Genomic DNA, 144,179 nt, shown 5'->3' with positions numbered 1-144,179 from the left:
GCATTAGCAGACACCAAGCGTCCCGCACTGAGACCACATCCTTGCTTGGCACAAGACAGGCCAACCATAAGTGGTTTCTGAGACGTACTGGGTGAAACAATTAACTGTTCCCTACTGGTGATGTTTAAGATGAGAAAAACCACCTATCTTGGCCAGCACCTAATAAAATTCTTCCTCTCACAGCTCTAAGGAGAGGGAAAGTGAATTCTAAGGCAAATTTTAGAGGTAAATGGATTCCCAGTTTCACTTTGAGTCCAGCCTAGGTCAGCAGAGCCTGAAATCTGATTCCACCCAATGACTGTTTGGTGGCCCCTGTGAAATGAACAAACAGGGCTCATTCCAGTTCCTAGTGGGCAGATATCAACATTGCCAAACTCACGACTAGAGTTGGGTGGGAACCCGCTTTCCCATCCTGTGAATAGTTTTGAGATTTTGAAAAAAAAAATCCATCTTGATACGGGAAGAAAAAAATAATCTTAGTTTGGGTCAACCAAAATATTTTGTCTTGATTAGTTCAAAATGTTTCATTTTGATTTTTGAACATTTTTCATGCTTTCAACTGTAATGTGCTGAAATTTCAAAATGAAACGGAAAACTGAAATTTCCCATTTTAAAAAATTGTCAAAAGGAGGCGTTTCCACAAATTTGATGTCTTTTCCACAAACGTTTTTTCGGTTGAGAAATTTGTCGACCCTGCCCCGTCTTGCCACAAGTTTTGGTTTTGAAGAATCAACATTTTTTTCAATGAAAAACAAAACATGTAGCCAAAAAAATTCCTGACCAGTTCCTCTCATGATCACACCTTTTCTGGATAGCAATCCACACCCTATATTCCCCTGTACCTCCCGTCCCTTACATACCCTTCTGGCTGGCGTTGCTTTTCTTTCTTTCTGCTGAATACCTCTTCCACACCTGCTCTCACCCCTTTTGCTACTGTCTTTCTCAGACCCTAACAGCAAGAAGATGGCCAACACACTAGGCATGGTCTAAGACCCAGGTTACTTTTCCCACCTATGTCCCATCCTATGTCATGTTTTTGTATCTGTCCCTGGGATTTACACCTCCAGAATGGGAAACTGAGCATTCTTCATGCTTCTTGATTCCACACCCATTACCTGTGTGGTCTCTAAAGTCCACAAGTTTGTCCAGCTTTGAGTCACAATGACAGACACTCTTGTCTGGTCAAATTTTTTATTGTCCTTTGTACAGCAGGGGCTGGAGGAATTCTATTCTCCAGGGCCAGAATCTGTTCTCATGCTGGTGTAAATCAGGAGGAACGCTACTGAAATTAACAGAGTTACTCAGATGTAAGAGTGAGGTAAGCGACAGGAGAATCAGGCCAATTTATCTCTGATGCTCTTGTTTTACACAGGTGTAAGGGCAGAATGTTGCACACTTTGAAGAATACAGAGCATACATCTGAACTGTGATTTATTACATATTACCTAAAGAAAGGATGGTCTTAGGGTGACAGAACTGGACTCAGCTCCTGGTTCTGCCACAGACACCTTGTGTGACCTTGGGAAACTCAGTCTCTCTCGATGCCTCAGTTCCCCATCTGTAAAATGGGGATAATAATAATTCCTTTCTCCTTCTCATCTATTTAGACTATATGACGGGGACTGTCTTGAATGTACAGCAGTTAATACAATGGGGCCATGGTCTCAGTTGAGGGACTTTTGGTGATATGGCAATACAAATTATAATCATGTGTGTACCTAAAATATGTCCGCCCAGGTCAGAGTATGTGTGTATATACAGATACACACAAAGGGTAGGAAGAAATGGTCAGTTTGCAGAATGGAGAGAGGTAAAGAGTGGTGTCTCCCAGGGGTCTTTACAAGGACCAGTATTGTTCAATATAATCATAAATGATCTGGAAAAAAGGGGTAAAAGGGAAGTGGCAAAATTTGCAGATGATACAAAACTACTCAAGATAGTTATGTCCAAAGCTGACTGTGAAGAGTTACAAAGGGACCTCACAAAACTGGGTGACTGGGCAACAAAATGGCAGATGAAACTCAATGTTGATAAATGCAAAGTAATGCACATAGGAAAACATAATCCCAACTATACATATACAATGAGGGGGTCTAAATTAGCTATTACCACTCAAGAAAGAGATCTTGGAGTCATTGTGGATAGTTCTCTGAAAACATCCACTCAATGTGCAGCAACAGTCAAAAAAGCAAACAGAATGTTGGGAATCATGAAGAAAGGGATAGATAATAAGACAGAAAATATCATATTGCCTCTATATAAATCCAGGGTATGTCCACATCTTGAATACTGCGTGCAGATGTGGTCACCCCATCCCATAAAAGATATATTGGAATTGGAAAAGGTTCAGAAAAAGGCAACAAAAACTATTAGGGGTATGGAACAGCTTCCTTATGAGGAGAGATTAATAAGACTGGGGCTTTTCAGCTTTGAAGAGAGATGACTAAGGGGGGATATGATAGAGGTCTATAAAATCCATGACTGGTGTGGAGAAAGTAAATCAGGAAGTGTTATTTACTCCTTCTCATAACACAAGAACTAGGGGTCACCAAATGAAATTAATAGGCAGCAGGTTTAAAACACACAATGCATAGCCAGCCCGTGGAACTCTTTTCTAGAAGATGTTGTGAAGGCCAAGATTATAAGAGGGTTCAAAAAAGAACTAGATAAATTCATGGAGGATAGGTCCATCAATGGCAATTAGCTGGAATGGGCAGGGATGGTGTCCCTAGCCTCTGTTTGCCAGAAACAGGGATGGATGACAGGGGATGGATCACTCAACAATTATCCTGTTCTGTTCATTCCCTCTGAAGCACCTGGCACTGGCCACTGTTGGAAGACAGGATTCTGGGCTAGATGGACCATTGGTCTGACCCAGTATGGCTATTCTTATACTTATATACACAGCATAGGTTGTGTATTACACACAGTCTGGGGAGACTAATTGACATTTGTAGCCATAGGGAGTAGCTGAATTAATGAGCCATCTTTCCTGATTGCCCTTTGTGAAGTCACTCACCTGGGCTGCATAAAGGAAATTAACCTTTCAGGCATTTTTCTTGATCGCTTAGTGTTCTCATAAATTGCATTGCCTACAGTTCCTATGCTGAGAAGACTCAACCAGCCTGATTTTAAAACAATTTTCCTCTCCTCTTCTCAGCATAGTTTCGCCTGGCTTGTAATACAGCTGGCTATTTTCCAAGTGTTTAATTTGGAACTCGATACCTTTTGTAAAAAAAAAATAATAAAAAAAAGCTCAGTTGTAGGATCAGAAGAGTTTACGCTGGAGCTGCAGCGAGCGACTCACCAGAGAGTTGAACTCTGGTGAACAAGGGCTGGCTTGGAAAAGCAATTGAATTTGCTCATAGACATGGGTTAAATTGCAAGGTTGACGGGGGAATCCGCGGCGCGGCTGTTTGCTCTAGGACCTTTGGAATGCAAACCACTCTGGTATTTTTACAATAGCCTGTCTTTGCCCCAAAGAAGCTGCCCGATGTAGCATGAAGGCTGAGAGGCACAAGGGAAATTAGAGGAATGCAAAGTTTCAAAGGACGGGGGGGGGGGGGTTATTCGTTTCAGCATAAGTGGCCCTTTCCTAATAACCCTCACCCTATGGTTAGACATCACTGGTGTGGACCTAGCACAGACATGACAGCCTCGTTCCGTGGGAGACAAATAAGTATCTAAGATATAAAGGAAGCTGAGAGTGGAGGACGGCTTAAGGAGATGGCATTGCACTTGACCCGCTTCTCCCTTGCCCTGTCCCCTTCACTCCCCTTCCCTTCAATGCACCTGCTTCCTTTTCATTGAGATCATCTGTTCCTAACTACCCTCATTTAAAAATAATAATGTGGAACTCACATACCATTTGCTACTGTCAAGGCTGCTTCCCCACTCTGAACTTTAGGGTACAAATGTGGGGGCCTGCATGAAACTTCTAAGCTTAACTATCAGCTTAGATCTGGTCCGCTGCCACCACTCCCAATGTGCTAATTCCCTTCCCTGGGTAGCCTTGGGAGACTCTTCACCAATTCCCTGGTGAATACAGATCCAAACCCCTTGGATCTTAGAACAAGGAGAAATTAACCATCCCCACCTCCTTTCTCCCACCAACTCCTGGTGGATCCAGTTCCAACCCCCTTGGATCTAAAAACAAGGAAAAATCAATCCGGTATTTAAAAAGAAGGCTTTTAATTAAAGAAAAAGGTAAAAATCATCTCTGTAAAATCAGGATGGAAACTAACTTTACAGGGTAATCAAACTTAAAGAGCCCAGAGGAATCCCCTCTAGCCTTAGGTTCAAAGTTACAGCAAACAGAGATAAACACTCTAGCAAAAAGGTACATTTACAAGTTGAGAAAACAAAGATAAAAACTAACACGCCTTGCCTGGCTGTTTACTTACAAGCTGGAAATATGAGAGACTTGTTCAGAAAGATTTGGAGAACCTGGATTGATGTCTGGTACCTCTCAGTCCCAAGAGCGAACAACCCCCAAAACAAAGAGCACAAACAAAAGCCTCCCCCCACCAAGATTTGACAGTATCTTGTCCCCTTATTGGTCCTTTGGGTCAGGTGTCAGCCAGGTTACCTGAGCTTCTTAACCCTTTACAGGTAAAAGGATTTTGGAGTCTCTGGCCAGGAGGGATTTTATAGTATTGTACACAGGAGGGCGGTTACCCTTCCCTTTATAGTTATGACAGCTACCATCACATTGGTTCCTCTGCTGGTGTGTTCTATCCCTTCCCCCGCAATCCTATCTATGTCTGGTCTATTTAGACTGTAGGCTCTTCAGGGCAGGGACCATCTGCTAGTGTATGTCTCTACTGTGCTTAGCACAATGGGGCCTCTTCATAGCTTGTCTTTAAGCACTACCTGAATAAACATGATTTATAATAACGACACTCCTAAGTAACACAGATACACGATTTTACATTCTTCCCAAGAGGACACCAATTATTTAACCACAAGTATCTGGAGACACTAGCAACCAGTGCACCATCCATTATTTAACTGTAGCACCTGGAGTAGCTGGCTATGAGGACGCCAACAATTGACCACAGCATGTGGAGAACTTAGCAACAAGGGTACCATCAATTATTTAGCTGTAGTATCCAGAGAAGCTAGCAACGAAGACAATGCCAGTTATTTAACTACAGTGTGTGGAGTACTGCAGAGTCACGCAGTTCAAGGCAGAAGGGACCACTAGATCATCTAGTCTGACCTCCTGTAGATCACAGACCACCACCACCACCCAACACCTGCACTCTAAACCCAACACCTGAAATTAGACCAAAGCAATACAGCTCACAGGAGATTAGACTGTTATGGGCCACAGGCAGAGAATAGGACAGGGGTGCACCACCGCTTGAGGCCTCCACAATGTCAGAGAAATTATTAAGTGAGATATATCCAGATAATCCTGGCAAGTGAGCTTCAGCTACACACTGCAGAGGAAGTCGAAAACTCCCCAAGTTCACTGCCAATCTGACCTGGGGGGAAACTCCTTCCCAACCCTATATATGGCAATCAGTTAGGCCCTGTGAGAAAGAACCAGCCAGCCAAGCATCTGATAGAGAGAGACTGCTCAGTATCACCTGGCCCTCCCTGTCCAATGTCTCATCTCCAGCTATGGCTATCCCTGATGCTTCAGAGGAAGGAGGTAGCTAGCAACCAAGACAACTCCAGCAATTTAACCACGGTGACCAGAGAAGTTAGCCACCTTAGATAGATTGTAAGACCACAGCCACTCAAGAGATGACTTTCCCCAACTTGGGTCCACAGTTGGACCAGCAAAGCCTTGGGGTCAACGCTATCAAAAGCTGCTAACAGATCTTAAAGGATCCCCATGGAAACCTAACCTTATCTATTACAAGGAGGAGATCATCAGCCAGTGAGGTCAATGCCGTCTCCATGCCATGCCTAGGGTTAAATCCAGAGGGAAGGGGTGGAGGAGCAAATCTGCACACTTCAGAGGTCAACAGCATGGCCCCACACCTCCTTGTTCAGAAGTGCCAGTGGAGTTTTTATTTCATTTAGAATCTACAAAGTTTAAGCCGAGAAGTTTTCTCCACTCCCCAGCTAAAATTCTCACTTGAGAAATAGTGAGGATGTAATTACTGAAGAAAAAAATATGAGCTGAAGCCCACATCTCAGCTAAGTCCAGATATCAGCATAGTGTGAGCAGAAAGTCACTGACATAAAGTTGTCAAGCAAAGGCCATCAGCAGAGGAAGGATGGGCATTCAGTTAAGGAACGGCATGAGGACTCATATGATCTTAAGCAAGTCTCTTAGGTCTTGTCTACATGGGGGTGGGTGGGTGTATTTTTGATTAACTCCATGCATGAAGAATAAGTGCACTCTTATTCTTCATGCATGAAGTTAATCAAAAATATCCACTCATTATGAATTAGCTTAAGGCAAATTCAGAATGTCTACATGTGGAGTTATTTGCAGTGTTGGAGCTGTCTGGGATCCAGAATATGCAACAGACAAGGTGGGTGAGAATATTTTTTGCTGGACCAACTTCTGTTTGTGGAAGGCACAAGTTTTTGAGCTCTACAGAGCTCTTCTTCAGGTCTGGGGAAGGAAGCAGAATGTCACCCAAAGCGAGCTCACACATGGAGTCAATCAGGAATACTTAATCGGCTTTAAATGCACACCCTACCTTACTTCACCTTGAGTTTCATGCCTTACTTCACCTTTTAGTCTCCCTGCCAGTAAACGGGAAAATACTTCCTTTCCCTCTTTTTTCCTAGATTGTCAACTCTTTGGAGAACAGACTGTCTCACACTGTGTGTTTCTGCACTGCCTAGCCCACGGGGGCCATGGTCTCAGGCGGGGACGCTAGGACTGGATTCCATATGCAGGAGGCACAGCTCCATTGCAAGTGCTATGTGCACGGGCTAATAACGTCAAAGATGTTCTAAAGAAATGATGGTCAGGGAAGAGTTATTTTTCGAGGAAGCTCCTTCCACTGGGAGATGTAGATTTGCAGCGAGCGAGAGGTGGGGGCATTGCAGTTGTTTACCTTCCCTCTGCTCCCACTATTCCTATATCCCTCTGAATCCCCCCTTTGCTGCCACTATTCCTCTCTCTTCCTACAGTCTAAACCCAAACTCCCATTTGAACTCTCTTGGCCTTTGAGGCTGGCAGGCAGCCACCCAAAACGAAGGAAAATCCTGCTGGGCATTCATCAAATCAGACAGAAGCAGGGGATTGCTTGGTGCTCAGAGGAGCTCTCGTCCTCTGAATCCCCCGAAAGAGGGGACCCTTCCCTCACCCCTCCACTAAGGAGTTGGCAATTCCCCAGTGCCGTGATGCCAAACGACTAACTCAAATGGAAAGCAGGGCCGGAGTCGCTGCTGTTACATTCTATCCTGTGTGGCTTTCCCCGCCCCCCCCTACTTCCCCTAATCAGGTTGCTGTCTACTCTGGCTCGCGGCGCACAAACAAAGTATCATCCAATGATTAGTTCAGCGTTGTTCTCGCTCCTCTGCTTTTGTGTCAGCCGCTATTGCTCCCAGATTAAAACAATATATGACCAAATTAGACCCGCTGATTATTGACCTTGGTAATGATATAAGAATTAAATGGCCTGTGTGTTTTGGATGGGCCTCAGAGGCCTATGGGATTCCCACACATGCACACAGAGCTGTGGGGTCCTTTCAGCTCTCAGACAGATGGCCACTTCCATTTCCTACTAACGTGAAACTATTATTACCCACTTACTAAACGCTTCCTGTTGCTCTCCAGCCAGGAAAGAGTTTGTCCAAGATAACAGCATCTGAAAACCCAAGAAGGGGTTGGCAGATGGGTCTGTTTCCTAAGAAACTGTTTGTAGTGAGATTAATCTCACTTTCCATTCCCCCTGCTGGTGGGTGTGGTTGGGAGGGTGATGTAATTTCTATCAGCCCAGGCCGTTTAGCAAGCATCTGTCATAACAAGTGTGTGAACTTCTTGCACCAACCCGAGGTACGGTACATGCAGTGGGAATAGTTCCTATTAGTTAACAAGCAAGTCTGAACCTTACCACAACCCTGTGACTTCCTCAATCCCCTCCTGGCTTCAGTTTAAGCTAATTGTGATCCCGAATGCACTTGGAATACTGCATTGGTCTCTGCAAAGCAGGGTTGCCCAGATCTCAAAGATACTTAGGCACCTAAATCCCTGGGAATTAGACCCCTTTGAGGATTTGGCCGACTTTGCTAAGAACTCACTTTCTGGTTACTTTTGAGATGCTAAGCATGTGAGCTATCTAGATACTTATATAGCGCCCATCACCCACATATCTGAACATTTCAAAGACATTGTAGATTATATCTCTTCTGCACCCCATGTGCAGTAGGGAAATGCTCTCCCTTTTTTTATAGATGGAGAACTAAGACACAGAGGGCCCGATCCATCAAGGTATGTAGGTCCCTAACCTCCATTGATTTCAACAGAAGTCAGGAACCTAAATGCCATTGAGGATCTGGGCCAGAGAGAATGAGTGACCAGATTTTCAAAGGAAGTCAGCCATTTGCTGCTCTAATTGTCTCCAGTGAGGGGATTCTCCCTTGTTTGCAGTGGGAGCTACTGGGTGCAGAGCACGCCTGAAAATTTGCCCACTTCATTCAGGAGTGCAAACGGAAACCAAGCTCTTTTTGGAAATCGGACCCCAAATAACTTGCCCAAGGTCACCCAGGAAGTCTAGAGCAAAGGTAGGACTTTGCCACGAGACCGTCTTGTGACGTGCCCAGCTGGCCACGAGGAATTACTCTTCTGTCAAAGGCTACTGGATTCTGCTAACGATGGACCCAAGCTGCACAATGTGGGTGCAGATCTGACCGTTGAGGACAATCAGGTCTGTAGTCTGGGGTCAGGCCCATCAGAATGGTTTTGCCAGGCTATCTTCAGACACTGTACGTTTTCATCCCAGCAGAGTGATCTCTCTGGGTGGTTAGTTGCAACAGTGTATGATCCACACGACCTGGCTTGCGGATTCTCTTGTCTGGGACACTCAGCAAGGAAGGCAAATTACAAGAACTTAAATTTAAGCTTAGAGCCCACAAGTGTGTCTTAGGCTTCTGGGGCTTCTAGCATGTCAGGCTAAAATCCACCCCAGAACAACAGGCTGAAACCATAGGTAAACACTCTGGCTCAGCAGCTGTGGGTCATTCTGTTATTCTACGCTTTCTCAGTCTTGTCTTATTTCACATGGATTGCAGGGATTAACCTGGATTTTGTCCATGTGGCTTCAAAGCATCATGTTCACCAAACCTCTCTCAGTTCACGGCGCTTTTGTGGCATGCACGAAAATAAAACCCAGCATTCCAATGAATAAAACCTCACCGTGACTGGATCTGTATGGAGGCTTCAAAGGCAGGGCAAGGTGACCTTACTCTTGCTAAAACCAACCTCCGTACAGAGATGCTGCATATTCCTGAATGCAACCTCACTATGCATGACATAAGTCTGCCTGCATACTACTATTATTATTTGCATTACAATAGCACCTTGAGGACACAGCCGAAATTAAGGTCAATGTACAGATGTGTAGTAAGAGACCGTTTTCTCTGCCCAAAGAAAACAAGAGAGGAGGAGGGATGTGATGTGCTCAAGATCAGTAGCAGAGGTAAGAATTGAACCCAAGTCTTATGGCTAGCCCCACTGCAGCCTATCCACTGGCCTATGCTGCCTCTGTGAAAGCGGCTTGCATTAATCAAAAGATTGTCCAGTTCATAGAATTTAAAGGGGCCAAGGCCACTTGTGATGAAACGTCTGCCTTTTTCAAGGGAGGGGCAAACTAGAGACAGCCTCCTCTGAGCTGTTACTTATGATCCACTTTCTAAACAGACCTGAACCACAAACGAAAGAACCATTTAACTGTGAAAGTGCGGTGGGCTGTAGACCTTCTTGCTATCTGTCCTGGATGATTATCACTGACTTGAGTGACATGTGTCTTTGGGAATTCCAACTGTATCAAAGCCAGGCTCTTCTTGGGTGGGCTTTGATTTTTAAAGGGATACATTTCCAAAGGGGATTTAGCTACACTGGGGGTTCAGTTCCTTAGACATCACTTTGAAATTGTATCCAATCGCCAAGGCGCCCTTATGTGTGCATCTCCGAACAATCCATGCCTCTGTGTGCAAAACAGACCATCATAAATAACATGGTGTTTCCCAGAAAGCAATGCTATTGCTTAAAAATGAAATGTCCTGTGATTGACATTTAATAACAAAAATCACATTCGAAATGAGCACAAGAAATCATCGTTATTTTAAGTCCACAACCCTGAGGGGAAACATGAGCGAGAAAATAAATAAATAATACACTATTCAATTCTATATAGGTTCTTATATTGCATTCATCACCACAGTCCAAACACCCAGTACTACAGATAACAAATAATCCATCCTGTATGCACACAATTCTGCTATGATTGAAGACATTAGCAAAACTCCCACTGACTTTAATGGATGCAGGGGCCAGCATCTATACCTTACTAAGAAGCTCGTATTCCTTTACAGCCATAGAAATCGAAGTACTTTACAAGAAGGCAAATTTCATTGCTCCCTTTTACTGCTAAGAAGTAAAACAATTTGTATGTTGATCAAGAGAGGCCGGACTTGAGTTTAGGTCACTTGATTCCCAGTCTAGGGCCCAATCCATAAGGCCACACCCTTCTACCTAGGATTTATGCAATGCCTTTAATTTGAAATGTGCCTGACATGCTTCACAACAGTGATTCACATAGCATGGACCATATTACAATCAAGAGATTGTCTTGTGAGGTCTCTCTTCTCTTTGCAGCCTTGCAATGTTCCTGTAGCAAATACACAGAACAGAGAGCTTAGGGAAGTTCTGATACATTTTCAGGGTCTTCTAAGTGTTGCACTAAATGTTGTGTCATTTTACATAAAGCACCTGGAAAAGCAGCTGGAAGCAAGCAGACAGCGCTAGGAGGCGGTGACGTCACAGCACTGCAAACTGCCAGTGGTCAAAGCACCATTTGGGAACCATTGCTTTAAAAACGATGGCCCCAGTCCTGCAACTAGCTCCATGCAGATGCATGGTCCACACATGTGGAATCAGATGCAGGATCGTAGCCTGTACACATCCACAAATTGCTTTTCTCCACAATGAAATGCAGCCATCTCTGGAGTGTGACTTAGCAGATGGCTAACACCAAACATTAACACAACACCTTAGGACAGAAAGTGCATAAAAATACTGGGTACCCAAACGAAAGCTGTAGGAGGACTTTCAATTAGGCACAATATAATGACCAACACTGGCATCTGAACAGGACTCTCCTCTTCTTGCAGAATTACCATGGGCTAGGTTTTATTATGAGCACAGGAGGACAGGACTTCAGTTCTGCATTTCCATGTGACTTCTAGCAGCACACCACCCCCTAGCTGTACGGTGAGTCATTGATTCAAGGCTGATGCAGAGGGAAGACTGTCACTTTCTGAATCTCCAGCCGCGATCCAGCGTACGTCTCCCATGCAAGCATTGATCAGGCCTGAACTTGTGCTATCTGAGGAGATAAGAACACAGCTGGAGGTGGGGCGGGCAAAACAAATCCACCTTTTTCCCCAACTCTTCTTCTTCTGAATGTCAGACAAAAGTTAAGGAGAAAGAGGCTGATCCAAAACCCAGTGAAGTCAATGGGAATCTTTTGCATGTTTCTAAATGCTTAAGTACTTTGGATGTTTATAGTTGGAGGCAGAAACACACTCGTTTTATGCAATGATGTCATAGGTTCCATTACCCATTTGACAATAGCTATTAATAATGTAATCTTATACTCTGAACTCCACCTACTATCCCTGCTTTTTCGTATAAAACACTTCCCTCCAGGTCTCCCAGTGCATCTTGTCTTATCTGTGCCTGGCTTCCCGACTATAAGACTTTGACGCAGACGCCGCCTTTGTGCATTGACAGATCATAACAATACTAAGGACAGAAACAACTGTATATTCATTGCTTCACGAGCAAATGCAAACACCACTTGCAAACAGAGATGGAACATAAAAAATGCCTTAGCGGATTAGACAATTAGCTATTCATATTTATTATTCATAATCATAGATTCATAGATGCAAAGGCCAGAATGGACCATTGTGATCATCTAGTCTGACCTCCAGCATCACACAGGCATGATAGCTTCCCCAAAATAATCCACAGAGCCGATCTTTTAGAAAACCATCCAACCTAGATTTAAAAATGGCCAGTGATGGAGAATCCAACACAACCCTTGCCAAACTGTTCCAGTGGTTAGTAACCCTCACTGTTAAAAACGTATGCCCTATATCTAGTTGGAATTTGTCTAGCTTCAACTTCCAGCCATTGGATTGGGTTATTGCCCTTTTATGGTAGACTGAAGAGCTAGATTGTTCTTTGTTATGTAACCCTTCTGCCCATCTGAGTTGGCAGCAACAAGGGCCGGGTTCAGTATCTAGGGGTTCCGTTTCAATAACACAATGCAAAACTGGCTCGAGCCCCCACCCAGTGACCTGGGACAATTACATACCACCCCCCGGGCGCCTCTAAGAGGCAATACTTCCCCTCCTGCAAGCACGGAGTCTGAGTGTAGCAAAATCCTTTTAATAAAGGAGGGAAACAATGCGGCATTATGTTGGGGAAACACCACAAACAGGATTCATAACACAAACCATGAGCAAAAGATCCACCCCCAAGTAAGTTTGGCAGTGTCCTTTTCCCCTCAGGGTCCAGCAACCCAAAAGATCACCCCAAAGTCCCAAAAGTCCAACACCCCAAAAGTCTCTTGAGTCCAACAACCCAAAGTCTCTGTCCCTGGTCTGTGCAGCCCCAGAGTTCAAAAGTTTATCTGCAGAGTTTTACCTCCCAGCCTGGGTGGAAATGCCCCCCCACCAGGGGTATTAAGGGACACCTTACATGGTCCAAGGCCAACTGCCCCGCCTCTCCGTGGGGGTTCTGCTGCAGCCTTCACCACCAGCCGCTCCGCTCCACCAGCCGTCCCGTGAGCCACTCCGCCAGCTGTTCTGCTTCACCAGATGCTCAGCCATATATCTTCAGCCCCCCCACACACACACTTAACACAGCACTCACTGAATTCAGCTTGTAGTAGGGGGAGCCCCAGTGCTAGTACACCATTGGCCCAAGGTGAATTCAGCTCAGCAGTCTGTAACTAGACACCTAATAAAATCAAGATTAGCTCTGATATTCTACAGAGAAGAAGGTGCAATTGATGTCTCCACCCCCCAAAAGAAGCCTATACCACCAAGTACAAATACCTGTCTCCAGCCTCTCTCCATTCACTGGGTTTTGGAACCCATGTCCCTTGTCTAGCGAGTGCTACTTAGTTGATGGCGAGTCCCTCCATCATAAAATGCCAAGTACAGTTCTACTGCCCTTGATTCACATAATCAGGGTAACAACACTTTATTCTTCCTGCCCCCAATAACAGAGAAACTGGGGATGCCACAGCAGTCAAAGTGACCATTTGGGCTGCCGTGGGCTCAGGGTAGGCAGGGTGGGTGTGCCTATGCAAACAAGATCAGCCCCTGAAGTTCTTTTCCACAACTCGCCACAATTCACCACCAGATGTCAGGGTAGAGCTCATCCTGACTCTGCTTACAGTTAAAATCCCAGATTAATGGATTCCAAGGCCAGAAGGGGCTATTGTGATCATGTCATTCCAACAAGGTGAACTGAGCCAACAATTCCAGTACTCTTGCAATTGTCTATTGTCTATTGTGTCTGGGGAGTTTTTTGGGTGGCGGGGGATATTTTGTCACAGTATCAAGGACTCATACTGTGACAAAATAGCCTCGCAACCCGAAAAACTCCCCCAGACACAACAGACTGTGATTTTCAAAGGAGCCTGTGGAAGTTCTGCACTCAGAGAATATTGACTTTCAATGGGATTTGGGCACCAAACTCTCTTAGGTTCATGGATATCGAGGTATGCATAGTTCAGCCTCAGCATGCAGGGCTGGACTAGATGAGCTCTCGAGGTCCATTCCAGCCCCCGCGTTTCCATGGAAATCCCAGTTCAAATGCATACAGCTCATTGCGCAATGCTGTGCTCAACCCACGCAGTGATTAGTTTGTGCCCTGAAGCTTGAGGGTTGATCACGCTCATTGCAGCCAGGAGGACACCCAAAGAGAAAGGCTGGATTTGAGAGGCAGGATGACCTGGTGGTTACAGCATTAGACTGGGAATCAGCAGGGCTTAATTTGTGCTAGGGCTTGCCAGGGCTGAGCCCCGGCACCCCTAGGTTTGGCAGTTCATAGCCCCGGCACCCTTAGGTTTGGCAGTTCATAGCTCCGGCACCCCAGGCTTGCCCCATCATTTATGAAAGTAAAACAATGTAAAATGTGTCTCACTTGAGCCCCAATACCTCATTGTTTGAGCCCCGGCCTCTCTTTCATTACAAATTAAGCGCTGGGAGTCAGGACACCTGGGTTCAATTTCCAACTGTGCCACAAAACTTCCTGTGGCCTTGAGCAAGCCACTTAATTTCTCTGTGGCTTGGTTCCCCAGTTGTAAAATGGGAGAAGAAAAAAAAAACCCTCTTTATCTCACAGGGTGTTATAAGGAGAAATTCTTTACTGGCTGTGAGTGCTCGGATACTGGAGAGACAGGAGTCATATAATACGTAGCTAGGCACAGTAAGCATGGTGCTGAACCCATTTAATTAACTAAGGTATTTGTAGCCCTCCCCCCATTGCCACAATATCTTCAGATTGGCCTCATTATCACCATTTTATGGGTGGGGATTCAATGTTCAGAAAGGCTAAGTGACTTGCCCAAGGTCACATAAGAAGTTTGTGGCAGAGCTAGGACTTGAAGCCAGGTCTCTTAGATGCCAATTAAGCATCGTAAGCACAGGTTTGACCTTTAACTCTTAACCAACCTTCCTTCCTTTATTCCAATGTGAGTTCAACCAAGCCACTTAGACTGGGTTATCAAAGGTGCCTAAGGGCTTTAGGCATTCAGCTCCTATTGACTTTCAAGTGGCATTGGGCAGCTAATTCCACTAGGCTGTTTGGAAAATTCCAATCCCACACACTATTTGCCTGTGTGTCGCTGTGCAAGTGTAGGCTGTCTCACTAGTGGCCAATAATGCTTGAGTTCTTTCTCAGACCTTGTGCATTAACCTGTAAAATGTGCAAAAGTAAGAAAACCAACCTCATTCGACAGCCAAATGATGTTAACCAGCTGCTAATAAAAGAACAAATGCAGTTGGTAAATGGACAGGACCCTGTTCTGGTTCTGACCCAGCATGCTTGGAGGTGGAATGTCTTTGCATGGCTTGTGAAGTCTTGTATGTCTGATGCAAAGTTTCAACAGCTGAAGGACCACTAGTAGAGCCGAAAGTATGGTTAGTTCAGCCTCCATGGACCAATCAATGCTTGGCTTCTCTGCTGAGACTGCTAACAGGGTTACCAGTTGTAGCCAATATTTTTTGTGTGCTGTAGGCTGTGAGTTGTCCATTAGGAGCTGGGCTGAGGCCACCAATCCCATTTCATACAGTCCATTAAAAAGCCCTCAGCTGGTAACTAAATACTTTCAGTGACTGCCTGGGCTGTATGTAAACCAGGAACAGAGAGGTGAAGGGATGCTATCAGGGTTCCCTCCCCACTCTGAACTCTGGGGTACAGATGTGGGGACCTGCATGAAAGACCCCCTAAGCTTATATTCCACCAGCTTAGGTTAAAAACTTCCCTAAGGCAAAAATTCCTTTCCTTGTCCTTGGACGGTATTGCTGACACCACCAAGTGATTTAAACACAAATTCAGGGAGGGGCCACTTGGAGCCCTATGCCCCCTCATAATATCTCCCCAAGCCCTTTCACCCCCTTTCCGGGGGAGGCTTGAGAATAATATACCAACCAAATAGGTAACCAAGGTGACCACAGACCAGACCCTTGGGTTTTTAGGACACTAAAAAAAAAAGCAGGTTCTTAAAAGAAGAACTTTATTATAAAAAAAAAATACAAGAAGCACCTCTGTAAAATCAGGATGGAAGGTAAGTTTACAGGGTAATAAAAAGATTTAAAACACAGAGGATTCCCATCTAGGCTCAACTTCAAAGTTACAAAACAGGAATAAACCTCCCTCTTGGCATAGGGAAAATTCACAAGCTAAAACAAAAGATAATCTCACACATTTCCTTGCTATTACTTACAATTTCTGTCATTTTAGATGTATCATTTCAGTAGGAGCTGTATTACCTGCTTGGTCTCTCTCTTTATCTCAAGATGGAACACACAGAGAGCACAAACAAAACCTTCGCCCCCTTCCTCAGATTTGAAAGTACCTTCTTTCCCCATCGGTCCTTCTGGTCAGGTGCCAACTAGGTTAATTGAACTGATTAACCCCTTACAGGTAAGTGATTCTGTACCTCTGGCCAAGAGGGATTTTAGATTACTGCATACCTAAAGGTTGTTACCCTTCCCTTTATATTTATGACAGATGCCTTAGCCTTTTGCATCCCCTCAGTGATTCATTCCATCTAAGCCAATATGAGCTAGGGCCTGGTGATTTTGGATGCCCACATGTTTGAGTAAATGCAAGAGATACCTTGCAGGTTTTAAGGAGATGAACACCCCTCTGAAAATCAGATGCCTTTGATTGGTCAATCAAAATCACCACTATGGTCTGAAAATGTAGGAATAAAACCAAAACAAACACATGTCTAACTCAAGCCTTAAACTGGCATCCCTACAAAATCATTAAGACACTTACTGAAAGCCATTTTGTGCCTTCTGAGTACAAGATACATAAATCTGACACCATTTTTTCCCCCTGCTTGGTTAATGCGAGTTCAAAAATCCGTTGACTACAGAAATGTTCCAGTGCTTTTGCCATGAGTAATAGGTTTTTATTCAATGTTTGCATCTTCCTAATGATTCACTCGTCTCTTCTGCGCATTGTACTCCCTGTCTGCTATTACATTTTACATCATTGCAAGCTCTGCCTTCAATAAAACTGATTCCGCCTAGCGTGCCCTGCCAAACCACAACATGTGAAGTCATACACCAAAGAGAATGGCATGTAAGTGCCTCTCAAATAGGAGCTTTGGTGGTAACTGATGGCCCCTACAGTACCTTTCTGGCTTGTTCTGAAAGCCTTTGATGATTTTTGGTTTTGTCCAAAATGGCGATCTCTCATATTTGCCTGTTTTAATTTTAAATTCATAATTGCTTCTCTACTGGTCTAAAATGCATCTGATTAAATAAGACTAAATATGAAAACACACAAACTTCTTTCCCGGGACTTGACCCAAGCCTGTTGCAGTCTATTAGAATCTATTAGGAAGCAAAAGCTGGCAAGTGACTTCAAAAAACATTATCAAGTGAATGGTCACTGGAGGCCTCTCTCGCTGCAAGAGGGGGAAAATGTTATGGACCCGGGCAGGACATAAATAATGACATTATGGCAGAAAACGAACTGCCGTTTGTTGTTAGTTATCGTCTCTCGGCTCGAAAGTGACAAAAAACAAACACAAGGAATTTGTTTCTGTGCGGAGACATTGTGGGAGTGAAGGATCGTGCAGTTCTTGAGAACATTCAAGGAAACATCCGCTTGCCAAGGATTCGTTACTGCTATAAATCTGTGTTTTGCCTGCCGGTTGCTTATTATAGCAGAGATTTTGTTGACAAGGCTGGGAAAGTCAGCGAGAAGAGTGATGGGGGAAAAAAAGCACATTTTCTTTTTCTTCCCACAAAATTAATGATGGGTGAAACCAGCGCAAAACTGTGAGGGCAGGACTCGATAGAAAGCCAGGAGCCACGCACTGCTGCAAAGAAGGCTCCAGGAAACATACTGTACAATGCCCAAAGCACCTAAATGACTTAGAGACGTGTGCTCCTAAATCATATAGATGCTTTTGAAAATCCCAGCCACTAATATGGGATCACGACTGCTCTACTCAAGGAACATGGACACTGTCTCCACATGGCTATTTGTTTTCCCAGGCTATTTTCAAAAATGGGTCCATATTTAGGCTCCTGAATCAATTGCCTGATCTTCCTGAAGGAGTTGAGCACCCCGTAACTCCTGGTGAAGTCAAAGGACCATGACACTAATGATGGGTGAAGCAAATCACATTCAGAGTTCAGTTTTCGATACAGATCAGCATCCCTGCATTCAGATGCTCATTCAAACTGTCTGCACATCGTGGGCCTGGAAATATCTCTGAACAGGTTTTCTTGTGCAGTTATTTTGCTTTGCAGTTATGTTTGCATAACACTAAGAAAAAAGCGAGTACTTTCCTTATTAAAAAAATAATGGCTGTTCTTTTGAATATGAGATAAGAAAGAACAAAAATAAAGCATTCATAAGAGAGCACAGGGGGGTGTGCCTCTTTTGTAACAGCAAAATGGCTGCTGACTGTGCACAGGCAAAGTGTTTAGCCATGGAAAGATGTGGTATCCAGAAAAAACAAGGCACAACAAGTATGTATAATTACACCTTCACTGCTTCAGGGTCAGCCCGAAATCCTATGGGAATAGATTTTCTTGTGGCATTTCAGCACTTCCACATCCGGACAGAAATGCAGCAAAACATGAAAAAAAGGCTGAAAATGTATTAACTTCACATTGTGGAACACTCAGATAGGTTCAGTTTGAATTCAGCCCTAGAACGGGGGGACAAGACTTCTCTTTCTGTTCTGATCCACTTTGGCTAACCCGAACAATGGCCTGAGTCGCACATAAACATTTCCAGAGGAAAAAGGAAGAAAGCGGGGTTGGAATCAGATCAGATTCCATCAAAATATGCAACTCTGACAAAGTTGATCCCTCTCCCACCCAACATCATCCAGCTACTCCACAGCAAAGCTGGAATAACTCTGGGCTTATCATAGAATATCAGGGTTGGAAGGGACATCAGGAGGTCATTTAGTCCAACCTGCAGCTCAAAGCAGGACCAATCCCCAGACAGATTTTTTCCCCAGATCCCTAAATGGCCCCTTTAAGAATTGAACTCACAACCCTGGGTTTAGAAGGCCAATGCTCAAACCACCAAGCTGTCCCTCCCCACATAGGGTGAGATAGTGAATGGTAAGCAGTAGATCAAAGCAATCAACCGAATTTTTGGTGCATAGTAGCAGGGTCCATATGGCCAGTTTGCATGCAACAAGCTAATGTGGCGTAGATTTAGATCCCAGTTTACCATGCAGTAAGTCACTGAATGGAGAAGCCCAGAGTTATTCCAGAATTGCACCAGACATCAGAATTTGGCCCACTATCCCTCCAGGACCGTTTTTAAGAAAGCTTCTTGGAAAACTCAATGCTGAATTAAATTGATTGCAGACCATGCTAGAGGAGGAAATGTGAAGCCCATGACTTGAAAGCAGAGGCACTTGCCAACAGAGCCATGGGGAACTCAACGTTTTTGCTAAGGAGGCAATGCGGTGCCAGAGATGCCCTCTCCTGGATGAAATGTAAAATTTCGGACACGACTCCTTTGGGTGGAGTGGTAGGAGGAGGAAACTTAAGAAGTTCCCTTTTGGAATGATCAAGTTTGAGATGGTGACAAGACAAGCCAGAGGGGATGTTAGAGAGGCAGCTATAGATATGAGACTGTATTGAGCTGGGGACAGATTCTGAGTAGGGAGGAAGATTTAGGTATCACCCACAAAGAGGTAGTAGCTGAAATCTATGGTACAATGTTGCTTGTTGCTGTTAAACCACTTACATATTCCACCCCCGAACTGGTTTCACTTTAGTGGTGGGTTAAACGATAACCACATTCATTGGTATACTCTGGCTATCTTTTGTCACTCCAGCGATGCAAAGCAGCCATGAACCTGGCTTCGGTGGCTGGTTATGGCAGGTCTACAGCTGTTTTGCCTGCTGGCGTGGTACAAAAGGAAGCATAGCCTTTGGAACCCCTCTGGGGGAAAGGACCCAGAGATGTGTCAGTCTTCATCACGAAGCACATCAGCAAAAGGTACGAAATCAGGGATTTTCAGGAACGCACTAACAGCTGAAAGCCCGATGTCTGTAGCTATTTAGATTCAGAGCCAAACAATTTGTCCTGCCTTTATATAGAACTAACAGTGACATTAGCCAACTTTGGCCAATTCACACATCCATTTTTACATGCTTTCCTTGGCCTCGCCATACACAGGATTAGAAGTCAGTTTCCTGTACAGATTCCTCAAGGCAAGTGGCTAAGAATGATTAGCACTAAATAACTGAACGCAGAGAAAGGTCAACAAATCAGGAACTTTCCTATGGCATCAATACCCTATCCCCAAACAGCCAGGTGCTTTAAAAATAGCCCCATTGCCTTTTTTTTTTTTACAAAGAAAGTTACAAGCCAACGTTCCTGAATCTCGCCCTGGTGGGACACCAAGATCTGGTTTCACCATGCATATGATTCTCATTTAAAAGACACATACTACGATGAATCAATGTCAAAGGCTGATTTAAACAGACCAATTCTGCAGCAAGCTAATAACTCATGCACAACAAGGTATTTTGTTTGCTAGCTCTAAACAAATTATGGATGTTAAATAAATAACTCCCGCCTGCTTGAACCAGTCTAAGCACGAGGAAGCACCCGGCTGCATTTAATAAAAATGTTGTGTAAAACGAGACCCTCGCAGATGGCAAGGTTTATTTTTTTGTTTTCTAAAGGGCTGTTTTCATTTTGATTGAGGCTCGGTAATTTCTCTACTTGTTTGATTTCCCCCCAAGACTATGTTTCAGCAAACACAGTTTTCTTAGCGTGGATGACTGACCAGTCTGTGCTGAGATTCGCATTTGGGAGAGGTTTTTGCAAGCTTCTTCCTACAGGACCTGATCCAGTGCCGACGGAAGTCACTGCTAATCTCTCCAATGACTTCAATGAGCTTTGGGTCAGCCCAGATGACCTGATCGAACTCCTAATGAAATCAATAGAATGATTCCAGTTGACCTTAATAGGAGTTGAATCGGATTCATGTATTCTTTGTTCCACGTATATTCTTTCTGCCAACATTTTCAAACAGAATGAAAAATGTTTGTTTTGTCTGAAATTTTTTGCTGAGTTTTTAGTGAAGTGAAAAAAACAGACTTTTTTTTGCAATTTTTAGTTTTTGTTTCTCTCTCTTCCCTCTCCCCCTTCAGTTGGGGAAAAGAGAGGGAGAAAGCTGGGAGGGAAAGAGGGACAATGGAAAACTTTTTAGTTGCTTTCTTTTTCTTTTTAAAACTGGGAAAACTTCACCTAAAACAAACAAACAAAAAATCCAATCATTTTTCTATGAAATGTTCTTTGAGAAAACTGTCAGGGAAAATTGTCATTTCTGTCAAAACGACATTTTTAATTGAAAAAAGGTCCCAATTCTTTCTTTCCACTAACCATCTGTCCCTCTGAGCCTGCAATGAGCTCTGTGCAGACACAAACCTGAGCCCTGGCCACACCACTGATGCCAATCTGGCTCCATGCAGGTGCAGGACCCAGGTGCATAGAACACAGAGCACCTGTTCCAAAGCTGACCCTAAAGGGTGTTAGTTTCCGCTTCACTTGTACCTGGTTTAGCAGAGGGGGTGGGTTTGAGTTCAGGACTCAGGTGTCCTGCAGGGTTACGATTTATAAAGAGCTTGTGGGCTTAATCAGTTATAGTGAGTTAGCAAAAAGGGAGACGGTGTTTCATAACTTCTCGGCAGAGAGCAAAGAGCTTGCTGGAAATAAAGCCCCATGGGGTGACCTACAAGAAACAGGAGTGTCAGCTGCAAGGGCTATTATGGACAGTCTAGAAGGAGGGCTGTGGGAAGCCCTGCACCAAGACTGAAAGGAGTACTTGAGCCCAGGGACTGGGCTGAAGAACCATTAGGTGCAACCCCGTAAAGGAGGGCACCAGAGAACCATGCACTCAGGGTGGGGCTAAAGCTGATTAACAATTTACTGGTGCAATGTTTTTCTGTCGGGAAGCACTATTTTCATAGAATCATAGAACAGGAAGGGACCTTGAGAGGTTATCTAGTCCAGTTGCCTGCAAGCAGGGCAGGACTAAATATTATCTAGACCATCCCTGAAAGTTGTTTGTCCAACCTGCTCTTAAAAATCTCCAATTATAGAGATTCCACAACCTCCCTAGGCAATTTATTCCAGTGCTTAACCACCCTGACAGTTAGGAAGTTTTTCCTAATGTCCAACTTAAATCTCCCTTGCTGAAATTTAAGACCATTGCTTCTTGTCCTAGCCTCAGAGATTAAGAACAATTTTTCTCCCTCCTCTTTGTAACAACCTTTTATGTACATGAAAATTGTTATCATGTCCCCTCTCAGTCTTCTCTTTTCCAGACGAAAGAAACCCAGTTTTTTCAACCTTCCCTCATAGGTCACGTTTTCTAGACCTTTAATCATTTTTGTTGCTCTTCTCTGGACTTTCTCCAATTTGTCCACATCTTTCCTGAAATGTGGCACCCAGAACTTGACACAATACTCCAGTTGAGGCCTAATCAGTGCAGACTAGAGGGGAAGAATTACTTCTCGTGTCTTACTTACAACACTCATGCTAATACATCCCAGAATGATTTTTTTTGCAACAGCGTTACACTGTTGACTCATATTTAGCTATGACCCCCAGATCCCTTTCCGCAGTACTCCTTCCTAGGCAGTCATTTCCCATTTTGTATGTGTGCAACTGATTGTTTCTTCCTAAATGGAGAATATTGCATTTATCCTTATTGAATTTTATCCTATTTACTTCCAACCATTTCTCCAGTTTGTCCAGATCATTTTGAATTATAACCCTAACCTCCAAAGCACTTGCAACCCCTCTTAGCTTGGTATCGTCTACAAAGTTTATAAGTGTACTCTCTATGCCATTATCTAAATCATTGATGAAGATATTGAACAGAACCTGACCCAGAACTGATCCCTGCGGGACCCCACTCGTTATGCCCTGACAGCACGACTGTGAACCACTGATAATTACGGTACTCTCTGGGAATGGTTTTCCAACCAGTTATACACCCACCTCCCCCCATCCACAAGGCTTGTTACCCTGTCAAAGAAAGCTATCAGGTTGGTTTGACACAATTTGTTCTTGACAAATCCTTGCTGACTGTTACTTATCACTGTATTGTCTTCTAGGGCTTGGTCTACACTACCCCCCTAATTCGAACTAAGGTACGTAACTTCAGCTACGTGAATAACGTAGCTGAAGTCGAAGTACCTTAGTTCGAACTTACCTTGGTCCACACTCGGCAGGCAGGCTCCCCCGTCGACTCCGCGGTACTCCTCTCGCCGAGCTGGAGTACTGCAGTCGACGGCGAGCACTTCCGGGTTCGACTTATCGCGTCCAGACTAGACGCGATAAGTCGAACCCAGAAGTTCGATTTCCAGCCGTCGAACTAGCGGGTAAGTGTAGCCAAGGCCTAGATGTTTGCAAAATGATGGCTTAATTGTTTGCTCCATTCTCTTTCCGGATACAGGAACTATTATTTCTTATATCTTTCAGGGCATCGAGCATCTTCTTAGTCCTCATGATGCAATTAGACAGTTGTGTCAATATGCAATCAGGTCTGACAGCTTTCGTCTTTTTTACGTTGCTCAATGCTTCTGCAACGTCTTCTTCTAGGACTGTTGCCATCAGACCCCAGTTTGTTTTCATCATACAGCATGGTTCTCTCTGATTCTTTTCATTCATAAGCCTTTCAAAGTAATTTCCACATGATTCCTTAATGTGGCTTTTCCCACTTTCAACTTTGATCCCATCAATCTCTTTAGTTCTCTTTTTGCAGGTCTTTGCCAGTCTATATATTTCTTTCTCACCCTCCTTCATTTCAAGATGAGCATATAAGCCTCCCCTGGCTTTACCCTGAGCAGCTGCCACTTCCTTCTTTGCTAACTTTTTTGGCTTTTTTATACTCCTGATGTTGGAGCATCACTTGCCTACGTTTAAAACACTTTTTCATTTCCTTCATGGCCTCTCAAACTTTCTCATCCCACCACCAGATCCCACTGGGGAAAAAGACGCATGCTTTTGTTTCACTAAGCAGGCTCTTGGCACATTCTTGAATTTTGCTTGCAATATGATCCACCATTGATTTGTATTTTCTCTTAACCCTTCTAAACTCTGCCCTGGCCAATCCCAAGCCCATCTGAGAAGGGAGGAGGATTTGTGTCAGGCCGGATGTAAAACTTTGCCACCGGATTCTCCATTACTTGCACTATAATATCAGGTTATACATTTTCTAAAAGACGTGCTTTATCTCAACCGGAAATTGTCGGGCCAGATGCAGAAATATATGGATGTAATTTGAGCCGGCAGGGAATTTTCTGTTGGAATGATTTTCTGATATTAAATACAGTTTCTGCAAAACTGAAATTTTGCAGACGACAATTTTTATTTTGTTGGATTTTTTTGATTTTCTATTGTAAAAATGCAAATGAAATATTTCGTTTGATGTTTTTTCCTTCCTGACTTGGAATATTTTGTTTTTTTTGTACTAACCTGAAACATTTCATTTCAAATCAGTTCAACAAAACATTAAACTGTATTTCCCTAACAGTGCATTGCTCTATGGGAGTTGTAGTTTGGGTCGCCATTCTTTTGTATGGGCTGGGCTTCCTAGAGGACTACCTCTCCCACAATGCAACTCAGATTTTCCTCAGCCTGAACTACATTGTGCACCTTGGGAATCACATAACTGGGTGCATTATGGGAGATGTAGTCTGTCCAGGGAACCTGTCTCCTAGGGGAGAATGGCTCCTGAATGACAAGTGCCATAAAGCAATCCACCACTATGGGAAAAAGTAATTTAATGTTGAACTGGATTGAAACAAAGCATTCTGAGTCACTTCAGTAAACCGATAACAAACTTTTTGATCAAAAACATTGAAACAGATTTTCCAGAATTTTTCAAAATTTCCATTCTGTGAAAAGTTTTGACATTTCAATTTTTTCATCCTGATGTGGGATGAAAACCAATGCTGAAATGTCAAATTTCCAAGGGGAAGGAAGTTCCAAATTGCACTCACGTCTAGATGAATTTTTATGGCCTATGCTATGTTGGATGTTAGATTAGATGACCTAATGATCCTTTATATGGCCTTCAAATCTGTGAATCTGTGACATACACAAAACACTGAAATACATACATGGTTGCATACAAAGAACCTTATTACTGTTTGAGAGTTTGGGGAGTAATCATGTAGACTCTGTTTCAAAAAATATCTCATCAAATGGCCATTCTCTGTCACAACCATGTTTAGTTGAATATTTTGAATAATTAGTTGTGGAGGGAAAGAAAACTCCCTTGAATCCACTTTATCAACCTTTGGATCCTTCCCCATCCATGCTACGATTAAGCCCATATTCCCGACTGGGCACCCGTGCAGTTCAGCTCCATCAGTCTTGTTCTGTAACCATTTTAAAGTCAGGTCCATTGACTTGTCATTTCTTGCCACTGCTTGCCCTCCCAATGCTGCTGCTTTCCTGGCCTTTTGGAGCGACTGCTTGGGATGCACGCTTGGTCTTGGAAGAAGTGGCTAATACACCCTGAGCATGTGGTCAGGTGGCTTAAAGCTAACTTTACATATCCCCTCCATCCGGATGCTGCCTCTAGGCATAGCCAGTCACCCAACGCCAAGGTGGAGCAGCATGAGGTCTGCTCTAACTTACAGAGGAGGTAAATGGCATTGAGGGCCCCAAATCACAGCCAAGTTTTGGCTTCCTGTCCCTTGGGATTCAGCAGGGCTTTGGAGACAGATCAAGGAAGGAGCAGAGACAGGAGTAGTAGATCTGCAACTATCTACCAGCCATTGGGGTGGGGAAAGGGGCAGATCAGATATGGGGGTACTATACAATTGAGACTGTAGGGGGAAGTAGAGGCAGAGGTTAAAATAAGGAGGAAATGTATAGGAGCACTTTCCTCCTATTTTGTAGAAGACAGAGAGGAGCTGCCACTCCTGTTTCAATCTGCTTTGTTAGTATATATGATCGTGTATTTATTTATATTGCAGTAGCATCTAGGAGCCCCACTCATGCATCAGGACTCCGTTGTGCAAGGTGCCGTATGAATGCTGAACAAACAGACAGTCTTTGCTCCAAAGAGCTTACCATCTAAGTATAAAACAAGAGACCGCAGATGGACAAATGGGGGAATACAAGGAAACAATGAGACACTATCAGTCTGCAAGATAGGCTTTAACTACTGGATAATGCAGTAACTGGTTTCCTAGTGCTCCACAGGTTTGTCTCCCCTATTGTGGAATAGCCAAGCACAAAGCCCATTGGCTCAGTCTGTGCAAATGCAATCAGGAATTAACTAGAGCTGGCTGGAAAAAAATAAAATTCATGAGAGATTTTGACATTTCAGTGTTGAAATAACTTTGAAATGTCCAAGTTTTGTGAAAATCAACATTTAAAAAAATCAGTTCCATTATGGCTACATTATTTCTTTCTCTTCCCTTCCTAATCTATGGCTAGGTCTAGTGCATGTCTTGCCATTTTTTGTTACTATACAAATACATGAATTATCTGTCGTGGGTAATTATCTGGCCCCCTTTGCTATAGCACCTGTCTCCCAATCTTTAACATATTTATCCTCACGCTCCTATTATCCCCATTGTACAGACAGGAAACTGAGTCACAGAGAGACTGCATTACTTTCCCAAGGTCACAGAGGGAATCTGTGATAGAGAACCCAGGTCTCCCAACTTCCAGACTAGAGCCCTAACTATCTGCAAGATCTGTATTGACATCGGTTACCAAAAAAAAAGGAGGATGCACCAGACTCTATGTCAGAGTTGTATGACTGCAAATATCAGGACGTTGCAACGTTCCTCAAACTCACTGAAAACCTTGTTAAGAACTTGAACCTCGTAGGGTCTTCCCCACCGTAATATGGGCCAAATATTCTCCTGCACGGAGAGCCAGAACAAAATCTAGGCACGATTTACCTGCTATGTAGAGGACATACGTGGTGCATAGCCCTTGTCATTGCTCTCTACAGAGGGGTGAACATCACCCAATGGGCTTTGATGGCCAATACCATGCTCTTGTGAGTGCTGTTATGAATAGCTAGGCTGGGCCATGGAGGACATTCAGCCAGAATGCCTCACTCTCACACTTCTCTGGATTAACCTCCCAGGATTTTTAATTTCTCCTAAAGCCAAACCTTACATGTAAATTCTCCGTGTATTACGCTGCATCTAGGGAATGGGCATTTGACTTTATCTAAACTTTCTTGTCAGTAGAGAAGCCTGCCAGCCTACAAGATCTCTGCCAGTGAAGGAATGAAGGGATGTGAGCAGCAGAACAATTTTCAAGCACATAAACCAAGTTATAGTTGAGAGACTGATTTACGGACTAAACACTCACAAATATGCCCACAAAAGTAGAGGTGTTTGTACTTGGGCACCACATACTTCAATAGACCGGACATTTATAAGGCCCAGAGGGAGGAGGTGGTGGGGAGCTCCTGAACAGCTGCTTGGAGGCATTGCTAGTTAAAGCCCTTGTAGAACTGTATGGAGGGTCTGTCCATAGCTCCAGCCTTGGCATTTTGGGTAAACAAAACATCCAGGAGAGAAATGACTTTTCCAGAGGTATATGTGACCTTCTAGTCTGGAGAAGCATCATGGTCCAGTGAATAGGGCACAAGAATTGAGACTCAGGAGTCTTGCGCTGTAGTTCCAGTTCTTCCAGTCGACATAATTACTCCATCTCAACGAGAGGCGGAAGCTATGTCAGTGGGAGAGCGTCTACCAGCAACGGTGTAGACGCTGCTTAAGTCGACGTAACTTATGTTGCTCAGGGGGTGTTTTTTTCAACATAAGTTATATCGACTTAAGCGGTAGTGCAGACAAGCCCCTAAGCAGACAGTTACAGGCCATTTTGGTTCATAGGGATTCTTAAGAGAGGAGATAGGCTGACCCATAATCCCAACATCTACTCAACAAAGTAAGAGGGAACTGGGTGGTTGCAGATTCCTCATGCCCATCTTGCTATTTAGTAGAGGTGGTTGGGAAAGCTGATGTTATTTTCCCATTAAAAATACTTTTAAATGAATGAAACAAAAATGACAATCATTTTTGTAGACGTTTTTCTTCACTTTTTTGTGTTTTGATTGGGGGTGGGGGGGAACCCAAATTGAAAAAGGTGCATTTCTGGCAACCTTAAACCACAATATTTTCAGGTTTTTTATAATTCCCCCTCCCCCAAATGACCCAAAACAGAAATTTCCATTTTGACTAAAAAGCCATTATCTGCGGGAACAAACCTTTCAATTGAAAATGTTCTATCCAGCTCTGGTTTTAGCTCTGGGAGGACATTTCTTGTCTCCCATCCTGCAACCCAATTTTTTTCAAAGGAACCTGATGAGGTGGTGCAGGCCGCCTATCTAGAAAACATCTGCAGAGAGGGCAGAGTTTAGAGGCTGGGTGACCAGCTGGAATTGTGGGTGTTCTTCTGAATTCCTCATAAGTGGGATATTTTAACATGCAATAACACTGAGCCTCCAATGTAAAGCACGAATCTTTTAAATAACTTTGGAGCCTTTTGTGGTTTATTATCAGAAGCTTGGAATTGTTTCAGGCAGTGAGATTGGAATTTGAGGTTCCAAAATTGATTTGTTTGTGTGGGTGAGGGGGGAATAAGCCATAAAAGATGAATCACAAGATTCTGTCTCTCTCATTAAATTAGGTACTTTGGATGGAATTCACCCCTCTGTGGGGGGTTAGCACCATTTCCATGAGCCACTTAAATCCCCCTAGCAGGGCTGAAACAGGGTCAACCACCTCCTGAGCGCTTCCTTGTGGCTAGAGGTCACACTGCAGCCTCCTGCCTTCATTTCCCCCTCTTCAGGCCCCCCTCACATAGACTTCAAACACTTCTGTGGTCAAAATACCCCTTGTTGCGGTCTCGGTTTATTCACAGAAAATAAACTCCGAATAAAACTCAAAGTCCTAAATTAGGTCCAACAAACAAATATTTCTCTCCTACTCCCAGACCTTTCTGTCGGGAGAGCGCTGCTTGCTTACGGTTTCTTCTACATGTAAGAAAAATATGTTTAAAAAAAAAAAACTTAATTAAGCAACTACTTAACTAATTACCTGTACCACCTTTCTTTGGGTTATTTTAATGTGACGTCTTAACTAAAGAAAACGATTCAAGTGTTGAATTTAGTTTTAGAGAGTTTTATTGCATATCCTTAACAGATGCTAATCGTATAGGACACAAGAAGGCAAAAATAGTTGCACCAGTCCTAGGAGAAGTCACAGAGGGGTTGGAAGACCCAAAACTAGATAATAGATGGCATACAAAAGGATTTGATTCATTGTGGCGTTTCCAAGGAACTGCTTTGAGACAGACTGGAATGGAGAAGGAGGATTGAGGAGTCGATCCCATATATATGGAACTAAAGTTAGAGGAAGAATAATTATGAGTTGGCCAACATAAAGTAGAAAACCAGTCAATATAACCATTCAGAATCAAATCACACAACCACAATAGAAAATAACACTTATCCTCAGTCACGGCACAATGCAACATTGCTTCAAGAACAGTTGTTCTCCAGCAGGCGGGAACAGCTGTATAAAGCTTCCATGTCTGATCTCCTTGTTTTAACAACAATGGAGGGACCTTGGTCTGTATGACCGAACTGAGTCTGGGCGTTATTAATCTAACAGTTTCATTTCTGATTATTCCACTCTGTAGTCCAGTGTCTTTATACACACACACACCATTTGGTTTCAGTTTCTTTTAGTCACTGCCTCTTTCCGTATAGGTGTATTTCACTAACTTGACAGCATAAGCATGCTTGACCGCACGTATTAGCTTTACTTCTTCACTTTATTACTTAAACTAAAGGAAATCAGCATGAATGCAACCCCTTCCTTTCCTAACAGCATTGCCCATGAGGTAAAAACCCTGTCAAACTTTACAATATTTTGCCCACAGCTGTCTTCCTTACAGTCAACTTCCCTTTTACACACATAGAACGAACTTCATTGAATCCTAATATTAGATTTCACGAGGCTCCCTGTTTGTCTACTGGATCTGTCACATCATATCAGGTCTTCACATTTCATGCAATTTGTAATTCATTCGCTCATTCACAGCCAGGGGAAAAGGGGAAGCCACGTTAGCTGCACCAGCAGGGCACCCTTGCAGAAAGCTGCAGCCACCCTGCGTTTCCTCAGGCTACTGAAGCAATCTGGCTATTAGGGTTTGAGTTTTCATCTCTTGGGCCCCAGTTCTATCTGTTCTAAAGCAGCCTGGACGCCTGGGCAATTCTTAACTAGTAATAACCCAGAGCGCGGGGGGTCTTAGTTACTGCATTCGCCTCCTGCCTGGTAAGCTTTGCAGTCCCTTCCTTTCATCCTCCTGTTTGCTTAGGGTCTCTCCTGCCTTATCGGGTTACTGTCAGCCCATCCCAGCTGAAGTCTTTGTCCCAAATCCCTAGACCCTCCCTGATCCTTCCACCCCCATACTGCAGCTCCCAGCAGCTCTTTATTGGGGAAGCAGCAGACCCCTTTCAGTGGTACCTCTTACTAATCAGGGCTGGCTAGCTCCAGGCCCTCTAGCCCTTCCAGGGCAAGCTACCCAGTTCCAAGGGCAGAATGGGTGCTTAGCCCTGGTGCTGACACTCGGCACAGGAATGACTTTTGCCCTGGTCTGTGCATTTGTATCCCAGGCATGGCACCCATAACTCCACCCCAAGGTTTGTAACCAGTCTTGCACTGTAATGGTACGGAGCCAGTTCCTTATGTGTTGTTTACTCAGTCCTCGCTCAGCCAGGCAAAACTCACCCTCACTTTGGTGGGAGCATTAGGACTCTGGGAGATCAGGCTTTGGACCATTATTAGGGGATTCTTTAGGGCTTGATACATGTCTCAAAGCGAACACCTCCCTTCTGCCATCAGACGTGGCAGACGGTACGTGAACTTGCAGGGCGGGTATTGAACTAGGGTTGGACCCAGGGGACAGTAAGGAAGAGTTCTATGAAATTTCAGAACACAGCGCTCTCCTGGGGCCCGTTCCAGAGCCCACCGACCTCAATCAAAAGACTCCCATTGACTTTGGATCTGACCCATCTCATTGCACTATTTGTCCTCCTCTCTCCTTTGTTTGCTGTTCCTTTTCCCCACCCTAGCAGATGTTTTCCAGGCACTCGGAGCCCAAGCCAAGCTTAGATGGTGCTGCACTGATGAATACCAAGCGGGAGTGGCACTTATAACAATCAGACCGAGTGCTAAGGAAGCGCCCTGCCTGCGTCTGTGTTTGCTCTACAGTAGAAAGGCAGTTAATAAAAACAATACATAAGGAGAGAGAATAGAATCCCAGCAAACAACTGCACTGGGAAGAGAGAGGCTCTGGTTCTCATTTATACCCTTTAGGCTCCCAGAACAATGTTAAGGGGTCTTAGCCCTGGTCTACACTGGGAGGGGGGGGGTCAATTTAAGTTACGCAACTTCAGCTATGTGAATACTCCGCTTGAGCCTCTCGCGGCGCTGGAGTACAGGAGTCGACGGGAGAGCGCTCGGGGATCGATTTATTGCGCCTAGTCTAGACACGATAAATTGATCCCCGCTGGATCGATTGCTGCCTGCCGATCCGCCGCTGGATCGATTGCTGCCCGCCGATGACTCCCATTTTGTCCCCCGTCTAGCTCCCTTTCTCAACCCATTGTCAGAGCTTGGCTTGCAGGGACATCTTTTTCACGTCAGTGGCTCGGGATGGCATTCCCTCCTTGATATCAATAAGCAAGGTGCCAGCATCACGGGACCCTCATCTCAATAGGGGTCTTTAGCACGACCATAATGCAACAAACATCAACGAAAGGCACTATATCTGAGTGCACGTGTAAGTTATTATTCTTCATGTGGGTCGATGTTTTGGGGGCTTTTGTTTGAAAAAATTTATTTTGATGAAAAAGTTTTTTTTTTTTAAAGTTATTGTTTCCTAAAAAGTCATTTTCCACTAAAAAAAAAAAATGGAAAATAGCTTTATGGAAAAAAAAAAAAAGTTTTTGACCAAACAAACCAAAAGACACACACATCTTTTTTCCCAAAGATCATCATTTTATCCCAAAACAAAATTGTTCCAAGAATTTCAGTTCAATGAATATTTTCCATGTTTGTCTGTTTTTCCACAGGGCGGAGGGACCAGGGGCGAGAAGGGGAGAATCATTTCCCAACCAGCTCTGATCATTACTACCAACTTAAAACGGAAGAGGACTCTGATATAAAAGAGAATTAAATGTGAGCTTGGTTTTCATGTTAAAACTCTCAGCAGCCAGTCTCCGCTCCCTTTCCACATCAGTGTTTGCTTTGCTGGCTGGAGTGTGTTTCATTCATTCTTTTTATAGCTGAAAAACTTCTTACTGGTATCTTTGTTAGGCTTGTGGTACAGACTTGAGGTTTTTCTCCTTTTTAGTAAGTTTTATCAGGATCCTTCAGAGAACACTGACGGTGCAGCAGGGCCCATCCTGCTGCCTCAGTTTACTTTCTTCCCCCAATCAACCAAGCCACCACAGCTGGGGCTTTCAGATTAATTTTTCCCTTCCTGGAGATGGATTATTAACAAAGCAACCATTTTCAAAACAAGTTTCCCTCACCTCCAACTCTTGCTGGGTCACAACTAGAGCAGTGCAAGAACTGGAATCGCACAGGAAATTTCTTGATTTCCAAATGTGCAGAGTTCCAAATTGAAAGAAAAAAAAATGAACAATTTCCCCACAAAAATGAATAAATCAAGCAATCAAAACATTTCATTTCCATGTCAACTTTTTATCATACAAAATAAAAGGGATTTTACAATAAAACAAAAAAGGTTAAAAAAAAAACCTCGTCCATTCCCAGCAGTGTCAAAATGGATCGTTTTTGTTTTGATAAGATTAAATTTCACCCAGATCAACATGTTGCTGCTGGACGCTTCAGATTCAACAAAATAGTTTGTAAGAGGGAGTCACGATATAATCGCTATGGTAAGGAAGGGCCGCATCACCAGTGCCAACGCTGCTCCTATCTCCTCCACCTGCGCCTGTATCCAGACAGACAACCTGACCACGGATGCCTCTGCTCAGATCCTGGTGGGGAGTTGCAGACCGTGGCCTGCATTTCCCACTCACAGAAAGCCAGGCTGGGGGGACCATCCAGTGTAAAAGGTGCCTGCTGGTGGAATCTCTCAGGAAACAGGTGGGAGAGCAACAGGAGGAGGTGGCTAGGCTGAGGAGCATCCGTGCCCATGAGGAATTCCTTGAGAGTATTCATATGGGGACATCCAAGACTGAGGAAGCTATCCAGCCACAGAGGACTGCTGTCACACCACTGGGGGAGGAGGATATGGCTCTGTCACAGGGAGGCCACTGCCTGCTGTTACTTCTGGCAGCAGGCAGTGTTCCACCCCTACTCCCAACCCACCCACCATGGTGATGGAAAACCAATTTGCTGCCCTGGCAACGAGCGATGAGGAATCATCTCCAAAGGTGGAAGAGGAGAAGCCATGTACCCCCAAGGCTGGGAGGATCGCAGCCACCACTCCCAGAGGAAATGTAGGGTAGTGGTGGTTGGTGACTCTCTTCTGAGGGGGACGGAGTCACCCATCTGTCACCCCTGACATGGCATCCTGGGAGGTATGCTGCCTGCACAGGGCCTGTATCTGAGACATTACAAAGGGATTATCAAGGATCATCCGGCCCTCTGACTACTACCCCATCCTACTCATCCATGTGGGCACTAATGATACTCCGAGGTCTGACCCTGAGCAGATCAGAAGTGACTACAGGGCTCTGGCAGTAAGGGTGAAGGAGCTGGGAGTGCAGGCGATGTTCTCTTTGATCCTTCCGGTCAAGGGTAGGGGCCTAGGCAGAGACAGATGCATCCTGGAGGTGAATGCCTGGCTGCAAAGATGGTGTCACCAGGAGGGCTTCGACTTCCTTGGCCACAGGATGCTGTTCCATAAAGAAGGACTGCTAATCAGAGATAGGGTCCACCTATTGAGGAAGAGGAAAAAGCATATTGGGATACAGACTGGCTAACCTAGTGAGGAGGGCTTTAAATTAGGTTCAAAGGGGGCAGGTGACCAAAGCCCATAGGTAAGTCAAGAACTTGGAGACCTGGCAGAAGTTCTCAGAATTTGGGGAAGCATCGGCTGTTATAGCAGGGATAAAATTTAAATTAATGGAGATATCCTATCTCCTAGAACTGGAAGGGACCTTGAAAGGTCATTGAGTCCAGCCCCCTGCCTTCACTAGCAGGACTAAGTACTGATTTTGCTCCAGATCCCTAAGTGGTCCCCTCAAGGATTGAACTCATAACCCCAGCAAGCCAATGCTTAAACCACTGAGCTATCCCTCCCCACCAAGAGAGAGAATCAAATCAGTATCTTAGATATCTGTATACTAATACGAGAAGTATGGGAATAAGCAGGAAGAACTCTAAATGCTAGTAAATAAACACAACTATGACACAGTTGGCATCACAGACACTTGGTGGGATAATACGCATGACTTGAATATTGGTATAGAAGGGTACAGATTGCTCAGGAAGAACAGGCAGGGAAAAAAAGGAGGAGGTGTTGCCTTATATATTAAAAATGTATACACTTGGATTGAGGTTGAGATGGAAATAGGAGACAGACTTGTTGAAAGTCCCTCAGTAAGGATAAAAGGGGTAAAAAACCAAGCTAATGTCATGGTAGGGGGCTACTACAGACCTCCTAACCAGGAAGAAGAGGTGGATGAGGCTTTTTCTTTTAAACAACTAACAAAATCATCCAAAGCACAGGACTTGGTGGTGATGGGGGACTTCAACTATTCAGGCATATGATGGGAAAATAACACAGCAGGGCACAGATTATCCAAAAAGTTCTTGGAATGTATTGGAGACAATTTTTTTTAATTTCAGAAGGTGTAGAAATCTACTAAGGGAGAGGTTGTTCTAGATTTGATTTTGACCAATAGGGAGGAACTGGTTGAGAATTTGAAAATGGAAGGCAGCTTGGGTGAAAGTGATCATGAAGTGATAGAGTTCATGATTCTAAGGAATGGTAGGAGGGAGAACAGCAAAATAAAGACAATGAATTTTAAGAAGGCAGACTAGCAAACTCAGAGAGCTGGTAGGTAAGATCCCATGGGAAGCAAGTCTAAGGGGAAAAACAGATGGCATTTTTTCAAAGAGATCTTCAACGATCTAAAAATAAAAAAAGAGTCCTACAAAAAGTGGAAACTAGGTCAAATTACAAAGAATGAATATAAACAAATAACACAAGTATGTAGGGACAAAATTAGAAAGGCCAAAGAACAAAACGAGATCAAACTAGCTAGAGACATAAAGGGTAACAAGGAAACATTCTACAAATGCATTAGAAGCAAGAGGAAGACCAAGGACAGGGTAGGCCCATTACTCAATGGGAGGGTGGGGGTGGGAATAATAACAGAAAATGGCAGAGGTGCTTAATGACTTCTGTGTTTCGGTTTTCACCAAGAAGGTTGGTAGTGATTGGACATCTAACATAGTGAATGCCAGTGAAAATGAGGTAGGATCAGAGGCTAAAATAGGAAAAGAACAAGTTAAAAATTACTTAAACAAGTTAGATGTCTTCAAGGTATCAGGGCCTGATGAAATGCATCCCAGAATACTCAAGTTGCTGACTGAGGAGATATCTGAGCCATTAGCAATTATCTTTGAAAAGTCATGGAAGATGGGAGAGATTCCAGAAGACTGGAAAAGGGCAAATATAGTGCCCATCTATAAAAAGGGGAAAAAAGGACAACGTAGGGAATTACAGACCAGTCAGCTTAACTTCAGTACCCAGAAAGATAATGGAGCAAATAATTAAGCAATCAATTTGCAAACATCTGGAAGATAATAAGGTGATAAGTAATAGTCTGCCTGGATTTGTCTAGAACAAATTGTGTCAAATCAACCTCATAGCTTTCTTTGACAGGGTAACAAGCCTTGTGGATAGGGGAGAAGTGATAGATGTGGTATATCTTGACTTTAGTTTATGGCTCACATGACCTTCTCATAAACAAACTAGGGAAATGCAACCTAGATGGAACTACTGTAAGGTGGGTGCATAACTGTTTGGAAAACCATTACCAAAGAGTATCAGAGGGGTAGCCATGTTAGTCTGAATCTGTAAAAAGCAACAGAGGGTCCTGTGGCACCTTTGAGACTAACAGAAGTATTGGGAGCATAAGCTTTCGTGGGTAAGAACCTGGGGAGGAGGCGGCTACACGCTCGGATGCCGCCGTCGCCTCCGTGCCCCGGCATATCGGGGGAGTTGTTAGTTTTGGCTGTGCTGCAGCCACTCGCACTCGGGGTCCCCTTACCATGCCTCCCTATTTTCCCAGACATGTTCGGCTTTTTGGAAATTCCTTACGGACGGGGATTTGAGGACCAAAAAGCCGGACATGTCCGGGAAAATCTGGACGTATGGTAACCCTACAAATGCAAAGTACTCCACTTAGGAAGGAACAATCAGTTACACACATACAAAACAGGAAATGACTGCCTAGGAAGGAGTACTGCAGAAAGTGATCTGGAGGTCATTGTGGACCACAAGCTAAATATGAGTCAATGTTGCAAAAAAAGCGAACATCATTTTGGGATATATTAGCACGAGTGTTGTAAACAAGGGATGAGAAGTAATTCTTCTGCTCTATTCCACACTGATTAGGCCTCAACTGGAGAATTGTGTCAAGTTCTGGGTGCCACATTTCAGGAAAGATGTGGACAAATTGGAGAAAGTCCAGAGAAGAGCAACAAAAATGATTTAAGGTCTAGAAAATATGTACTATGAGGAAAGGCTGAAAAAATTGGGTTTCTTTCGTCTGGAAAAGAGAAGACTGAGAGGGGACATGATAACAGTTTTCAAGTACATAAAAAGTTGTTACAAGGACGATGGAGAACAATTGTTCTTCTTAACCTCTGAGGATAGGACAAGAAGCAACAGGCTTAAATTTCAGCAAGGGAGGTTTAATTTGGACATTAGGAAAAGCTTTCTAACCGTCAGGGTGGTTAAGCACTGGAATAAATTGCCTAGGGAGGTTGTGGAATCTCCATCACTGGAGATTTTTAAGAGCAGGTTAGACACATACCTGTCAGGGATGGTCTAGATAATACTTAGTCCTTGGCTTGGCTTAACTTATTTCTGTTCTTGGCTTGGCTTGGCTTGGCTTGGCTTAACAGTGAAATCCTTACTGATCTTAAACACACACAAAAAGCTTACAAGAAATGGAAGCTTGGACAAATGACCAGGGAGGAGTAGAAAAATGTTGCTCAGACATGCAGGAGTGAAATCAGGAAGGCCAAATCACACTTGGAGTTGCAGCTAGCAAGAGATATTAAAAATAACAAGAAGGGTTTCTTCAGGTATGTTAACAACAAGAAGGTGGTCAAGGAAAGTGTGGGCCCTTTAATGAATGAGGGAGGCAACCTAGTGACAGAGGATGTGGAAAAAGCTAATGTACTCAATGCTTTTTTTGCCTCTGTCTTCATGAACAAGATCAGCTCCCAGACTACTGCACTGGGCAGCACAGTACGGGGTGAAGGGAACCAGCCCTCTGTGGAGAAAGAAGTGGTTCAGGACTATTTAGAAAAGCTGGACGAGCACAAGTCCATGGGGCCGGATGCGCTGCATCCGAGGGTGCTAAACAGTGTGCCCTTGTTGCCAAGAAAGCTAATGGCATTTTGGGCTGCATAAGTAGGAGCATTGTCAGCAGATCGAGGGACATGATCATTCCCCTCTATTTGGCATTGGTGAGGCCTCATCTGGAGTACTGTGTCCTGTTTTGGACCCCACATTACAAGAAGGATGTGGAAAAATTGGAAAGAGTCCAGCGGAGAGCAACAAATATGATTAGGAGGCTGGAGCACATGACTTATGAGGAGAGGCTGAGGGAACTGGGATTGTTTAGTCTGCAGAAGAGAAGAATGAGGGGGGATTTGATAGCTGCTTTCAACTACCTGAAGGGGGTTCCAAAGAGGATGGAGCTAGACTGTTCTCAGTGGTGGCAGATGACAGAACAAAGAGCAATGGTCTCAAGTTGCAGTGGGGGAGGTCTAGGTTGGATATTAGGAAAAACTTTTTCACTAGGAGGGTGGTGAAGCGCTGGCATGGGTTACCTAGGGAGGTGGTGGAATCTCCTTCCTTAGAGGTTTTTAAGGTCAGGCTTGACAAAGCCCTGGCTGGGATGATTTAGTTGGGGATTGGTCCTGCTTTGAGCAGCGGGTTGGACTAAATGACCTCCTGAGGTCCCTTCCAACCCTGATAGTCTAGGATTCTATGATTTCTCAGTCTTTATAGTGTGGCCATAATACGTAGTGAGTGTCACCTGGACTCTTCAGAACTTGAGAGGAAAGACAGCCTCTTGGTTCTTTTCCAAACACTTCGGAACCTATTAACACAGCAGTCGGGGGGGAGGGAGAGGTCTCCACACCTAGCTGCATTTCAGCCCATGGGTTAATGGCTGACTGGAACTGTTGCTGGTGAAACAGAAATCTGTTGCCTGTATAAAGTGGCACAGGAATTGGGATCTGCATATAGAATATCCGCTCCCTGGATCACTACAAGGATGTCACTCTACAGGGCACCGTCCTTTTCCCATAAGCCCAGCTAAGTCAGGCAGGAATATACACACTTTTACCTCCCTGAACTTGGCCACAATTTCTGAGCCAGAATAAGTTCAAAGCAGTTAGCTGGTAGCTAAAGGTAAGTTCCATAGGCTGTGTAACCTCTAGAGGTAACAATGCTCCCCTCCCAGCTCTTCCACTAGGTCCACACCATGGTGGATCAAACATTATCCCTAACAACTAAACTTCCCTAGTAAGTAAATGTGGAATAGCACTCACCTGTTGCACCAAGTGGTCAATGTGTTGAGACCCAGCACTTACAGCAGACACGTCACTTGGTCCTGGTTGATCAGGCACTGAGCCAGCACCAAGTTAACTCCTATATTTATAACCTCCCCCTGCGCTTTGATTGGCTCAGCACTTGGATGGTGACTGTGTGCCACTTGCCAGGTGGATTGCCCACAATGGAAACTTCCTATACAGCTTCAGATACAGGGACTGAACATGCCTTGTAAGTGCCGCACCCTCGTCCTAGCAGTGTGTGGGCCCTTGTAGCTGAGTTCCCTGCATCTCTGCACGTGTGCAGAATTAAGTATCCAACTAAGAGCCATGTCCCCTCCCCCTTGCTTCACTCCTATTCTTTGAGCCAAACAAATGCAAATGCTGTAGTGGTTTACAGGTGTAAAACACTAACAGATCAGAAGCCCCATGATTTACCCACACACACTTTGCACACACTCTTGCATGGGTCTGGACTATGTTATGCAGGACATCAGATTGGATGATTATAATGGTCTCGTCTGGTCTTAAAATCTACTAATATATGACTGGCTACACGATGTGCAAGGTGGTCATGAATTGGGCCCATTCTCCTTCCTAGATTTCCTTTCCGTGCCACTCTTCCCCTTCCCGCACTCCTTTGCATCCTTCCCCATGGCTCTGGAGTTGCCCCAAGGTTGTCTAGCCAGAACATTCCCTCCGGAGAGTTTCTCAAAGTAATTCCATCTAACGGAACAAAAGCTCCAGAAAAGTACTGTATTTCTTATAAAACAACAGATGTTTTAATGTCTTGCCAACGCTTCATAGATGGCCGCGTATTCACACTGTCAGGACTGTAAACTTAATAAATTGCATTTAATACTGAAATAAATACAGAAAGCCACATTCAAAACAGACGAGAAAGTATCCATGGCTTATATAAGAGCAGACTGGCTGGTATGAGCTCTTCCTCGAAGGCCACATGGGTTTGTGTATACACAAAGTGAATATCCCCAATTAGCTGAGGGGTTCTGGGTTACTCAATTTAAGTCAGGCTCACGTGCAAAAAAAAAAAGCACCCACATAAACAGAGGCACTGTCGTGTCGGGAAAATTGGGTAATGCTATGCAAAGAGCTATTCCAAGGAGAACGCTGAGGCTTTAGCCATGCCCCAAAGCATTGACTAATGGTTTCCATAGGGTGGCTGGTCGTTTTTAGCTTCCTTGCCATGATTGGCATTACTGAAGTATTCTTATGACCATTGTAATTTTAGGCGATTCTGATGGATGGCACAAAACAGTGACTGTCTGAATATGGCATTGGTTGTCAGAAGGAGGTAGCGCTCTGGCACTGTTGGGACTGACTTACTTATACAAACGGAGCCGTTTCTTGTTCCATGGGATAACATTTCAGGGCTGATTTTCCAACACTCTGCCAGCCGGGGGCATCTTTTACACCTCTGAGCACCCAATATATCGTTATCCTACAACTCACACAGTCTCTTATATCAGTTTTTACACCCACCTTGCACTGAAGACCAAACTTGGGGGCAGGAGGTGATGCTGCCTGGTCATGGACCGGCAGCAGTCACGTGGTGTGGCCTGTGATTAACCAGGAGTAACCCTGTGCTGTTCTTAGGCACGTGGAGTGTGGTTATGGATGTTTGGTGCTACGGACTTCCGCTGGCTAGGCGTATTCTTGTTGTTGTTCCACTGGTGGATTGAACAGGGAAATGGAGGGTCAGGCGCAAGGTGCCAGGCAATGGGGAATCAGACCATGAGGGCTTGTCTACATTTAGGGTGACCAGATGTCCCGATTTTATAGGGACAGTCCTGATATTTGAGGCTTTGTCTTATATAGGCGCCTATTACCCCCCACCCCCTCTCCTGATTTTTCACACTTGCTGTCTGGTCACCCTATCTCCATTGCAATTAAAAACCTGCAACTGGCCCAGGCCAGCTGACTTGGTCTCGCGGGGCTCGGGCTAAGGGGCTGTTTGACTGCGGTGTAAATGTTCAGGCTCAGGTTCTAAGGACCCTGCGAGGTGGGAGGGTCCCAGTGCTTGGGCTGAAGCCCAAGCCCGAATCTCTACACTGCAATTAAACAGCCCCATAGTCTGAGCCCTGCAAGATCGAGTTACCTGGCATGGGCCAGCCGTGGATTTTCAATTGCGGTGTAGACAGACCTTCCAACTGGACGAAGTGATTCTCTCCTCTGTAAGTTACAGGCAATTCCTACTGAAATCAATTGCATCCAGTCGTGGGCAGGGGGATACTGGGTCTTGGCTCTGCTAGTAGGATCAATGTGCTCGTGTTTCTTTCCAGCTGCTGATTTCGAAGAAGAGTGTGAAACCCATCAGCTTCTATATTGAGCTGCCCTTTGTTGGGCCTGATCCAAAATGCTTTGAAGTCAACGGGGGTCTTTCCATTGACTTCAGCAATGGAATCGTGCCCTGTAAGCTCAAAGCCTGCTTTGTCACTGTGTGAAATGGGTGGAAAATGCTCCCATTCGGACCTGGTAGCATATTATACCTAGGATGGGCTGGTGCATGGTGGTAGAGAATGAGGCCCCCAGGTCTCTATGCCAAAACCAAAGTGCTGAAAACCAGCATTTATTGGATGGGGGGGGCGAGGGGGCAGAAATCTTCCCCTTCGGCCTGAAACTTCGTATTTCAGTGCTTTCTTGGTTGACGTTCCCTCTCCCTCTGCCTTTGGAATTTGCTCCCCTTGGCTACTGGCCAGACCTGGAGTGTTGTTACCTCCAGAGTGAGATTTAAGGTGCATTTATTTGCCTTAGCTCTTGCCTGGGGTTTGGTTTGGTTTTCCTGGGTTGATGGAATCTATGTTCTTTAACGTTGGGACCGAATGCCCTGCGGCTGCAACAGTAGGTGCTCTGTATGGGGCTTGGTCCTCTGAGGTGCCCTTGGCACGTTGCAATCTCACACCCATCTCAGTCAAATAAAGGGAATGTAATGGTCCCCCTTTGGACCCATCCACAGCTGGTGTGAATTGGCCTAGCTTTGGTACAGTCACGGCAATGTACGCACGCTGAGGAGCTAGCCACCGTGTTCTCTGTCTGCCCTCACTTCTCTCCTGGGCCTGGCTCTCCCACTAGTGAGTGTGTGGCACAGGCCCCTCCGCTGTGCCTGATCCTTAGAGAATATGAGTCTAACAGTCTGATGTAGCACCTGCTGGCTCCATAGCTCAAGCCATAGTAACTCAGGTGTTTAGTTCTGGAGGCCCTTGGCTCAAGTTTGAGTATTAACCGGTATGGTGACTGTCATACAGATGTTAATTTTTCACAGCCCTGCTGTAACACAGATAAGGTTTAGCAATCCCTTTCCGCAGAGAGACACTGAGACACGGGGAGGTGAAATGGAAGGATGGGCTTGTGCTTAAGGCTCTGCCCTGTAAAATTCCAGTTCAATTGTTGGCTGTTCCACAGACTCCTTGTGTAACCTGGGGCAAATCACTTAACCTCTCTGGACCTCAGTTCCCCCTTTATAAAAGAGGGCTATTCGTCTCTCTTACAACTATCTCCTCTATTTAGATTATAATCTCTATGGGTATGTCTTCAGTGCAGTTAGACACCCATGTCTGGCCCGTTCCAGCTGACTTGGGCTTGCGGCCCTCGGGCTGCGGTGCTGTTTAATTGTGGTGTAGATGTTCCGGCTCAGGCTGCAGGCTCTGGGACCCTGCCACCTCGCAGATATAAATCAGCCATCAACAAGTTTAGGCTTGAAATTAGGCAAAGGTTTTTAACCATCAGAGGACTGAAGTTCTGGAACAGCCTTCAGAGGGGAGCAGTGGGGGAAAACAACCTAACTGGCTTCAAGACTGAGCTTGATAAGTTTATGGAGGTGATGGTATGATGAGACTGCCTACAATGGCATGTTCATAGAAATCATAGAACTGGAAAGGACCTCGAGAGGTCATATAGTCCAGTCCCCTGCACTCAAGGCAGGACTAAGTATTATCTAGACCATCCCTGACAGGTGTTTGTCCAACCTGCTCTTAGAAATCCCCAATGATGGAGATTCCACAACCTCCCTAGGCAATTTATTCCAGTGCTTAACTACCTTGACAGTTAGGAAGTTTTTCCTAATGTCCAACCTAAACCGCTCTTGCTCATTTTAAGCCCATTGCTTCTTGTCCTATCCTCAGAGGTTAAGAAGAACAATTTTTCTCCCTCCTACTTGTAACAACTTTTTATGTACTTGAAAACCGTTATCATGTCCCCTCTCAGTCTTCTCTTTTCCAGACTAAAGAAACCCAATTTTTTCAGTCTTTCCTCATAGTACATATTTTCTAGACCTTTAATCACTTTTGTTGCTCTTCTCTGGACTTTCTCCAATTTGTCCACATCTTTCCTGAAATGTGGCACCCAGAACTGGACACAATACTCCAGTTGAGGCCTAATCAGTGCAGATTTTTTTTTGCAACCGCGTTACACTGTTGACTCATATTTAGCTTGTGATCCACTATGACCTCCAGATCTCTTTCTGCAGTACTCCTTCCTAGGCAGTCATTTCCCATTTTGTACGTGTGCAACTGATTGTTCCTTCCTAAATGGAGTACTTTGCATTTGCCTTATTGAATTTCATCCTATTTACTTCACACCATTTCTCCAGATCATTTTGAATTTTAATCCTATCCTCCAAAGCACTAGCAACCCCTCCCAGCTTGGTATCATCCGCAAACTTTATAAGTGTACTCTCCATGCCGTTATCTAAATCATCGATGAAGATATTGAACAGAACCAGACCCAGAACCAATCCCTGCGGGACCCCACTTGTTATGCCCTTCCGGGTAGATGTACACCCGGCAGCTCTGATTGAGTCAGTGCTCGAGAAATAGAAGAGTAGCAGTAGGAGTGAGAGGTGGGATGGCCTAGCCACCCCCCCCCCCCCCAAGTACAATCCTGTCCAAAAACCTAGGCATGTACTTGGGGCAGCTAATCTATCCTACCACTCTTGCTGCCACTATAGACCTACACCAGTGTTTCTCAAACTGGGGCCGCCGCTTTTGGAGGGAAAGCCCCTGGCGGGCCAGGCCAGTATGCTTACCTGCCCTGTCCGCAGGTCCAGCCGATCACGGCTCCCACTGGCCGCGGTTCGCTGCTCCAGGCCAATGGGGGCTGCTGGAAGCGGCCCGCCAGGGACTTTCCCTACACAAGTGGCGGCCCCAGTTTGAGAAACACTGACCTACACTAAGGCCGTGTGTACATTATGGGAACCATATTGGCCAGGCTACAGCACAATAACTATGCTGGCACATTTTACCATGACAGAAGGGTTCCCCCCCCCCCCCCCCCGTTTTAACATCCCTGACTAACAATTGCTAGGTCAACAGTAGCATTCTTTAGTTGAGAGAGCTATACCAGGGGTTAGGTCGGCATAGATGTGGTGCTCAGGCGAATGGAATTTTCACCCCCCTCAGTGCCATAACTACGTTGACCTCAATTTTAAGCATAGGTCAGGCCTAGGTGACCCACCTATCATCACACATAGGGTCTGGGGCCTCGCTTGAAAGTGAATGAAGAGTTCCTCAGTCCTGGGCAAGTGTCTTACTCACAAGACCGTCCTTCACCTCTGTAGAAGGGGAGGTTATATTGACAATGATTTGGGAGTTGGTACTTTCTTATCTGGTCGCTGCATCTCCTCCATCATCTCTATTCTTGTTAGCCCACCAGTGCCACTGCATTTATTGACAAGGAAGCTGGATTTTATTCGGTTTTATACCTCAACAATGAAGTGGTTGAGTTCCGACTGCACAAGCCCAGCCATTCGGGCTCCCCCAGGTACAGTTTGCAGTGCCAGTAGTCAGACAAAGTGAACAAATGTGATACGGCAGCCATTGAAAGAACAGAGACGGGATCCCAATATGGCACGCTGATAGAGGCCTGTCTGACTGGAAAGAAACTAGCAGGCCCTTAGCACACTATAGGGCTATCTGAAGGTAGCTTATAATAAAATCCAGAAAACCAGCTGGGTAGAATTACCTGGGCTGTGAAGTTAAATTGAAAAGACAGCTACCCAAAGTATTTCTCCCGGCTTTTCTGAGAAAGGCTTAATTGTCTAAGTAAGCCACAAAATGTGTTATGTTGGCTAAGAGATTACAAAAAGGGAGGCATAACAACAGTCTACAAACATTTGCAGGGTATAAAACAGCAAGGAAGGAGAGGAAGTATTTCCAGTGGTACAGGGAACTATAAGCAACGGGTAGAAATGAGGAGAGAGTAAATTTAGGTCATATGTACAGGGAAAACGTCTTTACATAGAGGTCCATTAACCTGTGGAATAATCGCTCAATGAAAGGGGCATTATCATTTAGGATATGTAAACCAGTGGAGGTGCGCATTTTTAAAAAAATGTAACCAAAAATATATATCAAACATTGAGGTTGATTCCATTTCTAAGGCTTCAAAATGGACCTTTGTTTTAATGAATTGTTGTACTTAATTTTTTTTTAATCAAAACTTTTATTAAAATCAAGGTCAAAATTTTTCACCCACCAAAAACTAGTGTTTCAGTACATGAAAAAGTTAAATAATTATCTCAGCAATGGCGTCTATAATGTTTTTGATAAAAGTCTTGACTTAAAATGCTGCAAACAAAGAAAATGTCAAAAGACTTTTACAACATTTTTCATTTGTGGAAAATGCCAATGTTTGACTAAAAAAATTTGATGGAGAATTTTTGTCCATATATTTAAAATAGACATGACAAAGCTAGAGAAATTTTAATATAGAGCTCAGTTATATCCTAACCTCTAGGCAATGCCCTGCATGAGGTCTTTTCCATTTCTTAATTCCATTGTTTTACATATCAAGCCTGTTGTCCAGTTATTATTCACAGCTTTCTAATGTTGATTAAAACTAGATTTATAGTTTGAGAAAGAAAGAACATTGTTCAATGTATATGAAAAATTTAATTTTTTTTTAAATGACCAGAAATGTTTGTTTTTAGTTTGTGGGGAGGCTTTGTTTGATTTGTTTTTTGAGGGGGGGCGGGGTCCCCTCCACATTCTCTCTCTTTTTTTAAAACTTTAATCCATTGGAAGAGGAAATAAAAAGGGAAAAATAAAAAGTGAGAGAAAGAGGGCATAGGGGGAGGGGTTTCCTGGAATTTTCAAAATGAAACAAAAATTTAATTTAGACATTTTTCGTTGAAAAATGAAAAAAAATCAATGCAAAGTATTATTAGTAGTAGTATTATAATTGTGAAAAAAAAATGTATTTTGGTCCAAAAAATTTAAGTTTTTTTGACAGATTTTTTTGACCAGTTCTACCACTTACATGAAGGACACTGAGAGGAAATAGGCCTGTTCAGATGTAAGTCAACTTTTAAGAACATAAGGATAGCCACAGTGGGTCAGACCAATGGTCCATCTAGCCCCATGTCCTGTCTTCTGACAATGGCTGGTGCCAGATGCTGCAGAGGGAAGTAACAGAGCCAGGCAACAGGGCCGGCTCCAGGCACCAGCCGACCAAGCACGTGCTTGGGGCAGCACCTTGTAAGGGGCGGCCAATCTTGAGGTGACGGGGGGCACTTAGTTTTTTGTTGTTGTTGTTTTGGGAGGGGGGTGTTTCAGCGACGCAGCACTCGGGGTTTTTTTTTTTTTTTTTTTTTGGTTTGGCAGTGCAGCGCTCGAGGATTTTTTGTTTTGTTTTTGTTTCGGCAGGGCAGTGCTGGGGGGGTGTTTCGGCAGGGCGGCGCAGTGCTCGGGGGGGCGGCGCGATGCTCAAGGGAGGGGTGTTACGGGTGGACAGCACTCTTTTTTTTTGCTTGGGGCAGCAAAAAAAGTTAGAGCCGGCCCTGCAGGCAATTATCGAGTGATCCATCCCCTGTCATCCAGTCCCTGCTTCTGGCAGTCAGAGGTTTCGGGACACCCAGAGCATGGGGTTACATCCCTGACCATCTTGACTAATAGCTGTTGATGAACCTATCCTCCAGGAATGCTCTGTGGTAGGCACGTAATGAAGCAATTATCCTAGTAGTTTGGCATGCTATGATTCCCCAGGTAAATATGCTGCATGGAAATGTTAAATGCAATCTATTTATCTTGAGGTTTTAAACTTCCTCCCATCACCTTAATATCGGTGTGTGTTCTATGAAAAATCTATAGCAGTTTTTAAATCATGGAGATTTTTGTTGATTCCAGGTATAAAGAGAAGACATTGTAATTTGTTCATAATAAATGTCTTGCTAACCAGCAGAGTTAACTGCAATGGGTTCACCTTTTGATGAAATTTCGACATTTGAAAATTTCACATTGCAATGGGAAAAAAAGATAAAACGTTTGTGATTCCCCTATGTTTTAACCAGTAAATCAAGAAAGAAAGACAGACAGAAAGAAAGTCACCCCCGGACCCGACTATAGAAATCTCACCGACATCTCTAATAAAAGGATCATTTCCAAACAGTCAAAGTGTACAAATTCACCGAGTTCCTGCATGGGGTGCTCATTCTTACAAACAAACCGGTGTTCAAAAACACCAGGAGCTGAAAAGTTTATGTAAAGATAATGCCTGAGAGAATTAACCCGTAGTTCCCAGGTCTCCATTATTGGCAAGAGGAATGGAATCATTTGATTGCACTACCATTAATCAGTTTAATGTAGTCATGCAGTCAACTATGAGTTCATTCTGGATTACCAGAGGAACCATGGAATGACCTAAGATCTTCCCAAACTGCTGAGGAGACTTTGGCAAAAGTGGTATGATTGTTCATTAATTCATTAGTTAGTTCATTAATTGGGGGGGTACATGAGGGTTAGAGGTGGGGGAAGTGTTCAATATGTGTTTTGTCTACTAGTTTAGCTCTTGCAACTTATGCAGATTTGGTGAATCACCTGCCATGCAACTGACAATGACTCTCCTATGAGAAGAAATGTGACACATTTTTTCTGGAAGAGAGGCCGGAAGGAGTGGCTTGGAAAATAGAGAGCAAAGGGCATAAATTTCATTCCTCTAGCGTCTCAACAGATGTAATGCGTCTTGCCGTCAGTATGAACTCAGACCTTCAAGTTTAATTTTAGATCTTCATTTGAATTGGGTCAGTTCATGTATAAATGCAGTGACAGGGACCTGGCAAATTAACTGATCTACATATACTTCAGGATTAATTATGGGCTAAGGTTTTTACTGGTAGAAACTCAGTTTGGACTTAATTTCCTCATTTGCTGGATGTTAGCTTTATTATTTCACTTAAAAGAAATGCTTAAAAAGAACCCCCAACTTATTTTTTAAAACATGCTAGTAGTAGTAAAAAAGAAAAGAAGAGATCCATGTGTGTTTGTTTGCCATATTTGAGTCTAATCCTGCAGTTTTTTAAGCATACAAAATACCCATTGAAATCAATTGGGAGTTTTGCCTGCACAAGGACTGCAGGGGTGGGTCCTTCCTTGAGCTTTTATGTGAAACTATAGGAGCTTTAGATACTCCACCACTTTAATCTCATGAAAATGAAGTTTCTCCAGTGGAAATCAGGGGGGAAAAAAACATCTCAAGACAGCAAGGGCCAGATCCTCATCTGGTATAAATTAGCATAGATTCATTGAAGTCAACAGGACTATATGGATTTACATCAGCTGAGGATGTGGCCAATATTAACTTGCAGAGCACCTAGTCCAAATAGCTTGTAGGCCATTCAACTCTTTAGGTGCTGGTGTTGGCCATCACAAAGCCCCGTGGCACTGTCTTCTGAGGGAATTCACAACTCACATGATTTGAACTGTAGCCATTTCTCCTGATTCCAACTTCAGTTTCACTGGCTTTGAATAAAAAGCAGGTTTCACCGGCAATTATGGCTGATATTGTCAAGGGAGCTGGGCACTTAATTCCCTTCAAAAATTCAGGCTGCATAATAAGAATAGTAGAGAGCGCAGCACAGAAGAAGAATTGGTAACAAACGTGAGCCCTGCTAGCAGAACGAGGAAAGGCCTCTCTAGTTCATGTGCCCCAGTGATTGCACAATTACTCTCCATTTCAATTTCCAACTTAACCTGCAGGGTTGTTTACTTATTTGGTTAAGGTGTCGGTTCATGTTAATTGCCAGTGTCGATCCTATGTGGCCACGCCCTGTGTGCATCAAAGCCTGCTGTGACTGAAACGACTCCTTGGGGTTTCCCAGAACTGACTGCAAAAGGGGAGCTCCTGACCACCCTCCAATGCAGTTGTCCCTAAACTTTTAACCTGGAGCATCCCCTTACTCCTGTCTGCGCTCTCCTCACCCCCAAGCAGCAGTTGGGAGCCAGGGCCAGGAGTGGAGCCATGATTGGGGCAGCGGCGTATTAGCGCCTAGGCCAACAAGGCCTAGGCCGGCAAATTTGCAGGGGCAGCAAATTTATAATAGCAGCATTTTTGTAATCGCGGCATCAGTGACGCTGCGATTCTACCAATCACAACGCGTATTGAAACCACCAATGATGGCGCAACGCCATTTCGTAAACATACTCGCGAGAATCCTAAACGTTAATAACATGACTGGAAGGAAGAAATTAAGCGGTTCTCAGTTAAAAATAAAAAACTATACAAAAGAAAGAAATCGTGCTATACAGACGCGCGTTCAAGCGAGGGTCCACTGTACTTGTAATTTTATTTATAATAAAACTTGTAAATGTTCAATTATTTTAATGATATTTAGAGTCATTTTAGTTCAAACGAATTTGTAAAAAAACTAAAACAAGTTCATATGGGACCGGGGGCGGCAATTATTTCAGCGCCTAGGGGGCGGCAAAATCAGTAATCCGCCACTGGATTGGGGCCGTGGCTGGGAATGGAGCCGCAGTCGGCGTGGGGGCTGAGGCTGGGCCCAGGCTGTGGCTGGACCAAAAGCCAGGGGCCAGGGCCGGGGCCACAGCTGGGGTAGGATTGCCAATTTTCTAATCACAGAAAACCGAACACTCTTGCCCCGCCCATTCTCTGATGCCCGGCCCCTTTTCCGAGGTCCTGCCCCCCACTCACTCCATCCCTCCCTCCCTCCCTCTGTCGCTTGCTCTCCCCCATTTTCACTCACTCATTTTCACCAGGCTGGCTCAAGGGGTTGGGGTGCGGGAGGGGGTGTGGGCTCCAGGGTGGGGCCATAAATGAGGAGTTCTGGGTGTGGGAGGGGGTCTGGGCTGAGGCAGGGGGTTGGGGTGTGGGGTATGTGTGTGAGGGCTCCGGCTGGGGATGCGGGCTCTGGGGTGGGGACGGGAATGTGGAGTTTGGTGCAGGAGCAGGCTCTGGGCTGGGGATGGAGCCAAGGGGTTTGATTTATGGGAGATGGCTCCAGGCTGAGGCAGCAGGTTGGGGTATGGGAGGAGGTATGGGCTCTAGGCTGGGGATGTGGGTTCTGGGGTGGGCCAGAAATGGCAGGTACAGAGTGCGGGAGGGGACTCCAGGCAGGAGTTTGGGTGTGAGAAGGGGTTCTGAGCTGGGGCAGGAGGCAGAGGGGGTGTGGGCTCCAGGAGGGAGTTTGAGTGCGGGAGGGGGATCAGGGCTGGGACTGGGGTGTGGGAGGAGGTGAGGGGTGCAGGCTCCAGTCGGCTGGCGCTTACATCAGGCGGCTCCCGGAAGTGGTGACATGTCCCTGTGACGCCTAGATGGAGGCACGGCCAGGTTGCTCTGTGCGCTGTGTGCTGCCTCTATCTGCAGGTGCCACCCCCGCAACTCCCATTGGCCTCAGTTCCCAGCCAATGAGAGCAGCGGAGCCAGCGCATGGAGGTGGCATCACGTGGAGCCCCTCTGGCCATCCCTCCACGTAGGAGCCGAGGGACATGTCACCACTTCCGGGAGCTGTGCGGAGCCACGTAGAGAGCCTGCCGGAGCCCCACTGTGCCATCAACCGGACTTTTAATGGCCAGGTCAGCAGTGCTGACCGGAAGCGCCAGGGTCCCTTTTTGACCAGATGTTTTGGTTGAAAACCAGACACCTGGTAACCCTAAGCTGGGGGCAGGTCTGTGGCCAGGAACAGGTCTGGGACTGGAAGCAGAGGTGCAGCTGAGGGCCAAGGCTGGGGGCAGTGCCGTATCCAGGAGCTGCGGCTGGGGCCCTAGGTTGGGGGCAGGGCCGGTGCTGCAGCCAGGGCCGGAGCTGCAGCCTGGTGTGGATCTGCAGCCGTACCGGGAGCCAGGGGCAAGGACTGCAGCTGAGGGTGATGCTGGGAGCAGAGCTGCAGCCAGGAGCCAGGGCTGGAGCAGAGCTGAGGGCAGAGCAGGGCTGGGTGGTGCTCTCTTCCCATCCCCCACTGCACCCCCCCCCCCCCAGAATGTTCCTCCGTGCCCCCCTAGTGGGGCATGCCCCACAGTTTGGGGACCACTGCTCAAATAGGAACTTTGGCCTAGAGGCCTGAAAAGGAAGCAAATGCCTCATCTGAGCCTAAAACCCTTTGGGCTGCCTTTCCTCATGCCACTTCCTTCAGCTCTTTGCACAGGGGCTTTTACACACTCATGCCTGGTTTGTGTCTCGGTCCCTAGCTAAAAACTATTACCTCTTGTTGGGGCTCCAGCTCTACATTCAAGTTCCTTCATCCCCTTCTTTCTCAGGAGTCACAGGTCTCTGACAAACACCACAGAAATCACCAAATATTCAAACAAACTTTCTCTCCTTCTGCATCTCTCTCTGTAAAATCCCTTTCAGGCCTTTCACTAGAAAGATTGTCAGTAGCTCTTGTCTTTTCCTAAACACTCTCTGCTATGAGGCAAGGGATCTTTTTATATATCAGTCCCCTCTTCCCAGCATGCCTTGCAGTAACTCCCAGGTGTCCCTGTGGACTACAAAACCCAGTGTGCTTCAGTGTAGGGATAGGGTAATGCAGAAGAAGGACTACCTTAAAGGCTAAGTATACATTATATTAGTGCATTTGGACTTTAGGGGCTAATTTTCCAATCTCTATGGCTTCAGTGGGTTTTCAAAGACCCACGCAGCTGGGGCACAATGCAATATACATCTACACCCCTTCTGTGTCTCCTTGTGCATACCGTGGAAAAATTTGACCAAATAATTTTGGAATCATCATGGAAAAATACAGTGTAACATTGTGTGTTGAGATTTTTATGTAGAGAAACTCTGGTAACTAGGGGCAGATCTTGCTATCAGTTGGTGGTTTCTAACCAATTTTTTCCTCATCAAAATACCTAGCTATAATGGTCCCCATAAAGGTCTAACCCCTTGTGAATATTTCCTTGATTAAGCAAAGACATTTTTTTGCTCAGCACTTGGCAAAAGAAAAATAATCTGAAACTATCGATCACAGAAAGCTTAACATGTTAGAAAAATGTTTGGGCAAAGAGTGAAGGTAATAATAAATCTGGACCGATCGTCTCATTACCGGTTTATGTAGCCAGCTGGCATCTGAAATGCCAGAGATATGAAACTCAGGGTAAATAATTGGTTTCTAATACTCAGAACAACTGAAGTGCACCAATACTGGAAATACAATGCTGTGATCAAACTTTTTCAGAGACCAGGGCCTTGGCTGTTATTATTTATTATTTCTATTACCATCGTGCTTAGGAATCTGAGTCACAGACCACATCCCCATTGTGCTGGGGGCTGTAAAAACACAAACCAAAAGACAGTTCCAGTGCCTGCAAAATGCCCGTGCACAAACCTTTCTATACACAAACGCTGCATCCACATGAACCCATGGACACTGGTGCTTAAATGTGTGCATCTGCACGAGGAGTTGCCATTTTGGAAATATGGAGATCATGCAAGTGAGTGATCTGTGGGTGTAATTTAGACATCTAAAGCCAAACCCTCATCACATTAAAGTGAATGGGATCTTTGCTTCGCTATTGATTCCAATGTGACCTGGATTTGGGCCCCGATTCAGCAAGACAATTAAGCACATGCTTAAGGCATGTTGTAAATTGGTTGGCAGTTTCACCAGCCACCAAAGGGAAGTAAAGTTTCAGGCCTCAGCCCTTGTAAGGCGTATTCATTATCCACCAAACAATTACAAAACCCAAAATCAAATAGCTAATAACCCTGGGCAACAACCAGCCATCCAGCAAGTCCAGATCCTTCCCCTTAGACCTAGCTTCCTATTTCTTTTATACACTGCCTTGAGCCGCCATGTGACTGGCTTTACAGGTTGCTGTACTTTACCTTCTCACACACATGATGCCAGTTAAGCACATGCTTAAGTGCTTTTCTGAATTGGGGCCTTAACGCTTGGGCTTGAGAGTTGCTAAACACTTGCAACTCCCATTGACCTCGGAGGGAATTCTGGGAGCTCAGCAAAATTAGAGTCAGACCCTTTTATTCTGAAACTATATTCCCAGTTGATTCTAACCTGTAGAGGGAAAGCATAGTCCAGTGGCTAGGGACTCGCCAAGGAGTGAAAAGAACTTGTATCTATTCTCACATCTAATAATCTTCTGAGTGACCTTGGACAAATCATTTTACCTCTCTGTTCCTCAGTTTCCCCTTGTGTTAAGCACTTTGAGACACACTGAGATTCATGGATGCATGTGTTCTCTGTTAGAACTGGTTGAACATTTTTCACACACACACGTTTTCCAACTACTTTTACATTTTTTTAATGTGAAAAATTCATAGATTTTTCTACTGACTTATTTGTGGAAATTTTTCATCAATTTGAAATTTCCATGATTTTTTTCATTCATTTTTTTTTTAAAGTCATGAAAATGTTTCACGATTTTTGCGCCAACTCTATGAAGAATTATTATTAACCCGTAATGTAGGGTCATGTGTGTGTGTGTGTATGTGTGTGTTTGTGCGCGCATGTGTATATTGGGCTGACAGCATAAGATAACTAACTAGAGGTCATCTCTTCAATCTAAGTGTTTGATAATTCTGGTAATTATTACATATGTTCGTCTGCTCTTTTTCCTAATATAAATATCTTTGTCTCCAGATGTTGAAAGCCACCACCCAATGTACATTCACAACAATTCATTTTTCGATAGTTAAGTATAACTCAGCAAAAATCCATTTTATATCCCTTTTTTTTCTCTAAAACATCTGTGGTTTTTAAAACCATCTTAATCACAATACACAGTCATCATTTGTTGCAAACAGAAATTGACATGTGGGATGACAGCTGTCTTGCCACATTTAAGATCAGGGTAATTTTACTTCATACCACATTTTGTTTCATTTAAAACATGGTGCGCATATACCTTTTACAGCTGTATCAACTCTCCCAAATAAGCTAAGAAGGAAACAGAAAAGCTTTTCAGTCAAGAAATAATTTCAGATTCTGTCTGACTAGGTAATTATATCATGGCTGTCATCACTTTGGATTTGAGAGCTATTAATGCAAGCATGGCCCTGACTGTGTTTGCAGATAATGTGGACTGTTACTTTAACAGTGAGTAGGAAGTCAGGCAGGAAGGGGGATGGGGAGCATTTTAGGAAGACGTTCTATGGACGAGCCAGGTGAAATGTTGTGGCTAATAGTTTATTCACCGAAAAAAGCCATTTCGGGTTGACCAAAACCGATCGCAAATTTGGGTCGAATACAATGCATAGTTTCAACTGAATAAAACGGGGGGAGGGAGAGGGGGTAGGATTTGGAAAAAGTCAAAATGTTGTATTTTGAAAAATTTGAAAGGAAATATTTATACTTTTTGTTTCGAAATGACATTTTCTTTTGAAGTGTAGCTAGAAGTAATTTTTAAAATGGGGCAAAAACCCACCTGAACACAAAACAAATTGTTTTGGGTTGATCTAAAAGTTTTGTTTGGCCTGAAATGAAGCTGGTTTTGTTTTTTTGTTTCGACAAGAAACATTGAAATTTTCTCATTTTGGGTCAACTTGATAAGATTTGTTGGTTTTTTTTGGTTCAGTCACCGAACCAAAAAAATTGGGTATTCACCCACCATTACAGTGAACTAAGGGGAACGATAGTTTTGGGATAACTTTTGTTTAACTTTGTTTAATTAAGTCCCTTGTTTGGAGTTTGAAGAAAATTACCCCTTCTCTGATTCACCAATTTCACAGAACTATGATAATAAATAATCACATATAGCGTCCAGTCATTGAATGTTAGCACAGGAGAATGGGAAAAACAAAACAAACAGAATGTAACTAGCAATCGTTTCAAGGGGACAGCGTTGTCTTTCATCCAAAGAACACAAAGTACTTTACAAACCCTTGGCCAAATTCTTAGCTAGTGTAAAGCACCATAGCTCCCACTGAAGTTATTGGAGCGAAATCAGTTTATACCAGCTGAGGATCTTAGGACCAGATCCTCAAAGGAATTTAGGTGCTTAACTGCCATTGAAGTCAATGGAGGTTATGAGCCTAAATGGTTTTGAGGATCTGGGCCCTATCTCATTGTATCTGATCCAGCGAGATCCTAAGTGACCTTTGAGTTCCGAGGAAAGCTGGTTGGACATTGGTGGGGCCTTTTGTTTTGGTTTGGTTTGGGGGGGCAGAATCTTTTTTTTTTTGCAGGGGGGCAAAAAATTAAACATTTTCAGCTGAAAATTGAAAACTTTTGGCTGGAAAATGCAACTATCAATTTGGAAATGTCACTGCATTACCTTCTGGGAATTGTAGTTCAGTTGCAGCAAATCCCCATTCTCCTCTATGTTCTAGGCTCCATAGCAGGACTATATCTCCCATGATGCACCACTGCTTCCCCCACTCTGGCACACCATGGAAATCCCTGGTGCCGGGGCATCATGGAATATGTTGTCTGACTGAGGAACCTGGCCCAACTCCTATGAGGCATTGCAGTGGCATTTCCACATCACAGTTTGTCAATTTCCAGGTGTTCTGTTTGACAAAAAGTCAAAATTTTCCATGGAAAGCAGATTTTTTAAAAAAATGATTGATTGATTAATGTGGAAAAGAATTGTTCTGTCAAAACCCTAATTTTCCGTCAAAAAACAGTTGGAAAAATCAGCCTTGGTTCCAAGCCTGACAACACCCTCTTGAGATAGGAACATACAATACAGATGAGAAAACAAGGGGTACAGATACTCTCAGGTGCTTGCTCAAGCAGGGAATAGAACCCAGGAGTCCTGACGGGCAGCCTCCTGCTCTAACCATTGGACAACACTGCCTCCTGGACATCTGTTAGGTCCTCGTTGGCTTGCTTTCCAAACACACCCTTGTGCTAATAGACAAATCCAGTTTGGCATGCGGCAAGTCACGTCCATTTTTAAAATCAGTACCAATATGCAGTGCACTTGCATGCCAATGTGGGAAATCAACATGTTTATTTCATTCCCCTTGCCTTGAGGGGAAGGAGAAATAAGCTCACACCCCATTTTATTTCCAAAGCAATATCTGGAAGGAAAAAAATCTCACCCCCAGAGCAGCCTCCTCCAGTTTTAACACCGTGCAAAAGCTTTCGTGTGGGGAATGTTAATGGCTAACAAATGCTGGTGAGAGAAACGCAGTGCTTGCCAGGAAGCTTTTAAGCTGTCTCTTTCCCCCCCCCCACCCTAATTAAAGAAAACACTAATAAGTAGGTTCACCACATTACTGCTAATGCACAATGGCCATCATGCCATCCATCTCTGTGAGCCCCAAGGAGGAGCAGTCTGCTCCAGGTGTGGGGCTGATTAAAAGGTTACGGGAGATGCTTGGGCATTGTGCAAGGGGCAAGTCCCCCAACTTGGCAAACAAAGACTTTTCTCATTTTATTGAGCAATAAAAAATGAAAACCAGCTGCTTCGTGAAAAAAAAAAAGTCTTTTATTTACAAGGTCTGTCAAGGGTTGTTTATTGATCTGAATTTTTTAAATTTAATTTAATTTTATTTTTTTGTAATTGGGAAGAACAATTTTTTCAGTAATTTGCAAAACCTTTGATTCTGCCTGTAGTGAGCTCTCGGTTACCACATAAAACCACAAACAAACAAACAAGAGCAACACCAAAAACATTCCTTCCCCCACATTTTAAAATACAGTTAAATGACCAAGGGGTTATCGGAAGTACACTTCAAATGCTGTCTTTTTAAAAATAGACATGGTTTGTTAAGTTCTGTTCTCACTTACATCAGCGCAGTCCTGATAGACTCCAGGCTATCTGTATCTTACAGTAATACCGAGAAGCCTCAACCGAGAGCATGGCCCCATTGTGTTAGGTGCTGTACATACATATAGGAGACAGTATCTGTCCCCAAATGCTTACAATTTTAGGTTCTAATCCAGAACCCATTGAAAACTCATTCAGAATGGAAATAGGAGTAATTTTTAATAGTGAGGATAAGTAACCACTGGAACAATTTATCAAGGTTGTGATGGATTCTCCCTCACTGGTAATTTTAAAATCAAGATTGGATATATTTTTAAAAGATCTGTTCCAGGAATTATTCTGGGGAAGTTCTCTGGCCCGTGTTACACAGGAGATGCAACTAGATTGTCACAATGATCCCTTCTGGTCATGGAATCTATGAATCTATGAAATCAGTGTGAGTCTCTCCATTGACTTCAATGGGTTTTGGATCAGGCCTTAAATACAGTAGGGACCTTTAAGTGCTACTGTAGTGCAAATAATAAAAGAATACATGCCTGTGTTTGCTCAGCAGCCATGGGCAATTCTGAGTGGCTCAGATGAATTGTTTTGATTGTATCATGTGAACAATAGTTATAGTTCTCAACTAACTTCTTGGGCGATAATAATTTCTTTGCCAAAAACCTGAGTTGTGGACAGCCACTTCTGAAACGTCAGTTGGAGTGAGTGATCCTGAAGTGGAGTTCTACACAGGGTGTGTCCCATGTATTTGGGGACAAAGCAGGATTTCAGATTAAATTAATCACATGGAATAAGTTGTTCCTAATATATGAATCAAGCTCCCCCAGGATCACACAGCCAACACCTGCCATTCTCTCATAAGCAACATCCTCTTGATGTCAAGTATAGTGTGAGAGAAGTTCTGGAACAGTCTTCCAAGAGGAGCAGTGGGGGCAAAAAAAACAAAACAAACCCTGACTGACTTCAAGACTGAGCTTGATAAGTTTATGGAGGGGACCGTGTGATGAGCCTGCCTATAATGGCATGTAGCTGTTCTGTAACTGTGGGTAGCAAATATTTCCAATGGCTGATGATGGGATACTAGATGGGGAGGGCTCTGAGTTACTACAGAGAATTCTTTCCCAGGTATCTGCCGGGTGCGTCTTGCCCACACGCTCAGGGTCTAACTGATCACCATATTTTGGGTCAGGAAGGAATTTACCCCCAGGTCAGATTGGTAGAGACCCTGGGGGGCAGGTTTCGCCTTCCTCTGCAGTATGGGGGCAAAGGTCACATGCGGGTTTAAACTAGTGTAAACGGTGGACTCTCTGTAACTTGAAGTCTTTAAATCATCATTTGAGAGGACTTCAGCCAGAGGTTATGGGCCTATTACAGGAGTGGTGGGTGAGGTTCTGAGGCCTGCATTGCACAGGAGTTCAGATGATCATGATGGTCCCTTCTGACCTTAAAGTCTTTGAGTCTATATAACACACAAGCTTTAATTTTGCTTCCCTGGTAGGCTTATGATTGTATGCAGTGTTGTCGTAGCCATGTTGGTCCCAGGATATCAGAGAGACAAGGTGGGTGAGGTAACATCTTTTACTGGACCAACTTCTGGTGATGAGAGAGACAAGCTTTTGAGATTATGCAGACCTGAAGAAGAGCTCTGTATAAGCTTGAAAATTAATGGAGATGTCCTATCTCCTAGAACTGGAAGGGACCTTGAAAGGTCATCGAGTCCAGACCCCTGCCTTCACTAGCAGGACCAACTACTGATTTTGCCCCAGATCCCCAAGGGGCCCCCTTAAGGATTGAACTCACAACCCTCAGTTTAGCAGACCAATGCTTAAACCACTGAGCTATCCCTCCCCCCTAGTCTCTTTCACCAACAGCTGTTGGTCCAATAAAAGATATTACCTCACCCACTCTCTCTCTCAGATTCATGATTGAAATTCAGAACACTTTCCCACTGTTGAGAATAAACTCTACTTACATTCCTTTTTTCCATTTTTTCTGTTTTTAAATGGCTATATCTACCAAACACCTGCTAGTTAGGAGGAAATTGAAGCAAAAGTTTCCTTTATTTTTTTTATTTGAAATTTCAAAAACTCTCAATCAGCTCTATTTTGGTCAAAAAATGGAGGAGAATTTCATGAAAATGAAATCTAAAAGCTTACCAATTTTATTTTACGTTTTGAATTTTCAACGTTTCAAAATTTGAAAGATTTCAACCAAATCTATTGGTAATAGTCACATTTTGTCCATTTTAAGGGGAACGATTCTTATTCTTAATTATGTAATGGGCACCCAAATTCTCTGGTGACTGGTGCCTTAGAAGTGTATATATATTAATAATAATACAGGGAGACTGATGGTTAGACAGCTATTGTGCAGTGATCACTGCTTATTACCTTAGATATAACTCCTATCTCACTATTCCATTATGGTTCCCTCATTTGTTTGTTGAATCCCTCTGTAGTCCTCATACACTTCGATTGCATTCTCCTGTGGGCAGGGGTTATGCCATCATATCTATAGTTCATGGTGGAATCCAGTCATTGATCCTGACCTTTACTCACTACCACAGTACAAATAAATTATAATAATTAATAATGAGCATGTGGACTCCTAAGTACTAGCTGGAGTTGGGATCCTCTTTTTAGGAACAGACCTCGGAAAATGCCACACAAGTATTTCCACCTGAAGTTGAAGATGAGACACCATGTCATCATCCTAGTTATGGCCCCTTTCCATTATTCTGCCAGCAAAAAGAGACCCCAAACTAGAGCCGGTTAGGAAGCTTTTGCCAAATCGTTTCTTGTTGAAAACTGACGATTCTTTGAAACAAAAACTGGTCACGGACAGGGCAGGTTTGGTGAATTTCCCCATCTGAAAAAATGTCAAGAAAAAATGTCTTAAAATGCTCAAAACAATTTATTGCAACATTTTCAAAATGAAAAATTCTGGTTTTCCAGTTCAAAATTATTTGCATTCCCTTTTCATTTTGAAATGTAAGCTAATTAAACTGAAATAAAAGATAAAGAAAAAGAGGCCAAAACTGAAAGGAAACCTTTCGATTGACCCAAATTGGAAAAAAAAAATCTGTTTTTCGCTTTATGAATATTTTCAAGATTTCAACTTTTCATCCCGTTTTGAGAGGAAGAATTTGAACTCTATGAAATATTCACGGGGTGGGAAAACTCTTTCCTGTCCTGGGTCTTCTCAAAATTCTCCCTAAAATAGCTTTGAAGATTCCTGCTCAAATGGTTCAATTCTTATTAATATCAGGCTAACTGGGCCAGATATGAATAAAAGTGTCCAAATCCCTCTCCTTTATGTAAATGATAATAATGCACACACTTCAAGGACACTTTTAGAATTCAAAATGACCTTGATAAATAGGAGAATTGGTCTGAAATCAACGAATTTAATAAAGACAAGTGCAAAGTACAACACATAGGAAGGGAAAAATCAAATGCATAAATACAAAATGGGGAATAACTGGTTAGGCAGTAGTACTGCAGAAAAGGAGTTGAGGTTATAGGGGATCACAAATTACATATGCACCAACAGCACGATGCAGTTACAACAAAGGCTAATATCATTCTGAAGTATATTAACAGAATTGTTGTACATAAGACACAGGAGGTAATTGATACATTCCATTTTGCACTGGTGAGGCCTCAGCTGGAGTATTGTGTCCAGTTCTGGGTGCCACACTTTAAGAAAGATGTGGACAAATTGGAAAGAGTCCAGAGGAGAGCAACAAAAATAATATAAGGTTTAGAAAACATGACCTATGAGGAAAGGTTAAAAAACATGCTCATATTTAGTCTTGAGAAAAGAAAACTGAGGTAGGACCTGATAACAGTCTTCAAATATGTTAAGGGCCGTTATAAAGAAGATGGCGATCAATTGTTTTCCATGTCCACTAAAGGTAGGACAAGAAATAATGGGCTTAATGTGCAGCAAGGGAGATTTAGGTTAGATATTAGGAAAGACTTTTTAACTATAAGGATAATTAAGTACTCGAGTTGGTTACCAAGTGAGGTTGTGGAATTCCTGTCACTGGAGGATTTCTAAGAACAGGTTGGACAACCACGCCTCAGGGAGTGTCTAGGTTTATTTGGTCCTGCCTCAGCATAAGGGACTTGATGACATCTTGAGGTTCCTTCCAGACCTATATTTGTATTACCCTATGATTTCTCTGAGGCGCTAAAGTACTTTAAACATTACAACTTGAATTCTTAAATTTGGTTATTTTCTAAAAAAATCTGTTTCTGGTATAGTTTAAGCAGTTATCTATTAATTGATTAATATTATTGTTCTGAAAAACAAAGAAACGTAAGCCTTTGCTTTACTTCTCTCTTCATTTTCTTAATGGTATATTCAATAGCGGTGAACCTGACTAAGTAAATGACTACAAGAGAAAGTGACCACCTTGTGAAACTGATGATAACGGTCACAAAGTGCTGTCATTGCACAACCAAAGCAAAAGAAAGCAAGAAAATTCAGATACCATGTGGTTTTCAAATAGGCAGTGTCCCTTTAATTAAAACTGTGAGGTAAGTAAATATTATTAAGCCCATATTACTGGTAAAAAAATTGCAGCACATGAGGGTAAAGTCACACAGCGAGTTGTAACAGAGCTGGCACTTCCTGTCCCCTCCTTTTCCACTTGAATAGCAACCAGAAGTTACTGAGGACAGAAATATGTTCCAAAAGAGATTACATGTCATAACTGAAAGACTACTTCAGGTATGGAGCAGTGGCAGGTTGGGTTTGATAGGTGCTGAGATAGTATGGTGAGGAGTGTGGTCTAAGGACATATAAACAATAGAATAGACCTAACCAGTCCAAATCCTATAAGTATTACAGGTAGATAGGCACATTGGGGCAACTTCCAGCTCTCGGCTGTTTGTATAAGTAATAGCTTGTCAGAAAGTGGAATTTTTGTTCCGTGGAAAATTCTAACATTTCGGGAAAACATTGTTCTAAATTGGAAAATAAAAAAGTCAACATTTTTAAATATGCAGTAGAACCAACATTCATTTGGGGGGGGACCATGAAAACATTTTGTTTCAAAAATGTCAAATGATTTCATTTAGAGAAGGTAAAAACATTTTGTTTTGATAGTATTGATATTGAAATATTGTATATCATATTCATCGATTCCAGTGCCGAAGGGACCATTGTGATCATCTACTATGACGTTATGCATGACACAGGCCAGTGAACTCCTCCCAGATAATCCCTAGGGCAGATCTTTTAGATAAACATCCAAACTCAATTTAAACATTTTCAGTGATGGAGAATCCACCATGATACTTGGTAAATTGTTTCAATGGTTAATTTCCCTCACTGTTGAAAATTTACACCTTATTTGCAGTCTGAATTTGTCTAGCTTTAACTCCAGCCATTGGATCATGTTACACCTTCTCTGCTAGATTGAAGAGCCCATTATTAAATATTTGTTCCCCGTGTAGGTACTCAGCAACTGTGATCAAGTCACCCCTTAACCTTCTCTTTGTGAAGCTAAATAGATTGAGTTCCTGGAATCTATCACTAGAGGCATCAGAGGGGTAGCCGTGTTAGTCTGGATCTGTAAAAAAGTGACAAAGAGCCCTGTGGCACCTTATAGACTAACAGACGTATTCACCCACGAAAGCTTATGCTCCAATATGTCTGTTAGTCTATTAGGTGCCACAGGACTCTTTGTCGCTTATCACTAGAGGGTATGTTTTGTAATCCTTTAATCATTCTTGTGGCTCTTTTCTGAACCCTCGCCAAGTTATCAACCTCCTTCTTGAACTATAAACACCAGAAATGGACACAGGATTGCAGCAGTGATTGCAGCAGTGCCAAATTCAGAGGTAAAATAACCTCTCTGCTCCTACTCCAGATTTCCCTGTTTATGCATCCAAGGATCACATTAGCCCTGTTGGCCACAGCATAGCCATGGGAGCCCGTGTTCAGCTGATTATCCACCACGACCCCCCAGATCTTTTTCAGAGTCACTGCTTCCCAAGATAGAGTCCCCCATCCTGTAAGCGTGGTCTGCAGTCTTCGTTCCTAGATGTAGACATTTACATTTAACCCTATTAAAACACATATTATATATAATGCATAGAGACTATTACATTCAGTGTGATATAAACATTGTAATATTGTCTAAAAGTCTAAACAAAATGAGTTGAAATGAAGTCGAAACAAAACATTTTGACCTTAGCAAAACATCAAAACCAGCATCAAAATGATTCATTTCAACGTTTCCCCTTCAGATATGGTGTTGAAATCAACACATTCCCACAAATCATTTTGATTTCAAGAAAACTGCATTTTCTGACAGGAAACCATTTCTCTGAAAATAATCCAACCCGCTCTAGCATAAACCTGAAGCAACTCCATTAATTTAGTGAAATTACTTCAGATTTACACATGTATAACTTGGGGCAAAATTTGGTTGCTAAGGTTCCTTTTTCTCTGCAGTGTAATAGGTAGAAGGCTCTCTGAGGGCATGTTTACATGAGCACTCGTACAGCAAGCTGGGGTATAGTGCTCCAATATGCCATGCAACCAGGGGCAGCTCCAGGCACCAGCGCAGCAAGCGTGTGCCTGGAGCGGCAAGCCACGGGGGAGCAGCCTGCCAGTCCCTGTGAGGGCGGCAGTCAGGCTGCCTTTGGCAGCATGTCTGCGGGAGGTCCGCCGGTCCCGCAGATTCGGCGGCGGGTACGCCGAAGCTGCGGGACCAGCGGACCTCCCGCAGGCATGCCACCGAATCAGCGTGACCAGCGGACCGCCCGCAGGCGCGCCCCCGAAAGCCGCCTGACTGCCGTGCTTGGGGCAGCAAAACACAGAGCCGCCCCTGCATGCAACAAATGGCTGAAACGACAGTTAATGGTCTCTAAACGTTCTTTAGTGTGTGTTCTCTAGTTTGAAACAGCAGCATGTCAATGAGCCCTCGGGGACTTTTACGGTGCACTAGCAGGGGCCATACAGACAGTTAGCGCTCGGCATGCTGGAGCACTGCCACACAATAAATGCTAGTGTGGACATTCCCCGAGTCCTTTTTATGAAAAGGCTTTGCAATCGCTGATTTTTACGGCTTGCCTTGGCAGGATCTGGGCATGACTGCACATCCATGCGGCTATGACTTGCTGGAAGTTTACATGTTGGAAGCAGTTTGCTAGAGGTCTGACAATTTACATAACCCTGTATGGCCAAATTCTGCTCGCCACAACTCCCCCGGGACCAACGGGACTGAATGAAGCAAGCAGGGGCTAGCCCATAGCAAACAGATTCCACAAAGCAAAGCACTTGGAAAACCCCGTAGCAAAGCGCTGTTCATAAAGGGACCACAGGACCTAACAGGAAAAGATATCTCAGGAAATTAGTGGGGACAGATTCAGGGTCTGACTTCCACAGTGATTTCCAGCTATTATATGTCAAAGAATTAGGGCTTAAATTTAGCGCTCTAGGGGCCGATTTGCAGTTCCAGCCAAGATATACTACGTGCAGGAACTGGAGAGGGAAGGTGTGTTTGTTCGGGTGGAAAAGCAGCTTCCCATCACTGTTATGCTGCCCTGAATTCAGGGACCAGCTGGTTCCAACTTGCATTTGGCTGCAACATTCCCCTTGGGGCCATTTTGGAAGATCAGAATAGCCAGAGTGCAATGATGCTCCCAGTCATACTCCCTTCCCTCTTGGCCATGCCCCGACACATCCCATATGTAGCATCTGCAGATGTAATGTTTAGGAGGTGGGTAGTATCCCTTTAAAGAGTTTAGAAGCCCTCTAATGGGTTCTGTTGCAGAACCACGGAACATAAGCAGCAGTAGTGTATATATGCAGCTAGGCCTTGTATGTTTGTAAACAATTTGGAACCCAGCTCTGTCCATGAGGTTCCCTCATTCTTGATGCTGAGTAAAGACAAAAGACACGGCAGCAAGGGCGTGTGACACAGAGCCACTGCGGTGCCACACAGATATTCCCCCTCGCAACAACTGGCATGGAACCTGGGACTGTGGCCAGGGAAGGTGCCTTTTGCAGGGTCTGGCGTACCCAGCATGGTACGATCAAACAATGAGACACAGCACACAACAGAAGCCAAATGATTCAGCGCCAAAGGGGAATTTGAGCACAAGCCAATTTCTCCTGGGTCCTCGCCAAGCAATGGGAAGGCAGACTCAGCAGTAAAGACAGCGAAGAGACTGATGGCAAAGACAAGGAGTGATCTCTACCTGGCAATGTTGGAACGTCACCATGTATCTGTCACAAGTATGGGAACTAGGGGGGCTGCTGCACCCCATGGCTTGAAGTGATTTCCATTATATACAAGGTTTACAGTTTGGTTCAATGGCTCTCAGCACCCCCACTATACAAATTGTTCCAGTACCCCTGTCCTCTGTGACATTTTGGGGCTCACCCAGGCCAGTAAGGGGTTTAGTCAACATCTGCCTTGTAATCTTGGATGTCTTGTGGGCTGTGTGATTTTGGTTCACACCGCTGATCCCAACAAGACGTCCACAAGCCTCATGATGGCTTGCCCAACTTGGCTACTCCTTGCAGGCTGACCTCAGTACCCTTCCAGCGCCGAAATTGCCCCCAAATCGCCCTACCAGAGGGATCAGTCTCTCTCACTGGACCTTCACATAAAACATCATTCTGGGATGTAGTAGCCAGAGTGCTGTAAGCAAGTCATGAGAAATAATTCTTCTGCTCTACTCAGCACTGATAAGGCCTCTCCTGGAGTATTGTGTCCTGTTCTGGGTACCACACTTTGGGAAAGAGGTGGACAAACTGGAGACAGTCCAGAGGAGAGCAACAAAACTGATTCAAGGTCTAGAAAATATGACCTATGAAGAAAGATTGAAAAAAAATGGGTTCCTTCAGTCTGGAGAAGGGAAGACTGAGGTTATAACAGTCTTCAAGTATGTAAAAGGTTGTTATAAAGTGGAGGGTGATAAATTATTCTCCTTATCCACTGAGGACAGAACAAGAAGTAATGGGTTTATATTGCAGCAAGGGAGATTTAGGTTAAACATTAGGAAAAACTTCTTAACTGTCAGGGTAGTTATGCACTGGAACAAGTTACTGAGGGAGGCTATGGAATCTCTGTCACTGGAGGATTTTAAGAACTGGTTAGACAAACACCTGTCAGGGATGTTCTAGATAATACTTAGTCCTGGCTCAGTGCAGGGGACTGGACTAAAGGATCTATCGAGGTTCATTTCAGTCCTACATTTCTATGATTCACAGAAAAAAATATTAGATTTGCTGCCTTTACCTTGACATTATAACTTTTCAACCTATGAGCTTACTAGAAGCACACACTTTACTGAACTTACTCAGCACTGATGAAGTATAATGAAAGCAAAATGAGTTTATTAACAAGGGTGCATGGATTAGCTGCAGCACCAATGACTGAAATGTAGCCAAAGCTCTAGTTTTTAGTTGCTGTTGAAAGAGTCCCACAGCCCTGTGTTATGCTCTGCTCCTTCCAGGGTCCTTGCAGCACACAATGTTCTTCTTAAAAGGCCAGTAGTCTCTCCCTGGGGGCATTATTACAAGCAGTCTTGCAACGGAAAAACCCAGTGAATTTAGAGCTGGCAAGAACCATCAAATCATCCTTAGGGTAGAATTCCAGAGGAGGGATCGGGGCTGGAACCAAACTGGGCAATTTCAGAGCTAGAGAAACATTTGCAATGGAAATGTATACAGCTTGCTCATCTAAGCGTAAGCGGGGGAATAGTCCTGCTACTGTGGGGAATTTTCCCTGGTGGAATCGGATGGTGAATGGATCCAAGTCCCCACCCCAACTCGCCTGACCCAGATGCCTGACCTCAAGGACTTCTCTTTCTCTCTCCTGTGCGGCAGAGTCCTGGTAACCCCGATAAGGCTGGGCCAGGATCCCTGAGCGGCTTAAGCCCCAGTTTCATGGGGATCGCCAGACAGGATGTCGCTACTCTGGGGTACTTTCTCCTCACCGGCCACTTCCCGGATTCACTGATCGCTTCACTGCGTTTAAACCAAATACAGTTAATTAAGCAGCAACTGGAAATAAACAGGGGGGGAAACGAAAAGGTCAAAGAAACAAGGCACCCGGCACTGTGGGCACGGGAACTCCGCAAACAATGGTCTCTGGAACTCAAGTAAATTCACAGCCTATTCCTTACACATCCCTGGCCTCCTTCCCAGGACCCGGCTGTGCTGCGCTGATACAGCGGGTAAGGGGCCAGCTCTGGGGGTGGCTATGCACCCTCAGGCCCTAGATGGCAGGACCTTTCTACCTAGCATCTGCCCTCCTCTTGGGTTCACATCCACCCTTTCGAGTTCGGCTTGCAAGGCTGTCTTGTCCAGCGACGTCTCCCTCCCTTGGGCGATCCCCACCTCGGTCTCCCTCGCTGCTCCAGTTTACTTGTGGCACGGTGGACCTTTCGCTATTCCAGTTCTGGTCCTGTGGCTCACCGTCCGCACGGCTGGTCTCTGCTGCGCTGGCTCCCCAGCTCAGCTCTGGGCTGTGTCTCGGTTGCTTTACTTGGCCTTGCCAGCCATAGCTCACACTCAGGACAGTCTCTGGGCTCTTGACTCCCTCGCTGTCAATCCGGCTGACTAGGAGTGCTGGCCTCTCCCCGTTGCCCTGGAGACCTGTCGCTGAGCCCTCTTCAGCCCTTCCCCTTTCTCCTGGTATTGGGGGAGGGCCAACCAAAAAACCAATAAGGCTCAATAAGGGGCCAAGAGACCCCCTTACATAGGGCCTGATCTATACATCACTGAAGTGGGAGTCTGTCCACTGACTTCCCTGCACTTTGGATCAGGCCCCTGGCTTCTATGAGTAAAGAGAAAAGCTCAGATCCCAGGCTCCACCCCCAGGACTGTCAGGTCCCTGGATTAGCCCCTGGCATAAAGTTGCTCTAATTTACGCCAGCCCCAGTCATGTCCTCTTTCTCCAGCGTGTGCCTGGCACCTGGTAGCAGAGATGCCCGTGCCAGTTCAGGGCAACTGCACCTGTATTTCCCCTCAAGGGTCCAGCAAGGGCAACCACTCTCAGGCTTCTGGCTCCCCAGAGGTTGCCTCTCCTGCTTGGAGACACACGCCCCTCTCCTTCCTGACGGGGGTATTTCCCGGTTGCCAAATTCCCTGCCTGCATTGTGTTACCCCCCTGCAGAGACAGACCACCCAAGCAGAGCCAGCTTGATTTCTCTTTAGAGATACTGAACAGGTGTCATTGCTACGGTTATAAGGTGCCACACAGCACTTCTTAGGCAACTCCTGCTTTAGTTGTAAGGTAAAAAGCATTACAGAAAAAACATGTTAAAAACAATCAAAGACCATGCATGCATGCAACTAAACTCACCAGAGCTAAGCCCCAGCATGGATTCTGGCAGGAGCCGTCCGTCCAATCCCCACCCAAGGGGAATTCCATTTGGTTACAAGTTCAGCTGAGAACAACCGCCCAGTTTTATGAGGACAAGTCCTTCCAACCCTACCCTAAGTATTGGGGCTGTCCGTCAACCAAGGGCCCTGTCTGTTTGCTGGATCAGGAAGAAAGCCCTGAGCAGCCAGTTTAAAACCAGGCTATTGATCCAAAAAACTGACCTTTGTCTGTTGGTCCCTGGAGAATCTAGTTTGAACCAATATATTCACAATGTTCCAGGGGGATGGCTTCAACGGATTCATAACAGATCCCCTCCCTACTAGAGCAGATACGTGCAACACATGCTACCTCCAAAGATACAGACAATGCCCCAGTAGCTCATACACAATTACATTTTTAATACAATGGACCCCAAAGGTATTAACCTTAACCCAATAAGGTTTAAATTAATCCAAGGACATTTATCTGAATTCCATATGGTTTGTTCAAGATATTATCCGTCTGTCACAGTGCTGATATGGCAGGTCTTTACCCCTTCTTCCCCCAAGGACACTCCTATGTGGGCAGAATCCTCCACTGGCTGTATCATGGGAGCTTTGCACCGGCAGAGCAGGAAAACACAGCCCCAGTGCACCAGAGGATTGGGCTCAGACAGGTTAGCGCTCTGATCCATTCAAAACCCAGATGGACCCAAAATCCAGAGAGAAGAAATGCGGAGAAGAAAAGTCAAATATTACTACATTGTATCTGAAACAGAATCCTTGCCTCTTGCTCATCTCTAGCGGATAGCCCTCTGAACGCCCGCCCTAGCCCGTAGGTACCATCTAGGGTTACCATATTTTGTGCCTCCTAATGGAGGACACTCCCGGGGGCCCCGGCCCCGCCCCCAGCCCCAACTCCGCCCCCTCCCAAAGTCTCCGCCCCCTCCCCTGCTTCCCGCGAACATTTAATTCGCGGGAAGCCTGAAGCAGGTAAGGGGGAGGGTGTGGGGGGGAGGAGGCACGGCCCCGGCCGACCACCCCCGGCTCCCAGCCCCGCGGGCCCGGCTCCCCGACCCCGGCCCGGCTCCCAGCCCCGCGGGCCCGGCCCGGCTCCCAGCCCCCCGACCCCAGGCCCGGCTCCCCGACCCCGGGCCCGGCTCCCCGAGCCCGGCTCCCCGAGCCCGGCCCGGCTCCCAGCCCCGCGGGACCGGCCCGGCACTGCGACCCTGGCCCGGCCTGGCCCCCGGCCCGGCCCCGCGCGCCCGGCCCGGCTCGGCACCATGCCCCCGGCCCCGCGACCCCGGCCCCGCACAAAGAGGCCCCGGCCGAGCCTCCCGATTTTCCCGGACATGCCCGGCTTTTGGGGATTTCCCCCCGGACGGGGATTTGAGCCCCTAAAAGCCGGACATGTCCGGGAAAATCCGGACGTATGGTAACCCTAGTACCATCCCAAAGGACTATGGGGGTAGTTCAGATTCTGTTCCCCTTCAGCATTCTGTGCTTGCTTCAGGGAGAAAGGTTCCAGCTTTGGCGGTAGCCATTGTAATGCCCACTAGTCAAGTGGACTGAGACCACCAGCTCATTTCATAGGCCACCAAGCATCTTGGATGGTGACAATTTGAGAATGCAATCTGGAGGTGGAAGCATCATATCTTAGCCATCCTCTGAGTCATGTGTCATAAATGCTCCCTTTTGATTGGGTGTCCCATTTCTCCTTGGGATGGCTGGTGTTTCTATATGTTTGTTACTTGGTGGCTTAGTGAAGGCATAGGACTGGGACTCAGGAAACCTCAGCTCAGTTCTTGGCTCTGCCACAGATTTCCTGTGTGACCTTAACCATGTCACTTAGCCTGTCTATGTCTTAGTGCCTCATCTTCTGTGTGTGTTGTATCCCTTTCTCCCACTCTTTGTCTGTCTTGTCTATGTGTTTATCTAGCTCTTACATAGCGCTTTTCACTAGTAGACTTCAAGGCTCTACAAAAGAGGTCAAGATCATTAACCCTATTTTACAGCTGGGGAAACTGAGGCACAAGGCAGGCGAAGCAACTTGCTCAAGAACACCCAGCAGTATTGCTAAGAATAAAACTCAGATCTCGTATCCCAGACCAGTGCTCTATCCACAAGGACACACTGCCTCCTCGATTGTGAAATCTCCAAGGTGGGGACCGTCTCGTACTAGATTACTGCACAGCGTCTAGCTCAACAGACCTCTGATCTTGGTCGGGGCTTGCAGGAACTGCTGCAATAATAACACATACCAGAAGATCTTACATTCCGCCCCCCCATATTTGAGAGGCTCCACGGCTAGCCAGCTACCTGTGAGCACTTCTCCAGCTCAGGGGTATGTAAGCAGGTCAGGTAGATGAGTTCTTGCCCATCTCTCCGTGCTACTGATTGATTCATGTGATGGGAAACTAGTGCTCACCTTCAGGCACAGGGATTGCTTCAGTGTCTTTGAATGTGTTTATGATGGGAGGCTGCGTGCTAGAAAGATTTATGAGGCCTGGCAGAGCGCGTGCATGTTTGTGACATGATTAATACAGTTAACAGTTCTGAATCAACAACAACCTCCAAATATTGTCTCGGAACTTGCCAAGCTAAATGTGCCGCTCCTGCTCATCCAGAGAACAGTAGCCGCTTTTGTACTACTGTATTTCAGCGTCTAGCGAGGACAGTGGCACGAGCTGGGGAGCACACAGAAATAATTGCAGGCTGTCTCGCTGGCAAGTGGAGAACTGGCGTGGGGGGGCGGTTGGGAGATTCCTATGAGGACCTTTGATTTAAACCCCAGCTGCTGCATCCCCATATCTTGTGTTTCTTTGGGGACTGGCCAGGCCTTGGGTGATCCTGCTTTCCAAGTCCACAGGGAAGCCAGGGGGCAGGTAGGAGTTTGGGAATAAGCAAAAGAGTGAAGGTGACCGAAAGGGCAGCAGGAAAATGTTTCATTGTAAATCAAGGAGCTGCTGCCATCAGAAAGAAAATCTTTATTAGTGGGGTAGATTGGACGTGGCCTGGCAGTTCAATGCAGAAGTCCACCCATTTGCCAGAAGTGGAACAAAGACCCAGAATGATTAAGTGACTTGATCAAGGTTAAAGTCTGTGGCAGAGGATGGACTAGGACCCAGATGATCTATGTCCCTAGTCGCTGCCATGACCACAAGACTGTTCCTTGTGGTCATGGCAGCCTCCTATGTCACTCGCTTCACTCATAACACATCGTACAACTACTGCAGCAAATAACAATGGAAGCTCAGTCTATTCACTACACACAACCACTGTGTGCGATAAGGCCCCGATTCAGCAGGGCACTTAAGCCCCTACTTAAGTCCTATTGAGGTCATTTTTCATAGATAACGATCCTTTAGAATGGAAATACTAAAGTAATATCAAAGTTGTCCCTTCTTTCACACCAGTGTTCCATTTCTCAACCAGCGTCACCCATCTGCTGAGCAATAGCAGATGTCTGGGACCTTGCAGGTTGGCTTCCCAATGGAGGAGAAATTAACGATGTGGAGTCTTGGTATAGTCCTGATTTATTTATTCATGTACCAGCCCTGGAACAGTGGTGGTCCCAATCAGCATGAAGGTAATCCCCTCTTCTGAAAGTCTCATAACACACACCACTGCCAAGTCCCAGGAAGCTACTCTGCACCAATAATTTACTGTACTTACAGACATTAAGCCACAGCTTCTCCCAAAGGACCACTGTATAACGAAACTAACAATAATATAGCATTTCTTCCAAGAATAAAAACTTGCTCGCACACTAAGAAAAAGAATTTGGAAAACTATGTGTCACAGTGCCACTTGTTGATGCATGCCATGACTAAAGCTGTCTCTACATTCACTGTCTGCAATACGGTTGACCAAACTTGTCTGAAGCTTGAAGAATATTTTGCTCAGGGCCATGAGAATGGAAGTCAGTTTTGAGTAAAGGTTTGGGTCCAAGCCAATTTTGTTATCTCAAGTAAAAGCTTTCAGGACAATCCTGCAAAGAGCAGCCCTTGCTCAGGAGTAGATCTCTGCACCACTCGGTAATGAGTTAGGCAGGGGTTTCAGTTTTCTTTTTTAGTTGCATGACATTCTTTTGCATTGCATTTCTTTTGCATAAAACTATAAGGATAGTTAAGCACTGAACATGTTACCAAGGGAGGCTGAGAAATCCCCCTCACTGATGGCTTTTACGAACAGGTTAGACAACCATCTCTCAGCGATGGTCTAGGTTTACTTAATCCTGCCTCAACACAGGGGGGATGGATTAGATAATTTCTTGAGGTCCTTTACAGCCCTGCATTTCTAAGATTTTTATGCCTGTGCGAATTATCCACTCCAAAGCAATGAATCACAGAAGGAACAACTAATTCATAACAGGGCTGGGAGAAGACCTATGAGATCACCTTGTCCACCTCTCTACTAACACACATAGTATTTTCTACAGTGCTTTTGTAGAGTCAGAGCTTTCAAGGCCAGAAGGGACCATTGTGATCATCGAGTGTGACCTTCTGCATAACGCAGGGCGTCATATTTCACCCAGTGGTTCCATGCTGAACCTAGTCCAACAACTTGTGGTTAAACTCCGAGGGAAACGGTGGGGGCGAAGGACCTGTCTGGTTTTAAGATTAAGATTAAGATTAAGTTTATGGAGGGAATGGTTTAATGGGATAACATGATTTTAGTCAAAGGAACAGCGTGCCATGGCAGGTAAATAGTATAATGGCTAATGAGGGTCAGGCTGGAGAATCTTGCCTACGTGCTCGGGGTTTTACTGATCACCATATTTGGGGTCGGGAAGGAATTTTCCTCCAGGGTAGATTGGCAGAGGCCCTGGAGGTTTTTCGCCTTCCTCCGCAGCATGGGGCAGGGATCGCTAGCAGGAGGATTCTCTGCTAATTGAAGTCTCTAAGTCACAGGATTTGGGGACTTCAACAGCAGAGTCAAGGGAAAGGGTTGGGACGGCTTTGTGGCCTGCATCATGCGGGAGGTCAGACCAGATGATCATAATGGTCCCTTCTGACCTTAAAGTCTATGAGTCTATGAGTAACATTTAGAAAGAAACGCAATCTCAATTTAAAGTGAAGAAGAACCAGTCACATCCCTGGGTGAACTCTTCCAAGAGCTGATTACCCTCCTGGCCTGATTTCCACCTTGAAGTATGCTGACCTCAGTGTCCATCTATCTTGTTATGCCCTTGTTTGATAGATTAAAGAGCCCTCTGGTATCAGGTCTCATCTCCTGGTGAAGGTAAGGAAATCTTGGCCCTTGTTTCCAGGATATCTTAGCTAACATTCAGCTTCAGTTTCCCTTTGCATAATTTCAGATAAGGCATCCTCCTCAAACCATGACACCACTGACAATAGCAGACAAAGTCAGTAGACACTAGAGCTGGGCACATCATTTGGGTCAGAGAGTCTGCGTATTTACAACATCAGTCAATATGAAAACACACAGCCCCTTTAAATGCTTACAGACAGTATTGCTGCCTGTGAAGCTTTATGGCCTAACACACGATGTTCCTCATGAAAATTAAAACAACGCCCCCTTCCTTCTTCCAGCCCGTCTTCACAGGGGGGTGTGGCTCAGGGCAGCATGTTTATGGAAAGCAGAGTCCCCTGTTTGCAAGGGGCTCGTGAATGCAGCTTGTTCAAAAGCAGCATGTGCCTGGCTCCTTGTCTCCTTTCCAGGGTCTGAATCAGGGAGCCAGCCAGCTTCACTAAAAGAAGAACCATTTCCTTTCCCCCTTTCAAGACCGGTTGGTGTAATAATAATAATTGCTAATTCCATTCTATGGAAATGTAATAATTTACGACTTGGCAGCGTGAACCGAGACCATGTCAGCAGATTTCAGCTAAATGGTCCCATCTACAGAAATGATGGTTGAAAAGTGTGCTTCCTTTGTAAAGAACATTTTCTTGGAATATCTTTAAAAGGGAGATTGGGCTGGACTGGTTTAGAAAAGCTGGGGCACTTCTGAGTGCGTGCGGACCCTGCCTACCCATAGGGCACTTAAGTATTTCACTAGCCGCGCGTTGCATTCCCGTGTGAGAACTAACTTTTCAAACCATCCTTTGAAGACTAGAACAAAGAGTTGTGAGAGTGAAAAGATGGCCCAGTGGCTAGGGTGCTTGCCTATAATTAAGGAGCAGAGCTGGTGAATAACTGATTTTTCGGTTCAGTGGCTGTTCCAGAAAGAAAGTCGGCTTGTATTGACCCAAATCTGAGATTTCTCAGAATTTTTCATGCATCGAAAAAGACAATTTCAGGTCTATTCTAGAGTGGGATTTGAACTTGCACATCCCATAGGTAAGGGGATTGCCTTAACCACTGAGCTAAAGGGGATAGGATGGCAGGGAAGCTAGTCTACTGTCATTCCCTCCAGCTGTTTTGTGACTGGCTGAAACTATTCAAGTCAAATTTGCAAATAGTTTTGTTTGACTAAAACTGCATTTTTCATTCTTTAAACTATTTGAGAAATGTCACCCAGCTCTACTCAGGAGACCCAGGATCGATTCCCTGCTCTGCCACAAACTCCGTGTATAATCCTAGGCCAGTCACTTACAACACTACATTAATATGCAGTTGGGAACCAGCAAGGTCTACACAGGCCAATTAGCACACAGCACAGTGGTGTGCTTTACCGCTCACACTTCTCCAGCACACACTCCTGTCCTGCTCTATGCAGACAAGCCCTTACTCTCTCCCTGTGTTAGTTCCCCCTCTGTAAAATAGGGACAACAGCATGTTCCTACTTCACAAGGGTGTCGTGAGGGCCAATACACTAAATGATTGGGTGGAAAATCTGGTAGTAAGAGCAGGGCCTTGGTAAGAGATGTGGAGATGATTACACAGCTGGTGGGCTGAGACCTGTGCCTTTCGTGCTAACCAGTGCTTTCTCATTGTTTCCTTGTGCTCCCCTGTATCCATCGGTTGTCTTTTGTCCTATATTCAGATTGTCATCTCTTTGGTGCAGGAACTCTCTTTTTTGTCCTGTGTTTGTACAGCCCCTGGCACAATAGAGGACCTGTTCCATGCCCAGGGCTCCAAGGTGCCACTGCAGTACAAATAAATAACAAAAGAAGAGTCTTTTAATTTGTCACACGAGCCACTTTCTGGACATTAATTGAGTCTTGTCTGCAATACTGATATGCTCAATTTTATGTCTCCTATGTAATTTTTTTTTAAAAAACCCTCCCCTCTCATCCAACAACTTTCAAAATGTGCTGAAAAGCAGAAGCAAGGTTGAAAATCTCTTGAAGACAAATACCCAAACAATGAGTAGAAGAAAGGGCATTTTTCCTTGTTGGTTCTGGGGAATATATGGCCCTATGTCCATGAGACATACTGGGTACTATTTGCCCACACTTACACACTGAGTCAGCATCAGAGCCAGGAGCAAAACCCTGGAGTCCTGATTCCCTGTCCTCCCTGGCTCTACCCACTAGACAAGACTCCCTCCCTCCATTAGTTTGAATCCTCATGAACAGTTCTCTTTTTAAATGAACATTCTGAAGGGAAGACAAAATCAGAGATCTACAAAATACATGTTAGTCACATCTGCTAAGCTCATCAGGAAGCAGAGAGATGCATACGTTGCCCCGTCCTCAGCTGCAGACAATCAGCTGATATGGGTTGTTCAGCATGGCTCTAGACCTCAGTACTGTTGATTTCCTCAGAAACCTTCAGCCAATCATGAGCCAGGATTGTCTTCGCGTGTGTTGCTGTGTGAAAAATGTGTAAAGTGACACTGGGTACTTATTGCTCTTGGCCGCCTCCTTGCCAGCTGCACGGGGAGCAGAAAAGCCACATGAACTAAACATAAAGTCAAGAAACACTATAGACTTTTGTTTCAATGTAGAAGTTATTTGCGGCTCTATTGGACACAGCATTCCATATCCCAAGCCATGCTAGACAGAAGTGGCCTGTTCTTAACTGGCGATTGGCCCAAGATATACAGTTCGAACCATGCTGGGTAGCCAGCAGCAGTCCCTTTCATAGCCGCGTAGTGCAGGACAAGACTTAGGAAGACCCTGCATGCTAATTGCACAGACTGTGTGGGAGCTAGAAATCCTGAGAGAACCACAAGGTCGGTCAGAGCCAGCGGCCTCACTTGTTATATTCCTTACTGCACAGTCCTGTCTTTTCTCTTCTGCAAGAGGCATTACAACCATGATCATACGGGGTTGGATCTGAGTGTTTGGGTCAGCCCATCATAAAGAGAGGGGACATTTGTGAAGTTTAGATGTGATTTTGGATTTCAAACATCCCCGAAGCTGAGGGATGTTCAACTCTGTCTACCTACCAACCCACATACACACATCCATCTCTCTAACCATCCACCCCCATACACAAACTCATCTATCTATCTATCTATCTATCTATCCCCATGCACACTTTTATCATTCATATCAGAGCTCCTCACAAAATTTGTGACCAAAACAACAAGAACTCTCTCTCTCTCTCTCTTTCTTTTCTTCTTGCATGATCAGCTTGAAAGGTAGCATTTTTTAAATCCCAACCCCACGTCTGAGTGTTTAATGAGAATAACTAGCATGGGAGAACTAAGTCAAAGAACTGAGTTTTATCTTTAGTTCTGAAAATGGTGAGGTGTTTGGTCATGCTCATCTCCTGTAGCAGTGAGTTCCACAGCCTAGGTCCAGCTCCTATGAAAATGCCATCACCCACATTCCCCCTAGTGGTTTCGTGGTGCTAGTGGAGTGTAGCTGTGTGACATTCTATGATTAAAATATGACTATGTAGATCATTGTTGCTACCACTGTTATATAATCACAACAAATGTTGTACAAAGTGTGTCAAGTAAGGTGTGGATGGAAAAGTTATGAAGTGCTGAATATGATTATCCTATTTGTATGCATGTATCGTTTTTGTATCTGGAGTTATAAACATTGATTATATACTTTTATTTCAAATGTGTTTGCTCCTGTGGTAACACCTATAGGGTAATCTGTATCCAATCTGGCCAGCACATTATGAATGGAACATTCAAGTTGATGGCCCATAAAGAACACTTAGAATCATAGACTCATAGAAGATTAGGATTCAAAGAGACCTCAGGAGGTCATCTAGTCCACGCAAGGTCTTTGTGAAGCCAGGCCTTAAACACCTCTAAAGATGGAGATTCCACCACCTCCCTAGGTAACGCATTCCAGTGCTTCACCAAACACCTAGTGAAATAGTTTTTCCTAATATCCAACCTGGACCTCCCCCACTGCAACTTGAGACCATTGCTCCTTGTTCTTTCATCTGAAACCATTTAGAACAGCTGAGCGCCATCCTCTTTTGAACCCCCCTTCAGGTAGTTGAAGGCTGATATCAAATCTCCCCTCACTCTTCTCTTCTGCAGAATAAATAATCCCAGTCCCCTCAACCTCTCTTTGTAATTCATGTACCCCAGCCCCCTAACCATTTTTGTTGCCCTCTGCTTGACTCTCAAATTTGTCCACATCCTTTCTGTAGTGCGGGACCCAAAACTTGATGCAATACTCCAGATGTGGCCTCACCAGTGCTGAATAGAGGGGAATAATCACTTCTCTCGATCTCCTGGCAATGCTCCTACTAATGCAGCCCAATATGCCATTAGCCTTCTTGGCAACAAGGGCACACTGTTTATTCATATCCAGCTTTTTGTCATGGTAATCCCCAGGTCCTTTTCTGCAGAACTGCCGCTTAGCCAGTCAGTCCCCAGCCTGTAGCAGTGCATGGGATTCTTCCATCCTAAGGCCTGGTCCCCACTAAGCCCCCACTTCGGACTAAGGTACGCAAATTCAGCTACGTTAATAACGTAGCTGAATTCGAAGTACCTTAGTCCGAACTTACCGCGGGTCCAGACGCAGCAGGGAGGCTCCCCCGTCGATGCCGCGTACTCCTCTCGCCGAGCTGGAGTACCAGCGTCGACGGCGAGCACTTCCGGGATCGATCCGGGATCGATTTATCGCATCTTAACCAGACGCGATAAATCGATCCCAGAACATCGATTGCCTGCCGCCGGACCCTCCGGTAAGTGAAGACGTACCCTAAGTGCAGAACTCTGCACTTGTCCTTGTTGAACCTCCTCACATTTCTTTTGGCCCAATCCTCCAATTTGTCTAGGTCACTCTGGACTCTATCCCTGCCTTCCAGAGTATGTAACTCCTCCCACTTCTTAGTGTCATCTGAAAACTTGCTGAGGGTGCAATCCATCCCATCATCCAGATTATTAATGAACATGTTGAACAAAACTGGCCCCAGGACCAACACCTTGGACACTCCGCTTGATACTGACTGCCAACTAGACATCGAGCCTCAGATCACTACCCACTGAATCCGATGATCTAGCCAGCTTTCTATCCACTTTATAGTCCATTCATCCAATTCACACTTCTTTAACTTGCTGGCAAGAATACTGTGGGACACCGTGTCAAAAGCTTTGCTAAAATCAAGATATATCACGTCCACCACTTTGCCCATATCCACAGAGCCAGTTATCTCATCATAGAAGGCAATCAGGTTGGTCAGGCATGACTTGCCCTTGGTAAATCCATATTGACTGTTCCTGATCAACTTCCTCTCCTCCAAGTGCTTCAAAATGGATTTCTTGAGGGCCTGCTCCATGATTGATCCAGGGACTGAGGTAAGGTTGACTGGTCTGTAGTTCTCCGGATTCTCCTTCCCTTTTTTAAAGTTGGGCACTACATTTGTCTTTTGTCAATCGTCTGGGACTTCCCCCAATTGCCACAAGTTTTCAAAGATGATGGCCAATGGCTCTGCAATCACATCAGCCAACTCCCTCAGCACCCTCAGATGCATTAGATCTGGACCCGTGGACTTGTGCATGTCCAGCTTTTCTAAATAGTCCTTAACCTGTTCTTTCACCACTAAAGGCTGCTCACCTCCTCCCCATACTGTGCTGCTCAGTGCAGCAGTCTGGGAGCTGACCTTGTCTGTGAAGACCGAGGCGAAAAAAGCATTGAGTACTTCAGCTTTATCCACATCATCTGTCACTAGGTTGCCTCCCCCATTCAGTAAGGGTCCCACACTTTCCCTGACCTTCTTGTTGTTGCTAACATACCTGTAGAAACCCTTCTTGTTACCCTTCACATCCCTTGCTAGCTGCAACTGCAATTGTGCTTTGGCCTTCCTGATTATACCCTTGAGTGCTTGAGCAATATTCTAGATGGGTTAATTGGCTTTACCCACTCCAGTTAACTCATTGAGAGGTAGGATGGGTTAGACACCCTATCACAAGTACCTAGCACAGTACGGCTGGGGCCTCTACATACTTCTATAGTATTAATAATAATAATTCATTAAAATATACATAGGATTCACAAAAAGTTATGCACAGGACCAGAACTGTTTAACATATTCATAAATAATCTGTAAAAAGTGGTAAACAGGAACATGGCAAAATTTGAAGATGATACAAAACTACTCAAATTAGTTAAGTTTAAAGCAGACTGTGAAGAGTTAGAATCATAGACTTTAAGGTCAGAAGGGACCATTATGATTATCTAGTCTGACCTCCTGCACAACGCAGGCCACAGAATCTCACCCACCCACTCCTGTACCAATCCTGTGTCTGAGCCATTGAAGTCCTCAAATCATGGTTCAAAGACTTCAAGATGCAGAGAATCTTCCAGCAAATGACCCATGCCCCACGCTGAAGAGGAAGGCAAAAAAACCCCAGGGCTTCTGCCAATTTGCCCTGGAGGGAAATTCCTTCCCAACCCCAAATATGGCGATCAGCTAAACCCTGAGCATGTGGGCAAGACTCACCAGCCAGCACCCAGGAAAGAATTCTCTGTAGTAACTCAGATCCCACCCCAGCTAACATCCTATCACAAGCTATTGGGCATATTTACCGCTAATAGTCAAAGACCAATTAATTGCCAAAATTAGGCTATCCCATCATACCATCCCCTCCATAAACTTATCAAGCTTAGTCTTGAAGCCAGATATGTCATTTGCCCCCACTAATCCCCTTGGAAGGCTGTTCCAGAACTTCACTCCTCTGATGGTTAGAAACCTTCATCTAATTTCAAGTCTAAACTTCCTGATAGACAGTTTATATCCATTTGTTCTTGTGTCCACATTGGTACTGAGCTTAAATAATTCCTCTCCCTCCCTGGTATTTATTCCTCTGATATATTTATAGAGGGCAATCATATCTCCCCTCAGCCTTCTTTTGGTTAGGCTAAACAAGCCAGGCTCTTTGAGTCTCCTTTCATAAGACAGGTTTTCCATTCCTCGGATCATCCTCGTAGCCCTTCTCTGTACCTGTTCCAGTTTGAATTCATCCTTCTTAAAATTGGGAGACCAGAACTGCACACAGTATTTCAGATGAGGTCTCACCAGTACCTTGTATAATGGTACTAACACCTCTTTATCTCTACTGGAAATACCTCGCCTGATGCATCCCAAGACCGCATTAGCTTTTTTCACGGCCATATCACATTGGCAGCTCATAGTCATCCTGTGATCAACCAATACTCTGAGATCCTTCTCCTCCTCTGTTACTTCCAACTGATGCGTCCCCAGTTTATAACAATAATTCTTGTTATTAATCCCTAAATGCATGACCTTGCACTTTTCACTATTAAATTTCATCCTATTACTATTACTCCAGTTTACAAGGTCATCCAGATCTTCCTGTATGATATCCCGGTCCTTCTCTGTATTAGCAATACCTCCCAGCTTCATGTCATCCGCAAACTTTATTAGCACATTCCCACTTTTTGTGGCAAGGTCAGTAATAAAAAGATTAAATAAGATTGGTCCCAAAAGCGATCCCTGAGGAACTCCACTAGTAACCTCCCTCCAGCCTGACAGTTCACCTTTCAGTACAACCCGTTGTAGTTTCCCCTTTAACCAGTTCCTTATCCACCTTTCAATTTTCATATTGATCCCCATCTTTTCCAATTTAGCTAATAATTCCCCATGTGGAACTGTATCAAATGCCTTACTGAAATCGAGGTAAATTAGATCCACTGCATTTCCTTTGTCTAAAAAATCTGTTACCTTCTCAAAGAAGGAGATCAGGTTGGTTTGGCACGATCTACCTTTTGTAAAACCATGTTGTATTTTGTCCCAATTACCATTGACCTCAATGTCCTTAACTACTTTCTCTTTCAAAAAATGTTTCAAGACCTTGCATATTACAGATGTCAAACTAACTGGCTTGTAGTTGCCCAGATCACTTTTTTCCCCTTTCTTAAAGATAGGAACTATGTTAGGAATTCTCCAGCCATACAGTACAACCCTTGAGTTTACAGATTCATTAAAAATTCTTGCTAATGGGCTTGCAATTTAATGTTCTTGGATGAAGATTATCTGGGCCCCCCAATTTAGTCCCATTAAGCTGTTCGAGTTTGGCTTCTACCTCGGATGTGGTAATATTTACCTCCATATCCTCATTCCCATTTGTCATCCTGCCATTATCCTGAAACTCCTCATTAGCCTCATTAAAGACTGAGGCAAAGTATTTGTTTAGATATTGGGCCATGCCTAGATTATCGTTAACCTCCACTCCATCCTTCATGTTTAGTGGTCCCACTTCTTCTTTCTTGGTTTTCTTCTTATTTATATGGCTATAGAACCTTTTACTACTGGTTTTAATTCCCATTGCAAGGTCCAACTCTACATGGCTTTTGGCCTTTCTCACTTTATCCCTACATGTTCTGACCTCAATAAGGTAGCTTTCGTTGCAGATCACTCCCATCTTCCACTCCTTGTAGGCTTTCTGACTTTTCTTCATCCCCTCTCTGAGATGCTTGCTCATCCAGCTTGGTCTACAATTCCTGCCTATGAATTTTTCCCCCTTTCTTGGGATGCAGGCTTCTGATAGTTTCTGCAACTTTGACTTGAAGTAATTCCAGGCCTCCTCCACCTTTAGATCCCCAAGTTCTTCAGTCCAATCCACTTCCCGAACTAATTTCCTTAATTTTTTAAAGTTGGTCCTTTTGAAATCAAAATCCCTAGTCACAGATCTATTTTTGTTTATCCTTCCATTTAGTTTAAACTGAATTAGCTCATGATCGCTTGAACCAAGGTTGTCCCCTAAAACCATTTCTTCTATGAGGTCCTCACTACTCACCAAACCAAATCTAAAATTGCATTCCCTCTTGTTGGTTCAGCAACTACTTGGTGAAGGAATCCATCAGATATCACATCTAGGAAAATCTGAGCCCTATTACTATTACTAGCCCTTGTTCTCCAGTCTATATCTGGGAAGTTAAAATTCCCCATGATTACACAATTCCCATTAGTATTTACTTAATTAAAAACATTAAAAAAGTCTCTATCCATATAGATCGGATCCCGGCGGTCTGTAGCACACTCCAAGCACTATCTCAGGGGAGGCTCTAGTAGCTTTCTTCCCCAATGTGATTTTTGCCCAGACAGACTCTGTCTTATCCATTCCATCCCTTCTTATTTCTTTACAGTCTACCTCATCACTGATATACAATGCTACTCCACCACCTTTGCCTTTATTTCTGTCTTTCCTAAACAGCACATGCCCTTCAATACCTGTACTCCAGCCATGACTACTATTCCTCCATGTTTCTATTATCCGTATAATATCTGGTTTCACTTCCTGCACCAGTAACTCTAGTTCCTCCATTTTGTTGCCTAGGCTCCTTGAATTGGTGTACAAACATCTTAATTCTTGCTGTTTGGCTTCACTCACATTCTTTACCCAATTAGGCCCAGACATTCTACCATCAGTATCACCTATTAGAATGGTATCTACACTACCCTTCCTTCGTATGTCCATTCTCCTACCCACGGCTGTATCCTTTCTTACTTCATTTTCTTCCCTCTCAATGTTAAAATCCGGCATGGAAATTATCTGGACATCTCCCAACCATCTCCCTCCAATTCCTAGTTTAAAGCTCTCTTAATCAGTTGTGCCAGCTTCCATCCTAGAAGTCTATTTCCCTCCCTACTCAGGTGAAGTCCATCCCGAGAGACCAGTCCTCTGTCCATGAATGCCTCCCACTGGCCATACATCCCAAAGCCCTCCTTATAGCACCACTGCCTAAGCCATCCGTTGATCGTCATAATCTTGTCACACCTTTGTTGCCCTTCTCTAAGAACAGGCAGAATCCCACTGAAGATCACCTGAGCCTCGATTTCCTCAAGCGTCGTCCCCAGCCTGGCATAGTCTCCCTTGAAACGTTCCAGCGAGAATCTAGCTGTATCATTCATTCCCACGTGAAGGACAATCAGTGGATTCCCGCTCCCGTTAGCCCTAACCAAAGGGACCTCACAAAACTGGGTGACTGGGCAACAAAAAGGCAGATGAAATTCAATGTTCATAAACGCAAAGTAATGCATATTGGAAAACATAATCCAACGATACATATAAAATGATAGGGTCTAAATTAGCTGTTACCACTCAAGAAAAAGATCTTGGGGACATTGTTGATAGTTCTCTGAATTCATCCACTAAATGTGCAGCGGCAGTCAAAAAAGCTAACAGAATGTTGGGAATCATTAGGAAAGGGATAGATAAGAAGACAAAAAGAATCATATTGCCTCTATATAAATCCATAGTATGTCCAGATCTTGAATATTGCATGCAGATCTGAAAAAGATATATTGGAAATTGGAAAAGGCACAGAAACAGGCAGCTAAGTGATAGGGGTATGGAACACATTCTAAATGAGGAGAGATTAATAAGACTGGGACTCTTCGTCTTGGAAAAGAGATGTCTAAGGGGGGATATGATAGAGGTCTATAAAATCATGACTGGTGTGGAGAAAGTAAATAAAGAAGTGTTCTTTACTCCTTCTCATAACACAAGAACTAGAACATAACACAAATGAAATTAATAGCAGATTTAAAACAAAAAACAAAAGGAAATATTTCTTCACATAACCCACAATCAAGCTGTGGAACTCGTTGACAGAGGATTTTGTGAAGGCCAAGACTATAACAGGGTTCAAAAAAGAACTAGATACGTTCATGGAGGCTAGATCCATCAATGGCTATTAGCCAGGATGGGCAGGGATACAAAACCATGCTCTGAAATGTCCTTAGCCTCTGTTTGCCAGAATCTGGGAATGGGCAATGGGATGGATCACTTGGTGGTTACCTGTTCTGTTCATTCCCTCTGAAGCATCTGGCATTTGTGTTGGAAAACAGGATACTGGGCTAGATGACCATTGGTCTGACCCAGTATGGCCGTTCTTATGTTCACTTGCACTGGATGTATTATTCACCACTCTGATTTTACTATGCTATCTGATCCAGTTGCACAAAGCAAAACTCAGATACGCCTGCCTGCGTAAACAAGGACAGACTAACCCTGATATGTTGTCAATAGATGAGCACGACCTCTCCCAGACCAGAACCTTCATGTGTCCTAAAATAAAGAAAACAAATTGCAGTCAGGTCAGGTTGGCCTGACAGTTCCCATTATGATGGGCTCATAAAAGTGAAAGACGGGTTTCATCTCAGAGAGAGAGGGGGAAAAACATGCAGATGAAAAGCTTTTCCCCCCATTTTCAGCATTGCAGGGGGCTTGTAAATAGCCATTGCTTTGATTTTACCATCATCCTGTTTGTCCTTCTCTGTGTTCTTCCCACTCCTGCAGCTCATTGAAGTCTGGTGAAACAGCCAAGGCACGTGTTAAAGGCCACATACATTTTTACAGATTTGTTTACAATCATGTTTCCTATTGGGAAATGTAGGGGTGAATTAGGAAAGGGGGATATTTCAGCCTTTCTACTAGCTCAGGTAAAACGACAATGCTCCAGATGTTCACCTGATTTGAGAACCCAACTTTGATTTTTAAGGTTCAGGAATCTTCAGGTAAGGTTCCCCCCAGTGCAGGAGCAGGAGATGCCAAAGCACAAGGGGCGAGATTCTGTGCTGAACATCTAAGGGAAAAGCTACGCTGCAACCGGGGCCGGTAATTGCAGCGTGGGTAGACATACCTGAGCTAACTAACCAGGGAACTGAAGCAGTAAAATTATGGCAGCAGGGACTTCAGAGTGGGCTACCCATCCAAGTATTAGCCAGGGTTGTGGGTGGACATGTATAGTCTATGCTGAATTACGTGCCACCACAGCTGTACTCCAGGGTATGGCTCCAGGTGCCGCAGTCACACACTCGGACTACAGTGTAAACATACCCTGAGGACACAGCACAAAACTCAAAGTCTGAGGAAGTGGGGACAAGGATGGCTTTCTCGCCTCCCCCCAATCCTGGGCTGTTCCAGGGGCTAGAAAGGCATTGTTTTCTGTCCGTTTGATTTATTTAATGAATGTGTTCATTGATCATCTCGTCCTTGTTGGAGCAGCGGGGAAAGTTTCTCACCAGAGGAGAACTCTGTTGATTGGGGCTTTTCATGCAATCACGGAAGGGAAAGATGGTAAAAATCCTATTATAGTGGATGCCATTACAAAGTCCTGTCCCCACCCACTCACTGTACCCTGAGCAACCTTCCTGTACTTCGAAGAGGAACTACCGTGGTGGCTCAAATATTGCGGAGTGCCCACTGTTGAGTTTTTCAAGAAACCAGCTGTTAGTAATCTAGTGCCTGCTTCGGTCCCACTGACGCCAGTTTTGCCATTAATGGGTGTTGTGCTATCGCCTTTAAGAGCAATTGGATCAGACCCATAGCCTATTCCTCACTGCCAGTGCAGAATTCTTCCCGGCCATGTGTATGCTAGCACTTCGTCTAGTCTGGTTTCGGATGATTCAAGCAATGGGGCTTCCACCCCTTCCCTTGGGAATCTTTTCCATAGTCTAACAGATCTCAGTGTTGAATTATTTTTTTAATTTCCCTAATGTTCAACCTACATTTTTCTTTGCTTAGTTTCATCCCCCATTATTATGCCCCTTTTATATTTACTGGGTTCACGAATGAGACAGCCAAAACCTCTTCATTTGTCATCCTAGTAATGTGTAAGGGTTTCCTATGAATTCCTTGTAGTTATGTCAGTGAAAAAGGCTTTTTGCTTTGGGAATGGGACTTTCTCTTCCTATACGCCCAGCAGTGTCTGTGAAATTAGCAAAATGGTGCCAAGTTTACAGCTTCTGTGAAGAAAGTAAAATTTTTCACTGCAAAATGGTGACAGACAGATCAATATTATGGACATGTTGGTCCATTAGAACATAAGAACCGGCCATACTGGGTCAGACCAAAGGTCCATCTAGCCCAGGATCCTGTCTTCCAACAGTGGCCAATGCCAGGTGCCCCAGAGGGAATGACAGAACAGATAATCATCAAGTGATCCATCCCCTGTCGCCCATTCTCAGCTTCTGGCAAATAGAGGCTAGGGACACCATCCCTGCCCATCCTGGCTTATAGCCATTGATGGACCTATCCTCCATGAACTTATCTAGTTCTTTTTTTAATTCTTTTGGTAGGAAATGCATAGTTAAGGTTTGATTCGGTTTTTCACATCAGAACGTCTTTATTTTGTATGAAGAATAGAGCTTTCCAAAACTGAGCTTGCCAAGAGGTAGACAAAACCTGGGAGGGAAATCTGCAGAAGAGAAAGTTTGATGACCTGGCCTTAGATGCTTCTATGATTCACAGTGCATAATCTTGTAAGTAAAGACTGAATAATTTTATTGTATTTTATTTGCTTTCTTTAGAATTTTCCAGTAAATCTGTTAGTTTAGTTTAATTAAAATGAATTGAAAATGAATCATTTAAGAGCCATTTAAAAAAACACTATTCTGAGTCATGTTTTATTGGGCCTCTTGAGCTAACAAATATATTTTGACTAACCCATCTGTGATGGGGTGTACAGATCCCGCACTGGACAAGAGAGGGTTAACGCCTCACTATAGGTGGCGGAAGTCCCGCCCCTCAGACTGTGCTGGGCATGTTCCAACAGCTGCCTCAGTATAAAAGGGAGCAGCCCAGCTCATTCTAGGCTGACCGCCAGAGGGGAAGGACGTTGGGTGGAGACTCCAGCTGAAGAACCACCACAGCCTTCGCCTGTGGGAACTGGAGACCCTGAGAGCCGGAGTGGAGGGCTGCAGCCAACGGAGCCGCAGGGAATCACCCGTGCTGAGGAGCTCGGAAACCCCGATGCTCAATGGACTACAGAGTCTGGAAGCATGGTAGGAAGTGACCCAGGAAGGGTGCGCGAGTGGTACCTCCCACCTCAGTGAGGTCAGCATGTTTCGGTGGGAGTCCTCGCTGGCCCAGTGGTGGACCACTCCGCCACTGTCAGGGCCCTGGGTCGAGGCCCGGTGGAGTCGGGTGGGCCGAGGCCTCCCTACCCAGGCTGCCATCCCCCTGGTGGTGACCTCTTCCTCCTCCCCATGTACTGGCCATTGGGCCATGCTGCCCTGCATCTAGGAGCTGCTATATTCACTCTAGCCATTGGGTCACACTGTCCTGTACCTGAAGACACTGTTATATAGACACTGGCCATTGGGCCTCACTGTCCTGTGCCTAGGGGCTGCGATATTGACTCCGGCCATTAGGCAGTACTACCCTGTACCAGAGGGCTGTTCTATGGATCCTGGCCACTAGGCCATATTGCCCTGCACCTGAGGGTGGTTATATTGACTCTGGCCACTGGGCTGCACTGCCCTGACCCCAAGGGCCGCTAGACCATCTCCAGCCTCAGAGCTGTGCTGTTTTGGGCCTAAAGACTGTCAGGGAGACTGTAACGGCACTGGTATCACAACCCTGCCCCACTGGGGTGTGCATATCCCGCGACACCATCACATTTTCCATACAGATAAAACTCATTGAAAACTCTGGGAACAGTCCTGTGTGAATATACTAGCTTTTAATGGAGCAAAGTTATGATGGCGTGGTCTGTCGCTGACAGCGATTGCTAATTGGCTGCAGTGTAGTGGTGGTGTCAAGAACTAGAAAGCTTGCCCTGGCTTTCAAAAAAACGGTGTGGGCTGGGAGCTTGGGTAACATAGAGACCTGTTCCACCTTTGGAAGAGTTAGTTAGTCTGGGAGTGAAGTTAGATTAGGAACCAAGTATAGGCAGAGGTCTTCCCAGCTTGAATGATCATTTGATAGCTGCCTGTTCTGTTCATTCCCTCTGGGGCACCTGGCATTGGCCACTGTCGGCAGACAGGATACTGGGCTAGATGGACCTTTGGTCTGAGCCAGTCTGGCCATTCTTATGTTTGAGCTCTGGATGACTGTGTCTAGCTTTGGAGCTCAGTTTAGGCAGAGGCCTGCTCCAACTTTGCTTGACTTAACCTGGAAGGCTGGTTTAAGCAGAGGCTTGTTCCAATCTTGAAGACTGAGGTTAGCCTGGAAGCCTAGCAGAAGCTCCCAACTTCAGTTGGGAGTTAGAACATAAGAACATAAGAATGGCCGTACTGGGTCAGACCAAAGGTCCATCCAGCCCAGTATCCTGTCTTCCGACAGTGGCCAAAGCCAGGTGCCCCAGAGGGAGTGAACCTAACAAGTAATGATCAAGTGATCTCTCTCCTGCCATCCATCTCCACCCTCTGACAAACAGGCTAGGGACACCATTCCTTACCCATCCTGGCTAATAGCCATTAATGGACTTAACCTCCACAAATCTATCTAGCTCTCTTTTAAACCCTGTTATAGTCCTAGCCTTCACAACCTCCTCAGGCAAGGAGTTCCACAGGTTGACTGTGCGCTATGTGAAGAAGAACTTCCTTTTATTTGTTTTAAAACTGCTGCCCATTAATTTCATTTGGTGGCCCCTAGTTCTTATATTATGGGAATAAGTAAATAACTTTTCCTTATTCACTTTCTCCACACCACTCATGATTTTATATACCTCTATCATATCCCCCCTTAGTCTCCTCTTTTCCAAGCTGAAAAGTCCTAGCCTCTTTAATCTCTCCTCATATGGGACCCATTCCAAACCCCTAATCATTTTAGTTGCCCTTTTCTAAACTTTTTCTAATGCCAGTATACCTTTTGTTATGTTATGTGTGTATATATATATATACATACATATATATATATATATATATATGTGTGTGTGTGTGTGTTATATTATGATGAAGTTGCTTTGGGAATTGTTTGCAAGTTATTGTACTGTGAGTGATGTTGGTCCCTTGGGGGCCTAACACAAAAAACATGTTTTTCCCCAATATTATCAATGCTCCTGAGGCTTTTTCAATCTCCTTGCACTTCATCGTATCTTAGTCCGACCCACAAATTCACACACCCTACATCACAGTCTGATATGATCACTATTTATAATCAGAGTGAAGCTGATGTCATTCTTAAGCAATGCCATGGTGGCAACAGAGGTAGCTAAATCATTTAGCACCATCCTTCTTCAGTTAATTTGCATACTGCCATTCTATTGGTTGGAATGAATTGGTGCATGTGCAGTAGATTCCGCTTAATAGCAATGCTGAGAATAGCAACTTCTGGTTAATGGCAACATATTGCAAGGAACCAATCCTGCCCCATTAACATCAGCATGAATAGGATTCAGATACCAGCAACAGATGTCCCACTTCATAGCAACTTGTTGAGAGGGAGGTCCTACCTGCAATTGATTTCCTGCTTTTGAGCACGTGCAGCTGAGTGTCTCCACTGTGTGCCACGGGTTCCAAACACATGGACCTATCTCTCGCGGATAAAGTTCGGCTCCTGGAGCCCTAGGTGAGCCCGCTGCCAAGCCAGCGAGAGTAGCCAAGAGATTTGAAGTCTCAAAGACTGTTATTTTGTGCATTCAGAAAACCAGACATAACATTTTACAGGAACAGTAAGTTCTGGCGTGAGGGAAAGGAGGCAGATGCTGGTGGAGCCCTGTGACTCCGGTTTTAGCATAAAGTTGGCCAGGGTGCTTGACACCGGGCCGATGATGTAACAGAAGGTGAGTCAGCTGGCAGGAGAGCAGGGGGAAGGACTTTAACTTTCAGAGGGCTGGCTCAGTCGGCAGAAAGCCCGGCACAATGTGGTTCAGTGTAAGGAGCATGGTGAGAAACAAGGAGCTCTGGATAGAAGTCAGTGTTTGGTACTGTAGGCACAGCATGTTGAAAAATCAGAGAGGGCAGTGCAGAATGGGGAAAGAAAATTGGCAGCATGTGACCTCCAGAAGAAGAAGGAGGAGAACCCATGTACCCCCAATGCAGATAGCGGTAAGAGACCATTTTAAGGCTCTCTTCACAGGTACTATGGTGTACAATAGTTTGGAAGAGTCATCTGAGGGAAGGGATCAGAAGGAGACCGCATTGTCCAGAAGGCATGGGATGCATTGTCCTAGGGATGGGGGCTCCACGACCACCACTCTCAAGAAGAGGAGATGGGTGGTGGTGGTCGGGGACTCCCTCCTAAGGAGGATAGAGTTCCATCTGTCAATCAGACCAGGAGACTCGAGAAGTGTGCTGCTTGCCTGGAGCTAGAATTCAGGATGTGACGGAGCGTCTGCCGAGATGATCAAGCCCTCGGACCGCTACCCCTTCCTACTTCTCCACATGGGCACCAATGATACTGCCAAGAATGACCTTGAGTGGGTCACTGCAGATTACACAGCTCTGATAAGAAGGATAAAGGAGTTTGAAGCACAAGTCGTGTTCTCGTCCATCCTCCCAGTTGAAGGAAAAGGCCCAGGAAGGGATCATTGAATTGTGGAAGTAAATTCATGGTTGCGCAGGTTGTGTCGGAGAGAGGGCTTTGGATTCTTTGACCATGGGATGTTGTTACAGGAAGAAAGATTGCTAGGAAGAGATGGGATCCACCTAAGGAAGAGAGGGAAGAGCATCTTCGCAGGCAGGCTTGCTAACCTAGTGAGGAGGGCTTTAAACTAGGTTCACCGGGGGATGGAGACCTAAGCTCTGAGGTAAGTGGGACATCAGGTGGAAATACAAGGAGGAGGGTGCAACGGGGGAGGCCTCCTGATTCATACTGAGAAAGTAGGGCAATCGGCTAGTTATCTTAGTTGCCTGTACACAAATGCAAGAAGCCTGGGAAACAAGCAGGAAGAACTGGAAGTCCTGGCACAGCCAACGAACTATGATGTGATTGGGGTAACTCACTTGACTAGAGCACTGTCATGGATGGGTATAAACTGTTCAGGAAGGACAGATACAGGAGGAAAGGTGGAGGAGTTGCACTGTGTGTAAGGGAGCAGTATGATTGCTGAGATCTCCAGTATGAAACTGGAGAAAAGTCTGTTGAGAGTCTTTGGGTTAAGTTTAGAGCCAGAGCAACAAGGGTGATATTGTGATGGGCATCTGCTATTGACCACCAGACAAGGAGGATGAGGTAGACGAAGATTTCTTCAGAAAAGATCTTGGGGACATTGTGGATAGTTCTCTGAAAACATCCACTCAATGTGCAGTGACAGTCAAAAAAGCTAACAGAATGTTGGGAATCATTAGGAAAGGAATAGATAATATGACACAAAATGTCATATTTCCTCTCTATAAATCCATGGTATGCCCACATCTTGAATACTGCGTGCAGATGTGGTCACCCCATCTCAAAAAAGATGTATTGGAATTGGAAAGGGTTCAGAAAAGGGCAACACAATGAGTAGGGGTATGGAACAGCTTCCAGATGAGGAGAGATTAATAAGACTGGGACTTTTCAGCTTGGAAAAGAGACAACTAAGGGGGGATATGATAGAGGTCTATAAAATCATGACTACTGTGGAGAAAGTAATAAGGAAGCATTATTTACTCCTTCTCATAACACAAAAACTAGGAGTCACCAAATGAAATTAATAGGTAGCAGGTTTAAAACAAATAAAAGGAAGTATTTTTTTCACGCAATCTGTGGAATGCCTTTCCAGAGGATGTTGTGAAGGCCAAGACTATAAAAGGATTAAAAAAAGAATTAGATAAGTTCATGGAGGATAGATCCATTGATGGCTATTAGCCAGGATGGGCAGGGAGGGTGTCCCCAGCCTCTGTTTGCCAGAAGCTGGGAATGGACGACAGGAGATGGATCACTTGATGGTTACCTGTTCTGTTCATTCCCACTGGGGCACCTGGCATTGGCTACTGCCGGAAGACAGGATCCTGGGCTAGATAGACCTTTAGTCTGACCCAGTATGGCCGTTCTTATGACTAAAATGTGACCCTGCCGCGGGGGTCTGAGTCATGAGAAGAGGCTGACCTTCGCAGGACCACAGCGACTGTCGGCAGGGGGCACTAAAGAGGAAAGTGCTGTTAGGCCGCACCACAAGGGGGTGAGTCGACAACTTCTACAGTGCTGTATAAACATATAACAAAAAAGGGAGTCTGTGGCACAAATCTATGTGTAAAGTGAGAGACAACAAACAGGGAGCCCAAGGAATCATTTAGATTGTTCTGACCAGCACAGTAAGAAGAGCTGGTCACAAAATGAGTTTTCTTTCTTTCTTCACATTGGAACAGTTTCTCCTCTTAATTGACAATTGGACCACTCATTCAGCTAACGTAGAGCTATCACACATCATGTTAAAATTCTTGCCTCCAAACACAACCTCAGTCATGCAAGCAATGGACACGAGTGTCATAAAAAACTTCAATGGTCATCTTTATGTGTGAATTAGGGCTTCTCTGGCTACCGACCCACACCGACGAGTGGTGGATAGTGCCAAAAATCCAACTCTGATTGATGCGCTTCACCTTGCTAAGGAGTCACGGGCTACTGTTTTCCCACAGACTGTTCTAAACAGCTGCAGAAAGGGAGGGTTTTCATCCACAATAGAAAACGATAGCCGGGTGGACACTCGTGTGCTGGATGCTGTTTCTGAAAATCTAACTGCCAAGGAATTTGAGATCATTGTTGAGTTTGACAGTCGTTTGGAGACAGGAGGTGAGCTTTCAGATGCCCAATTTCTGGTGACAGTAGCGGCTGTAAAGCGCCAACAGCTGATGAGGGCAAAAGAGGACAGTGCATGTGAAGATGAACATGAAGAGATTTCCCTCACAGACCAGCTACGTGCAGTGGTTCTCAACCAGGGGTCTGGGGCCCCCTGTTGGGCCTTGAGCAGGTTTCAGGGGGTCCCCCAAGGCCCACGCAGGGCTAGTGTTAGACTCACTGGGTCCCACGGCAGAAAGCTGAAGTCCTGCTGCATGGAGCTGAAGCCCGGGACCCTAAGCCCTGCCACTGGGGGCTGAAGCCAAAGCCTGAGCAACTTAGCTTCATGGGGACCCCCCTGGCATGGGGCCCCGGGCAATTGCACTGCTTGCTACCCCCTAACACCAGCCCTGGTTTTTATAAGCAGAAAATCAGTTATTGTGGCACAGGTAGGCCGTGGAGATTTTATAGCACGTTTCGTGGGGCCTCAGCGAGAAAAAGGTTGAGAACCACTGCTCTAAGTGTTTTACAAGGTTTCTTTGGGGCGTTTAAAAAGCTTTTTCTTGATGCAGTACTGTAGAACTGTGTTCTGCTTTACAGGATTTCTTGTGACTTACAGCAAGCTGAAATTTCCTACTTTTGCTCTAAACCATGTGGCACACTATACAATGCATCCATTACTGTGTGGCATGCTTGGGTTTCTTTAGTACTGAAGGTTAATAAACAGTTTCACAACTACTGTTCTTTACCATGTATCATTGTTCCACACTCGTTTTCCTATGTATCCCCCTGAAAACAGTGCTTCTGCTTATTGGCAATTTACAGATAATAGCAACTTTTAGCTGGGAACCAAGAGGTTGCTATTAAGAGTCATAGAATATCAGAGTTGGAAGGGACCTCAGGAGGTCATCTAGTCCAACCCTCAATCCCCAGACAGATTTTTGCTCCAGATCCCTAAATGGGCCCTTCAGGGATTAAACTCACAATCCTGGGTTTAGCAGGCCAATGCTCAAACCACTGAGCTATCCCTCCCCCCCAATAAATTAATATTAGGGTTGGAAGGGACCTCAGGAAGTAGAGGAATCTACTCTATTCTTATTGGTAGATAACTTGAACACCTGTATGCAAACAGAAAGCACACTGGATTGGCTCCATATGCCTAGTACTGGGGCACAAATTTAATGGCTCTTGGCTGCAACTTTGTCTCTGTGCAGTCCCCTTAGAGATTGTAGTGTGCAGAGATGCTGTTGTATTTCTTGCATCGTCCTGAACTGTTGCTGGCTTAAATGGCTAACAGATGAGGTGGTAGCAGGTTGTTGGAGAGACAGTCTCACTGCATCACCGTTGCTAGGGGCCTAATACCTCCACATGCCTACTGCAGGTGAGGGGTTGTGAATTTTGCCACTGGAGAAAGGCATCACCTTCATTTATTTGTCAAGACAAGAGCTGAGGCCCTCAGGACCCTGTGTTTCTCTGTTGCAACTGGTAACATTTCTATCTCCTCAAAGCCATTAGAAATGCTTTGCTTTAAGTGTGAGTACAGTCATCCACCATTCAGAGGAAACACAGAACCCTGAATTCAGGTCTGGGCTAGTGTCTGGTGACCCTCAAAAAAATTGATTCACGTATACACGCACTGGTCTGGATGCTTATCACAACTACCCGGATCTCTTTGGACAGCCAGATTCAGCTGTCTTGGCCTTTCGGATGAGGCCTTAAAAACCAAAGTCCTGTCTGCATGGGAGTCAGTGTCTCTATCTCAGGAGGCTGAATGGCTGAGTTTAGATACACTATTTCAAATTATGTTTAGACCGATAAGGTGCTTTGGAAGCTTGAACATGGGTATCATTGACTTCAGTCGGAGATGTGCATGCACGGCAGTCCCCATCTTGGCCACCACAATGGGGACTGAACATTGGACCATCTTGGCCGATACACTGGGGATTGAACTGAGGACCTTCAGCGCTATAAGAATGAATGGCTGCTGCTTGGGTTTGTAACAGACTCACACCCTCTGTGGATCAGCACAGAGGGGGAGCAGCTTTGCTGAGGGGAGAATTAGTTCTTAATTCATTGTTCAGCCTGTAAGGGGCTGATCTTTAAAGGGGCTGTTTGGGCAGAAATGAGATTACAGTGCAAACCCCCTAGTCATTGTCCACGGCTCGATTTTGGGGGAAAGACAGAAGAGCATTAGTTCCCAATCACAGCTGCACTTTGACCTTCCAGTCGACCTTCGACCTTCCAATGAGACGTTGCACTGGCTCCTTCTACCAGGATAATGTTGACACTGACAATTCCCCATTTCAGCCTATCTCCCGGTACATGGAAACATTTGTTCATTTGTCTTGTTTCTTTGACCCCATTATGCTTGTAGCTATGATGCTTCAGCCCCTTTAATATCATCCCCAGTCTATCTTTATTCTATACACACTGATTTTTTTCCAGGATGTAAGTCATAAAGTGAGATGCAGCATCTCAAATGTCATTAAAATAGTAAATAATGATCCAGAAAACAAGTTGTTTAAGTCAGAAACATTGGCTTTGGAACAACGTTGGGGAAATGATGCATCACAGTGCAAATCAAACCCAAATGTGTTTTGGACTCCTTACACACTACAGCACAGGAACCTGGATTTCCTCTATTATCGATTGGGGGAATGCAAGCTCTGAACGCTTTCTCCATTCTGTTCAGCCAGGAGATTTTTCAAGGTTGAGCCTACAAGTGTTGACACTCTTGGGGAGAAAAAAAGCTCACACAATGTCTTCCTTATTTATCATCTCATATTCCATCTCCATGGTGATGTTGTGTCATCATTCCATTTCACCCTTGACAGCTGATGTCCATTTAAAGCGATTCAACACCATCCAAGCTAAATGAAAAAAGGGAAATGAGGGGAGGGGGGAAGTTGAATGGCTTTTATGCAGAGCAGAAGTGAATGCTGAAGCCACTTATTTCTTCTTCCTATTTTTAAACACTGAATTTCTCCTTTTAGCTTAGCAGGAGTTCTGGAAATAGTTGAGGATTTCCTTAAGAAAATGTTTCTTTGTTTTTAATGAAATCACTCATAGTGCCATCTACAGGTATTGAACCTGAGGCCTTGGGATCTAAAAATGCAAGCTTCTATCACTTGAGCTGAAGGATGAGGGTCACTGCCTTGGCTGCAGTAGTAGATTCAGAAACATCTATAGGTGATCAAGCCACTAGAGGGCGACACAGAATCATGTGTTAGTATGGGCTACTTTTTTGTGTTCTTGTTAATAATAAATAATTAATATGGAAGCACCTAGAGGTCCAAGTAAGGAGTCAGAGTCCCATTGTGCTAGACACTGGTCACGCATACAATAAAACAGACGCTCCCTCCCACCAAAGAGCTTATATTTGCTTTAAGGAGAGCAATCAGGTAGCATTGGTGGGTTGTACTAGCATCTGGAATATTTTCCAAGCAGTGACATCTAGTGGACTGTGAAATGGCCTCCCTAAGGAAGCAGCAGATGTCCATTTAGTTGGGTAATTTATGGGCTGCTCTAAACAGTGAGCGGCACTGGTTTATCTTTGATGTTAAACTGCTTTAGTGAAAAAGGCCATGTAGACACTCTTATTTTTGTTTAAGCCAGACTTATTTCTATTTTGCTTAAGTCAGTTAGGAACTGGTTTATGCTACAGCCCTCCTTTGCCAAGTTGCCTACAAAAAGCCTGACAACAATTAGGCTGTTGACACGCTGACACCGCTGCCTAGCATGCTGACCAATATTGTCTCATTGTTTCCTTGTACTCTCCTGTCTGCCAGTTGTCTCGTCTTTTACTTAGATTGGAAAAGCCTTGAAACAGGGGCCATCTTTTTGTTCATTGTTTGTAAAGCACCCAATTCAGTGGGGTTTCTGGTCCATTTCTGGGGCTCCTAGGTGCTATGTTAATACAAATAATTAATAATATATTGAAAGATGTCCTTCTTAAACCAAGATTTGAGTGTCCACACAGACTTTAGCACCAGTTTAACTAAATCACTTCTGTAAGTCAGTGCACATTTGCATACGGACAAGGCTTAAAGGCCTTGAGGAAGGTATCCACAGAGGATATGACTTATTACAGCCTCCAAATCTTCCTCTGAGGTAAATCAGTGACAAATAATTTAGCTGAAATTAATGGAGCTACTATAATTTACGCCAGAAGAGGATATAACCCATACTGTAACAAAGCTGTCGCCATGGAGAATTCCCATTTGTCAACAGCCTAATTCATAGTTAATCATTGATATGAGCATTTTTACCATTTTTTTCTACTCAGCAAATTACAATTTTCTTGATTTCTTTTTTCATTTTAGTTTGGAGTGATTTGTCAAACCGTTTCTGTAAATGGTTCTTGGTCTATTGCCTATTCATAAGCATAGAATCATAGAATATCAAGGTTGGTCATCTAGCCCAACCCCCTGCTCAAAACAGGACCAATCCCCAACTAAATCATCCCAGCCAGGGCTTTGTCAAGCCTGACCTTAAAAACCTCTAAGGAAGGAGATTCCATCACCTCCCTAGGTAACTCATTCCAGTACGTCACCTCCCTCCTAATGAAAAAGTTTTTCCTAATATCCAACCTAAACCTCCCCCACTGCAACCTGAGACCATTACTCTTTGTTCTATCATCTGCCACCACTGAGAACAGTCTATATCCATCCTCTTTGGAACCTCCTTTCAGGTAGTTGAAAGCAGCTATCAAATCCCCCCTCATTCTTCTCGTCTGCAGACTAAATAATCCCACTTCCCTCAGCCTCTCCTCATAAATCTTGTACTCCAGCCCCCTAATCATTTTTGTTGCCCTCCGCTAGACTCTTTCCAATTTTTCCACATCCTTCTTGTAGCGTGGGGCCCACTGTGAGTTCAGCTCATTGGAAAACCAGGAAGAAAATTGTGAAAATTTTCACAAAGTGTCTTTCCATCAAAATTTTGTTCTCATGGAAACGTTCCAGTCAACTCCAGTTGTGAGCATAGAAAATCTGGTAGCTGAGGCACGTTGATTAATTTTGATTAGATGCCTCGGTCACACTGTTTGTTTCTGCTGCTTGAATCAATGAGCAGCACAGGGAAATAGGCTGGGTGCTTATGTTGTGTTCACAATCAGAGCAAAACAAACAACTTGCTAAAAGGGTGTGCAGTAAATTCAAATAGTCAACACACCTGGAAAAAGCAACAGAGGGTCCTGTGGCACCTTTAAGACAGGACCCTCTGTTGCTTTTTACAGATTCAGACTAACACGGCTACCCCTCTGATACTTAACACACCTGGAGATGCTGAAATCTTCCTGAGGACTTTCCACAAGAAACTGCAAAATCACTCCCTCTGAATTACTCCTCACACAGCCTCTGCCACCATAATATATGAGGACCTTATGATCATTAATGTATTCAACCTCACGAAACATATGCAGGGTAGCAAAATACATTATCCCCATTTTATAGGTGAACTCTATTCCTGAATTGCAGATTGCTAGCCTACCCATTGGACCATCCTTCTTCTCTTACAAAACAAGTTCTTCAGAATGCTTTTTATTTCTTCAGTATGTGAGTAAATACAATGGCTATCTTGTTTGTACATCTCAAGTATTTTCTCGAGGGTTTTTGAATGAGGGATAGATGAACCAGAATGGAAATATAAGAATGCTTCAAGCCATGACTTGCCTCTTGATCCAAATTCAGATCGGATCTTTCTTGAAATGGTCAGACAAGTTCCGATATCCAGGCAGGGCAAGATCTACCACTGTCATATTATCAAAAGAAGGACTGTACTTTCAGCCTATCTGGATGCAAACAGAAGCAGGCGTGCTGGGAAACATAAGAAAACCTGCTCTTGTGAGCATTCCAAGATATTCAACTAGTTGGGATTAGCTTTGGATGAACATCTGAACTTTTAGGTGTTTATCTAAACTCTAGACCTTTTGAGGTTTAGCCGTAACTTCTTTAAACCCTAGGAGCCTGCCAAGAGCTACTTACCACAGTGATCTTTACTAAGACAATTGCATGGGGATTTTCAGTGGAGGTGACTGGGACATACAGTGGGGAACGTAAGCACTCAGGTTTGGGGTCGTTTTCAAAATGGGGGCTGATCAGGTACAGGAGTTCTTCAAATTTCAGTCTTGAGTACTTTGCCTCTCTGCCCCCAAAGGGGCTAGTTAGTACCAACACCAAGGTGGACACACTTTACTGTTAGGAACTGAATGAGAACAACTCTCCACAAAGGCTCCTACAAACCTGTTCAATAATGATGACTCTTAGGATATGTCTGTGCAGCAAAAGCTGTGCACTGGCTCAGCTACCCAAACTAACATGAGTCTACCTAGCGGTGGTAAAAATAGAAGTGAAGACAGCACAGTGCAGGGTTCACCACGGTGAGCAGAGAATGTACACAGGTTTCATGCTCGGCTTGTACTACCTGTTCTGAATCCAAGAGTGTACTGTCTTCACTGCTGTTGTTATCCACATGACCTGGACTCAAGCTAGCTCAGGTAGGCTAACCCATACGCAGTTTGTAGACAAACCATTAGTCGCTACTAACCTTTGCCATATTTAAACCAATGATGACTATGACTTATCGTAGAAGTGTAGGGCTGGAAGAGATCTCAAGAGGTCATCAAGTCCAACCCTCTGCACTGAGGCAAGACCAAGTATTTCTTGACCATCCCTGACAAGTGTTTGTACAACTTGTTCTTAAAAACCTCCAGTGATGGGGATTCTGCAACCTCCCTTTGAAGCCAATTCCAGAGCTTAACACACCATATAGTTAAGTTTTTTCTAATATAATTGAAATCTCCTTTGCTGCAGATTAAGCTCATTACTTCTTGTCCTACCCTCAGTGGACATGGAGAACAGTTGATCTCCATCCTCTTTATAACAGCCCTTAACATATTTGAAGATGGAAGGGTCCAGGGGCTAATAACAGTCTTCTTTTCTCAAGACTAAACACGCCCAGTTTTTTTTTTTTAAAACCTTTCCTCGTAGGTCAGGTTTCTCTAAACCTTTTCTTATTTTTGTTGCTTTCCTCTGGATTCTTTCCAAAAGTGTGGCACCTAGAATTGGACACAATTCTTCAGCTGAGGTCTCACCAGAGCTCAGCAGCATGGGACAATTACCTCCTGTGTCTTAAGATGTGACGCTCCTGTTAATACTCCCCAGAATGACATTAGCCTTTTTCAAAACTGCATCAAATTATGGACTCAACCTCAATTTGTGATCCACCATAACCCCCCAGATCATTTTCAGAAATGCTACTACCTAGACAGCTAATTCTCCATTTTGTAGCTGTGCATTTGATTTTTCCTTCCTAAGTGTAGTACTTTGCACTTGTCTTTATTGAATTTCATCTTGTTGATTTCAGACCAATTCTCCAGTTTGTCACGGTTGTTTTGAATTCTAATCCTGTCCTCCAAAGTGCTTGCAACCCCTCCCAGCCTGGTGTCATCTGCAAATTTTATAAGCATACTCTCTACTCTATTATCCAAGACATTAATGAAAATATTGAATTGTACCAAGCCCAGGACTGATACCTTTGGGATCCCACTAGATATGTCCTTCCACTTTGACAGCAAATCATTGATAACTACTCTTTGAGTATGGTCTTTCAACCAGCTATGCACCCACCTTATAGTAATTTCAACTAGACCACATTTCCCTCATTTGCTTATGAGAATGTCATGTGGGGCTATGTCAAAAGCCTTATTAAAAGCAAGATATTTATATCTACTGCTTCCCCATCCACTATACCAGTAACCCTGTCAAAGAAGGAAATTAGGTTGGTTTGACATGATTTATTTGGACAAGTACATGCTGGCTATTCCTTATAATCCTATTATCCTCTAAATGCTTACAAATGGATTGTCTAATAATTTGTTCCAAGTATCAAATAATTTTTTCCAAGTATCAAAGGCAGACCAGTCTATAATTCCCTGGGTCCTCTTTGTTCCCCTTTTTAAAGATAGGTACTATGTTTGCCTTTCTGCAGTCCTCTGAGGTCTCACCTTTCCTCCGGGAGTTCTCAAAGATAGTTGCCAATGATTCCAAGGGCAGGTCTTCACTACGGGAGGTGGGGAGGGGGGGTCAATTTAAGATACGCAAATTCAGCTACGCGAATAGCGTAGCTGAATTCGACGTATCGCAGCCGACTTACCCCGCTGTAGGGACGGCGGCAAAATCGACCTCTGCGGCTTCCCGTCGACGGCGCTTACTCCCACCTCCGCTGGTGGAGTAAGAGCGTCGATTCGGGGATCGATTGTCGCGTCCCGACGGGACGCGATAAATCGATCCCCGAGAGGTCGATTTCTACCCGCCGATTCAATCGGGTAGTGTAGACCTAGCCTAAGGTTGCTAAAGTACCCTGGTATTAATGTCATCAGGCCCTGCTGACATGAATACATCTAATTTATCTAAATACTCTTTACCCTGTTCTTTCCCTATTTTGGCTTGTGTTCCTTCCCCTTTGTTGTAAATATTAATTGTGTTGAGTATCTGGTCACCATTAATCTTTTTAGTGAAGACTGATGAAAAATAGTCATTCAACACCTCAGCCATGTCAATAGTTATTAGCTCTCCTTCTCGACTAAGTTGAGAATCTACTCTTTCCCTCACCTTTCTCTTGCTCCTTTTTCCTTAAAGAACTTCTTGTTATTGCCGTTTATGTCCTTTGCTAGGTATAACTCATTTGTTCCTTGGCTTTTCTGATTTTGTCCCTACATGCTTGTGCTATTCTTTTGTACTCATCCTTCGCAATTTGTCCATATTTCTGGTTTTTGTAGGATTCCTTTTTGATTTTCAGGTCATTAAAGACAGTCCTTGCCCTGCAGAGTTAACAGTCCAATTGCACAAGAGAGGTAAAGGTCGGGGGGGGAAGTGAATTACTCAAGGCCACACAGCAGGAAGCAGTAGAACTAAGAGTAGAACCCAAGCACCACGAATCCCAGGCTAGTGTCCCATCTGTTAGACCAGGCTGTTTTGCCTTTGGCCTCAGGCTTAGAAATTAAAGACTTCTTTTCCCAGCAATATTCTTCTGAGCAACCCAGTGACCCTCCCTCCCTTTCTCTTTCTGTTTTTAACCACTCTGTTTTCCTTCTTCCCAACCCCCAGAAAAAGCATTTTGAATAATGGATAACTGTGATTTCGTGGGCTATTCTCACATGCAGTGGATTTAATTCATGCTACGGATCACATCTGAATGCATGTTCCGGGGTTTAATTACAAATCACCCACTCTGCAGAAACCTCATTTACTCTGAAATGGAGATGTTAAACAAGATGCTTGTCCCACTCCCTTATTTAAGTGCCAGAGCATCAGGACACAAGGCTGCCGTTCCAATGGAAATAATGAAGTGAGATATTCCTAAAAGTGATTTCCAACTAATCGGATACACTCATGGGAGATGCAGACACTTCTGATTGCAAGAGGAGAAGTTTGCTTGAGTGGAGATGTGCAAATGTTAAAATTAATGTGGTTTCTTTTTTTTGCCTGCTACCAGGAGATCATCTACTGTTAAATGCCAGCAGACGCCAGCTGACGTAATTGTTTGGGTGCCTTAGGTTCAGACCACAGGTCGTTTAATATCTACAGGGAGCATGTGTGACATGAGAAACCACTGTGGGCTCCACATATGTGATCTTTCACAGTGCACGCTAAAAGCAGTGATGCTGGAGGTGTTGCTGTGTGAAATGAACAGATTTGGAGGATTTCAGATTGGACCGGGAAAGGCTTGATGTTTGGCAGACGATAAGGCTGCAGCTCTGATTCAATGCAGTCAGTCATTCCTTCCACCCTCCTTCTCGCACCCTGCTGACAAATTCAGAGGAGTTTGGAGTGGGGATGGGAAAACTCTCGCAGAAAAAATAAGACCTCCTCCCTGTCCGCCTTTGAACTAAACCTGAACCCGAACTGAACTTCTACTTCAAGTTGGAGAAAGTTTGGATAACTTTCTAAAATAAGCATGATAACCAAAAGGCGGTTTAAAGCACTATGCATATACCAGCAGGTCTGCATTTCTGGAGGCCCAGGTGGAACTGGAAACAGAAGAACTTCATTATGCTGATTTTTATCACCGCTGTGCCTAGAGATCTCTACCAAACTGAAGGGCTTGCTGTGCTAGGGGCTGTACATACCAGCAGTAAGAGACATTCCCTGCCCCAACAATCTGAACAGAGAAAAGAAGCATTTTCTTTGTAGCGATGGGAAACTGAGGCACCAAGCAGCTAAATAATTGACTCAGGATCATACAGGCAGTCTATAGAAGGAGGAATTCAACCTCCACATTCTGAGTCAGAAACCAGCAGGTTAGCCACAAGACTTCCTGGGACCAAGAGGCAAGTTTTATATCAAGCTCAAACAAATGATCTCAAGTTGCAGTGGGGGAGGTTTAGGTTGGATATTAGGAAAATCTTTTTCACTAGGAGGGTGATGAAGCACTGGAATGGGTTACCTAGGGAGGTGGTGGAATCTCCTTCCTGAGAGGTTTTTAAGGTCAGGCTTGACAAAGCCCTGGCTGGGATGATTTAGTTGGGGATTAGTCCTGCTTTGAGCAGGGGGGTTGGACTAGATGACCTCCTGAGGTCCCTTCCAACCCTGATAGTCTATGATTCTATGATTCTATGAAATGCACAAAAGCACCGGAAAACTTGAGAACTTTCTATCCCAGCTTCGCAGTCCCAAGAAGTCCTTAAAGGACCTCGCAGTTTGTGCTCCAGCGTAAGGACAAGAGGACTGGACCCGTACAATAGTTGGTATTTGGGGGGCCTACTCAAAGGAAACGTTCTGAAACGCCCTCACAATCAGATTGGCTTCAGGCTGCTCACGTTCTCACTGCATCCCTCTGGATGGCGACCCATTTACTGGTCGATCCCTCTGGCAGGAAGCATGGCACCTGTGCTCAACAGTCTGCAGCAGGCAGACAGCGCGGGAGGAAGGCAATCTTTATCAAGCATGCTGGAAGCCTGTGTTAAACAAACTCTAGACACTCAGCATGTACCAGCAACCCGGGCCCTGGCTTCCATGTCTAGGCCGTTGGTGCCAAACCAAGCTAAGTCCCCCCTGCAACCTGACCCTGTTTCTCTAGTTTCACACTGCATACTACAGCTTGCATTCTCCTCCCCCCCCCCCCCCCCCCCGGTGCAATTCAAGGCATTGGTTTGGCTTCGAAGGACCTTTATGGTTTGGATCCAGGCTAGCTTGGAGGCAGCCTTTCTCTTTGCCATCTATCCCAGCTGTTTTGATCAGCCTGAGCTAAAAGCCCCAAGGTGAAATCCTGGCCCCTTTGAAGTCAATGGGGGTTTGGCCATTTAAAGGCCAATGCTATAGCAGGGTTCAAAAAAGAATTAGATAAGGCCATGGAGGATAGGTCCATCAATGGCTATTAGCCGAGATGCTTAGGGATGCAACCCCATGTGCCAGGTGTTCCCAGCCTCTGATTGCCAGATGTTGGAAGTGGATGGATCACTTTATGATTGCCTGATCTATTCATTCCCTCTGAACCACCTGGCATTGGCCACTGTCGGCAGACAGGATACTGGGCTGGATGGACCTTTGGTCTGACCCAGTATGGCTGTTTCTATGGAGCCAGGACTTCACCCCTAAATCCCATAAACGCCTAGCTTAAGCAGCATTAACTATCTGAGATTTTCACATGGAAACCCATGGGGCTGGCAGAGGGCAAACCTAGGGAAAGCACCTGGCCTCCTGCTCCCTTCATGAAGGATGGCTTTGTGGTGCTCTACTGAAGGAGCTTCTCTAGGATTCCAGGCAGGGGAGGATGAGGCAGCATAGATGACAGTCTCATAGAATATCAGGGTTGGAAGGGACCTCAGGAGGTCATCTAGTCCAACCTCCTGCTCAAAGCAAGACCAATCTCCAGACAGATTTTTGCCCCAGACTCCTAAATGGTCCCCTCAAGGATTGAACTCACAACCTTAGGTTTAGCAGGCCAATGCTCAAACCACTGAGCTATCCCTCCCTCTGCCACATCAGAGGAAGACGTCCCTGGAGGGAAGGTTCTTTCCACTTTCGCAAGCAGGAGGGGACAATCAGGATGTACGTTAGGATGATACTAGTGGTCAAGGCCAGAAGCCAGCAACTTTCACTTGCACTGAACCACAAGGGTCTCTACATCTGGGGTGTAGACTTGTGAGGAATGATGGTCTGTTTACAATACATAATGCACATCATCCTCCCAGGGATCCTCAGAAGAGGGGTGGGAGAAGGGCCCTGTGGGAGGAGGCACTATCCAGGGAAATAAATAAACCATGAGAAAGGGGAAGGAGTGATCTGGTGAAATGCATTTCCTTCTGCAAAGCTTGGGAACTTTCTCCACCAGCAGGTTTCACTTCTGCTCCACCAACCACTCTTGCTGCTTCTTTTGGACCAAAAAGCTGCTGGCCTCCAGTTGTGATCCTGAGTCCCAACCAAAGCTAAGCAGTTGAACAAAACAAAACCAACCCAGGGGCATGTGTGGTTGGAGAACTTTCTCTTTCTTTCTCCTTATGACTAGCAAGGACTGGGAGAGCTACATAGGCAGCAGTCTGTCTGGGCGGGGTGGGAAAACATGTGTGTCTGACATTGCCCGCCAGTGACCCCTTCTGGCTGACTTAGGAACAACCTTGATCAGCTCCAAAGGGAGCAGTCCCAGGAGAAATTCACGATGGTCTATGGAACTGAGGCTGGAGATAAAGGAGCATGAATGCATTCTGTACTGAATGGAGACTTGGAGATATTTCTGGCAATTGCACAGATTAAACCCCTATGGTTTCCCAGAGTTACACAGATGTTTGCCTCCACAGCTCCCATGAAAGCCAATGGAAGTTGGATAGCTGAATCCCATTAACATCAACGGGAGCTGGGCGGCCCATGAAACTCTTTTAATATGTAGGGTTGCAGCTTTGTTTCGGTGAAAGGGTAGTTTTGTTTTTAGGGAAAAGATGAGGCTACACAGATCTCTCTTGGCCTAAGTTACTCCTCAAGTACAGGGGCATAAAAATTGTACGATAGTTGGACACATCGGGCCAGATCATCAGCGGGCGTAAGTCAGGATAGCTCCATTGAACTCAACAAAGCTCCACTGATTTACATCAGCTGAGAATCTGGACCATCACATTTAGCTCTTGCTACGTACAATGCAACTGTGTGGGGTGGCTTATTAAGAGGGTGCAGCATGGCACATGGCCAGAGCGTACCAACTCTTTAGCTTCCTGAAGAGCTCATCATATTAAAATAAACAGCTGATACCCAGATTCATGTATTATATGTATATATTCTCTCTCTCTCTTGATTATATATATATATATTATTTGTACTGCTCTCTGTCTTGGCTAGGCCTCTGGCTGGAAAGGAGACAGCAGTGAAGTTATTAAGAATCTCCACTCGCGTTAAAATACCTCTTTAGTACAACAAAACATGCTATTGTTGAACTGGGAAAAGCTATTCCATAAATCTCCCAGAGTCAAACACCGTGACAGGAATATGGAAAAATAGCTCTATCTATTAGCTGCTCTTTTAACAGCATTATTTGACCCTTAGAAAAAACAAACAGAGGAAAGAAAAATGTTACAACCCCAGAAAAAAAAAATCCCTTCCTCTTATCGAAAGCACATTTGACTAGAGGCCTCCGAGGCATCTATTGTTTAATGGGCTATGCTTGATTTATTGATGATTATGTAGCAAAAAAATTAATGTAATCATTCCAAGACTGTAAGAGGCTCAGGGCTTCAATTTATTAGGCCTTAGTTTCAGGGAGTATCTTTTTTCCTCTCCATTCAAAGAGCCCTGTTTGACCAACAGTGTGAAACCGTTTGACAGACAAGTCCCCTGCTGCTGAGCTGTATCTCACTCGTTTTCCATAAGTAACAGGCCACACGAGAGCAAGCCTGCAGTTTTAGTTTACACAGCTGTGTGCTGGAGCACAGAGTTCACTCCATTCGTTTAAGGCCTCCTTTAGCAGTGGCAACGAATTCCCCGACCCTGCCTGCTCTTCCACTCCCTTGAAGTACGCGGGTGCAACACACACACACACACACACACACACACACACACTTCCTCAACTCATCTCTTCCGAGCCAAGGGAGGGGAAAGAGGATGCGTGTCTATGTCTGGGAAGAGGGTGATAAAAAAAAAAGGCACAGCGAGTTGTTACAGGCCGATCAGACTATTAAGCATATCGCTGGAAGAGTGCTAGCTGCCAATCTTGCTGCAAAACACTAAGTCAGTATCCCACTCCCTCGTCCTGCTGGTGGGGGGGATGGTCTTCCTCTCTTAGCTCATCTTGTGTACAAAATGTTCTTCTTCCCATGTGTGTAGAGGCCCAACCAAGAAAAGGGACCTGGCCGTCTAAATACTTCGCCAGAGGCCGCCCCCATCCCAAAGCTCTTACAGTCTAAATAGACAAGACAAAGAAAGGGTGGGGAAGGAAGCAGAGGTGCGGATGGGGAAGTGACTTGCCCCAAAATCACACACATCACAGGTCAGAGCACCCTTTTAGACATCTCTGGCAGCTTTAAAGGCTATGAACGGTCGCCTGAGAGACCAGCCCCCTATAACAGGCATGTCTGACCAAAGAACTTCACCACCCCTTTCTTTTCATCCTTTCACTTCTCTATCACATTAACCATAAGTAAGGCTAAGATTATGTCACGGAGCTCACAGATTCCATGACTTCCAGAGATCTCTGATACTTTCCACTTCAGCCCCGTGGGCGGCAGGCCCTGGAGCACCGAGCTGCTGTAGATAGCAGGGGACCCCCACAGCTGTCAGTTACCATGGGCAGCAAGGGCCTATGCAGCTCCCAGCTGCGGGCCCCAGACCTCCAAGGTGAGAGGGGCACCCTGAACCTCCCAGCCACCACAGGCAATGGGGGCACCCCATAGTTTGAGCCGCCATGGGTGCCAGGGGGACCTCCGAGCTGTCAGCCACTGTGATGGGCGATGGACCCTCCCCCCAACAGCAGGGCTCAGGCTCTCATCCCCCCTCCGCCCCATTTTGTCTGTTATTTTTAGTAAAAGTCAGGGACAGGTCACAGGCTTCTATGAATTTTTGTTTATTGCCCACGACCTGTCCCTGACTTTTACTAAAAATACCCGTGACAAAATCTTAACCTTAACCATAAGCCGCTTGTCTTCCCTTTTCAGGCCCTTCACCACCTCTCCCCACCTGATCTCTCATTCAATATCAAGGTGTCGCCTCCCACCTCCAATCAGACCACGATGCCAGTCTCCCTTGCCCACTTGTGAAATGTCCTACCAATCACTGGTTTCTCCCTAGGCGGTCCCTCCCGTTTGGGAGACGCTCCCCACAAATCTCTGCGAAACTAAACAATTGTCCTCTTTCGCAACTCTCCTTTGCTGTGACATCTCCACAAAAACTTGAAAAGACTCAGGTTGCTGGGGTGCTGAGACCACTGTCCACCATATTGGCCAATGTTCTGCTCCCCAGACTTCCAAGGATGCCGAGCTGTAAAGGCCTACAATTCCCATCAGCCCCAAGAACTATGATTCCTAGCACCTATTTGGGTTGCAACCATAAGCAGGGCAGTTTCAGAGAATCCAAGGTCAGAAGGGACCATTGTGGCCATCTGACCTCCTGTGTAACACAGGGCAAAGAACTTCCCCCCAATAATTCCTAGAGCAGATCATTTGGAAAAGCATCCAGCCTTGATTTAAAAATGGCCAGTGATGGAGAATCCCTGATGGCCCACAGTACATTTTTTCCAATGCTTAATGACTCTCACCGTTTAAAATGTACACCTCATTTCCAATCTCAGTTTGTCTCGCTTCAACTTCCAGCCACTGAATCATGTTATATCTTTGTCTGCTTCTTTGAAGAGCCCATTCTCAAATATTTGTACCCCAGGTAGGTCAAGTCACCCCTTAACTGCCTCTTTGGTAAGCGAGATAGACTCAAGGAACTCAGTCACAATATGGCATGTTTTCTAACCCTTCTTGAAGCTCTTCTCTTCTTGAGTTTTCAGCCCTGGAACCCATCTTAAAGAGCCAGTGTGCCCTGTTATCCCTACAAATACTAATCCACCTCAGTAAAGATGCTGTCACGCACTCACATTACAATGAAAAAAGGAATGAAATATCAACCCCAAAACAGAACTTTCCTCTGTGTCTGCCAGAGTGCCTTGTATTTAGATTATTAGTTCAAGAGTTCAGGAGACATGTTTTCTTTTGTCTCTTTGTATGCTGCTAATGCTTAATATGATATATGTAGATTGAAGCTTAGATGCCTTTATATCTGTGTACTGTACCTTTAAATCCCTAAGAACTTTTGCAGAGACAGCAGCCATTTTGTTCTGTGCATTACTGCTGCCTGACACAGAGAAGAAACACACACTGTGCTCTCTCCTGGAGACTTTACTTATGTTCTTTTTTGGCATTGCCTTTCTAAATCTAAAGTGTAGACACAAAGAATATGTTTTATTCTCTGTGTGCGGAAAACAATACTTGATGAAATAATAATAAATCATAATGCTCACTTATTCCATGCTTACATTGTTAAATACATTTTCCTATCTTTACATGCCTCTGCACTTCCTGTTTCCACCAGAAAGTGAAAGGGCAAAGATACCTTAAGGAAGACTCTTGGGTTCTTCCACATCTTTATTGCCCAGCACCTTGTGCAGCCAAATGCACGTATGCAAAGCAGATGTGATATGCTACCAGATCAGAATAGTAGCATTTTATACTCCCTTTGCACAGGTGTGACTGACAAACCATGTGGTAGGGCAAGGGAAAATTAGGCTTATGTACTTTCAACCATACCTAGAATCAGGAAATATTTTCCAATGAGAATGGTGGGTGAGCTGTTGAGATTTTCATCACAGTGGTACGCAACTGAGAAGTTGGGTGGGATTGAAGAAAGTTCACATAGACAGGTCAGTGTATCCCACACTAACGTAGGGTGGCTCTTTGTCCCTCTCGTGGTGAGATCATACACAGAGGCTTTTGAGTATGTAACTGCCTTAAAGCTGATGGAGGTGGCTGTTAGCTGAAGGAATACAGTTGTGCTATTATCTCCAGAAAGGGCGGGGTTCAGGGCCAGTAGAGTGGCCACTTAATCAGGTGATGGTCCACACAGACTTTCTGTCTCCTGAATCTCAGCTGGAGATGATTCTTGTGGAAGAGAAATGGATATAAGAGGAGAGTAAATACTCCAAATCATCTCTCCCTTTCTCTCTACCAACGGTATCAACAGTACTTAAAGAACAGTACTTATGGGGGGAGGGATAGCTCAGTGGTTTGAGCATTGGCCTGCTAAACCCAGGGTTGTGAGTTCAATCCTTGAGGGGGCCACTTGGGGACCTGGGGCAAAATCAGTACTTGGTCCTGCTAGTGAAGGCAGGGGGCTGGACTCGATGACCTTTCAAGGTCCCTTCCAGTTCTAGGAGATGGTATATCTCCATTAATTAAATTAAATTAAAATTAACAAAGGAGCAGCATTGGACTGGGGAGAGATCCTGACTGAAAGATCCAGTCAGTAAGACTGTTGGAACTTGTGGTGAGAAAGACCTTTGCTTTGAATTCATGTAGTTTGTTAAATTAGGTATTAGTTGCATTTTACCTTTTATTTCTTTGTCACCAATTCTGACTGTTATGCCTTATTACTTGAAGTCACTTAATCTATCCTGCTGTAGTTAGTAAATTTATCTAAACCAGTGTGTTTGAATTGAAGAGTTTGGGAAAGTTCATTTGGATTAACAGGATTTGTGCATATCGTTTTCTATTAATGAAATGATGGACTTTATATGAGCTTGTGTTGTCCAGGAGGGTGCTGGGCATTACAAGATGCACATTTCTGGGGGAAAGTTTGGGACTGGAAGTTTGCCAGTGTTGCCCTGTAGTGTAATTCATGAGTGGCTGGCCATAGCACTCCACAGTATAACCAGGAATAATTTACATGCTGGAGGTTGTGTGTGAGCAGACCAGGAGCGGTGGCTCTCAGAGCAAAGCAGTGTAAAAGGCACCCCAGGTTGGAGAACTGAGGGGACACAGCTGTCCATCAGTCGAGATTGTACCCTGGGTAATGTCACAAATGCTAATGGAAATCAATAGTACTTAGTGTACCTTGTTGTATAAATTGCCCCAAACCCCGGGTAGCTGTATGAAGCGAAGAGATTCAAAACTCCAGGCAAGGTACTACCATTCGCCAACCTTCAGTACAGGAGAACTCATCCCAACAGAGCAGCTCCTTCATGAATGCTGCTTTGTGAGTCAGCAAGAATGCAGTAGGGTCCTTCTCACTGTCTCCCCCTCCCCACCATCCCACTGCTGATGACTGAATGTTTCAACCACTGGAGCTCTGCCCAGCTTTTCCGGACCCACTCAAAAACCTTGGCAGGAAAACAGGCCAATATCACTCCACTGGGTTAGCAATATAGCTGTGTTTTGGCCTTGATTCTGTGTGGGTGTGGTAGGGTATGTGCAGCTGTTGTAATGTAGAACTGAATAGAAGAGCAGTGGTTCTCAACCAGGGATATGCGTACCCCTGTGGGCACACAGAGGTCTTCCAGGGGGTACATGAACTCATCTAGAGATTTGCCTAGTTTTGAAAACAGGCTACATAAAAAGCACCAGCGAAGTCAGTACAAACTCACATTTCATACAGACAAAAGGAGAAAGTCAGCAATTTTTCCAGTAACTGGGCTCTGAGCGTTTTGTATTTCTATGTCTGATTTTGTAAGCAAGTAGTTTTTAAATGAGGTGAAACTTAGGGTACACAAGACAAATCAGACGCCTGAAAGGGGTGCAGTAGTCCAGAAAGGTTGAGCCCACACTGAGGTAGAGGGACACATACTCCGATTCTGACTGGTAAAAAAGGGGAGGCTGCCGTTCTGACAAGTTACTCCTTTCCAAGTGGGCACTGTGGTTACAGCAGTTGAGCATTTGAGGAGCAGTGACACTGCTGAGCAGGGCCAGTTGAAACATTCGGACACCTTTTCTGACAGAGAAGCATCATAACTGAGAATCAGGCCCTCAGTCTCCACATTGTCTGGTACCCTTCATCAATGCTAAATTCACATGAAATGTAGGTAAGGGAACTAAATTTAAGAAGAGAGCGGGGGGGGGGGGGGGAGCAAGGGGGAAGAGTTGTTGGCTTTGGTTTGGGTCAATTCCTGTATTATTCCTACCAGTTCCCTCATCCTGACCTGTTACCAAGCCACACAATTACACCTGTTCTGATGCAGGAGTAGGAGTAAGGACACAAACAATAATTTTACACGCTAACCATACCTGAGGAGGTAACCTATGTAAACCAACACTATGACAGACGTGCATTACGAGCTCATTAAATGCCAGCGCTTCCAGGATTATTATTATTATTATGGTATTTGGAACGCTTGCAATGTTAACGTAGGGGAGCAAATGCTCACTAAAGGAGTGAGGTCTAGCAATCACGGCTTATACAATCCCATTGATGTGGTAAAGAGACAAAGTGACTGCACTGAGAAGCTTGCAATCTATGAGGCAAACAATGCCCTGGCCTGCAGTATGTGCATACACACAGGTGGAAGGAGAGACTAAGCCACTCCCCATCCCTCAACCACCCCTATGAAGTTTACATGGATCTTGGATCAGGGTGTGTTTCCCTCCACCATGAGCAGGTGGGCAGAGCCTTTCCTATGCTCATCCCAACGTTCCAGGCCACGAAGTTGAGCCAGCCCAGCGAGAGGAGAGGAGAAGCAATCTGTGACCCGATAAAGGCCAGTAGCTGCACATTACCTGCTGTAGCAAATAGGGTCTAAGGAGGGAATCATACCAAGATCCCTCCCCATCATTCCCCCAGGGGTTGTGCTTCTGCTTGCTACAAGCCAGCAGTCTCTTACACAGGCAGGTCACCATCTAGCCCGTGTTAATGTATTGCCACCTTGACGTGTTAAATAGCACCTGTCTTTGCAGTCAGACCCCTTTAAAATCAATGACACTAAGCTCAGAAAGCAGCAAAGAGTCCTGTGGCACCTTATAGACTAACAGAAATATTGGAGCATAAGCTTTTATGGGTGAATACGTCTGACGAATTGAGTATTCACCCATGAAAGCTTATGCTCCAATATGTCTGTTAGTCTATAAGGTGCCATAGGACTGTGTCGCTTTTTACAGATCCAGACTAACATGGCTACCCCTCTGATACTAAGCTCAGAGTTAGGTACTGCTGAACGTGAGTTGGGGTGGCAGAACTGGGCCCCAAGTGATGAAAACAGACAATGGTGAAAGGGACGGACAGCTGAGGAACCTTCATGAGAACACATACACGGTGCTGCTATCACGACAAGTTCCAGTTCTCCTTGTGTCTGTAGGAAATCCTGACAGGTGCAGTGTCAAAAATGAGGGAAAACAAAAAAGGAGAGCAATGAGCAATCAGATAAATTGGTTTGACTACAATCAGAACCAAAACAAATCTGACTTGACTGGATTTTGAAGATTGAAATAGTTGCTTTACTTCTGTGATTTACACACACACACACACACACACACACACACACACACTCTCCTTCCTGGTTGTAATGTGAAGAGGAAATCCCAGTGTGCTGCAGGATGTGTAAGTGAAAGGGTAATTGCAGGCCAGGCAGAACCCAGGGGATGCAAATCTCAACAGAAAGACTGATCTTGTGAGAGCTAGTGGTAGAATAAAGATGCTCAGAACTTTGGGTCAACCACCATGTTTTGATGATTGTCCTAACCCATGTGAATGCCTCCCACAATGAAGTCAAGTTGTGGGCCTAAGAAATGGCCTTGGTAATGTTGGCACCATTAAAAATAATAGGAGATCCTTTGGTTAAGGCATAGGCTTGCAACTTGAGACCTACGTTCAGTTCCAAACTCTGCCACAGACTTCTTGTGTGAGCTGAGACAAGTAACTTCATCTCTCTCTACCTCAATTCCCCATCTTTAAAAATGGAGTTAATAAGGCCTTGGCTACACTTACCCGCTAGTTCGGCGGCTGGCAATCGAACTTCTGGGTTCGACTTATCGCGTCTAGTCTGGACGCGATAAGTCGAACCCGGAAGTGCTCGCCGTCGACTGCGGTACTCCAGCTCGGCGAGAGGAGTACCGCGGAGTCGACGGGGGAGCCTGCCTGCCGAGTGTGGACCAAGGTAAGTTCGAACTAAGGTACTTCGAACTTCAGCTACGTGAATAACGTAGCTGAAGTTGCGTACCTTAGTTCGAATTAGGGGGGTAGTGTAGACCTGGCCTAAGACTTCTTTTGTTTGGTGCCTGTCTTTAGTGCTGGCTCATACTATGTGTATGTAAACCACTTACCAATTGGGGCCCTGATCTCAGTTGGGTGCTCTAAGTGCTACTGTTATATAAATGACAATAACGAAGCCTGCACGTCTACCAACCACAATAGTGATGTTTACTGAAGTATTCAGAGTCTCTAAATCTGCATACAGAGAATAGCAGGGTCAATGTCAATACCACCGCATTTCAAAAAGTGACTAGTGATTTGGTGTAGCTACATTTTCCTGGTGACCCCTGTAAGGGTCATCATTTTCAGGCAATCCTGGGCACCCAAACTCTGAGAATCAGGCTCCTTTAAGGTCTCATGTTGGGCACCCAAAAATTGAGACAATGGCACTGGGGATCACTGGTCATTCTTGAAAATGTAGACCCTTGTTTTTACTGGCACCCACTGTAGTTCAGAGAGCTTTTCCTACCCTGTCCTATACACTGGTTATTAAAATGCTTCATAAGTGTATGCCATCTTGAATCTTTCCACTAGAACCGTGTTCTGCATTAGGAAACATACAGACCGTAAAGCAAGGTCAAAATATTAGCACACACATACAAAGCTTGCCCTGTGTTTCCACAAGTTACAGTAGTTACCTGCTACAATCTGGAAGCAGACACTTGTTTCCAATTTTCTTTATGGAAGGGTGGTGAAGAATCCAGGAAATGATGCCGAGAAGAATATTAATTCTGCTGCGTGGATAACTAGGTCTTGTGTGGTTAAATCCCCTGTCCCCCAATCTGAAAATATATGTATATTAGATGTTGCAGACATCTCATATGCTTCACAGTCACTTGCAGCGAATTAATGTGCCTTGCACCACAGAACACTGTCATGCGGTACTCTGGAAAGTTTCATTTCAACCCATGTTCCATATAAGCCATGAAGAGTTACATGATTTGTTATACTGGGTTATATTGGAGGGCTGGAGCACATGACTTATGAGGAGAGGCTGAGGGAACTGGGATTGTTTAGTCTGCAGAAGAGAAGAATGAGTGGGGATTTGATAGCTGCTTTCAACTACCTGAAAGGGGGTTCCAAAGAGGATGGATCTAGACTGTTCTCAGTGGTACCAGATGACAGAACAAGGAGTAATGGTCTCAAGTTGCAATGTGGGAGGTTTAGGTTGGATATTAGGAAAAACTTTTTCACAAGGAGGGTGGTGAAGCACTGGAATGGGTTACCTAGGGAGGTGGTGGAATCTCCTTCTTTAGAGATTTTTAAGGTCAAGCTTGACGAAGCCCTGGCTGGGATGATTTAGTTGGGAATTGGTCCTGCTTTGAGCAGGGGGTTGGAATAGATGACCTCCTGAGGTCCCTTCCAACCCTGATATTCTATGATTAGTCACAGAGTTGTGTGTAAACAGTAATGCAACCCTGTGATGGGCCCTTAGAAAGGACACCAGCAAAAAGGCTTGCTTCACACCCATGCCTTGGGGTTGGGGAAAACCTCTTTTAAAGAAGAATGGATGCACAGGTGAAAGCTCCAGTGAACATGGGAAGTACCAGTTGGGAAATGAACCAGAGAGGTGCTGAATGCCCACAACTCCCATTCATGTACTTTGTGTGGGCGGCTGAAGTAGGGAAAAGCACTTGCATTTGTGAACAGGCATGGAAGATGAGAGCTACTTCTAAAGAAGCAGGACGGTCTTGTGGTTAGGACAAGGGACTAGCCCTGAAGAGATGAGAGTGTACTTCCTGGCTCTGTCACAGACTGGGCAAGTCTGTCTGTCTCCCATCTATAAAACTGGGAGGATGATGACAACAAGACTTTCCTTCCACCACCTTGTCTGTTTAGATTGTAAGCTCCTTTGGGCAAGGACTTTCTACTGCTCTGTTGAGTACATAGTGCAAAGGGGTCCAAGCCTGTAAGTGCTATTGTAATATAAACAACAGTCCCCAGATGTTCAACTGACACATGAGGTAAAAAACTGAATTTTGTTTGAAGAGTTTGGTTAACACTTTCTCCTCCATTATGTCTCATTTTCATACACCTAGTGTGACAAAGTTCCTCCTCTATCTTGGTGGGTCCTGCACTTATTGGTGGATTTTCTTGCCTCAGAGACTCACCATGTGGGTTGGGGAACAGCCCAGAGACCTTCCCCTCTGGAAGAACCCACAGTCCAGGTCAATTGGGAGGTTTGGGGGGAACCCGGGCCCACCCTCTACTCCAGGTTCCAGCCCAGGGCCCTGTGGACTGCAGTTGTCTATAGTGCCTCCTGTAACAGCTGCATGACAGCTACAACTCCCTGGGCTACTTCCCCATGGCCTCCTCCAAACACCTTCCTTATTCTCACCACAGGACCTTCCTCCTGGTGTCTGATAACGCTTGTGCTCCTCAGTCCTCCAGCAGCACACCCTCTCACTCTCAGCTCCTTGCACCTCTTGCTCCCAGCTCCTCACACTCCCACCACAAACTGAAGTGAGCTCCTTTTAAAACCCAGGTGCCCTGATTAGCCTGCCTTAATTGATTCTAGCAGCTGCTTCTTAATTGGCTCCAGGTGTCCTAATTAGCCTGCCTGCCTTAACTGGTTCTAGCAGGTTCCTGATTACTCTAGTGCAGCCCCTGCTCTGGTCACTCAGGGAACAGAAAACTGCTCATCCAGTGACCAGTATATTTGCCCTCTACCAGACTCCTGTACCCCACTGGTCTGGGTCTGTCACACTAGATATTAGGCACTCTTGTAACAAACATGATTAAGGACCAACCAAGAATAGTGCCTCACTGCTGCCTGAGCAAACCTTCATTTGGCTCTCTTGTGCCTATGTATTATGATATATAGACTTTAATTACATGATCACATAGAATTTTTTCCACAGGACACTAAGACGTCTCCCTGGAGAAAAGCTTCATTGCGGTGTTTCCTTTCCCTCAAACCACAAAGCCATGGTGGGGCTGAAAGAGCCCCTCCTCATCCCATACAGCCACACACAAATGTGAGTGATGGGACACCAGACCCATTTTCACTGCTCTCCCAAAGAAAACCAACTCCAAACAGACTTTCCCTAGGGCGTATTCGTATGGCTATTAATTTCTTGGCTTCATTTAATGTCCTTCTAGTTCAGGTGGAGCTGGTCAAAAAATGGAACATATTTTCGGGGGGGGGGGGAAAACATTTTAAAAAATTGTGCACAGGAATATATTTTCTTTTAAGAAAACTCCAAAGTTTTCAGGGTTTTTTGTTTGTTTGTTTATTTGTTTTGGTACTCAGAAAACAATTCTTTACTGAAAACTAAACATTTGATCTTTCTAAAAAGCCAGCAATATTCAGTCAGTTTTTCATTGCAAAGACAGAAAATTTCAAATGTAATATTTTTGTTTTGTGGTAAATTTTCCTCTTCGGGGAGGGGGGAGAGGGGGACATGAAGAGGGAGAAAAGGCTAATTTTTTGTTGGAGAAAAGAAGATTTTGCTGGACAACTTTGTCCAGCTGTAGATTTGAGCAATACCAGTCATTAGCCAACATACCTGTCAGCATTTTACACACCTGGATCATGTCTCTGCTGAATTCTTCATACACAATGGATGAATATAGACTCATACAAATATAGGTATGGAAGGGACCTTGAGATGTCATCGAGTCCAGCCCCAGGTGCTGAGGCAGGACCAAGTAAACCTAGACCCTCCCTGATGGGTGGTTGTGTAGCCTGTTCTTAAAAACCTCCAGTGACAGGAATTCCACAACCTCCCTTGGTAACCCATTCCAGTACTTAACTATCTGTATAGTTAGAAAAGTTATTTCCTAATATCTAACCTAAATTTCTCTTGCTGCAGATTAAGTCCATTACTTCTTGTCCTACCTTCACTGGACATGAAGAACAAATGATCACTGTACTCCTCATAACAGCCTTTAACATATTTGAAGACTGTTATTGGGTCCCTCCCATCAGGCTTCTTTTTTCAACACTAAACATGCCCAGTTTGGGGGTTCTTTTTTGAAAAAAAAATTTTCTAAATCTTTTATCATTGTTCTTCTTCTCCTCTGGACTCTCTCCAATTTGTCCACATCTTTCTTAAAGATGTCCAGAACTGGACACAACATTTCAGCTGAGGCCTCACCATTGTCAAGTGGAGTGGGATAATTACCTCCTGCATCTTACATACAGCACTCCTATGAATATCCTTGTTCTCGGTCTTCTCCAATAAGGGCCTGAAGGCTACCCCACTCATCCATGGTACCTCTTCCCTCCTAGGATACACACAGTCCCGCTAATGACCACCAACAGATATCCCTCACTGCAGAGACTCCCCTCTTGCCTTATTGTACTACCTCCGGTGGTGCCCCATCCCTGCCCAAGCTAATTCTACCCCCTGCCACTTGGGTGACCACCTGACATGACCCACTTCACCCATCCTGGTTCCCAGCCTGTGGGGCCTGCAGGAATGGGCAAAAGGGGTCAAGGCAGGAAGACAGATCCACAGTAGGGAAGAGATAGGGCTATTTGGGACTCCTTGTAGGAAAAAATCCCAACCCACCCCCACCACACATAGCTACAAATCCTCCATCTTTCCTGCCATGGAATCACCTAGGGACTCGTCCAAACCCTTAATATGAGCTGGTTTCTAAAGAGTCCATAGTCTCTTTTCCAGAGTATAATGGCCAGGACATGGGCAGCTTGGCCAGTAGCATCCACTGGGCCAAGGCTGAGGGCCGATGTTGGGATGAATTACTTAAACAAGTTGGGAAACATGTACCAAGGCAGGGTTAACGGCAGGAGTCATTACCAAGCTAAGTCAGAAAATGGCTACCAAAGTCAAGGTGCTAGGATTGCCAACTTTGGTTGGATGGATTCCTGGAGGTTTCATCACATGACATTATCTTTAATTAGAGATTAATCGTTAAATTCCGGAAGACTCCAAGACAACCCTGGATGGTTGGCAACCGTACAAGGTTGACCGGGGTCAAAGACAGGAGTCAGGAACATGACAGGGCAAAAAGCAAGGTCTGGAGCTGTAGCAAACCAAAATCTGCCCTGTTGCTCAGACAGCTCCCTGGGGGCCAATTTCCTGGTTTCAATAGTTGGTGTGGACCAATCAGGTGACTTCAGGGTTCTGTCACTTTGCCCACTTCAGGAGGTACTTTCTTCAGTGCCTGACCCTTCAGAAACTGTTGGGTAGCCCTTTACCAAGCTCCCCAGGGACAAAGTAGACAAGTCAGTTTCCCAGGACCCCTCTCCCCCAGCCCTGAGTTCTAGAATTATAGATCCTTACACAGGGATGCCGCAGCACGAGTTTTCCTGTCCTTGCCTCATAATTATTTAAATCACCCAAATTCTTTAATGTCCAATCTCCCACCCTCACATCCCCAAGCCACAGTTGCTCTCCCACACTCAGCCATCTGAGCCTTCCTCGCTTGAAACAAAACAGTGCAGAGAAGAGCAATTTTCTGATTGTATTTCCTTTTGAAACGCCATCCTATCAGCAGCTCCAGCTTTAAGTTCAGTGGAAATACTGTGGAGAGTGCTGGTATTTCAAGGACAAGGGGGGGGGGAAAGATGATGAAAGGTTCAGAGCCAAACTCCCGATGTGGTTTAGCTTGGGCTTGCTTTAAATCAAATTTCGAAGGCTGCCAAGACTGAAATTATAGCTTTAAACTGAATGTCATCCGACCCCACCACCTTCCCATTTCAAATAGAGGAGTCAAGACTGCAGCTCTAATGAATAGCTCCTTCGATAAAGCGTTGGGAAAGCTGTGTAAATGGCTGCCGGAAAGACAAAATGTCCTCCAGATTGAAGAACAAGCCCAAGAAACAATTCAAACATGACCGATACACAGATGGAGGCCATCTTTGATTTTTTAATCCCCCAACGGTGATTTAACAAAGGTGGTTTCCTGTGACAATTTTTAGCATCGGCTGGATAACTCTCTCTCGCGCGCGCATGAACACACTCCCTACTTATCTGCAAAGATTGCTTGGTTATTTAGTGTGTCCATTGGGATACAGTGATAACAAAAATGGGAGTAAGGATTGTCTTATGATAATGAAACTGGACTAAATTATTAGACCCACATTCTGGGCTCTCTGCCTTTATTATTTCAATTACGTTGGCATCTAGAGGTCTCAGCTAAGATCAGGACCCCACTGTGCTAAGCACTTCATACACACAAAGTAGCAGACAGTCCCTGCCCCAATGAGCTCATGAACTAAATCGATGAGAGGTGGGGAGAATGGAAGTGTTTCTATCCTCATTTTACGGATGAAGAATTTTGCACAGAGAAATTAAGTGAATTGCTCAAGGTCACACAGGAGCATTGTGGCAGAGCTAGGAACTAGATTTAAGGTGATTGCCTGGGACTCAGGAAATCTAATTACACCACAGTCCTTTCTCTCCTACTATACTTTGCATGGACTTCTTGTGGTCAAATTACTTAACACCTTTGAGCCTCAGTTTCTCCATCTAGGATATGGGGATAACAGAGGTTTGAGAAAAGTATTTTAGTTTCTATCAAATATTTTAAAGATGATAACGTTTTCCATTCATTGAGGTGTTTTGCATATTTCTGGGGGAAGGGTGTACAAAAACCTGAAAAGTTTCACATTTTCAATAAAAAACAAACAATTCTTCAAAAAATTTCTCATGAAAAATTCACGAGAAATTTTTTATTTTGTCAAAAAGCCATTATTCATTGAAAACAAAGGCTAGAAGAACAATTTTTGACCAGTTAAATAAATAACAACAATAATAATAATAATTAATCATTAATAATGCCTTCTTCACAGGATTGTTGTGAAACTTACTCCACTAATCATCTGAAGATGTGAGTTTTTTTACCCACGAAAGCTTATGCCCAAATAAATCTTGTTAGTCTTTAAGGTGCCACCGGATTCCTTGTTGTTTTTACTGCACTAATGCTTGTAAACCACATTGTGATCTCAAGTGGGACAGATTATGGAAGGAAAAAGTACGACATGCAGTTAAATATAAAAGTAAAAAGTGTAATAACCAAGTCTTAGCACGTTTAGTCAGAGGAGCAGATATGTGAACTAATTAAGCCTTAGCCACTGAGAGATAGCTAAGTAACGATTATTCCCATTTTTCAGATGGGGAAACAGAGGCAGAGAGCAGTTAACGGATAGGTTCACATCAGTGGCAGAGCCAAAATTAGAAATCAGGATTACAACGCTCCCATTGCCCTGTTCTCAACCTTAGAGAATGCTGCCTTCCCTTACTTTAAAAATAAACAGTTTTCTACCAATTGCAGTTCACGTAAGGAGTGGGAAGGAGTGGAAGAACTGAAACAAAGCAGCTAACTGTCATGCTAAGGGAAGATTGACTACGATTTTTTCTTTCCGATTATATGCAGGCCCTTGGTAAGGATTGTAATTAATAAATAAATAATACTATATTTAAAACCTACATTTATAAAACACCTTTCCATGCAAAGCATTCTGCAAACTTATATTGATATACAAACTAGGGATCACTTGTACTCATCGCTGAAATGCATCCAATTCTGGGGTAAGACACAGCAGCAGTTTGGCAGCGCCCAGCAACACTATCACAACAGTTTGGAACCGAAAATGATCATATTTTATGCAATGGAAATGACAGGTGGAGTTTAGCTTTGCGGAATCACTGTCCCAGTTTAGAACTTGGCCAGGATACCAGAATAAAACCCCTCGGTCAAGATTTTATACCTGATGGGGATTAACCTACAGTACTGCCACTGTAACCAGACAGAGGAAAATAGTTTTAGACTCTGGCCTGGGCTCCAGAGTCTACTGGGAGATGCTCTGAATCAATGCCATGATCACATCCGCTCTCTAACTGACCCTGCCGACAGCCAGCCACACCCAGTGCAGCAGAGAAGGGGTTGTGGATGCCTGGTGGTGCTTTCTATCCATTTGGGTGTTGCCAGGAATGTTCTCTAGGTAGAATGTAGGGGGCCTACTGGTTAGTATGTCCCACCCTTCTAGAATACATCTTTATTTCAGGGCAAAATCAAGGACTAAAGTCCTGAGCTGGTATATGTTGGCCTAGCTCTCACTGACTTCAATAAAGCAAAGCCAATTCACACCAGCTGAGGTTCTGCCCCGACGTCTGGAAACCAGGCCCCAGATATATAGTTCAGTTTGGCCACAGTCTGAAACAGCTTCTGACTGGGACGTCAAGAAAAAGCTGTCTCCTTTCCCCTGCCTTGGAAGAAACCACAGTGTAAACTCTAACCATACTGTGAAATATGGTTCCCATTATCTCAGAACACTGCTTATTATCACACTGATATTTTTCCCCACATTGAATGATTGTACATCAAACGCTTTTCACACCAGTCAGAGCTGACAGATTTTGCCTCAGGAAATCTTCTTTTTCCACTTTCTGCTGCTTTTTTTGTTTTAAATCCACATAACCGTTTTACAAAACAAGCCACTCTTTATTTCAGCTGATATGCCATCCCCTGCATTAGCAGCAAAAAGTAGTTATCTGGAATCGCAGATACAAACCTGCACATACAAACCTGGTAGTACAGACCTGATGGGAGGGACTGGGAGACAAAGCAGATCCCCGCCGCCCCTCCCCCAATAAACCCCCTAATGACAAGGAGCTGATTTGGGGTATCAGATGACCATTTTAAAGGGATGTCTTACAAAAATCTGTTCATTCATTATGTGAGGGAAACCATTATTATTAATTAGAACTGGTGAGATTCCCCCCAAGAATGTAAACTTTTTGTTAAAAACGGAAAACTGGAAGTGTTTTGGTTTTCTGACAAAAGAAGGAAACTGAACACTTTCTGCAAAACTTTTAACTGAGTCAAAAACCCAGTTTTCCATCCAAAAATAGTCTTTGATGGAAAATTTTCAACCAGCTTACAATAGGAGGAAACTCACCACCAGAGCGCCCCCTCAAGCCAGGCTGCAGCATTGCATGGGTTCTTCTACTCCATCTGCCCTTACAGTCCATTGCTTGCAGCTGCCATGACCCAGCCCTCTAGCCAGGTCTCATGCTGGGGTAGCCAACATCCAACTAAACTCCAAAGAAATGGTTCTGCTGCCCCTCTCGGGCTCCTCTTCAGCTCACTTTCCAGGCTCAGTATCCAGCCCCTTCTGGGCTACTTTGAAGCCCTTCCCTGCTCTGCCATAGAGTGTGAATACCCAGGTTGCTTTCCCTGGAGTCCCTCTCACAGTCCAGCGCTCACTTCCTTGTGCTTCACCCCTACTCCCGGGCCTTTCAGAGCAATTCTTTGCTCTCATAAGAGAGCACTGCCCTCCCAAGACTCTCTCTCTCTAGAGGCCCATTGTCCATGCAGGTTCCCACTGACTCCCCTCCCAGGGGATCCTGGTAGCTTCTTCCAGGATCCACCCTGCTTCTTGCAGCTCCTACCTCAGGGCCTCCCAGAGGAACTTAACCTACATCCTATAGATCCGTCCATAGCTGGAACTCTCTCAGCTCTTTTCATGAAGCCCAGATGTTCATCAGGCCAGCATCTGATCCCATTAGTCCTGCCCACTCAGGCTGGGCGGCAGCTAATTATCGCACAGGTGAGGCTGGTCCCATTTCCCCTTAATGGGACAGTCACCCTCTGGCCCAGCCCTATTAGTTATTGGCATAGCATCATGGATCGTCCACTTGCTAAATTTTTAGACAGGCACCTTTGTGCTTTCTCCCATGCTGCTCCCTGAAAACATCTGCAAAACTAACTCATTATCCTCCTTCAAACCCCTCCTTACAACTCTTCCTGGCCAAAAACATGTGGCAACAGTTAGGCTGCCGGTGCGCTGAGGCCACGGCCTACCATGCCAACCCATACGGTCTCATTGTTTCCTTGTCCTCCCCGCATCTGTCTGTCTGTATCCGTCTGTTGTCTCATGCTTAGATTGCAAGGACTTTGTGGGAGGAGCTGCCTTTTTGTTCTGTGTTTGTACAGCGCCTAGCACAACGAGGTCCTGGTCTGTGATTGGGGCTCCTTGTGCACTAAATGAGAAGCCAAAATCTCACCCACCCCCCAGTTTAACTAAGACTTTGTGAAGCAGCTGTTTGCCGCTGGAGTGTCTGATCATGGCCAGTGGAGGTGTAGTGGCTTTCCCCATCTGGTGAACCTGTCAACAGCCTCTCTGGTCCTCCGATGGTCTAATTCTTCCCAACTTGGCCCTCCTGCCAGGTCACAATTAAGTCCACCCCTTCCCGGGTAACAGAAAGTCCATCAGAAAACAGTCTAATTCTCTCACAAAAAGGTCTTTGGCCTCACCTCCGGGCCCTGTGGTCCTCACATTCTCCCCTCAGGGCTTTCCACTATCTAGATCCCCTTCTAGGGTAGTGAAGGGTGGTGAAGCACTGGAATGGGTTACCTAGGGAGGTGGTGGAATCTCTATCCTTAGAGGTTTTTAAGGTCAGGCTTGACAAAGCCCTGGCTGGAATGATTTAGTTGGGGATTGGTCCTGCTTTGAGCAGGGGGTTGGACTAGATGACCTCCTGAGGTCCCTTCCAACCCTGATATTCTATGATTCTCAGGGGGCAGGATTCCCAGGGCTTTCTCCTGGAAACTGTTCAAAAAAATCCTGAACTACAAGACTATAAACTCAGACCAGTTTCTGCCTTCCTTGGGCTTGACCTCTCATGCAACCCTACTGCTCTGTTCCTCAGCCGAGTGCTTCCCAGGGATCCCCACGGTGGTCCAAATCCTGCCCTTTTATCAGTGCTCACCACCACAGCCTGCTCCACTCCCAGTGGCTGCTTTGTCTCTCTCTTGGCCTCTTGCCTGACGTCCCAACTCAGGAGAGCAGCCCAGGGCCAGCTCTCTCTCTCTGGGCTTTTCCCTCACAACCTCTCTAGTCCCAGAGGGATGCAGAGTTTCTCCCTGCAGCTCCCTTCTGCTCTCAACTTTCTCTGTTTACAGTCCTCTCCCAACCCCTCTGCAGCTGGGCTTCATCCTCAGTGAAGCCTGGCCCACTCGCCAGGTGCAGCCTAGTATGTTAACTGGCCTCTCAGGCCCATGTTAACCCATCCAGAGTCTGTGTAGGGTATCCCTCCCACCATAGACTGATCAATGGAACAGACCAAATTCACTGCAGGTCTTGTTCCCTGAAATGTGTTAGGTAAGTCTATGCAAATGATGAGCAGTGTGTCTTCTTTCTTATTATTAATTGAATGACATTAGCACCTAGGAAACCCAGTCAAATATCAGATCCACCCTGTGTACAGACAGGTAACAAAGAAGACAGACAATGTCCTGGAGATCTTACAATCTCCACGTCAGACAAGAAGCAGCATGCGGACAAAGCAGAGAAACAGGGAAGGGGTGGGTTGGGAGAATGAGGTAACAATAAATTACAAGTTCAGTAGAAAAGCAGAAGTTGCAGGTAATTGCTTCCTCCTCTCTCTCTTCCTTCCCATCCACAACCCTCCTTCCACTCTTGACGTCACTGAGAGAGCACCCAGTGGCTTTCTCCTCTTCGACAATCTGAACTGGACTAAACACAATATAGCCACCATTCCCTGCAGACTGTAGAGTCTTTAGAGAGTTAAAGGAGCAGGTATGTATGGACTCTCTTTTTTTCTGTGTGTGTACAGCGCCTAGCACAAAGGGGCCCATAAATGACATTTCAAGTGCTTCTCCTTTGGGCCCCAAAGCAAGCAGATTAATTATTTTTGAATGGCACTATAAGTTCAGGATCAATGTGAGTTTTAGATGACCGTTCAGGGTATTATTGTTGTTTATTTATTATTTGTATTATAGCAGCAGCTAGGAGCCGCAGTCAGGACCTCACTTTGCTAGGTGCTGTACACAGAACAAAAATGCTGTATCCAATATTTTCCCTCTACCCTCCAGAAACCATAGTAATTATCCTCCTTAACTCACACTTCTCTAGAATGTGGATAAAACTCTGAGATCCCCAAATCAATGGCTTGACAGGGAAGCAAAAAATGGCTATTAATAAACCAGCGCTCTGCAGACAGATCTTGACACTGGTGATGTTGGGTTTGGCCTGGAGATAATGATGGAGTGCGCTGTGATGGCTCACAGAATGGACTCCTCCAGCAGGCTAAGTAAAAGAGTATTAGGGCTAGGTCAATGGTGGGAAACCTGTGGCTTACAGGCGGCATATGACCCATCAAGGTAATCTGCTGAGGGGCTGTGAGACAGTTTGTTTTTATTATTATACGGAGATATACTTATCTCATAGAACTGAAAGGGACCTTGAAAGGTCATTGAGCCCAGTCCCCTGCCTTCACAGCAGGACCAAGTACCATCCTTGACAGATTTTTGCCCCAGATCCCTCAGTGGCCCCTTCAAGGATTGAATTCACAACCCTGGCTTTAACAGGCCAAAGCTCAAACCACTGAGCTATCCCTCCCCCACAATTTACCAACTGCAGGCGCGGTCACCCACAGCTCCCAATGGCTGCCGTTCACCGTTCCAGGCCAATGGGAGCTGCGGGAAATGGCGCGGGCCGTAGGGACATGCTGGCTGTTGCTTCCCGCAGCTCCCATCGGGTGGGAATGGTGAACCGTGGCCACTGGGAGCTGCGGGCGGCCGTGCCTATGGACAGTCAATGTAAACTGTCTCGCGGCCCGCCAGTGGATTACCCTGATGGGCCACATGCGGCTTGCGGGCCGCAGGTTGCTCACCACTGGGCTAGATGGATAGTGAAAACAACTGCTCACAAAGGGTTAAATTCACCCCAGAGCTGAGGGCAGGCAAACGGCTTGTGTGTCTTGAGGACTTAAGTAGGGGTGAAGTGGGGCATAGGTTTTCTGCTGCCCTGCTGCCCAACAGTGAATTTCATCTTTTGAGTGGAAGAAGAAATAGTTTAGGAAATCTGGGTTAGCCAATCAGAGACTAAAAACATAACCATGTGACACAGGTCACAACACTTAGATAATGCATGAAGAATAACTGAAGATTTGCAGGCAATCCACAGGCTTAAATACGTTACTAAAAGCAAATCATTGAAAACGTTTCTAAAGAATCAACGACGGCTAGTAAAAAAACGGCCTAAGATCGGCTCATGGGCAATTTGTCAACAGAAAAAACAAAAGACTAAGGAATAGTTCTCAAATCATGGATTTTAAGTCCAGAAAGAACCACTGTGATCAGCTTGTCTGACTTCCTGTGTAACAATGAATAACTTGAAATGCTCCAGCACGTGCTCTAAATCAGAAAAACATGAATGCTTCAGTGAACGATAAAATTCAGACTATGGGTACAGAACTCCCTCCATTTCTTTGCCCCTTGGATCAGACTTACTTGAGCGTGATTCATTTTATGTCATGGCCACTTTGCATAGTGTATAATTGCACTTTTGTGGGTTCATCTTTTCTTATTGTTGAAAGATTCTCTTGCTAATGAAAATGGACCGTGATGCCGAGTCTTAGACAGAGCACAGGGTGGCTGTGTTTTGCATTTATATATTGAGAGCCAGTGAGTGAGTATGTGTGAGACAGAAAAACAGAAATTATAATAGTTGGTTTTTTTTTTCCCCTGCCAGGTAGACAGACACAAATTCACGAAGTAAATGGATTTTCCCCACTACATATCTCTGGCTATATTCAATGACACTGACTCTGCTATTGATGATAAAAATCTCAGCTAATTCCTGTTTCATTCTGTCGTGTTTTCAGAGGATCTTTTGTTCTGTGTTTGTACAGCACCTAGCACGGTGGGGTCCTGGAACCAGGGCTTAATTTGTGCCAGAGCTTGCCAGGGCTGGGCCTCAGAACCACTAGGTTTGGCAGTTCATAGCCCCGGCACCTCTTGACTCATTACTTTCAGTTATGAAAGTAAAAACATTGCTTGAGCCCGGCCCCTCTTTCATTACAAATTAAGCACTGCCTGGAACCTAGATACTACAATAATACAAACAATAAAGACCTAGTAATCATATTTCAGAGTAATAGGTTTCAAGTCCAGGAGGCACCATTATGAACCTTTAGTTTGACTTCTTCCATAACACAGGGCAGAGAAGTTCACCTACATCATGCCCATAACTTCCCATTGAGCAAACACAACTTTTTTATAAAGCCTCCACTCCTGATTTAAACACTTCAAGTGATGGGGAATCCAATCTACCCAGTGTGGATGAAATTTGACAGACCTTCCTCCCCAGCCCTGCAGCAAACATTATTAGGTTTAAAGCTGTTTTGAAGTCCTGGGGGTGTTTTTGAGAAACCAGAGGCGAGTAAGAAGAATAGGACTGGATGCTAGCAGTAATTTGCTGCAGGTCCATACCAGCAGCAATTCATGACACTGTGCTGATTTAACTCCCCTCACTAAGGCATTAGGAGAGGCAAAGCCTAGACTTTGTCTATTCATAGAATATCAGGGTTGGAAGGGACCTCAGGAGGTCATCTAGTCCAACCCCCTGCTCAAAGCAGGACCAATCCCCACCTAAATCATCCCAGCCAGGGCTTTGTCAAGCCTGACCTTAAAAACCTCTAAGGAAGGAGATTCCACCACCTCCCTAGGGAACCCATTCCAGTGCTTCACCACCCTCCTAGTGAAAACGTTTTTCCTAATATCCAACCTAAACCTCCCCCACTGCAACTTGAGACCATTACTCCTTGTTCTGTCATCTGGTACCACTGAGAGCAGTCTAGATCCATCCTCTTTGGAACCCTCTTTCTATCAAATCCCCCCTCATTCTTCTCTTCTGCAGACTATTCCTTGCCTCTCCCCATCCAATTCCTGCTCACTACTCTTAGGGAGGAAGTAAGCAAACCTACGGCACTCACGTACCCCAGCATATTCAAGTCCAAGGTCCAGGGTGCAAAAGGAGGATTTACTCCCCCTTAGTCTCTTAGGTAGGCGTTTAGTCCAAGTCACAGTCCAACCCAGCATTACTGGGGGCATCAGACATTTGAAACATGAATCATTTGTTTCAGAGTAACAGCCGTGTTAGTCTGTATCCGCAAAAAGAAGAACAGGAGTACTTGTGGCACCTTAGAGACTAACAAATTTATTAGAGCATAAGCTTTCGTGGACTACAGTGGGCTGTAGTCCACGAAAGCTTATGCTCTAATAAATTTGTTAGTCTCTAAGGTGCCACAAGTACTCCTGTTCTTCTTTTTATGAATCATTTGTGTTCTTCAGAACCTCCTATTTCAATGTGTTTTTTTAACCCCTGTTTAAAGATGTTTTTCTATTTGCACACTGAATTCCTAGCACCTCTTGCAAACATCTCGCTGGTCACGCCCCTTTGCTGTCCATCCACGTATCCATTTCCACATGGGTATAATTAATCTCAATCTCTTGCCGTATTATGTGTTTCACACACATGGACAGGAAGTTCCCCGAGTGACACAAGTTCCATTGCACTGTATCATGTGGCAGACATGCCGACAGCTGAAGCGGGAGTGATGTCTACAATGGATTGACAGAAGCCGTTCCATGCATGTTGACCCACTGAATCATCGGGACTTGGGCATAAAATTGCCTCCAGCCGGAGATTCCCTGCAAGCCACTGAAGCAATAAATAACCTGAAATTATTGTGCTGGGAGAAGGCGGTGGGGAGGGTGGGGGAGGGACGGAGGAGAAGCACTTACCAGATCCTGAATGATGGACCCGTCTTCTCTATAAAGGGGGTTCCATTCAAATGTTCCGTATAAGGTCAGCCTGATGATGAGGTGGATATCAGGAAACTTGGGAACAGTCTCGGGTTATGGCTGGTCATGCTAGTCTGGACAAGTTGAAGGATGCTGGCTTGCCATAGAGAGTGGTGTTTATTGCAAACTGTGATGCCTATTTTGCCTGCAAGAGGGTGAAAGTCTTGATCAGTGGGAGGAGGGATTCATGCAGGGGGAGAGAAAGCCCTGAACGAGGCTGAGAAACTAGTTATAAGTTGTCCTGCCACAGTGACTAAGGGCCCAACCACGAGCCAGCTGCTGCACATACCCATAGCGAGGGACAGTCGCTGCCCCAAAGAGACAATGGGCTGGAAGGGAAACAGGGAGAGTGACTGGGCCAGTGTCACTCAGAAGATCCATGACAGAGCTGAGATAGAACTCGGGCTCCTTAGTGCCAATCCAATGTGCTAGCTGCTAGACCAGCGTTTCTCAAACTGGGGTCCGTGAGGTACTTCAGGGGGTCCACTGGCCCCGCTGATCAACTCCTCCCCCTCCCTCAATTCCTCCTCCTCCCTCCCAGCGCCTCCTGCATTCTGAGGAACAGCTGTTCAGCGGCATGCAGGAGGCACTGGGAGGGAGGGGGAGGAGTGGGGCTGGGGTGCGCTTGGGGGAAGGGGCGGAAAGAGGCTGGAAGAGGAAGGGCAGGGGTGGAGTGAGGGCGGGAAGAGGTGGGGCGTGGTTGGGGCCTTGGGGGAAGGGTGGAATGGGGGTGGGGCCTGGGGTTGAGTGGGGAGCTTGGGGGTCCATGAATAATTTTAAATAAAAATGGGGGTCCTCGGAGTGCTAAAGTTTGAGATCCGCTACACTAGACCAGTGGTTCTCAAACTAGGGCCGCCGCTTGTTCAGGGAAAGCCCCTGGCAGTCCGGGCCGGTTTGTTTACCTGCTGTGTCCGCAGGTTCGGCCGATTGCGGTCCCCGCTGGCCGCAGTTCACCGCTCCAGGCCAATGGCTGCGGGAAGCGGCGCGGGCCGAGGGATGTGCTGGCCGCTGCTTCCCACAGCCCCCATTGGCCTGGAGTGGCGAACCTGCGGATGCGGCAGGTAAGCAAACCGGCCTGGCCCACCAGGGGCTTTCTCTGAACAAGCGGCGGCCCTAATTTGAGAACCACTGCACTAGAATACACTGTTCTTCCCATTGCTGCAGATCAATTAGCATCAGCCTTTGCCTGTTTCCTGAAAGCCGAATCTTTGAGGTTTGGAATTGCTTGATTAAGGCACCTCTCCTTCCACTATGCCCCATGCCCCCACTCCATCTACTGACTGCCCTGTTTCAAGGCTTCAGCATACCCTCACGCCCACCCCAGTTCTCCCCTTGCATCTCCATCTCTCCCTGACTTCAGGGAAGGGGTGTAGGGCCCATCTGTGCACTTGGCAGACTTCGCATTCTTGTATCACCTGGGCCTGCTCTAGGATTTGATGTGGCCCCTGGCTCCACTGGGTGCCAGAGCACACAGAAATTCTGAGTAGAGGGATTCAGTCCAGCCATAAGTCCTCTTTAAACAGAGGGGTTGGGGACACAAAGGCTGGGTTGGGAAGGGAGATAGCTTAGAAACAAGGGAGCAAGCCAAAGATCTCTGGTTTCCTCCCCAGAACATCTGCAGAAGCTATGGGTGGGGGGATAGATAGAAGTGTCCAGAGGCTGTCCTCAAAGACTTCTGCTGATGGTTAGGAAGGTTTGGGAATATCATCTCTGAAAATTCCCGCTGATGAGGGGAGGGATGTCTAGCCACCCCTAAGGGCAGTTAGTCATAGAGTTTCAGGTCAGATGGGATCACCAGATCATCTAGTTTGGCCTCACAGGCCACCAGCACCCACACACTAACCCCAACACCTGGCAAAGTTTTACAGCCAACAGAAGACTAGACCATTATGCAGAAAATAGGAGAGACCAATCTCCAACAGTGCCTGAGACCCCCGCAATGGCAAGGAAATGATTAAGTGAGGTACAAACAGATAATCCTGGCAAGTGACTCTCAACCACACGCTGCAGAGGAAGGCAGAAAAACCCAAGGTCACTGCCAGTCTGACCAGGGGGAAAATTCCTTCCCAACTCCACATAGGGTGATCAGATTAGACCCAGAGCCTGTGAGCAAGAACCAGCCAGCCAAGCACTGGGGAGAGACAGTGCTTAGTGACACCTCAGAGCCCTGGCCCGCCCTGCCCAGTATCCATCTCCAGCCATGGCCATCCCTGGTGCTTTAGAGAAAGAAGATTAAAAAACCAACCCAGAATACACTGGAGACAAAAATATCCCCTTCCTGACCCCTGCAGCTGGCTGATACCCAGAAGCATGAGCTTTTAGTTGTCTTCTTAGCTTTGCTGTGGGGCTAGATAAACAACAGAAACCTATAGACTGGGGTCCGGGGGTGGGGGTTCTTGAATGTTTCTGATAGTTCTAACCAAACTGTCCTGATCCATCAACAATTTTAGGTTTGTCCCACACAAACTAGGACCCTTCTTCCATATTCAGACCAGCTGATATCTTGAGTCACCTGCCCATAGAGCCGAGCAGCTTCCATCAAAAAGTGAGCTGAAGTATCTAACTCTAGAATAACCGACACACTCGATCGAATGACTAGCTCCAAGGTTCATCAACGGCTATTAGTCAGGATGGGCAGGGATGGTGTCCCTAGCCCCTGTTTGCCAGAAGCTGGGAATGGGCGACAGGGGATGGATCACTTGATGGTTACCTGTTCTGTTCATTCTCTCTGAAGCAGCTGACATTGGCCACTGTCGGAAGACAGGATACTGGGCTAGATGGCTCTTTGGTCTCACCCAGTATGGCCGTTCTTATGCCTGGCTAACTGATGCCCTTGTTTGAACCAAGAGCTCTATGACTCTGACTCACTGGTGTTCTTCTAATAGCCCGTATGTAAACAGAATTCATTGCACAGAGCTACTTATAATCTTTGACCACCTTTCTGTGCTGGGGGCGGGGGAAAATAGATCAATCTCTATGGCCCGTTTAGTTCTCATTCGCTGTTAAAATTGCCAGCAGGGCTGCAAGTGGTGGTGGTGGGCCTCTGTCTTCTAGGAACGGCTATGAGACCACCAGTTCATTTCATACAGGTCACCAAACAGCCACTAGATAGCCACAACTTTCAATCACTTCCTGATGACCTGCAGTAGCAGTAAGCTGTTGGCTTAGAGATAAAAGGCTTCCCCCCCTTTACCAATCCACTAAGATATATATTACCAGAGCCTGCATTTCAGTAGCCTACGACTTGCCCATTCTTTCTGGGACTGACCATGCTGGCCAATCGAGCCGGCCTGGCCTGCAGGGCCTCCCAAAGTGTGGGGCCCTGAGCCGTCACATGCGCCTAGGAGCCCTGTGGCCCACCCAGGCAATTGAAAAAGGCCTGGGGGGGCCCAGGGCCCTTTAAAATCATCCAGGCCCCTGGGAAATTGCCCCCTTTGCCCCCACCCCCTTCCCCTATCAGCAGGCCTGCCCACATATATCTGTCAGAAGGCAGGTCCAGCCTGCTATCTCTTGGCTCCATTTGTCAAGCCTCATTGGGTGGCAGGTTACTACATGGCGTGGTGCTATCTCTACCTCTCCTCTCCTTTTCTCCCAGGATTATTCACTATTCCCCATCACCACCACCATCATTTTTGGATGAAAAGTCTTTTATCCTTTCGGATGGTTCAGGGAAGTATCTTTCTTCCACTCCCTCATAATTTGCCATAGAAGCATAGAACCATGGGGTCAGAAGGGACCGCCAGGGTCATCTAGTCTAGCCCCCTGCCAAGAGGCAAGATTTGTTGTGTCTAAACCATCCAAGACAGATGGCTAGCCAGCCTCCTTTTGAAAACGTCCAGTGAAGGAGCTGTGTGTCTCTGCCTTAGTTCCTCCCCTATCACCTGGGCTGCACAGTTGTTCCTCTCCTGGTTTTGTACCGTGCTTCATGCTTTCCATTCCCACTTCTAGTTCATAGTCGCTGGCTACGTTCACTAGGAGAGAAAACAGCTGTTTCTAGCACCATTCGAGCGTGATTCCCCTGACTAGTATAGTGGGAGATTTGTTTTCTGAGAACCACGCTAGCCAAACTGTGCAGTATGCTACACCCCCATTGGTGGGTAACATGGATATACACGAAGGTTCTCAAGGATTAAGGAACACCAACCTTCTTGCCCTCCTGATTTCAACTGGAGTGCATGAGTGCTTTTCTAATCACAATGCGAGAGGAAAGGCATGGGCAAAAAGAACAGACAGGGAGAGATTCTGGGTGGACATAAAGACAAACAGCTGCCTACCCAGTAGCAGACTTGAAGAAGGTTTCTGTGTAGCTCGAAAGCTGGTCTCTCTCACCAACAGAAGTTGGTCCAATAAAAGATATTACCTCACCCACCGTGTTTCTCGAATGCCCAGCGGATTAACAGAATTAATCTTCAGTGCTGTCAGGTTTCACATTTTATTTTATGATTACTATATTCATCATAGACACAAACCTTCATTTAATTACAAGTCAGACAGGGAATGAACAAGTTCACACAACTTGACCTCAGTCATAAACCCCCCTACTGAGACAGCTGTAACAGAGCAGAATTCGTTATGAAGCCTTAGCTCTCTCTCACTCACTTGGTTAGTCCCCACCTGTTTAGTCTTCATGGAAATACTGGCTTTTATACTTTCCTGTCTGGCAGAGACATGTCCCTTTTCTTTTTCTGGCAGCTGAAAAGTGAACTAACGGTGAAAGTTTAGGGTTCCCAGTAGAGAGAACAGCTCTGCAGGCCAAGTGAAGTAGTCGTTCTGTGGAACGCTCTGGTTTCGGATGGAAGGGGTCGGTGAAAGCGGTGGAGACAATAGACATCTCAGTTGGAATGATCATATTCCTTGAGGATTTTCCGGGCCCCTCCCTACAGTTTCAATCCCACCCCACCCCCAGAAATAAAACAGGAGAGCAATGTGCAAAATCCTCTCTGACTTGTGAAATATGCAGATTTGTGTTGGTTTTGTTTTTAAACTGTTCTCTGGACCATCTTGCACAATGGGCACTTCCCTCTCTGACTAGCATTCAGCACAGACTTATGGTCCTCAAGAAAATACTGCTTGATGGATTTAACTTGGCAGGCTGGACATACTTTTTATTTATGTCTTAGCACACATATGGAAGGTCCTGCCCAGAAAGATCCAGGGCTGCCCTAAATAGGATGTTGGAACACTCGTGAACTAGAGTGTATCTTGCATAACATCATCAAGGTCATTGATAGGACAGTAGCTCAGATTGTAAAGGGCTTGTGTCAAGGCAGGGAACTATGAGCCAAATGGTCTCTTTGGTTTGCAGCTATGTTGCCTGATGGTGGGATTCCGCTAGTCCCTCCAAGCCAAACGTGGTTGGAGCTGGCCAGGACTTGGGCAGCAGACCTCCAAGGAGAAGCCTAGATTCTGCAGAAAGCATCACTGCAGTTTCAATTAAAGCCAATCTCCTTTTTGGGCCAGTGCCCCACCAGCATGATAAGAAGGGTTGGAGGGAAACTCTGCTTCTGAAGGTCGCATCTTTCAGATAAGAAATCAAACCAAATTCCTGACCCAGGGGCTTCTCCACAAGAATAGAGGTATTAAATCAGGTATGTCCTAGCCAGATTCCAACGTAGGTTGTTAGAGTATCAAAACATTTTCTTGCAGTTGCAACTGTAAATCCTGCAATCTGTCTGCAGAGAACTCCTCACCATTAACTTCAGGGTAAGTTTTGTCTGCATAAGGACTGCAGGGGTCAACTCACCTTCACCGCTTGTCCTGAACTGCTGTGTAGCGCTGCTGCATGCTGTTCAACAGCTGCTATGTCCCACCAAACAGGTGGCTACATTTCAGCGTTGGATAGTCTGTAAAGTGCTCTGGGAGTCTGAGACAGAAGGGGGTACATAAATGCAAGGTATTACTGTTACATGAGTTTTTGCTGGATCAGCTTGACAGAGTAGTCCCCGAAGTTTAAGTAGCAAAGCCTTAGCCTGGGAAAATTGATGGCTTGAGGGTTTAGTCCCTTAACTGGTCTCTGTTGGCTTGTAGGCCAATTTATTGAGGGAACGATGTGTTCTCCTTCATTTCAGATTGTTTGCATAGAAACATGACCAAGAAACAGATCGCTGTGCTTTTAAACCAGGTGGCTCTTTCCTATTTATCAACACCACTGTTTACTCACCTTCCCCAAGGATTTAAGTCACAGGCAGCTAGAAAAGCAATTTTATCCTGTTATCCCATACCTTATTTTTAGCCACGGTGCTTATTTTCTTTTCTGCAGCATGTAATATAGTTAATAAAATGACAGGGAAATAAAGCAAGAAAGCCGTCATATTGATCTGAGTCCAAATCATACTCCATCATGCAATGGCTACGGAAAAATATAGTAACCCATCAAACCATTCACTGCTACTGTATGTCAGTCAGTACCAAGCTTCACTCAGGCTGTGTCTATGTAGATGCTGGTGCTATAGTAGAAAAAATGGCCCATCTTTTCATAAGTGACTAGAAGTGAGTTTTGGTATCTCCTTTTGGGTGGGCCCAACTGAAGAGAAGAAGAGGGTAGAAATGTAAGCTGGGGGCGGAAAGAGATGGAGAGCTGTGGAAGTGAGGCAGAGAAGAGGCATCGTTATGTGGCAGAAGACCAGAAGCCAGTGCAGGGATCTGAGAAAGAGAGAAATGGTCAGAATGAAAAGGAAAAGATGATCTTGGCAGACACATTTTGGGTGGACAGGAAGGGGCATAGATGTGAGTGGGGCAGGCGGTGGCAACCATCCCAGTGGGAAGCATTGGCCTAGGTTTTGGCAATGGGGACGAATAAAAAGGGATTGACTCTATAGTTATTATACAGTCAGTGTAGCAGTTTCCAGAGTAACTGGGCAGCCGTACATAATTTAGATCAATAGAATACAACCTTTTTCAATTATTATTGATTGACTGATTGTATTGCAGTGGTGCCTATGAGCCCCAGTCACGGAACAGGACTTCATTGCGCTAGGCGCTGTACAAACACAGAACAAAAATATGAACCCTGTCTCAAAGAGTTTAGTCCCTTTTCCTCCCTAGCTCACAAGGGCAAGGTGTAATCCAGTTTCTATCAGACCAAGTGCTTAGTAAAGTGGTCACACTTAAAGGGTGAAATCCAGGCTCCGCTGAAGTCAATGACAAAACTCACACTGACTCCAGTAGGCCAGGATTCTACTGGTTTGAAAGTATTGGCTCCATTACCTGCACAGGAATTATCTTTAAACTAGTAGAAAACTGATAGGAGCATTTTAACTGCCATCATTTTATCATTATTATTACACCTGGTCAAAATACACAGGGGGGAAAAAAGAAATATGTTTAAAAAAAATCAAGATTTTCATTCTGTGTTTTCCATTGAAATTCAAAATTTGAAAATTCCAAATGTCACTGGGATTTCATAGAGTCATAGATTCTAGGACTGGAAGGGACCTCGAGAGGTCATCGAGTCCAGTCCCCTGCCCGCATGGCAGGACCAAATACTGTCTAGACCATTCCTGATAGACATTTATCTAACCTGCTCTTAAATAGCTCCAGAGATGGAGATTCCACAACCTCCCTAGGCAATCAAACTGAAAAAAATCCTCACAGCTCCAGTGTTGGTTGAAGGACAAGGCAGTGAGGGGAAATGGCAAATTAATGAAGATTCCCCTCCTCCCCCCCGATTTTGGACAAAATCATGATGCATTTTTTGTCAAAAACTCCAGTCAGCGTCTCGTGATTACAGCTTAGGGTTCAAGAAAGAGAACACCGGTGTGCCCTCTAATAAAAGCATTCGCGTGACAGAAAGGAAGTAGAGAATGTTGGATTGAAAATGGGTGTCAAATGGCTAGAATAAGGAAAGGATCGATCAAAAATTGTATTTTGCTTTTCACTCTGGGCACGTGCACGCATGTCTGGCTCATCCAGCACAGGATGGATACTGGGTAAGAAAAGCGAGCCAAAAATAATGAATGGCAGCTAGATGTTCCAGGTCTGATTTCTCTTCTCACTTATACCAGTGTATCTCAGTTGTCTTCAATGGAGTTGCTCCCCATTTTGGCTGGTGTGTAAACGAGAGCAGAATCAGGCTGGTTCAGGGTCCTTGTAAGCGTGCAGACCCACCCCTGCGGCGCCTCCTGCTGGTCGTCTCGGGCATTAGCTCTTCCAGCCCCTGGAGCGCCCTCTGCAGGCCAGTGTCCCGCTGCCGCTGGCCCCCGTGTCTCTCCCAGGACCCGGTGCCCCTTGTGTTTGGGGTGCTGCCCCCTGGCAATACCCCCGCAGTCTCAGGGTCTCCCCACCCAGGGGAACCCCCCAACCCTCTATCCCCACCTTGCCTCAGTCGTGGGCTACTGCCAGTCACCATCCAGCCCCTGCTCACTGGGGCAGAGTGCAGTGTAAAAGCCACTCATCATAGGCAAGGGCGGTTTTTGGACCTGCTGCCTTTCTCTACAACCTAGTACCTCTATGGGCCTTGGACCAGGCCCTGAAGCCTGGGGAGTTGCCAGCCTGGAGCTCCCCTGCTCCTCTGGCGCTCCCCAGCCCTGCTCCACTCCAGTACCCTTTAGCACTCAGGCAGCTAGGTCCATCTTTCTCCTCAGTTAGAGGAAGACTTCTTTTGGGCCTCTGGCTCACAGCCTTTTTATACAGGCCAGCTGTGGCCTGACTGGGCCATGGCCCAGCTGCAGCCGCTTCCCCAGTTAGCCCAGCGTAGCAGCTCTCAGACACAACCTTCTCCCAGGGCTGATTTCAAGCCCTTCAGGGCAGGAGCGGGTGACCACCCCGCTACAGTCCCCCTATCGATCTATGACTTTTATTATTATTTATTATTCATAATAGAGTGGCACCTAGAGGCCCCAGCTGAGATCAGGGTCGCACGGTGCTTGGTGCTGTACATACATATAGTAACATTTCCCGACCAATTTTGCTTAGGGCTGGCCAGTGGCCAACACCCTTAATTCACCTTCAGCTACACCTTATTCCACAAGTTGTCCTACTGAAATCTGCGGGACTACGTGAGGGTTAAGGTAATACTCAACATGAGTACAACCATCCGAATCTAGTCTAAAGAAGCCAGGCCACTATCGGAACTGGCATCCAGCTACCTCTTAACAGAGTCAGATTCCAAAGCCAGAAGGTACCATTGTTATCATGGAGTTTGACCTCCTGTATAACACAGACCATAAGACTTCTCTGTGTTTATTCCTGATTTGGCTAGAGATAGCTGGATGCTGATGAACATTTACCATTGTGTTTTAGGCAGTTTCCCATTGGGTTCTTCTTCTTAAAGACTGGAGACACTATCTGGCCCACAGACATTAGCAATTAGCGGGCAGTTTTGGAGAGGAGGTAGAATTAAATACAGATTTGCTCCTCCATTGCTACTTATTGGCTCTACAGTGTGAAAAGAGTGACAGCAGCTGTCTGCCAAGATTCTGTCTGACTCCGATGATGCATGAGGAGCAGTTATTGGCGGTAGTTTCTCTGACAACAACCACACTTCAGCTACCATGGGGCTTAATGAAAGAGGCCTGGATCTTTACTTGAGGATGCTGGAAGACTCCTCCAGGAATAATGCTGGGCCTCCTTTTGGTGCATTGCGATCCTCCTGGGAGGACTGGCAAGAGACCTATGACTCTGCCATCAAACCTCATGGAGTCTAGATGATCTGAAAGGAGTATCTGATTATGGGGGATGTGGGGGGGAATTAAGTGGTGCCAGCAGGAGAAGCTCAGCACTTTGCAAGATCAGGCCCTTTATTTATGCTCACGGCATCCTCGGCTGGGACAGATGCCCTCGCATCTCATCAGCCCCTGGAAGATTAAAGTTACAATGGCACTGCCACATCAGGGCAAAGATGGAAGGCAGAGGGAGGCAGCGTGGTTGGGGCTAATGAAGAGTGGGGAGTAGTAAGGAAAAGGGAAAAAGGCGGCTTGTGTTAGTTGGCACCGAGAGCCTGTGATGTCAGCATGATGTCAGTCCAGCAGGTGGTAACTTTTTCCAGCTCAGCTCCAAACCATGCGGGCTTTGTTTTTGTTTACTTTTCCTCTCCACTCTGAAAAGGCCAGTGAGCGAGCTCCCCATTTAGTGCCTTGTGAGCGCTGCCTGTGAATCACTCAGCAAGGAACCTCGCTGCCCTCACACCGGGGCGAGGAACGCCTTGCAGAGAGAGGGAGGCTAAATATACACACGCAGGGGCCCTGGTGCTCAGCAGGGTTCACAGGCACAGAGAGGGGTACTGCAGCCTTTTGCTTGGCAGTGTTTGTCTTCTGTAGTCCCTCTTCACCACCAGCCCAGCCTGTGATGATGAAAGCTGCCTTCATCCCCTTCTTTCCTCAATCTCCACCTTCCCGGGGGGTGAATGCGCACGGCTTCAAGTACCAACTTTACACTGGCAATGACCCTTCCATTCCTCACTTGGCACCCGCCAGGCAGTCCTACATCTGACATCTCCCCCTGCCTCCCTGGCAACATAACCTTAACATGGATTAACTGAACATCCTACCTTCTCTCCAAAACGTGGTTCTCTCCCCATTAGCACCACCTCCATCCTCCTTGTCCCATAGGTCTGTGACTTACAGATTATCTTAGACTCTTTGTTCTCACATGCCCCAAACCTGCTGCTTCTTTCTCCATAACACTTACCAACTCCGGGCTTTTCTTTCTGTTCACATTGCTAAGGCTCTAATTCAAGCTCTCATCTCTTCCATTCACAACTAAAACCTGTTCCTCAGTGGCTTCTCCCATAGGCGCCGACTTCCCCACTGTCCCGTGGGTGCTCGATCCCCCTGCCCTCAGCCCCGTCCCTACCCCACCCCTTCCATGAGGCCCCGCCCCTGCCCCACCCCATTCCAACCCCTTCCCCAAAGTCCCTGCCCCAATTCCGCCCCCTCCCTGCCCCTATTCCAACTCCTTCCCCAAATCCCCGCCCCGGCCCCACCTCTTCCCCTGAGCGTGCCACGTTCCTGCTCCTCCCCATCCCTCCCGGAGCGTGCTAATGCTGCCAAACAGCTGTTTGGTGGCGGCTGGGCAGGAAGCGCTGGGAGGTAGGCAGAGGACCGGGGATGCATGCGCTCAGGGGAGGAGGAGGAGGAGGAGGTGGGGCGGGGGGTGACGGGAGCTTGACTGCCAGTGGGTGCAGAGCACCCACAAATTTTTCCCCGTGGGTGCTCCAGCCCCAGAGCATCCACGGAATCAGCGCCTATGGCTTCTCCAATATGCACATTATCCCCCGCAAAGTCCATACAAACCACAGTCCTTAAAATCATCTTCAGCATCATGCCCTCCCCCTCTCCTCTGCCCCATCCCACTTTTTGAATTCCTCCCCTGACTTCCACTTTCCCACCCCAGCAAGCCAAACTTTTCAGTCTGACTTTTTTAGATCCTGGGGGGAAAATATCATCATGTACCAGGGGGCAGAAGTAAGGTTGCACAGGGTAACCTTAATTCTGGCATCTCCTAACTTTGGAACAATTGACTTTTTTCCAGACTAAATCACATTCTTCTAACATAATTTGTGTATGCTATTTCCTAGAGTCTCTTTTGTTAAAGAGAAACCCAAAATCCAATTACATACCTTTATCATTTAAGATAAAGGATTAACTACAATAACTGGTAGCATGAGTAGACTGTTATCTCATGTGCACCAGCCACTAGAGAAGGATGCATAACACCCTGAAATACATGCATGAGAAGCCCCATTTTCCAGAGAGCATAGCTGAGAGATTAGGTTTGGCTGATCTTTTGACAATCAACAGTGTGATTAAATGGCTGAGATTTGAGTCTGTGTGTCAAAGGCTGTTTACCTCTTCCATTGCTTCCCAGGTGACAGCAGTCCTGTGGTCCAGTCCTGGGGTATGCCCCGCCCCCAGCAGTACTTCTTAGCAAGTCTGCCCCCCATCCAAGGGATATCAAAGAGTGCAAACAAAAAGGAAAATAGTTCCACTGCCCACAGGGGGCTTGACCCCTCCCTTACACAAAGGAGGGGAAGCAGTTTTTCAAATCCCACAGGAAGTCTCAGCTCCCACCCTCGTGCATGGCTACACACCAAGAGCTAGCCCTGGAGGCTTTAATCATAGAAACTAACCAGCCCAGCTTCTTTCCTCAGAGGGCTCAGACTGACGGGGACTCTGAAACTGCACCAATGCAGTGAGTTGCCACGGATTGTGACCACGGGAGTTCTTTAACCCCTTCTTGACTGGAGGGGGGTCTCTGCCCCACCACACTGCCCTATTAGAAAACTAGGTTCTATTCACAGCTCATGTATCCTCTCAGTGGGCTATGGGAACTTGCTCAAGGCCACAGAATTATTCACACTAATCAGTAGAAGTTAAACTTGAATTTATGGTCTCCTGGTGCCCAGCCCAGTGCACCTTCCATCTGACGGAAGGGTATTTTCATGGAGCAGGAGGATCAATGTTTGTCTGTGTTCCACTGGATGTTCAGTGTGTCTGACACGCCGAACAAGATGTGAGGGCGGTGCTGAGGGCAGAGGTTTTAGCATCAGCCAGTTGCTAACTTTCCTGAGCAAAAAAAAAAGATGGTGTGTGGTGATTTCCAGCATCTTATAATCTGGCTGAGTCTGAACAGATTTTCATGGGGACAGCAGAAGTCATCTCCCTGCGCCCCGGACTTTCCTGCTGAATTTCAAGCTCCTGCTGCAAATCATGGAGGTGCCACAGCGCTTAAAAAAAAAGTTGGAAAAAAATATACAATGGAACGGGTTAGGCAGCTTAAATATGGGAGTTTCCATATTCCCCCTATACTATATATGTATTCTTCCCCCTGCCACCCATACAGAGGTATATGCCAGACAGGACTTCCTATAACCAGGGCATGGAGAAGAGAAGAAGGTTCCTGGAAGTTCACTGGAGACTTTGTCATGCAGATCTCGCTTACCTAGGAAGGACTCCGCTATTATGGGACTGGATGCTATAAAAACAGGCTCTGGATGCTATAGAAATGACAGAGATAGAAATACCTAGATCTCGCTCGTATTTCTCTGAACATTCAGTTTCCCCAGCGCTAGCCCTTTTTATGGAGGTTGCTGTGGCACATACGTACATTAGTTCATACACGGTATTGGCGTAGTCACCTTCTTGTCCTCAGGGAACAGAAGGGGGAAGAGAGGAAGCCGAGTGAACTAATTACGTTATTAATGAGCCAGTTTGCTTGGCTGTGTTTCAGGCTACAGATCAAGCCAACAATGCCCATAATATCCCAAGCAGGCAGATTAGCACAATAAAGATCCCAGTGTCTACAGCTAATTCCTTCCCTCCAGGTTTGCTACTGCACCTGCTGTGCCAGCGCCATCCATCACCGTTCAGCTGGAGATCAATGGAATATGGGACACAGCAGCAGAGTTGGCAGCAGCAAGAAAGTACGATCTGCCTGGGCATTTAGCTGGTTCCCTTTCCTTTGATGCCACCTCTGTGGCTGATAGAACAGCATATGCAGTGGAATGGGTCCCAAAGCCCCTAATGTTTCTTGAGATCCTTTATAGCACATTCAGCTTAAAAGTTGGGAGCATTCAGAGAGGCAGTAGGGTCTATAGGGAGAAGTGGTGAGGGTCTAGTGGACTGCACATGGATCTGAGAGATGGGAATCCTGGGTTTAATGCTGACTTACTCTGTGGCCTTGGTGAGGTCATTGAAATTCTCAGTTTCTCCGTCTGTAAAATGGGAATACGGCTCGCCTACCTCTTGAGCTCTGGGAATCACATAGCTGATGAATTTTACTTTTCCCACTTGGGGAACTCAAGACAAATGCGTTCTGCAGGATGGAAGCCGCGCACAGACGCAATCCAACCCAGAGCACAGTTGTGATGGGGTGTTCACTCCCACTCTAGCCCAGAAAGGGTTAACATGGCTCAGAAGGGATTAAGTATGCTGATAGGCCACACCCAGTGAGATTTAGGCTTGATAGGCAAGTGTTGACTGGGGATGGAGGCCAGCTGGGCAGGTGGGGCTGGTATGAGGTGAGGTAGTGAGGGAGAAGTCTGCTGCAGTGTAGAAGCCTGTAGTCCCTCTCTGGGCTTAGTGAGGGAACGGAAGAGACCTAGGGGTAGAGTTGAAGCCCTGGGATCCTGGCCTTGATGGAAGGGTTTACCCACAGAGGTGGAGGAACAAAAGCCCTGTTAAAGGGGTAATAGGAAAAAATCCAGGGAAGTGGCAGCAAGGTTTGGGACCGAGGAGACCTTGGTTGCTGATTCTAGGGTCCCTGAGCTGGAACCGAGAGTAGTGGATGGGCCCAGGTTCCCCTACCAGCCACTAGGGAAGTGACATCTCTTTGAGTTGGAGGACTGTTGGGAACTTTGATGCCCCAGAGGTGGAAAACTATAGTGACCTGGCCGGAGGGCCAAGTCATGAAGAGAGAGCACCCTGAGTCACAGAGAGGAAGCACTCGATATCTCCTGGAGCGTGAGAGGGGTTGCAGCGTGAACGACAGACGGAAAGAAGTGTCAAACCGGGCGGCGCTATTCCCCAGTTGCAGCCCCCACGAGGGGCCCCAGCGGTGAGTAGAGAATCCTGCTATATACAGCACACAACTTCTGCCACTAACCAGCCCTGCATATGTCAGGAACGGTATATTTGACTGTAACCGTCACAATGTGCACGCCACTGGGGAACACCTTTTTGTAATTGAACAAACAGCTGAAACGTGCGT

Source organism: Chrysemys picta, chromosome 2, assembly GCF_011386835.1.
Source record: "Chrysemys picta bellii isolate R12L10 chromosome 2, ASM1138683v2, whole genome shotgun sequence".
NCBI lineage: Eukaryota > Metazoa > Chordata > Testudines > Emydidae > Chrysemys > Chrysemys picta.
Note: the sequence above shows the minus strand (reverse complement) of the source record.